At 40.1% G+C, this 131,824-nt stretch overlaps 5 protein-coding genes across 13 annotated transcripts; 4 read left to right on the top strand and 1 right to left on the bottom strand.

Moving 5' to 3' along the window:
* The first annotated feature begins 2,459 nt into the window (after positions 1-2,459).
* Positions 2,460-16,483, top strand: rb1cc1 (RB1-inducible coiled-coil 1). Its single transcript, XM_035169970.2, has 23 exons — positions 2,460-2,798; positions 3,786-3,918; positions 4,013-4,139; positions 4,252-4,422; positions 4,577-4,779; positions 5,047-5,509; positions 5,612-5,782; positions 5,870-6,054; positions 6,182-6,368; positions 7,263-7,344; positions 7,461-7,525; positions 7,638-7,741; positions 8,345-8,471; positions 8,765-10,635; positions 10,856-11,042; positions 12,000-12,108; positions 12,255-12,609; positions 13,667-13,718; positions 13,822-13,869; positions 14,611-14,669; positions 14,888-15,015; positions 15,278-15,348; positions 15,579-16,483. Exons 2-23 carry the CDS (start codon positions 3,848-3,850, stop codon positions 15,654-15,656), a joined length of 4,914 nt encoding a protein of 1,637 aa, XP_035025861.2. The 5' UTR covers positions 2,460-2,798; positions 3,786-3,847; the 3' UTR covers positions 15,657-16,483.
* A 6,615-nt stretch (positions 16,484-23,098) lies between these two features.
* Positions 23,099-63,414, top strand: st18 (ST18 C2H2C-type zinc finger transcription factor). 6 transcript variants are annotated; one of them, XM_035171618.2, is made up of 23 exons: positions 23,099-23,226; positions 24,246-24,420; positions 42,191-42,306; positions 44,474-44,525; positions 45,332-45,362; positions 45,501-45,688; positions 49,478-50,179; positions 50,879-51,013; positions 51,888-51,978; positions 52,076-52,168; positions 52,717-52,925; positions 53,228-53,427; positions 55,295-55,540; positions 56,455-56,564; positions 57,193-57,255; positions 57,574-57,642; positions 57,914-57,976; positions 58,472-58,552; positions 59,913-60,134; positions 60,299-60,387; positions 60,674-60,777; positions 60,889-61,032; positions 61,157-63,414. In XM_035171618.2, exons 1-23 carry the CDS (start codon positions 23,173-23,175, stop codon positions 61,295-61,297), a joined length of 3,378 nt encoding a protein of 1,125 aa, XP_035027509.1. In that variant the 5' UTR covers positions 23,099-23,172; the 3' UTR covers positions 61,298-63,414. The 6 variants fall into 6 exon arrangements, with proteins under 6 accessions (XP_035027509.1, XP_035027508.1, XP_035027510.1 ...); XM_035171617.2 differs by having other exon boundaries at positions 60,886-61,032; XM_035171619.2 differs by lacking the exon at positions 57,574-57,642 and having other exon boundaries at positions 60,886-61,032.
* Positions 63,415-67,872: 4,458 nt separating this feature from the next.
* pcmtd1 (protein-L-isoaspartate (D-aspartate) O-methyltransferase domain containing 1) lies at positions 67,873-83,823 on the top strand. 2 transcript variants are annotated; one of them, XM_035169932.2, is made up of 8 exons: positions 67,873-68,135; positions 68,859-69,047; positions 72,368-72,448; positions 75,887-76,356; positions 77,542-77,644; positions 78,290-78,461; positions 80,640-80,763; positions 81,113-83,823. In XM_035169932.2, the coding sequence occupies exons 4-8, from the start codon at positions 76,050-76,052 to the stop codon at positions 81,484-81,486; spliced, it is 1,080 nt and encodes a 359-aa protein (XP_035025823.1). In that variant the 5' UTR covers positions 67,873-68,135; positions 68,859-69,047; positions 72,368-72,448; positions 75,887-76,049; the 3' UTR covers positions 81,487-83,823. The 2 variants fall into 2 exon arrangements, with proteins under 2 accessions (XP_035025823.1, XP_035025822.1); XM_035169931.2 differs by lacking the exon at positions 68,859-69,047.
* A 1,464-nt stretch (positions 83,824-85,287) lies between these two features.
* On the bottom strand, positions 85,288-117,333 carry sntg1 (syntrophin, gamma 1). 3 transcript variants are annotated; one of them, XM_047341848.1, is made up of 19 exons: positions 116,728-117,333; positions 108,933-109,291; positions 108,329-108,378; positions 105,862-105,996; positions 103,597-103,653; positions 103,332-103,389; positions 103,199-103,242; positions 102,768-102,809; positions 102,275-102,410; positions 101,631-101,713; positions 101,168-101,298; positions 99,842-99,971; positions 94,979-95,017; positions 92,301-92,417; positions 90,892-90,963; positions 90,290-90,442; positions 90,023-90,115; positions 87,130-87,240; positions 85,288-87,052 (listed from the first exon to the last, which is right to left on the bottom strand). In XM_047341848.1, the coding sequence occupies exons 3-19, from the start codon at positions 108,353-108,355 to the stop codon at positions 86,870-86,872; spliced, it is 1,611 nt and encodes a 536-aa protein (XP_047197804.1). In that variant the 5' UTR covers positions 108,356-108,378; positions 108,933-109,291; positions 116,728-117,333; the 3' UTR covers positions 85,288-86,869. The 3 variants fall into 3 exon arrangements, with proteins under 3 accessions (XP_047197804.1, XP_035027532.1, XP_035027534.1); XM_035171641.2 differs by having other exon boundaries at positions 108,953-109,291; XM_035171643.2 differs by having other exon boundaries at positions 102,308-102,410; positions 108,953-109,291.
* Positions 117,334-121,821: 4,488 nt separating this feature from the next.
* Positions 121,822-124,112, top strand: snai2 (snail family zinc finger 2). The gene is made up of 3 exons (XM_035169253.2): positions 121,822-122,064; positions 122,265-122,786; positions 123,170-124,112. The coding sequence occupies exons 1-3, from the start codon at positions 121,986-121,988 to the stop codon at positions 123,349-123,351; spliced, it is 783 nt and encodes a 260-aa protein (XP_035025144.1). The 5' UTR covers positions 121,822-121,985; the 3' UTR covers positions 123,352-124,112.
* The last annotated feature ends 7,712 nt before the right edge of the window (positions 124,113-131,824 follow it).

The raw sequence follows: 131,824 nt of genomic DNA, 5'->3' as shown, positions 1-131,824 counted from the left end.
ACCACCAAAATACACAGTTACATAACTATTAATTATTACAAACTTATAGAGTTTTCATACATGAATTTATGAGAGAAAACAGTGAGCTGATAAATTAATAAAGAGGGGGGAAAATTTGACTTATTAGTACTCAAAAGAGGCTGAATCATTTCATGAGCAAACTGCAAAAGGAGGAACCTGAACTATGTTGAAGCCCTGCTGGATACCATCCAGACAGACTAGTTGCAACTGTCACCCTTTAAACTGTCACCTAACCAGTTCACTGCAGTGTTTTTTGCCTCAACATGTCCACATGGTTCATACGATGCAATAATTTTGTTCCAGGTCCAAAGCTGATTTCTAAAAGTTCATGAGGAGCTGGAAGAACATGTGGGGGCTATTGGCAAACAGCAACAAGGTCGTCCACCCCCGATAAATCAAACTTCAGTTTCAAGCATAAATTAGAGGCTTTCTGAATCATTTCTGCTTGTTGCAATGCTTTATAAAAGCCGTCACCTGTAGAAATCTAAATATCTGAACCACAATACAAAATTATGTTCTATGGGTTAGAGTATAATACTTGGCCACACAAGACATGACTGCCTGGATTTGAATGCATGGAGGTAGAAGTCATGTCACCCTGGTGTTCTGTTTGGGCTCCCGGGCCCTTTTTAACAGCTCCAAAAATACATGTTGTTTTATTACATCAATATGTTGGAACTAATGAGAATTCATGAGAATTGCTTACAAACATGATTTTGAGCTCGTTTTAGTTATCAGCTACAGGAAATGATGCGCTACCCCTGTTTGGAGTTTAGATCCTGTTCACTGGAGACTTATTCAACTTTATTTATAAAAGGTCTAATGAGGAGTTAGAGCTCTCAGCGGCCTAACTGATGGCAAACAAGCTTAATATCACTATGTGGGATAATATAATGTCCATTCCTGTTTGGTAATAAAAGCAAGAAATAGCAGCAGAAGAGGTCACTGTGGGAAACTAATTTTAGATTCTTCCCCCTAATTTGTTCTGACTCAGTTGATTTCAGATGATGTTAGATGCAATAAGGAGTGGTAGATAAAGGAATCACCTATTTGTTTCCGTTTGACGTCATTGGGTGAAATGAATCATTTGGACACAGTGACCTCTAGAGGAAGTTTGATTTATAGAACATTACACTGATTATAGGATCAGTTCACATAAGTAAATAATATATTATGGCAATTAATGAATATGCAGTAACCTTGACGACCATGCAGTTTGATTACCCCATTGATATGCCAATCACATTTTGGTTTCAAACGTTGTAAGACACAAACATACATTACATTTAATATAGTGGACAAAAGATAGTAATAATGTTAATAATGCACCACTTTTATTTATTTCATATAGATATTCTGACACTTATTTATTGTTTTATTCTATTTGATCTATTTAGAAATGTATGTTTTGTAAAAAGGTCTGTCATAATAATAATCAAGGTACACTAAAAAATAAACTCTTAGGGGTATAACAGTACTGTTTTTCTTTGGAAAGGTAGGTAGCCTACATATTATATTATTTATTTATTTTCTGTCAGTCAAAGCAAGTTAAAATGAGTTGCTATAATACTATGTCTCTTTATTTTTGTTATTGTTATGCATAGTCCTTCACTTCAGATTGAACGTCTTCACCTGCAAAAATCACATAATGTGTCAGAAAATGAAGAGTGTTGTGCTACAAACCCCAGACCGCCTCATCTTTGCATCTTTTTATAAACAGTCTGAGTCTTTGCAGCAAAACAGGATCCTCCACACACTGCAGCCCTCCGTTAACCACACCCCTTCTCATGTTGCAGCAAAACACTCCACAGTTTCCCACAATGCACCTGGACAAGTACAGTGACGAACGCATAGACTCATGGGAAACTGGACACCGTTTTCAGAGCCGAATCTTTTGAGCCCGATCCGTGTAACGCACATATGTGTCAGTAGATTTAGTTCATTGACGTCAGTAGGCTTATGGGCGATGTAGGGAATACAAATACCCCAAAGACTAAAATTACATAAATACAAATATGGGACAATAATGTTATAGTATAAATTATATTTGAGGCTGTGTTCTTTAATTTTAAAGACTGGTAAAAAATGTATTTGATGTTGAAGGTAGTTTTATGTCAAGCCAGAATAACTAAATAGGTAAAAATGATTTGAAATAAATAAACAAAAGTTATAAATGTTTATAATAATGTTATGCATGGCAAAAGAAGAAAAGATAAAACCTTACCATACTTTTATAATCGCTAAATCAATCCAGAACATTTACAATCCAGAACATTTTAGTATATTATCATGTATTTCTTTAAATGTCATGTAGATATATTTTAATGCAATCGACAATAATAAAATGCGTGTATTTATCTTATAAATGCGCAGAACACACAAGTGAACCTGACTGGTGTAACGCGTGTGTATTGGTCGGTTCGTCCACGTTCCGCACATCAGCAGATGACAACAACAAAACAGACCGAGCTACTGAGAGGGTGTTAGCGTAGTTAGCTACCTGAGATAAACAACCACTGCCCCGGCGCGTCTCTTACGCCATCTCCGCTGGACTTTGCCAAATCAGAAGTCTGTTTCACACCAGCATGGTTGATCTGTGCCACTGACCATGACTGTCAGCTGTCCGTGTCTTATTTAGTCCAGTTGACGTGAGCTAAGTGGCTGGGCGAGCTAGCTCTATGTATGCCAAGCTAAAACAGGTTAGCTAGCTAGCTCAGTTGCTAGCTTGTCGGCTAGCGAGGTGGAGACCAAGAACGGGGAGATGCGAGAAAAGCGAGGTAAGACACGCGAAACCCTGTTTGTAATCAGTTCAGCAGGAGATATCCTCTGTACAGCTGTATGAGTGTTAAATGGTTGGTGTTGGCTGCTGTGGTTAATCTTATCACATTTGTCAAAATCATCGAAATTAGAAATAGCGGTCCTGCGCTAGCCTGACAGCTGTGTTAGCTAATAGCCAGTTAGCACAGTCAGCGGTTTACTAGAGACGAGCTAGCTGGCTAGCTGCTGGCGGTGGCTGCTTCTTTGACACTGTAACAGCGAATGACTGGAGGCCTCTGGGGTAAAAAAAGCAACGACTGAGTGTCCTCTATTTTAATATGGGTCAAGGAAAACACGTTCAGCCCGGTCACACGGAACAACAGCAGGCCCAGAGACGTGCTAGCTGCGATTACCGTCAATTAACTGACATTTACCGACGCTCAGGTTGTCTGAGCCTGTGATAGCAACTTGGCTGAGAAGGTGTTTTATGTTGTCATGCTAACAGCAGTGAGCAGTGAGCGGTGCTAACTGAAGTAATGTCCCAAACTTGGCTCTGCAGTTGTACATACCTCCTCAGATGAGCATGAGCAAATGAGAAGTAGCTTTATATATATATATGTTAAGACAGTTTGACACTAGAGGAACATATCAGGTGAATTGTCACATCACAAACTTGAGAGTAGCCAGTAACTAACAACAAGGTGACTGCCCGAGGTTAAATTATTCAGTGTCCAAGAGCCTATGGGTTCAGGTGGACGGGTATGGTGACATGATGGGCCTTGATGTTAAAAGAATAAACTATGTAAAGAGACAGACTGAAACAATGTCCCCTCTACTTATTGTTTAGCCCAGCAAACGCTGTGCAAGGGTGTTTATCAAGTTGCTCTGTGGCTTTGTGCATTTAATGAATGGCAGCGTCATTCATTTACTGATGAAGAATGTTTGATAAAATGTATGAGCTGAGACAATCATAGATCTAATGTTCGTGTTTGTGCTTTGTTTCACAGGGTGGCCTCGAATGACTAAATGAGCAAGTTAGGCAAGTGGGTAGAAGTCTGGAAGAGTCAACATGAAGTTGTATGTGTTCCAGGTCAACAATGGCTGCACGCTGACATTTGACACTGACCTTGCTGTCCAAACGTAAGACACTGGCATTTTAGCAATATGTTGTTAAAAGTTGTGGTCAGTACGTCCTCACTTTTGTGATCTAAATACACTCTTCCTTTTTTCTCAGTGTACTGGAGCTTAAACATGCCATCCAAGCCAAATATAAGATTGCAACTCAACATCAAGTCCTTGTTGTCAATGGCGGGGAATGTATGGCTGCAGAGAGACGGGTCTGCAGCTACAGTGCTGGCACTGTAAGTCTACACAACTTGTTGTTTGTGCTTGTGTGTTTCTATAATTGCCCAGAACGTATACTGGGAGCATATGCTATGTTCTGATTACTGATATCTAATTGTTGATTTGTAGGAAACAAATCCCATATTCTTGTTCAACAAAGAGATGATCTTGTGTGACCGGGATCCAACGATCCCCAAAACCACCTTCTCGATTGAGAGTGAGATTCAGGTCAAGGTGGAGGAGTCTCTACTGATGCCAGCTGTTTTTCACACTGTTGCCTCACGAACACAACTTGCTCTGGTAGTTACCTCCTATTTCTGTTTTTAAATGTGCATTGCAGTGGGACATCTCTGTCCTAAGAAATTGCCTTGAAATTAAAATGATTGCAACTAACAATTAGTTATGTAATGCTCATAATCATCATTGTCCTGATATTATGTTTGTTCCTCCCCAGGAAATGTTTGAAGTTGCCAAGAAACTTTGCTCTTTCTGTGAACGTTTGGTTCATGATGAACATCTTCAACACCAAGGCTGGGCTGCTATCATGGCTAATCTGGACGACTGCACTCTGTCTTATCAGAAGTTGCTTGTAAAGTTTGACGCGGCATACTCAAATTATCAACATGAGTTGGAAGAAATTAAGGTGAAACTTACAAAGTAAGTGTTGCCAAGGAGAACAAAAATATTTTGATAGCCCTAGCCAGTAGTCTGGAATTGGAAATACAAAGTGCTGTATAATTATTATTAACTATATGTTAAGACATTCTATTTTGTACATCTTTTTTGACATTTTGAATAATGTAATCACAATTGTAGCTCAAATAATGTCTGAAATAACAGTAATAAATGCAAGTAATGTTTCTGCTAAAATGAAAAGAGCTTGTTCAACTTTTACTCCTCATCCCCGTTCTGTCATAATTGCAGGTTAGGGACAGCGGTAGCTGTAATGGCTAGGATACCTCTGCTGGAAAGTTTGACAAGACACAGTTACAGAGAGAGCATGGAGAAGTCCAGTCCAACCCCAGGAAAGGATTCAGACGGGACAGAAGAAGAAAAGTCCTCTGAGTCTGTGCGCTACACTGCTGAGGCAAAGAGGCCCTCCAAGTTATCAGCATCCTTCTCTGCTTCACAAGCGGCCACATGTAAGCCAACCGGTGACCATGAAACAAATGAAATGACTGACAGGGGTGGGCTGAGAGCTGCGCTATTAGATGATGATGATGATGACGACGACGATGATGACAGCGACGATGATGACGATGACGACACTCCAGAGTTTGCCAACCCGTCCTCCTTCAATGTCACACTATTAGACTGGATCAACGTGCAAGACAGACCCAATGATGTGGAATCAGTTGTGAGGAAATGCTTTGACTCCATCAATAGGGTGAGTCAGTGATGTATGAATAGACATATCACTGTGGAATTCTAAATATTAAGTCTTACATGGGGGGTGAGAGTCTTCCATTAAAATGTGTCTTTCTTTCAGCTTGACCCACGGGTCATTCAACCCTTCCTGACAGATTGTCGTGACACTATTGGTAAGTTGGATAATCAAAACATGAAAGCCATCAAGGGGCTTGAGGACAGGTTGTATGCTCTTGACCAAATGATTGCAAGCTGTAAGAAGTTGGTGAACGAACAAAAGGAACTTGCTCAGGTACGCGAAGTAAGAGATGAACACTATTTAATAACTTTCTCCATCTTCTGTTTTTAATGAGTTGCGCTGATGTTTTATCTCTTAAAGGGATTTTTGGCCAATCAGAAGCGTGCTGAAAACCTGAAGGATACATCTGTTCTGCCCGACTTGTGTCTGAGTCACACCAACCAGCTGATGATCATGCTGAACAACCACAGGAAGCTGCTCGACATCAAAAAGAAGTGCACTACTGCCAAACAAGAACTTGCAAACAACCTTCAAGTCAGACTCAAGTAAAGCTTAAAACCACTTCTTCCCCCGGTGTTCATTGTCTGGTCTAGTTTTATGTTACTCTTAATGGCTTTTCAAAATGTTAAGTCACATTTTGAAACTTTAATGGTGGTAATAATTTTGAAATAGATGGTGCTGCTACGTGATGCTTCATGCAGACCAGGACAGTGAGAAGCTTCAGGCTCTACTCAGACTCCTGACAGAGCTATTGGAACGAGTGAGAGTGGTGGAGGCCCTCAGTACTGTGCCCCAGATGTACTGCTTGGCGGTGGTGGAAGTCGTCAGGAGGAAAATGTTTATGCGCCACTACAGAGAGGTCAGTGCTAAATGCCGTTATTGGAAACTAATTGTGTGTCTAGACTCTATCTCTCTTGCCTCACTGAATCCGGAGCTTTTGGGGACATTTAGCGCTGAGCGAATAATTTACAGATTCAATTAATTGGGCAGTTCACTGACTTTGCCACCACGACGAAGAGAAAATAAGCCACAGTTACAGTTGCTTGACGATTGAGTTACTTATAAACTTTGTGTTTTTTTTTGTTGTTTTTTTTAGTGTTGGACAGAGTGCTCACTTAGATTAGTTTTTATCTTGCACTATCTAGCAATTCTGAGAAAATAAATGCAACAGAATAGGATAATATTATAATACATGCCTCAGCTGGCAAGATAAGCTGGCATTTTGAGTGTCTTTGTGCCATTTCACATGGCACATCCTATTTAGCAGGCTCAAGAAGGACTTGTGTCCTAATGCAATGACTCCTCCCACTGCATTAGCAAAAATACTAAAAGTCATTCTTTGTATTGCTGTGTCTAAATGGATCGTCAGAGTAAGAAATAGTTTGAAGCCAAGCATTGACTCGAAGTTGCTCATATTTGTCCTCTGCTGCTGAGATGATTTTAACTTTAGACAGTGGTTGATGCTACATGAAGACACTTCTGTTGCATTTCTTCACTTTCTGGTTCTGTTTTCTTAAACAGTATTCAAAATGTGTCTTCTGAGAGCCTGGGTTCTTTTTTTATTTTTTATTATGAGGATAATAAGACAATGATTTAACAGTTTGAACAGTTAGGAAAAAACAACAACATATAAACCTGTTATTTTGTAGCAGCGTAATAACATTGAAGGTCTCGCCTGAAAACGCTGAAAGTAGACATGGAAAGAAATCTAGTGATTTTCTTGCACTAAAGTCTTTACTATTTATCTCTTCAGTGGGCTTATGCACTTGTGAAAGATGGCAAACGACTGTACGAGGCCGAGAAATTCAAAAGGGAATCCTTCGGGAAACTCTTTAGTAAGTGTCTTTTAAAAAACTCAACTGTTTTTTTTAATCACTTTACAGAACAATGAACTTTTGAAAAGTCTTTGAAAGATCAGCCTTGATCTATCGATGTGTGTTCTTCTTCTCAGGGAAGTCTTTCCTCAGAAATCGTTTGTTTAGAGGACTCGATTCATGGCCTCCCACATCATTCTGTGTAAGTGGGAAACTGTTTGTACTTTGACCAAGCTGATAGTGATATTATCATGCATATTATTTCAGTTGAATTTCAAGGTTTCTCCTCTTGTTTTGTTTGATGTTATTTATAGACACGAAAGCCGAGAAGGTTTGACGATGAACTTCCAGACATTTCACTTGAGGACCTGCAGTACTTGAAATCTTGTTGTCCTTTGGAGGTGCAGCCTTTCCTTATGTAAGTCACTGTCCTCAGTCATTAAAGGGGTTTGAGGTATTACTGTGTCAGTTATATAATGTTACCAGAATCAACCTGGGATGTCACCAATAAAAATAGGTAGATTTGGAAGTTGATGCCCATTTCTAAATCAAATGAATTGGTTTGGAGATTATAACAACAACAACAATAGGTGTTTTAAAACGTCAGAACAACTTGCAAGACATTTGATTGTGCCATAAAATGTCAATGCAGTTAATGAAAAGGCAGTAAATCCAGATACATTTTGAGTTTCACTCAGCAGTTATTCAGCTCATTTATAAACTTTCTGCCTTTCTCTACACTAAGAATCTATCACACCCAGTGTAGGAGATTGTTATTGGTAAATCATACTGGATATGTTGTTTGTTTTTCGGAAGCCCAGTATAACTTATACAGGCAGATTCAAGTTGATAGCAAAGTTATAAATTAAGTTACTTATGTATAAAATGTCATTGATCGTTTCAGGAGCCTTTTCTTAGGTCATGGAAATTGGTCTCAAACAATTTAAAGCTTCAACTTCTGGACGCCTACTCTTGACTATTTATCATTCTGTCCTTAAAGTCATTCCCCATATTTTTTCAGGGTTCCTACAATGTGTGACTTTGAGCCCTTAAATCGTCACGTAGAGACGCTTCACCAGCTGGTTCAAGCAGCGCAGAGCGTGGATGAGATGTCCCAAACTATCACTGACCTGTTGAACGAACAAAGGGTAATCAAAGCTTCAGTAACACCCTTCATTTGTACTTTTAAGAGATTGTGTGTTTTTCATATTCTTATATCACTATAAAAAGTGTAAAAACATTTTTAAACCTTAGCAGACTACCACAGTCTAGGTAATTAATACGAAACACTTAATACTGGTTACTTTTATAATCAAAATTGGTTCTTATACACATTATCAAATCCAAACTATATTTTCATACATGTATGGTTTAGTTTTCTTCTTCGTTTAGGTACTAAGTTCTCCTCTTTTCCTCTCCCTTCATCTGTTTCATTTTCAAGGCATCCTATTGTCATAGCTCTCACAGATCAACCATGCAGACCCCACAGTCTGAAAGTATACCTGGGAGCACCACACCGGGGTCCTCCAAAACCCCAACCTCTCTTGGCCTTCAGGGTCCAGGCTGCCAACCCCTACACGTTCCTGTCCCAGCTCCTTTGGAGGACTTGTCCCCAGACAGCATTGATGCACAAACGTTTGACTTTGAAACCATCGGCCATCCGAACATGGACCCAGTCCTGCAGCAGGGCTCCCTCGACCTGGATTCTCTAGTAGAGAGCCCAGAGTCTGATTTCATGTCTGCTGTCAATGAGTTTGTGATTGAAGGGAACTTGACCTCCCCGAACCCCATCAGTGACCCCACTAGTCCTGATATGATGGTAGAGTCTCTGTACTCTTCAGTGATCAATGCCATCGACAATAAGCGTATGCAGGACACCACAACACTAGAGAGGGAGAATTTTAGGATCACTGTCCTCAAACAAGTTATTGAGAAGTATCAGTCTGCTGCAGAGGAGTCCCATTCCAACTTAAGAAGTGTAAAGGATGATCTCCATCACTTACGGGGTCTAGTGTTAAAAGAACAACATGACTTTGGCTTTGACCTGAGGGATATGACCACAGAGGTGCGCAACGTTGTGGACAACTTCTGCCTGACCCATGAACTGAAGTTGAAGGAGCAGCATCAAAGTGAGCTGCTCTCTGTTCGGCAAGAGCTTGAGAAGCAGGTTCAGACACTAACGGAGGAAAACCAAGTAAACCAGAACATTGTGAGAGACGTCCAGCGTGCGATGCTCGAGCTGGAGGGCCTTATGGAGCGCAAGGAGAAAGAACTTACTCAGCTCGAGAATGAGAGAGAGCGATGGATGGAAACGGAGAGAGGCCAGACGGATAGGATCAAAAATCTGGAGCAGTTGATCAGTGATCAAGCTGAAGAGATCAAGACGCTTTCCGCCGCAAGAGACTCCCTGACCAGCCAGCTTGAGAATCTGCACTTTGAGATTGAACGTGGCCAGCAGAAGATTCGACAGGAGTTGGAAGCTGTGGAGCAAACTCACTTAAAGGAGCTGGAGGTCAGAATGAAGCAGGAGCACAAGGCACAGCTGGAGACTCTTACCCAAGATAATAAGGAGGCTCTGGAACATCTGGCTTCTGAAAACAGTACAAATTTAAGTGAGGCAGCTGATCAACATGCCACTGCTCTTGGAGAGAAAGAAAACCAAATCAAGGACTTGGAGGCTCGTATAACTGAGCTTGCTGAACTCCGTTGCAAACTCGAGGTGGAGTTGGCCCTCAAAGAGTCAGAGACTGAGGAGGTGAGACTCTTATTTGAGGAGGCCAAGACTCAGCAGGCCGAGGCTGTGAAGTCTCAGGTTGAAGCGGAGTATGAAGTGGGCCTGGCAGAGCTCAGGAGTCTCATGAGGAATGAGAAGGACCACTGCATCTCCGAGCTGGTGGACAGACACGAGGAGGAAACTATCTTGTTGCACAATGAGCTCTCCTCCCTGCAGAAGCAGTCCCAGGATGCTGAGACAAACCATTCGGAGCAGCAACAGAAACTTAAGCAGGAATTAGAGCAGCAAGTGACTCAAAGTGAAGAAAAAGAAAAGCAGTTCACGAGCTTCCGAGAACTGGAGCAAGAGCTGAGGACTCTCGTCAACAAACTACAGACAGAAAACGATCTGCTCTCCCAAAAAGTAGAGCAGGACAGACGAGCCACTGAGACAGAACTCGAAAAACAAGAGTCCACCAAGGTTGCATCACCAGAAGCCTTTAAAGAGTTGGAGCAGCAGAAGGAGGAGATGGAAAACAGACTGTTAAAGAAAATCAAAAAACTTGAGAGTGAGCTTCATGAGAGACGATCTTCAAAAAGGTAAATGACACCACATATAAAAATGTAGCTTTGGTTTGTTTTCCACATTATAAAAACTGAGTAAAGTTGATGGTTTGTTTAAATTGAATCTGCTTACGTTTAAAATGACACACGGATAGATGAGATATGTAAATACGTGTTCTACTCTTTGTTAAGAATGAACTGTTAAATAGTTTGCATATTACCCTGTCAGATTAAAAGTTTATTGTGTGCCTTTCAGTGATGAAGGGTCGCCGCTGCGCGCCGAGGAAATCGCAGATGCCGCAGCGCCTCTGTCTCTGGACTCTGCACTACAAGAGCGGCTGCAGCAGGAGAGGGCCTCGCTGCTGTCCCAGATCGAGCTCCTGGAGAAGAAGAAGAATGAGGAGATACAGAACCTCAAGACATCACTAATCGCAGAATCGCAGGTTTGTATTTAGAGAATGGAAAAGAACTTGGGGAGGCTGTGAATGCTGAAGTGTCCTCGGGCAAGATACTAAACCCCAAATTGCCCCTCATAGAAAAAAAGTGCCGCTCACAGATGTTTTTTATTTGGTTTCTCTGGTTTTCTTCTCTGTTTCTTTATCTAAGCGACCAACTTCAAATACACAATTCATTAAGGTAGTATTTATAGCCAGACTGTTGTATTAGTTGTCAGTTTATTAGGTACACCTAGCTAAAACGAATTCAGTCTGGTAGTGTAGTGTTAGTTCTTTTGTGTTTGTATTTTTGCACAGCCTAGTAAACTCAACACAGAGCTACCATTAACTTAGTGATACAATCTAATGCAGCAGTGAGCACTTACTTTCTGAAACCTGTAATTTGTAATAGTTCTTGGCACTGTCACTCTCAGCCAGTTGCGCTTAATTCCAAGTTAAGCTTTTACACATCTAGAGATCAGGCTTTTACTCATTTGTCCAGAAAATCCACTCAAACTGTGCCGGCACTAATCTCAGTCTGTCAGGACACCAAGGGAGCAGCAGAAAGACACGTTAACCCTAAACATTTACTGTTTAATTAGTTTTCATCACTCACTGTTCCCAAAGGCAAACCCCCTCTGTGTCCCACCCCTCTTCATAGTTCAAGCTGATGTTTTTCACACAATTTAGTCATTGTTATCAATATAAAAAACCCAACATGCATCATTTCAGTTCATTTTAGTTTTTTGTCACTTGATATAATAAATGGTGAAAAGATGAGTTACAGTGCAACAAAGAAACTCTAAACAGGTTTGTAAAAATCAACAAAGCATCTGAAATCCTTAGAATTAAACAATTCAAAGACATCCCCTCAAAAACAAATGTGTACTTTGATGTACTGTAAAATATCTTTGTCACTGAAATACGTGTCAAGCGTTTTAAACTCAAAATGTTTTGTTCTTCTAGACTAACTTCAACACTGTTCTAACCCGAGAGAAGCTGAAGAAGGAGCAGATCATCCATGACCTCACAGAGAAGCTGCACAATGTGACCCAACAGCAGGAGAAGGACAAAGGTGAGCGTTGGACACTTTGTGCTTTGAGAGGAGGGGTTTTATCTTTTTCTCTTCTGCTTTCTACCGTATTTTAAAGAGACAATCTTTGAAGTTTGAAGTTAGAGATGGGCCTGGCAGCGTTTCATATTTATCTTCACATATTGCAGCTCTGATAGAGTCTCTCTCTGAGGACCGGGCGAGTGTCATTCAGGAGAAGAAACACTTGGAAGAAGAGCTTAATCGCCTGCGCAGCACTGCACTGGTCTCCTCTGCCTTCTTCACCCCTCACCCATCAGCTCTGGAGGTCACAGAGGCGGGAGCATCAGGAGCACTGGGAGCACTGGGAGCATCAGGAGCACTAGGAGCATCAGCAGCAGGAGCAGCAGCAGCCAGAGCTCTGCATGTTGCTGGGTACTGCTCCTCCGAGCCCATGGCTGAAACTGACAGACTGGCCTGTGTAGCAGCCATACGAGATGACGAAAATGTCGACTCAGCGGTGGAAGCCAGCATGGTGACAGTCCAGTAAGCATCCTCCCTACAGTACATGTTGTTAGTTTGATAGAATATTATAGTGATTGCACTCTCACCTATTGGGAAGAACTCCGATTAAAGCAACACATGTACATGCATTTTCTTAACCTGATTAACCCGGACATGTCATGCATTGACCTGTCAGTGCATTTTCCTTTGTTCACAACTTATTTTTTATTAAACTACAACAGGATTAAATCTTATATAAGAAAGTTCTGTGCGATGTTAAGTTTTATTTAGGTCACAGTGTTATGACAGCTCACTGAAAGGACAAACTGTGTTGATGAGAAACATGCAATCTGGATGTCTGGATGTCTGGCTTTAGAAAGGTAGCTCTGCTGAACCAAGTTTTCTTTGTCTCTTAACCTAACCGACAAAACCCTGGTTCTTATACACACTAAACACAAGAGATGGAGTTTGTTCAGGTTATTGAAGCCTGTGTTAAACCAGTCTCATGCAATGAAACATGAATGGAATTGAATTACTATTATTAATTGAATTTTCCAGCTATTTCAATTTTTCCTTTCTTGAAATACTCTTGCGTTTTGCTAAACTTTTTTCCTGTGTCTTTGTTTTTGTTTATTAACATTTATTGTATTTTTTATTACTAAGTTGCCCTTTAGTTTTTTTCACCAAGTACATAATTCAGAAAAACTGCCCTGTAATTTTGCTTTCTCAGCATCTTGGTCATTTTCAACCCATAATGAAGTTGCAGAGCTAAAGGAGGCTGCTGTAGAGAAGCTTCCATGTTACAGGGATATGGATGTTGATTGACAGACAGAAGCCTTTGCATTATTGAAGGGACATTTCAAAAGACATTGTGTACAATAGCCAAAAGTGGATGGACAGAGGGGACATTTGACAGAGGAAGGAAGGAAGGAAGGCTAGGATCAGACAGTGCAAGTGTTTCTATCATTAATAACACAAGATTAAGACCTATTTAGTTGTAATGGTATGAAAGTTATTGTTTTATTTCCACATAATGCATAAAGTTGTGTTGACATTTTCAGAGGATGATTCTCAGTAACCTGATGATTTCTTTGTGTAGTGATAATATCCTGATGTCAGAGGAGAAACAGCGGATACTCCTACTCGAGAGGGTAAATATACATCTTTATCTTTTACAGTATTTATACATGGTATTTGTGCACAACACACTGTTTTTTCTGGATGTGTTAAATCACATTTTAATATATGTTGCAGACTTTACACATGAAGGAAGAAGAAAACAAGCGCCTCAGTCAAAGACTGGTAGGTTAATTATTGCCTCCATCAAGGAGGTTATGTTTCCATCTGGGTCGGGAAGAACCTATTAAATTTGGGTCTAGATCCGGATGCAGGAATTTGTTGCTCTTTCTTTAACATTGCTAGACGGGTTGTTATGCAACATTTCCGTTGATTTCTTGGAGAATAATTCATGGATCTTAATAAATTAAAGAAATAACAGGCATTTTTAGGAGACTGATATTTAGAGTGTGTGCAATTCTGTGTAGATCCAAATAAAAACCTGGATCAAGGGGATTTAAATGTTTTCATATTACACTGTTGGGCCTTGGAGATAAAGCTCTCAGTGCCATTCTAGTTGTCACTGTGGGCTATGGAGCACCTGCTCCACTAGGTGGCAGTAGCATCAAAGAGTAAAATCCTGACCCAGGAGGCTAAAGAGCTCAGCAATGAAATTTATAGAAGAGTCATGAAATGTGAAGAGGGATATATTTTATTGAAATAGTTTGAAATACAAAAATATACTACATGTGTTAAAGTGTACTTTTGTGGTTTGAAAATTTTAAATAAGGCTGGACAAAAAAAACACAACTAAGATTAGTTTGAGTTTAATTCTGTAATTAGGGTCAAAGTACAAACACTTAATTACTAAGACTATTTCTTGGAAATCTCAAGTCACACAGATTTTCTGTTGGAAGTCATTTGTTGCCAACACTGTACAACTCTTCTCTCTAACATGCGTAATGTCCCTACTCCTTTTCTTTGTAGATGTCTCAGAGCATGTCGTCTGTGTCCTCACGGCATTCAGACAAAATCGCCATCAGAGAGTAAGTGAACACAACACATGGCTTTAACATGTGCTGCTTGCTGGTGTGAATACAAAAATAATATTTTTTTATTTAATTTAAAACTGACCATGATTGTATGCAATGTGATAATACACATCATTATATAATTACCATAAATGTATTGCATTTTGAAAGCAGTTTGCATAACTCATCATCTCATCGTTTTTGTCCTTGTCTTGTCTTTTTGAATGTTGCAGCTTCCAGGTTGGTGATTTGGTTCTAATCATCCTGGATGAAAGACACGACAACTATGTGCTGTTCACGGTCGGACCCACCCTCTACTTCCTCCACTCGGAGTCTCTCACTGCACTGGACCTCAAACCAGGTCAGTCCTGTCCACACCTATTGAGCCTATGATGAGAACTGTAGTGTTGGAATTTGTTTCATGATTTACTAATAAGATAAACAGATTTCAGATCGCTTGGTAATTAGATATCATATGTCAAGTATGACTAGATTTATAACAACGAATATTTGTAATATACGTAGGTGCATTCCTGGTTTTTGCTTTGCTTGGACTTTGCCTAATAAGCTTTTTGTTTGTTTGTTTTACTGAGTGTTCATTGAATATTTGTTTTGTTGTTTAGCTTCAGGGACTTCAAGACGGCCGTGGGTTCTTGGAAAAGTGATGGAAAAGGAATATTGCCAGGCAAAAAAGGTATTGACTTTATCTGAAGTTGTAAAACATTTTTAACTAATATGTGTAAAGACCCAATATACCAACGTAGATCAAGTGTGGTCCTGGAAATCATGTTTTTAGTAATAATTTCCAGTTTTTTGATGTGTTGATTTCATCCATGTCAGTAATGCTGTTATGTTGATGAATGCAGTTTAAATCTTTCACTAACAAAGTTCTCTCTTTTTTTTCCTTTTTTTTTCCTTCATCAGGCCCAGAACAGGTTCAAGGTCCCTTTAGGAACCAAGTTCTACAGAGTGAAAGCTGTTCCATGGAACAGAAAAGTATAATAGTCGCGTTATCAGCTAAAATGTATATTTATATTGCTTAATTTTTGATCAGAAACTTGACATCATAATTCATAACTTGAAAAACGAAAGACCTTAAAAATGGAGAGAATTAAGATCATCATCATACTCTTTTTGAATTTCAGTTCAAAATCCCAACTGCTACCACGTTTTTGTTTTCTTTTATAACCCAGATTTGTTATCGTGGACCAAATGCTATTAACCTTATTAGGGCATTGCCCTATACACTGTGGCATAACGCCATCTGACCTGTGTGTAAAATTGAACAAAATTTGGATGTTAAATATTAGTTTTCATTATCAGCCTTTGTCCTTTTGTGGAAAATAATGTGTCATTATCAGCATAATTAAATGAAAATATACATTTATTATAAATGTTTATGGAGGAATGTTCATGGCATGCATATTGATATATTTTCTTTGATTTACTTATCCAGATAAATGTTGTAGTTGGAAATGTAGTTAATGCTGTTTGTTACTCACAAAGCAGAATGGCCCTCTGTCAATACTGAAATGTACATTATGGCCGACTGATGACAACAGTCGTCTTTGCAATCCTTGAAATGCACTTTCAAAAAAAACATGCTTTTGTTGAATTGAAAAGGGAAGTGATTGAGCTGTCAGAACCAAGTAAATATATCAGCACAAACTTCTCACTATCATAGAATATTGATATGTAGAAAGGAAAACTTTGTGACTGTGTTTCATTATCGGAGGACATTGTACATTACCCATCAAATCACACATGTAACAATAAATGACTGTATTGTAAAAGATAGAGTTTTGAAACAATAAAGGATTGATCCCAAACACATTTCGTGATGGCTAATTATTCTTCCATATTATATTTGTGGCTAAGAAATATAAATCATTTTCTTGGAATCACCTTCACAATGTTCATTTGGGAATAAAAGTTTCCCCGGTTTAAGGACGAATACTAATTTATTACACCAGAAGGCAATTGTACATTTTTCTGTGTTAACTAATGAAAAACTATTTAACAATGGCTTGTTATTATGAGACGAAATAGACAGTGACTTTGGGGCATTTACAGTCAATAGCTTTTTAATGATGCTTTTAAATAATTTCTGGGGGATTCAGGAGTCAATGTGGAATAGCACAGTATAGTGTATTCACTTGATTTAGCATTTTTGCTTTTGTGGAAACATTAATGTTGGCACACTACTGCAGGAAACAGACTTCAAAAAGGCTTCAAATCGGGGCCCAAGAACGATGCGGCCCTCATGGAGAAGGAAGCCCACCAACATCACTTTCCCAGTTCACAGCGGGGAGCATAGCAGCTCTGTGCCGAGCACTCTCTACCATGTGGGTCTAGGGGTGTTTTAACAATGTTTAGCTCTATTTTCTCCATTTAGCATAAGCCTGTTGTCACATTTGGATGGCTCCTTCATAAATTGATGGTGTGATTCCTACAATTTCGGGACAGGCCTGAATGACAAAATATGCAACACAACATTCGATACCGAGGTGGCTGGCAAGCACCAACCATGTGCACTGGACAGGCTCTTAGTGTAAATGTTTACAACCCCCCACTGAGCTCAGTGCTGCTGGGAGTCACTCTCATCAGGCTGAATGGGATTTAACATTGCCATGTGTAGTCTCTTGCTAGTTCCACCATTAAAACTGCCTTTGACTCGCCGTCAAACTTCTTTTCCTAACAAATGACTGCTTTTCCCTACTATGTCATAAAATTGGCTGTTGTTTAGCAGCGAGCATAGTAACTTTCAGTACGGTCGGCACCTTTGTTTGCCTTTTTGTGTTATTTATTTCAACAGAAAGTTGTCATTTTATTTAATTTTTAAAAAAAGACTTAAAATAAAGTTGTTTATTTTTTTTTTAACAAAACCATAATTGGCAGATTGCATTACAGATTTGAAGTGGAAATAATAACCCCACCAAAATGAAAGTAATACAAATATAGATGTTGCATCAAGTATGTATTACATATGTACATTGACACACATGAAAAGATATGACCCAAATTAATTTATTGAAAAATAGGTTACAAATTTATAAAAGATACTAATTTTGCACAGGTTTACTCACACCACTGTTTTACCATTAGAGCCTTTTGTAATGGATCACACAATAAAGATTTGCCTGTATAATAAACAATCATAAGATTTAATGTTTCTTTTGGACAAATGTTAATTTCTAAAAGCTGAAGTGTTGCTACTGCCTGTTGAACCTTTGAAATAAACAGTTTTGTGACCTTTTTTTTTTATTTTGCATCATACTGACCTAATTAACATTAAATTATAATTCTACTATTTTATTACAATCATAGAAAAAAAGTTCTAAACCAACTTGAACTTCTTTTATGTAAAAAAAAAAAAATACCATACATGTATCACAAACAAACTACAGTTATTGTGTGAGGACAGATTTATTAATGCAGCTTTCAAATGCCATCAGCTGAAATTCAAAGACGCATTATAATAGCTTTTCTTCGCATGTCAACATATGCTGGAGGCACTAAATGAAGGTTTAGATGAGTAAATGTAAAATATCCAAAATGGTGTCAGGGAGGACTCAAAGAATGTCATACAGCCTTAGATCTTGCCCTTTGTCACTGATATCTCCTGCATTTGAAGATAATACACAAGTTGTATTTGATTTCCCAATATCTCTGACTCTATACCAGATAGACGGAGCTGCAAATAAACAAGCATTATTTGTCGGGTAAATATATGCATGAACTTCAAATGATGGATAAATGAAAATAAATGGGAAAGCCTTAACATAACATTTATATTTTTCTAAATCTAAATGGGACGAGTGTGTTGAAGAAGAGCCAGGAGGCATTAAGGCTGAAACTGCAAACCAAGGTGTAAATCGACTTAATGCCATCACATTTCCACCCTATTCATGCCTAAGAAAAGGGTTAGGGAAAGAGATTAGGTTATATATCTGCTGTCAGGGACTGAAGAGACCAAGTAGAGAACTTCACCTAAACAGAACGATGATCAAACAGACATGCTTTAACAGACATGCTTCATAATCTCATCCGTTATTGTCCTCTCTCTGCCTTGACTACAGGTTCAGTGGAAAATCTTAGACAGGGGCAGATTAAATGTGTGATGAAATGTCTGCGAAATATGTGAGAATGCGCAATACGAAGGATGGTTGATTTTCTACCCACATGACGAACATAATCACTATTAGTAACACATATCCACATAAATATGATAATTCACATTTTTAAACACATTTATTGGGTTCATATTGGAAATCATCACCATCTGATGGCATAGTTTTATGGATAATTACCGCCATAGAGATAATGCAGCATATGAAAGGGAAGCTTTGAGGCTTCTCCACTCACTGGGAGGAGAGTGCGTAGGTTTAGTTGTGCGTCTGAGCTGTGCCCAAAAGGCAAATGTGTGGAAAGTTTGGTGACAAGCATTCAAGCATGTGGTTAACAAGATTGCATCTGGTGAGCAGAAAGTGTAGGATATAGCTTAACTACATATTTAAAGGGCACATTATTTTCACATTAAGTTCAATGCCGTCCATAATCCTTCCAAATATAGACAGAAGTATTTCATTTTCAGTGGAAAATAATTATTCAAATACCCTATAGTGCAAATCCCATTAATTTAGTGCATGACACAGTTTTTGATTTCCTACCACAAAACAAAAAAACGGAGAAGAATCCAGCAAACATTAAAAAAATCTGTTGTCTTATTTTGGTAATCTGGCTGCTTACGGACAAGTAAATAATCAATACAAATAGTTCTGAAGTGTTCTGAAAATAGACAGGCGATTTAAACTGTAACTAACAGCCATGCATTTTCCAGCTGCAGTGCAGTGTTGAGGAAATGACACCAGCTTTGATGGGTTGTATAGCTTTTGAGATGAGCCTCTTTATGCCGCTTGCAGTTCCATTATGGCTTTGTTCGAAAGCTTGTTTACCTGCTGATAACATACACTGGTGGATTCAGGAGCACCGATCCAAAATCTGCTGCCAAAGTCACTCAAGTCTCATTGTACTGCAGGAGGGGAAGAATGAAATGTTTATGCGGAGGGGAATGCAAATGCTAAATGTGAAATCAAACTATGGGACCAATAAGGGATCAGAATAACTTTGCCAGGTTTTATTTTTAGCCCAGTTGCAATGGTAGCTTTGTGGAACACTCCTCAGTTTAGCCTCTGTGCATCTGTGTGCTTAGGTTTTACTCAGCGGAGAAATGCTGTTCCAATTTAACAAAATGTTAAAACTGCGGATGATTATTTCCTCGTTCAAATAAAGTGAAGGGAACATACTCTGATTCAATCATGCTACATCGCTGTAAATGACCCACCTGCTTGAGGAAAATTCCCAAATACGCTGCCGTTTGTACGTTATAATATTAGGTATCAAATAACCAGCAGATCAAAAAGTGCTCATCAGATCTCATCGTTGTACATCACAAGGATATTTTTGGATTTCACTGTTAGAAAAGCTATGGTCCCAGGTCAAAGGAATAGCCCCTTGGTTTGCATATTAAAGAGGCTTTACTAGACCTCTGTTAGCCATGCATCCCCATGCAGGCAGGTCTCCAGGGGGCCAGCAGGGCCCCACAGACGGGCAACTAGGGGGCCAGGTGACCCTGTCTCTGAGGTTAGCAGGAAACACTAAAGAGGGATGGGCAGGGAGCTGAGGAGCCACTGAGTGCGAGTGTGCAAGGCTGGTGATGGCAGCTGTCAATGGTTTGGAAGGAGAAGCAGACAGATTGTGCGTTCTGTTGGTGCAGCCAGTTCGCCACCTGGCAGGCTTTTCCTTGTTAGAACTTCTTGCTGTTTCTGTTCTCATCAGAGAAATGTTTTTCCTCTTATCCTCTGTGTTCAGGGGGAAGTTAAATTTGTCAAAATGTTTAAAGATGTTTAGCAAAATGCAATTGTTTAAAGTGTGCTCAGTGCAATCCACAGAATTGCTGCAGCTCAAATACAGTATAGGAAGAAAAAAAAGCCCCATTCATTGATGGACGTAAACCTTGCCTTTCATAATTAAATGAAATTTACTACATACAGAATTACAGAATGAACAGGGACTGCCTGGTTGACTTTGAGCTACAATATTTAGCTGTGAGAAAAAGGGACTATGTTTTTAGGGGTGTGATTTGCTTATAAAAAAATAATAATCTGTAACTTTCAAATCCCATCACAGCCGTAAACACTGCTCCATGTTGTTCAGTTGTTAAGAAAAATGCAAACGTAAAGCATGAACAGCTTAAAAGTACATTTAAAAATCAAATTTGGCAGTCGGTCCTTGTTCCAACAGGATTAAAAAAAAGTCTTTCATTTGATATAAATATATGCAAAGAGAGTGGTGTGGTGATCTGTGTGCCAGAGGTGGCGCTTTACTCTGGATATTCTGGCTTGGGCCTGTAAGGGACATAAATTAACATGAATTAACACATGCATGCAATAAGAAAATAATTAATTCAAGTTATCAGTCACCTCTTCCATTCCAGGAATCTGATTGACAAGATAAAGTAATGTGCAAACTGCTCCTCAAAGCTAACAGCCTGGAGCACCCCTCCTATTAGTTAGTCATTCCCTCAGTATCACACCCGGAATCTGTCATTTCACAATTTTCTCCTATAATGCATATGTGCCGCTCTCACCACTCCACTACAGCAACTGCCATCTCACAAGTTGACACAGGGAACGATACAATTCACGTCCAGTATTCAGTTCCATATACAGCGAGCATCCGAGGCAGACAGGTCAAGAATATGGTACATTCTGTTCTCTCTGAGAATTGCTTTTGCGGGACTTCAGAGAACCGAGACAAAGCTCCCGTGATATCCTTCAACCACCTCAGACCAGGTCTCAGCATTTAAAACACTCATCAGGGATAAAAATAGTTTGTATCAATGAATTTATTCTATATTTCCTACCTGTCTGTACGTGAATCTTACTGTGATTCTTGATATTGACAAGCACATTACATAAGATGATCACTTTTATGAGAAAGATTTAACCAAATCATCAGTGTAAAGCACTTTTATATAACGACTTTAAGTCTCAACTAAAAACATATACATTTATTGGGGGGTATTTTGGTCTTTTAACTATTATTATTATTATTACTAACATTATTATTTATATACTACCGCTTTATTCTAACCATTTGTTTTCTGTTGTGTAGCATTTTCTCTATCAATAAAGTTATTATTATTATTATTAAAAAAACATTTTATCAGTATTTACAACATAGACAGTTTGATAGGGAAAAAAACCGTGACTATTTAAAACAGGTAATTTCTTTATAAAACATGATTTAAATGTGATGTTTAAATGCAAAATAAATGGCTCAGTCAGACAAACCAGTTGAAGATTAGTTGGGTCTAACATTCAGGTGAGTTTATCGTCTCCATCTTTGTTGTGTTTGTCAGTTAGCTATGTTGCTGCATTAGCTAGCATAGCCTGTTCGCTACTAAAGGACGAAAGCCTGAGAATGAACATAATGTCATTCTCAAATTTTGTTCAAGGTCTTTTAATGACTAACTTTTGACAAGCAGGTCAGTTAAAGCCATCTTTTTTCAATCTGTTAACTTGTGTGCTACGTTAGCTAGTTTAGTTAGTGCTAGGAGCTATAAGTAGCCTGACTTAGCCTTGTTTTTGTCGGTTAGCAGTTATTCAACAAATCTGTGTGGTTTAGCTACAAATGTTCTTGAGTTGACAAAGTTCATTTCGAATCTAAGTGATGTAGTGAGGAAGCCATGTTGCTTCAGTGATAGCTGGTTACTCAGTAAGTCTACGTTAGCTATTAGCATCATTATTTCTGCAAGTGACAACAGTATTAAATTCCAATTAGCTTTATTGACACGATAAATTAACGCTAAAGCTAAATTAATAATTATAATAGTGATTTATATTTAGTACCTGTGTGTTTTGGTGGAATAACAACAAAGTATTTTTTTGTGTGTTTCTAGCACTTAGTTTACTTGTTAAATTGTTTTGTTTGCCATGTTTTGTTTTGTTTGCCATGCTTTGTTACGATGATGAGATGTCACTGCCCAAACAGGAATATATCGCTGTTAATTGAATTTGCAGAAAAGTCTATTAGCTTGTCAAATTCCGCTAACGTGGTTTTGAAGTATGACCAAAGGGGCTGAAGTGAAAGCGAGCTGCAAAACCCAAAGCAGCACGCTAATCCAAATTTGGGTAGAAAGACATGTTTAAAAAAAAAAAAAAAAAAGCTCCAGAGGAGGACAGTGTGCACAAAAGTTGTTCTGTTGCCTGGGAGTGTGGTGTCAGCCGGTCCCTGTCCCTGCGGCCCTCACCGAGCGCCGTGCGAGCCTGACGGGAAACTGACTGCAGCTCAGGACATGGCCTCGTTTGTTCACAGTCCCCCCTCTCTGAAAAGAGTTATGCTGTCTGTTTTTGAATGGACAGCGTTTTTCTTTGTGCGCTCGATCAAAACAGAGGGCAAAGTTAGTCAGCACGTTGCATAGCTTCTGCATTCTGATTCTTCAAGCCTCTTTTGTATGAAGTTTAGCACAATGTTTTACACTGTGCTGGACCTGAATGGCATGCTGGAGGTAGGAATCTTTTTTTTGGTTTTTTTAAAATCAAACTACAAAATAGAAAGGGATAGAATGTATGTTCGCTATCCGATTTGACTCATTCATGTTTCTGTAACAGAACTGAACAAGTAAAATGATCATATGGGCTTAAAAACTCTGCTATAATTCAGAAAATGACAGGGTGCAGGGTTGCTGAAATATTTATATGTTTTTATCTGATCTATTTCCTAACCACAAGGTATTTGCCTGCGAATCCCTGGCACTTTTGATATTACCTGAAGGCAAATGGTATATAGATTTATACAAGTTATTTACAACAACAGCCAAACCATTCCTCTGGAAACTAGGCTGCAGATCAAAGGATTGTTTTGATCTCTACTTAGCATATTTGTTTAACCTAGCCAGTGATTCTGAAAAGTGCACAAGCTTTTCGGTGATATGCAGAGCACCCTTTATCCGTCTTTTTCTTCTGTTAGCTCTGGATTTAAGTACTTTCTGTATTTAGGAGACAACTGGATTTGCCAGCTTTTGAAATTTAGTTGCCCACTGCTAGCAGTCTTGGCACTCAGAAATAGATAACTAGGTATGTTCCACTGCTAATCCTGATCGGCCTTGTAATAGTATTTGCGGACTGTACAGCACTCAATTAGGGCATAATGTGCTATTTTTATTTCCTTTAAGTTGGATTAAATATGAAAACATGTTTGTTTTTTTCTGTTTCCATCTACCGGTTACTGTGTGGGTACTTTGCTAAAGTATTGTTTTATACTGTTTCAATCACAACCACTCTCTCCACACAGGACTGCAAAATGTCAGGAGAAAAACAATGTCCAAGCGCTCTCTAAAAAAGATGCCAGGGCAATCAGGACATTTTCTGGAATGCTTAAGAGAATGCATATGCACACAATGCCCTAATTCTCTCTTACTTTGGGTTTGGGAAAGATGAGCCCAGGTTTATTGAGAGCCAAAAAAGGGGGCAGATGGCTCACAAGAGGGATAAACCTGGGAAGTCATGCTGTAAATGTGTTTTACAGAAAACAATGAAAGGAGCGGACAAAGCGATTGTGGCAAAGTCCTTTGGAAAATGGAAAAGCAGCTCTCTAAGGTCCAGGACCATGGAGAAGCCGGATGAGCCGTCCGAGGAGAGTAAGGAGGAGAGCCTTTCCAACTGCACCTGTGAAGCCCCCCAACTCGGCAAGAAACCAGTTGGTAAAAGTACCATATTTTCTTATTTCAAGTCCATTCACACTGCCGTGTCTCCCAGCTTATTTTTTCTTGTGGCAATTTTAATTATTACAGTGGTGACTTGTTATTTTTTTGTTGCTTTTTTTTTTTTTCATTTGACTCTGTGGCCTGCCATATCCAGTGAACAAACAAACCACATTGTTGGGCAGGAGAATTCCTTTTGAGGGAAAGTGTGTCTCCAATGATACAGTGTTGCCAGAAAAAGACAAAGCAAAAAATAGCAAACACAAAAACAGTCACAGGTGCATGGGAAAAAGAGAGAAGCGAGTGAATGGTCACTGTGGTCCCCAGGAGGTCTTTCAGTGTTAGCCAGTGCGGTGGGTGGACTTCTGACAAGGACGTTGGTTAGCAGCCAGGTGGAGTGTGTAACTGAGAATGCTCCTGTTTATTCTTTTCACATGCTAATGTGCCTCCTATGTGACTTTAATGCGGCAAAACTTTTTCTCTGAGTTAATATTTTTGTTATTGCAATACTGTCACACAGTAGTGGGCTGATTCAAAGGCTCCACTCTCTTTCATATAGGTTTGAGATACAGTGATGTAGGGACATATTTACCATGCTGTACATGGTCACTGCCTAAAGGCGTAAACATATGGCTTTTAAATCCATGAACCAGACCAGAAAAAAAATGAGCAGATCACATTATGTGTTGAATTTATGATTATGAGACATGATTTTTACAATCAAACTATATGCACAACTATCATTTTAACTGAACAATAGTGCTTCTATCTGTAACTTGATTTATTTTACATTTAGTTATGTAACAAAGTAACATTTTCTAACATATACTTTATACTCTTGATGATATATTTTATCATATTTGGCTCTTCGGACAATTATTTACCATATTGTGTAAAAATGTTGACTACCGTGGTGTATCTTAGAGAAGATTTTTCTCCTTCCAAAAAACTGAAATCAGGCGTCTGACACTGTCATGAAAGACGACACGAGGGCCCGAGTTGTGAGCAAATGCACCCCTATGTGGACAAAGTAAGAACAGTGGGGTATTTGGATGAAACACTCAGGCCGTGCAGTCCTCCTATCAAACTGTTTAGTATAATGGGCTATCAGTATCGGAGTGAATGTACTTTAAAATATATCTTAAGCTTTCATTAGTGGTTCATGAGCCAGCCTAATGTCTAATTCAGCCGCACAAAAGAGCAATGCGGCCTCACACTACGGGTCTTTCCATACCTTGTAGCGCACAACTCTAAATAGCTTCAAAGGCATTGCATCTGCCATCTGCACTTCTAGGAACTCTTCTGCATAACCATTAAAACAAGCTGTCTCAGAGGACATCGTTCGTATTTCAGCCTCAACCCTGAATTACTGTGTGTTCATTATAATTATAAGGGAGGAGTGTTGCCAGGCTAGCCTGCAGAATGCCAGGTGCACACTTCCATAATCTACCATTTTAAACAAGTCAGAGCATTAACAGCAGTATCTATGTGCTATTCAGCCATTAGTTCACTTTGGCTTTCATGCCCAAACTCGCATCAGTCATCCGAACATTTTGTATACAACAACACACATACAGGGAGAAAGTGCAATACTTTGTAGTGCTCCATTTTCCTAAGCCTGCTTAGGTTATGTGACTGAGCCATGCCGCTGTGTGAAATTTTATCCCGATACTGGCACTGTATCCTTGTGAGGGAGTCTTGTAAAATAGGTTTACTTAGCGCCTTTGCTGGCATTTTCCGAAGATAGCAAATGCACAAACACTGTCCATGATCGGATTAACTGTTCAACAAAATGATGTAACTCTTTGTCTTTCTTGTGTGGCATAGGTTTCTGTGCTTAAGTTTAGTGGTCATCCACAACAGAATAGAAACATTTGAAATCCAGCCGCATCCCTATAATCCATATATTACAAATAAAATAGATGACAGCCTTGGTTAATTGCAACCTTTGTCACACAAATGTGACATGTGACTGCCCAGAGTGAGTCACTCAGCCAACCTATTCACTCGAAATTTTAAGATACCACCTCAAACCACAACAACAGCGATCCTTAATTAACACAAGTCCTAATTTGTAAGGCATATAATTTTGAACTTTGCCTGATGTTCCCCTCTGGTGTCGCGGCACAGGATTTAAATTGCATGTGATAAGTGTGAAATATTTTTTAAACATCCATATACACTATAAAGTACGCTATGCCAAGTACACAGAGTACATGAATTTGGACCTGAGGACATATAGCTATACATCCAGAGTCACAAGGTATGTCAAGACAAAATGTTAATTACACAATTTATGACAGGAATCAGTTGAAATATCTCCATGGATCTCGCTTATTTACATTTTAATTACTACTATTACTTATTCTTATTTTTTGGATGTGACCATAGCAAGCCCAATTCCTCTCCTACACTAAAAGGGAGCAAAATGACTGTTTTCCACTGGAGGTTTAGATGCTTGTTTATCACTTTTAAATACCATCATCTTTGCTGAAATCCCCTCTCAAAAGAACCTTTCACTTGCTGGAATAAATTCAAATTAAAATTTAAATCCCTCTTTGCATTTCTTCAGCCTTTTTTAAAATAGCTGCCTCCTTTTAGAAAGCTGTTTATGTAGTGATCTGTTCATAATCCAGTTTGTTTCTCAACAGCGAAAAACACAGAAATCGTATTATCACTATCTTGGAGAGATGATGCGAGAAATCAGGAAGTATAAATGTCTGGATCTGTTGAAGTTTTCAAAGTTGTAAAGCTGAAGAGTAAGGCAAACAGCCTTTCAATAAAGTCGTCTGTAAAACTGCGATTTGACTTGCAAATATGCATAAATATAAAGTACATTGTGCTGTGATAACGCAAAAAACATTTCACCTGCCTTCTGCAGAGCTAACGTAAATACTGACAATATGTGCTCATTCAACAATACACAACATTTTGGCATGTTTCAGGTAGTATTTCTCAAATACTGTGGGTAGATAGGTCAATAGGAGATGTTCTTGTGTGTGACATGCAGCTATTGAAGTGAGAGCTGGAAGATTAACCCTTGGCACTGTCGCTGACAAGTCACAACAGCTCTCTCTAATCTGAGGAGGTGCTCTCCTTCCAATAAACCGGGAGAAACAATATCTAATCAGAAAGGTGACAAACAGAAACCGCAGACGTTCACTTGCAATGCCTTTTGATAACGACCCATTTCAGAGGTAAAGCGATTCAGAAGAGGCCATAGGGAAATGTAATTTGCTCAAGTTAGATTGGATTTATTGTTTGGAAACAAATTATAATTGTGTCTCCAGAAAGTTAACCAAGATCTAAACAAAAGGAAATCAATGACCCACCCCCATTAATCACTCAAAGCCGGCTACTTGTGCTGAAGAAACTTACTTCATAATCAATTTCTTTGTTTTGCTCAAAGGGCATTTGCATTTTAGTTCATGTCAGCAAGCTTCCCGTATCTGGCACAATCAAACAACCCAAGCCATCAACATTAATGAAGTTTCTTTCTATTCATTCAAGTGCATGTCTCTGAATGCGCAAGATGATTTTAGCTTATTATGTAAACTGGCCCACAAATATTTCAAAGACAGAATAAAATCACGGTTGAACAGTAGATTTAACGATTTTAAAGCCTCTCGTTATTTCCGATGTCACAGTTAAACATGTGAGACACATCATCTCAGACGTTTTTGTTTTAGTCTTAACAACCAAGAATGAACCAATATCTGCTCCCTAGGATCTTGCAGTTGAGCGCCCATGGGACTTCTGAGACCAGACAGAAATGCCTCCCCTTAGTTGTGTCTAGACATACTATTATGGCCACCAAGGTCATTATCAAAGCATGCATTATACACACCTGTTACCATTGTTTAGATGCCCGTTTTTGGCTGAACATCCAAGCTCCTATCTTGCCATTTATAGGCATGTCTGCTTCATTGTCTGAGTAGAAAAGATGGGCAGGGACCCCCCAGAGACGCCCAGATCTGAACCTAACCTCTCAATGACAAAACACAATGAGTCCACGGCCCATGAACTACAAAAGGCACACATCGACTGACCAGTCGAGCATTGATTTCTTAGATGTAAGCCATCAGATGCTCTTATTTGAGGGGCAGTGCATGTAAAGAGCAAGGAGTGACTGGTAATGAATGATGCTTTTCATTTTGACTGATAAAGCAGAGGATTTAGACCTGCAGGGGGGGTGCTGAGACATGGACTGACCAGCCAGGCACTGATTTCATAGTAATGAGTAAATGTAGGGAAGCAGTAGTGACGAGTAATAAATTATGCATTTCATTGATATCTCATAAAATGTATTATTTAGACCTGCAATTGTATAGATACTTGTAGAATTCAACCATTTCAATCCCCATTTTCATGGATCCATGTGGTTTTAGGAACGATCAGTTAACTTCTTCATGCAAGCTTGACAGGAGACATGTTTGGTCACCTTACATCTTTTAAAGCTCTATTTTTAGCCACTCCACTCTTTTGTGATTCCACTCGGCCCACCTGAAAGTGTGTTATTGTTAGTTTTGAACAACAAAATCAAATACAACTGGAGTCCTGGTTCCAAGGGTGTCGGTAAAAGGCAAAGACGGAATACATCCTATATTTGTCCATAAAACATTTCTGATGTTATTGAAGTGTCTTCAAAGGACACTGAATAAACATGTTGTAAGGTTGCCCACGGTCACACACAAATCGGCCTGAAGGGGATTGCTGGGAAGTAATCTAATCATTCCTTTTAACTGAAACGCACTGACATGCAGTGTAGATAATGATCCCCATGAAAAATGTACTGTATTTTCAAAAGAATAGTTCCTGTCTGCTGACATTAACATAAAGATAGTTCTGCATCCTGGAGCCATATCAACAACATGTACTTATGTTTGGTTCCTCACATTTGCATATGCAAATAAATTTAAAAAAATTTAATTCTGTCCTTTTATGTGACTTTCTGTGATGAACAAGCAGCATCAAGTGGTTGCACAATGAGGGTTCAGCACCACGGAAAAGAAGCATTTGTGCCATTTTAGACCAAGCTTAAAGCATTACAGCTGAAATTAACCACAGTTTAATATAGATTTTTTTACACATCTATCACATTCAATGGCACAGTATGAATATGCATTGTTGTTTGGCTGTACGGGCTGCCATGTGAAATTAGTCACGTTGCTTGGTTGGAGTCATGGGGCGGGGTGTTGAGCGCTGGAGTTTGTTGAAGTTCTACTGCTGACATTTTGATCCTGTTGTGCATTAGAAGAATACAGTTAGACATATTTGTGTAGGTTTCACAGGAGGAAGGTATAGTGCTCAAAACAACAGGGTGCTGTGACACTTCACTTTGCTTACATAATTTGCAGCAGGATGCAAAAAGCTTTTAGACACAGATGTGACCCATTGTAATACCTTTCTAAATGCAATCAAACACTTTCTACAAATATGAGCAGGACTTTTCAAATGTGAACCTTTGTTTGACATGTAATTTTGTCCAACCCACTCTTTCATTTCTCCATCAGCTCTCTCCAGTTATGCCCACATTTTCAGTTGATGAAACAGCTTGACAAAAAACTAGTTTATGGTCCATGCTGACTCTGAATCAGGTCTCTCTTGCCTTTTTTGTGGGGGTTGGGGGGGATTTGAACAGATGTTTGAGCCCAAAACATTTTTTTTTTTACATGTTGTTACAGTGGTGTTCAATATGTTGCCTTCTCACAATTTGTCACGACTGCGTTACATGAGTTGATTCTTTTCATGTTTTCCCTCAGTAACACTGATGTCTAGTTCAGGACATGAAGTAATCATCCATAGAACACGCTTGTTGTGTCCTCACAGCGAGATTGTCTGCATCAGCAAACAAAGAACATGTTATTTGATAAGACGCTTAGATAGATGATTCTTTACTTTCATATGTCTGTATGATTATCAGGCACCAATGCTGAAAAGAGGGGAAACAGGGCAGGTCTGCCTTCTTTGTATGTCTCTTTCACTGTGTACCATGAATTGGCTCTTGAAGACAGTTAGAAATTTGACTTTCAAATGAGGCATTAAACAAGGTGATGGTCAACTGCCAAACCTTAAGTAATGATATTCTCCATTCTCAAGTCCCCAGCCTTGCATAATCAAATGCACAAATCACAGAAAAAAGAACTGAAAATACATTATTATTACATATTGTGTTCACACGTCAGTCTCCGGGGACCTGGGGGGACATCAGCGGGAGATAAGCGTGTTTGGGTGGCCCCTACCATCAGCTGGGGAAGGGCTACGCTTGGATATAGAGGGGGGCCCCCTTATGGGTATCACTTATTTTAAATCCTGAGCCACACCATGCCACCCCCCCTCTTTTGCCCCCCTCGCCCCAGGCTCCACCCAGAAGTGTGGTTGCCTTTGTCATTGTAATCTGGCCCTGTTTGCTAAACGCTTCCACTGTTTACTCTCTGCTATGGGGGCTTGTATGAACAGGAGTCAGCAGGACGCAGGGTGACATCACTTTGGCTGGGGGGTGTTGGAAAATCTGCATTTGTGATTTCTCGGGGCCCCCTTCTTCTTTTATTCTTCCCCGTCTCTATCCAGGCCTGTCGAACGCATGAGCTAACCCAGGAGGCTAACATGGCCTACAGGGAGGAATTACACCTAATTACTTGAATAACTGCTAGGCAGCAGCCTTCCATAGTCACCAAAAATCATTTCCAGGTCTCTGCCTTTCACTGATAGCCAGACGTCTTGTGACAGAAAGCTCGGACAAAGCTTCTACATTCAAATGGTCCAGGAGAAATGAAACAGGCTGACAGGTACAAACATTAAAAAGGGGGGAAATCAAATTAACAGACAAGGATTTCATATCATCTATTTGTGTTGTTGCCGTAGCGATAAAGTCGCAGACATTGAAACTGGTCTGTTGAGCCATTGTTATCATCCCTGGCCATCTGCTGCTGAGGAGTGACATTCCCTCTCATTTGCATGATGAGTGATGTATGAGGAGCTTGGGAGGGTATATGCCCCGGTCTTATGACAAAGCAAGTGAAAGTTTTCTTTAAATACACAGACTAAGGATCGATATACGAATAAGGCTGGATGGAGGAGTTTTTTTTCATGAAAATAGGAATAATTCACCTGTGAGTGTTTTGTCTGTGCATGTGAGCGTTTTGCCTGCATGTATGTTGTATCTCCACCGAGCGCACACAAATCTGTGGTGCATGTGTCTGTGCGAGTGTACGCGCGCATGAGTAGAGGCTAGTGCGCATCTGCCTCCTTGTGTGCATGTTTGTGTGTTTTGCGGATGTGGGAGTAGAGCAAGGAGGGGGGTTGGTGGCTGTTGATGTGCAAATGTGCATCATGTTGAAGGGCTGTGAATGGGGAGGTGTGACGTAAAAAGGGACCCGAACGCAGGTGCTTATCTCGAGGCTGTCAAAGGCACAGTATGTCATATTCCTGGGGACTACCTTTCAAAGGCACAGCACCGGCTCAGCTATCAAGAAACAGGGAGAAAATCAAACTTTTTGGATCACAGCACTAGGTTGGTGTCAAAGTTATTTATATTTAATATACTGTCATTTTGGTCAGCATTTACCATCACTGATGCTCAGCATCGCATTTGTGAACGATAGCCTTTTTAGCTCGTGCTGTTAGATGCTCTCATGTGAGATTCAAAACAGGAGCTGAAATGTTAGTTTCAGTGGTAGAAACTTACTCAGATTTCCACTTTGATTCTACTCAGCTGCTAAACTCCTTTTCTATGGATTTTTACATGACGATTTGAAGCAGGATTTTGCTGCCATTTGTTTTTGAACCGTATAAATTTTGCCCCGGTGATGGACATTGTTTGCCTGATTCAAATCAGTGTTCTTAAAATCTTTGCTGGAAAGTGAGTGTAGCTTCTGTCCAGGTTTTAGACAGTTTGAGAGGAGATTAAATGAGATTAAATAACAGTTTTTTGAGATGCATGACCTATTTTTGATCGTCCAGATAGCATGTGATACTGTCTACCTAGATTAAATTCACAGCATTTGTGTGGAGTATAAGCTTGTCTTAGAAGAACACATGTTTGTATTGTATGTAGAGACAAAGCATTGTCAGGTTGCCTGTGGCTTTGACAGTAACAGCTGTACATACAAGACCACTGAGCCTAATGCACTTAAACATTGACTCTGTGTTCCAATAATATATTTGAACAGTCAGTGAGGTATTTTATTGCATCCTGTTGTGGCTGTCTGTAATTTCGATTTTTAACTCCAGTAAAGTTTACAAACTACCTTTGAATGTAAAATGTAAAGCATAAGCAAAAAATAATCTAGAAATCAGTTTTTGTGTTTTTCTCCAGGAGCAAGTCTGAGATTTGATTCGATTCGTATATTTTGGACAAACTATTACATTCTGTTCAGATTTTCTGTAATTATTCACATTGTAAACGTGGTAAAGTTCGAAGCTAATTCAGCAAACGCTGAATGTGGTGTGATAGTAATACAGTCGACCATGAACTTTTGTGTTATACGTGGGCAGGTCTCAGCTTTGAACAAATTCTGTTGGGCCAAAGCACTCGACAGTCTCCAGGGCAACTATTGATTTAGGAGGACGGATGCTGCTTAGAAAAGTTCATCATTTACCAGAAACTTGCGGCACACTAATGGCTCAAAATCTGCGCGTATGACCCAACTTTAAGTTATTCATTGTTACACAAAAAAAGGAATTTTTTAAGGTTTGATGATGAATTTATAGTTCACCTGATATTATCACAACTTTAATGTCCTTTTAAAGAAGATAAACAATATAGCCTAGAATCAAAAATATGTTTTGTTAAGTAACACTTTCTCATCACTAATGTAAACTAACATCTCCTATATGACATGGTAATATATCTATCTATATCTATCTCCATGTCTTTCTGAGACATTACACCCTGCGATGGAGGTGTTAAATATCTTTTAGATTCTGCAGAATTACTGTGGAAAATGTATAAAATCTTCTCTAGTAAAAAATAAACCGAAATGCCAGTTGTCATTCTGCCTCCGTTAGCCTCCATTTAATCACAACTCCATCAGCTTATTTCAGTCAGCTCCCATCTCTTAATAAACATGAAAAGAGCAACAATAGACATTAGATAACGTAGCATTGTGTAACTGTCTCGCACAACGATAATGAAAAAGTTTGTTAGTGATGTGGAGATGTTAACCTGGGAGACATCACTCAGGTTACAAAGTTGCTCCTCTACACTGTGTTTTAATCACAGTGGCAGCACAGACTATGGCAGGGACGTGTGGTAAAGCAGTGATAAGTAAGAGGCATTATTCCTCTGTGCTCCACACCCTCCTCTTCAAACGACAGGGACGTTAGTTGCTACACAACACGTTAATGTCACGTCTGTTCACCTCCTGGAACTGTCCATGGTACCTGCTGCCCAGCAAACCGGAATTCACCAACTTATTCCTGTAGATACAATACACATAAAACCACTGTAATGGAAATTTGGATTTGTATGTATGAGAAAAGAAATCTATGAGAAAAAAGAAATAAGAAATTAATATAAACTTGTTAAAGAGCTAAGATGAATTATTTTTTTTTCAATCGCTTGATTTCATTTTAAGTCAACTGCCGTCGGGGTTCCCACAATGTACACGACCAAATCCCAAGAATAGAGCTCAGCATACATGTCAAACTGAAATGCACCGTGTTACCTGTTTTTGCCCTATGCTCCAACTTCAGTTAGTTAATCCAGGGAAATGAATTATGTGGATTTAACTCAACAAGGTCTCAGAAACGATCCATCTGCTGTTGAGCAGCTGGTGAAAGGATAAATGTAATTAATTACTTAACTTTTGAACAGTATTCCAGAAAAGCTGTGCTGTTTATGGAAAAAAATGTAAAGCAACACTGTGAACAATACCTTTCAAATTTAATTATTTTTTCTCATAGCTCATTAGCTTTTTTAATTTAAATAGTATTTCAGTGTGGCCTATAGTATATGTTTAAAATTGGTCTGGTGTAAATGTACAATCCATAGTGTCAGGATGGTTTTATATTAAAAATATCTCTCCTTGAAATAATAACATATGAATTTTAAATCATCCTGTTATAAATTAAATATGATATTATATGACTAGAATTCTACATAACAGTAATCCTCCTTTAAACAATGATATAGAAGCTTATACTTAAATTTTGATAATTTCTGTGTACTGATCCTATTTGTCATTTAGTGTTAATTATAGAAAAAAAATTGAAAATCTTAACCAAATGGTAGGATTGTAAATAATATAGGATTGTATATAATGTCAGTCATATTTTCTGGTTTGGTGCTACTTCAAAGAAAAATGATGTAAAAATCTTACTAAGGTGAAATCAGGTGGGATTCTCAGCAACAGAAAAGCCCTTTTAGTGAATAGTTATATTTGTTTGACAGGGCAAGACTATGAAATGTTCCCAATTAATATTACATGGGATTTTTTTCCGCCTTTCTTTTTTCTAAATATATTTCCGAATTTACCTTGATTGTAATGTACCTCATTGGCTGTGGTTTTGTTTATTGGCCTAACTATAAAGGATCTGCTTATACCCTTGTGGGTTGGGAAGAATTAGGATTTATGAATTTATTTCCTCTGTTGTATTGTTTAAACAGCTTTGGTTTAGTTTTGATCCCTTCCTCTTGCCTTTGAGGCTGTTCCACGGTGTCAGCTGTTGACTGATAGTAAGAGAACTGCCTCACAGTGTGAATGAAAGAAAACTAGCGGTTGGTAAACACTGATAAGGGATAAATAGAAAGCGGTCAGGCAGAGATAGTTCTGTGGGAGCCCAGATTGTGTGCGGTCTGTTAAAATGAGATTCTGAGCCTGTCCTTTTTATTCTTCCTCCCCTCCCCTCCCCTCCCCTGTGCGGCGTTTGTCTGGAAAATCTCCAGTGACCCGGCTCGGCAGTCCCAGGCTGCAGTATTCTCTTTTTGTATTTGTTTTGTTTTCTAACAAGGGTCAAGTTGGCCAATAGACATGTCCCTGATGCTTATAGACAGCTGTCATGACTTCAAGTACTTACAATAGTTACATTTTACATGGTTTCATGGTTCTGCACCAACAAGCACAGCAGCAAGAGATTTGTTAAAAAACACAATTTTGAAACATCCTATTTTCAAATGCGTTGACGACCTCTCATCATAAATTTTACCTCTGCCATCCTTGGACATTTAAAAAAAAAAGCTGAATATCCATCCATCGAGTCAGTTCAGCCATATATGTATATATATATCACCTTGTTATATTAATTACAGTCCCATAATTACACATTTACACTCTTCTCACGACAGACCCTGAGGACTATAAATGTAATTCCTCAATTAAAATCACTCTAAATTACAGTTTTATTCAATTCTTTGTGGGAGAAGCCAGCTTTTTTTTTCCCAATAGTGGGTTTTTTTTTCTGGGTGAATCTATCTTTTATGTGATTAAAAAGACCTTCAGAGGTCTTACCTTGAGGATCACCATGTGGTGTATTTACACAGAAAATAATTCAGCCCATTGTAGCCCAGCAGCTAATGAGATTGGTTGTTAAGTGAATGACACAAAGGCTACAAGAAAAAAGCTTAGCGTTTCGGGTGAATATCACAGTGTCCCTGCACACACACACATGCACACGCACCCCAAGCAAACACACTCTCTCGGTAGCGAGACTCTGGACTACCCTGTACCCCACCTCGATATTCTTCGGCTCCGTCTCCTCCCCGGTGTACTATGAGATGCAAAACAAAGGCTAAAATGGGCATGGTAAGTCGAGGTGGCGATTCTGCCCTTTCAGACATGTTAACGCTGGAGCATTTGGATGAAGGAGACAAGTGATTGTGTTTGTCTGTGTGAGGATGTGCTGTGCAGCGTGAGGCTCAGGCTCATATAAGTAGATTAAGACTAGTGTCAATACCATTGATGCTTTTTTGCATGACTCAGAAGAAGATCACCACCTTTTGCTTGACTATTCTTAACTTTCAAATTGCTGCTGAAAGTTTTCTCTCCGTTTCTTTCTCTGAGCCACTTTCTCACCTTGTACCTGAACTTCATTTCAGGTTGTATGACAGCTATGAATTCACAAAGGTGTATTTTTTGTGTGCCTGTGGTTATTAAAGGTGTGGTTACTCAGTATATTGTTGATCCTTGAGTGAAGCCTGAATCGCTATTGTACACGGATTTATCTAACAGACAGTGAAGCCTTTGACAGAGAAAAGTATGACAGCACAAGAGAGGGTCTTGTTAAGCACCTGGACTCAGTTTGCATCGATTACTACACTGTTTAGACACTCACTTAAACCTGAAAAGATGTTGTTTTGACACAAGCATGCAGGATTTGAACACAGTGCAGATATCGTGTATGTTTGATCTCTGAATAGTGGCACTGGAGCATCACTGGTGATTGCTGTAATACAAAAATTCAAGTGCATTAGCTTATCATGCTCCACTGTCAGGCTGGAAAGTGGGTTAAACTCTATTGCGTATATTAAACCCTGGACTTAAGTCAAATTTACATTTTGTTAAAGATTACTCCTTTTATTGATGCATATAATCATATTCATGGACCATCTGCTGATTTGGCAAGCATGGATCAAACTCAAAAAACAGCCCTGCTAACCTTTTAAGTACAAAATAGTCTGGCTTAACTCTGCGAGCCCAGAAGTGTGTGCGAACGTGTGTGTGTGTGTGTTGAGTGTGAGAGATTGTATGGATATTGGATAATACTTAATTTAGATCCTCCAGGCTGCTCACACCATATTTTATTTTATCAGGATCGCTTTGGTAGAAGAACGGGGCTTGTGTTTGAACAACTGAGCAAATAATGTTTGTCTGACAATAAGCACAGCAAAATCTTGGTATAAGGAATCTGATTAAACTCTTGACCACAGCGTACAGCTGAGTTTATATTTGTCACCATGGTTACGTGGATTTCACAGTGCAGCATTGCACACTTCCACCTGATTGTGAACGGCTGCATGGGCCTCACCTTTTGAGTGCACTAAAACTCTGCTTAAGGCTTCTTCTAGTTATTCTAATAAGTGATTTACTACTCAAGTATCTCCCACTGTGTGTTTCACAGAAATAGGAATTTACCAATGGGCATCCTTACTGCATGAAATACTTATGTTCAGCTCATTCCAAACAAAGCTTACGCAGATTGAGAATTCATATGCCAGAGGTAAATCCGAGTTAACACGGATTTATACTGGCATGAGTTAAAGGACTAGAGTTTGTAATCCAGGTGGCCAAGGGATTTTACCATACAGTGGCAAAAATCACTTAAAACTCCCCCAACATCCTGAGCCACTGAGCTCAGTAAGCAGACAGATTGTTCAGAATTGATGACAGCACAAGTATATCAGAGCTGGACTCTGTGTTCATGTGTGTGTGTGTGTGCGTGTGAATCTGCATGTTTGCGTGTATGTACGTATGCCTGTGTTTGTGTGTGTGCGCATATGTGACCATGTTTGCTTCCTATATATACTCAATTAGTACTAAAGGGGCTGTTTAGAATGAGACCTTGACAGATTGGTATTATTTTCATTTACCATGGTAGGGGAGGTGTATTGGGAATACGGCCTTCTATCTGCATGAACATCAGTAGCATGAGTAAAAAGACAACTAGCTCAATTTCAATGGCCACTGACTCATGGGTAAATTGATCAAAGTTGCTATAATATTAAAATAATTGATGTTTTAATAGACTTTAGTTTGATCATCATACTCAGAACATTAAGAACACTGGGTGAAGAACAAAGGTGTGTGTGTATTTGTGTATTGGTTAGTGGGTGGGTGTGTGTGTGTGTGTGTGTGTGTGTGTGTGTGTGTGTGTGTGTGCGTGCACATGTGTGTGGAGGACAGAGGAGCAGAGATAGAGTGGAGTTGTTTAATGACAGGAACAGCTGACTCATTTAGAGAGAGCAGTGAAAGGTAATTAACCCTGGGAAAACTACAGCTGCCATGCGAGCTGTTCACTTCAGCGCAATCTGATTAGGAATCACTGCTCGAGTCCCTGACTCCTTTCAGACGCGTGTGTGTTCGAGGTAAACTTTTCCCTTTTGCCCCGTAGAGCCCCAGAGCACTGGAGACCTGCCTTTTGTGATGGGGGATTAGCTGGAACGGTTACTACGTTTCTCCAAATTGCAGACCACCTGGTAGCATTCATGCAACCTCCTCCATGAAAGGGCCTCCTTGGGCAGGAACAATGAGCAGGATTACTCTGCTCATTGTTACACCAGGACTGGAACTTCTTTTTCCCCGAACACCTGTCCCCAAATTAGACAGGTTTGAAACAGGCATGTTCATGACAAAATTCAAAGATTCAAACTAACACGAGAGTGGTTGGGCACACTGGAGACTTGCCAATGGACGAGTGTCGGCCGCTCCATTGATTATGCTATTGATGCAGAGTGTAGTGCAATAAGATACTAATTTTATTTGTCTCAATATTTTTGGTGTTCCTAATTGGATTGAAATTCACAAATAAAATAGCATATCATCTAGCCCCCTTTCATACGACGAGAGAACTAAAAGCACCAGAAATTTGGTCAAAAACAGAAATTGGCTCTTTGATGTCAGAAGAAACAATCTGGACTTGGTGCCTCTGTGTGGTCCGGCTCCAGATGAACTCAATTTAGAGGGAAGGCTTTGCGATGACTTTGGAAAGCGATTACAAGATTCATGAATCACCTCGGCAAAGGTGTCACCATCTGACTCTTTTATGGGACTCTTGCTAACTCCGTCCAATAACAAGTTTCCCCTGTAGTTATGCCATCATAACAAATCATTGAAGCGATAGTAGCTAGCCAGGCTCCTAATTGTCTGTTAAGAATTCTGTGAGCTGTGTTCTTTTATTGAAGCATCTCTGTCTTGGAGAAGTGATAAGATGCCAATACGCTTCTCTATAAAAGTACTCTTTGGCAAAAGACACAAACACTTTGCTTGGCCGTCAGGGTAGCTGTGAGGCTGTTATATCTGAAATCGCAGTTGACTTCAAGATTTTTGAGTGTGTCTGCACGAATCCAGAAATCTCTATCAGACGGAGGAATGCTCATAAATTGCTGGCAGAATACATTTCCTTCACATACAGTATATTTTGTTCTTTAATTTGAAAGAGCACATTCATACACAACACATATAAAAGCCTAGTTTTTTTTCTCACTGTACTAAATAAACTAATTATATAAAACATTCAAGGCCGTCAACTTATAAAAGACTGTTTGGTATTTTGTCCCTTAAATTAAAATAATTTTCTTATAAATAACACAGCAAATCCACTGTTGATTAACCTTCAATTTTAATGTGAAGGTAACCTATAATTTAACATGGTGAAATAAAAAGAAAAAAAGATTTAGACCAAGTTTTATCCCTAAATTTGACTTGCTAGACGTCTTTTGTCCCCTCCCCCCTCCTTAAACCTACCCCAGTCATTATTCTGATGTCCAGCTGGTATTTAGGGGACAGGGCATCTAATGGCTTTCCTGTCCTTTTTGTCCAAAAACAGACAAAGGGGAAAAGTTGTTTATCTGTATACTGTGAGCAGAAGTTGATTTTAATCTCTGTGCAGAGCTTAATTTACTCACAACAGAGCCATTTGCAATTCAATGAAAAATGGCCAAAGCTCTCACCTGCTCTCTGTGTACAATTTTACCTGCTTTACCACAGAAAAGGTGGGAGCACTGTCCAAGCAGGTACTTTGCTGCTAGCTCACCTTTTCCTTTCAGCTATATAGACAGACTGTGTGTGTGTGTGGCTGATTCTCTTCACGCCTCAAACCGCCTATGGGGTATATATAAATTCTGATCAGTTTGCTGTATCCTCAGACATTCATTACAAGGAAATATGAAAGTAAAAGGTGCAATCTCCTGCCGTTTGCTCTTTATTATACATAAACAGAAAACACTTAGCATGTAAAATTAATGTGAAAATTATTCCCGGGGTAAACTATAAACACAGAAGTTACCCTGCACATTTACCCTTTTTTTCTCCTTCCCCTAGATCAGAGTGTAATTGCCAGTAATCAGGTCTGTTTGCTGCTGATAAAACCACTCTGAATGCGAGGAACCCTCTTTGTGTGATGACTCAATTATGCCAGAAGTGGCTCATCAAACCTGGCCCATCAGCTGCTTTAATAAATAAGGAGGAAAACTTGCTGCAGGCGCATTATAATTCCATTCATTCCATAATTAAATCCATTCCAGTTTTAACCCTTCACTCAGTGTGCTTCTGGAAGAGGAAACAAAAACAAGGAGGTGAGGGGGGGGGGCGCGACACACCAGACAGTGACCTTGCACAGAGCATCCATCCGTTCCCTATAATTCAAAATGATACTGTTGAGGAAAGGTTAAGAGAAAGAAGCTCACACAGAAAAGGATGGGAATCAGTTAAGACGCAGCTCCTGCTTCTTTTTTATTCTTATATATGCATTGTTTCCACACAGCCTTAGACAGTAATTATATTAAAAGAGTAATCTAATCATAACAGTTGGTTGGTGGAGTGTGCAGCACTGACATTTTGAAATCTTATTTTGTGTAATCTCATTTGCCTCTATCATCTCGCCCGTACCCTCTATCTAAAGGAAATGTAAATAATGTAATTAATTTTATGGTCTCCAGAATCTTACTTTGCTACTCTGGCCTGGTTTATTGGTTTCAAGATGAGGTATCAGCGCAGAGTTTTTCACTCCATCACAATAATGTCTGTGTTAATTACACGAGAGTGTCCCAAGTGCACGGATAAGCTGGGAACAAGGGGACACAAAGACTCAAGGTCAGTGATGAATATCCACAGCAGCTGCACTGTATTAATAAGGCATTATATGAAAATAATAATAATAGCAGCACCCACAACAAAATGCGAGAGTGCGGATAGAGTAATGTCAGGAGCGTTTGGGTGTTTTACAGATATTTCCTCTCCACCATCTCTGCTTGGATGCAGCCTCTCTGATAATGGTGTGAGGCAATGGTTATTCATGATTGCCGGACTGGGAAGGTCTCCCTCTTTCTCTACCCCCAGTCACAGCCCATTCTCTCCTCTGTGGTGGGAATGCTAGCAGATGGGGTTGGGGGGAATGGGCTGGGCTCAAGGACACCTAGCAGCCAGATTAACACATAGAAAATCTCATAGACACCCAGCATCAGGCCGCCTCCTTTCCCCCTGAGAAATCTGCCCCAGACGAAGAGAAGCCGTCCTCTGAGAAGCTTTATTTGTGTTGGACTTGGGGTTCGCGTATGTGTGTTTATGAGGAGGGGTGGGCGCATAAATATGATTCAGCAGATGACGAACCAGCTCAAATAGTAGTGAGGCTTTTTTCATATGCTAATGAGACGGAGTGAATAACCCTCCCTCATTCACTCCCTCTCCTCTCCTCCCCCCCAGTTTTGTTTTCCCGGGGAAATGCTCTGTGCTATATAATTAAGAAGATGTTGTTGTTGGTTTTTTTTTTTTCTTTCAAAGCTAACAGAAATAAATAATTCCATAATAAGATCTGTGAAGTGAAGAGGCTTAACATACTCATTGTGTTCATCCTTGTTTTCCCTCTTGGATGTTTTATATTAATTAGAAACAAGCAATTTGATCTCTGTCAAGCAATCAATTTGTATTGTGCTCCTTATTCAAAGTGATGTGTTAATATGCTCTTTCCACCTTTTCTGACTGTATATTTTATCTAGAATGTAAACTTATATTATTAAAAACCATCAGAAGGCGGGTTTAAGCTAAAAGTATAAAAAGTTAGAGATTGTAAGACTGAAGTTTACATGTTTGTGTGTTTGCTGTATATTCTGTTACAGATAATGAATTACGCGATTGCCTCCTGAGAGATACGAAGTGTGAAAGCATCAACCAGGGTGGACAGTGTGGATCTGGTCTCTCATCCTACAGAGCGTTCGGAGAACTACAGTCAAAGGTAAACAATCCCAAACAAGACTCAGGCAGAGTTTCAATTCTAAATACAAAGTAGAAAAATTACTTTTGTTAGGGACAGAAAAGTCTCCGGGGGATAAATGATTGTGTAACAGTGTTTTGGATAAGTAGCATGCTAAGTGGAGGAGTGTCACTGCTCCTTTGACCACAGTGATCCCAACTGAGATTGGTTTTAACTTATGCAAAGCTGTGGGAGGCTGACAGATAATAAACTCTTTAAAAGGTGGTGCTGAGTCTGCTTGTTCTAAAGTGATTGCTACCGTTAGGTGTCAGGATGTCTCGGCTGGATTTCTACCTGATTAAACTTTTCTTCTTAAACCACAACAGGAAGTTCAGATAGATATTTATTAGGTTTAATTTAACAATACAGTACTTATTTAAAAAGCAAGTATGCAATGTACTGTGGATGTTTTGATCTCAAGTCTTTGTTGGTTGAATTTCAAACTGAGACAAATGGAAATCAATGACAACCCAAGATGATTGGAAAACCCATTCCCAATCTTTAACAGTATACATATATATAGAACATACTTAGTCGTGGTATTAAGTGAATATGTTTTGTAGAAAAACTCTCTGATTAAGAAAAAAACATTGAACTTCGTGGCCATATTTCTGTTTGCAAACCTTTGAAAATATTCTATCAACTAACCACCAACAATCTGATAAGGAACATTTTATTTTATTTGACCTTGAATTTATCTATTTGTTCTGCTTAGCATCACGTTTGTCATGTTGTTTTCATGCCAGAATGACCTGTTAATAAACTGGAGCATCTACCGAGGCCTTTCCTGTTGTCATGTTAGGCTTCTTGTCGTGTGAATTCGATTTTTAGACCCTGCATCGTCAGAATATCTTCGAACGACAGATCATACAAAACCGACAAAAAAAGGTTTCAGATTTCTTGCCAGGCTAAAACTTATGTAACCTGTGAAACTGGATACTGTTCTCATTGTGCTGGAAAAGAAAACAGAGCCACAGTCAGATGTACGAAACAACCTTATACCTGTTATTCATTGGTTGAACAAACATACGACTGCAACACAATTTTATCTATTCTTGTAGTATACCCTCTCGCTTTTTTGGATTTAACTCACTCTAGCAATCTATTATTATTGCAGTAATCTTTTTAATGATTAACCAGAGGAACTATGAATAGAATAAAAAAAAAAGTGATAAAATAGTGTTGTTTTTAATTTCTGCACAACAGGAGCAGGTCTAAATGTCAAGTAAAGAAAGAAAAAAACAACCTTGGCAATAAACGTGTGTGACTCAGTGGTGATATTTAGATAAACTGATAACATCGTTTTGAACTTTGATTAACGCCCATGTTACAGACTCCGATTGCAGCACATAAGAGCAACATTTTGCCTACAGAACAACAAATTCATCCAAAATGTTGAAATATGTCTGTGTGGAAGAGTGTTCCGATCTAATGAGGTACATTCGTTTTTACAGAATGTAATCTATAGTGTTTGGGAGTTGTTTGTCTCAATAGGCTGTAGTAATCAAAAGTAATGAACCTATTATGAGCAGGACCTCTGAGGGCCCGGCGTGGCATTAAGAGTGTGGCACATAAAAGGTTTATTAAAGGAAATTAAGGTCCATCACTGCCACACCTGCTCCCCTATTATAAATGTATGACAGGTCAGTGCCTTCAATCACAACAGCAAACGAGAGAGAGGAGTCATGTTTCCCATTACCAGGGAAAAGTAACAGCATATCCTATGACTCACAGATTTCACTGGCCTGTGACCACTATACGCCACCATCAGCCCGGAATAATTATGTTTAATAGGTTTTATTTGGGACCCACAAGCAACAGCCAGTGAGAGTGGATGGATTTTAGCAACTATTTTTGTCTAAACACACACAGCGAGGTGCTGTCCGTGCGTCAATATCATTATTTAGAGTCATTACGTTTTTACTCACCTTTGAAACTTTTCCCTCGAACATTATACTTTATGTGTATGAATATTATGGCTGTTTTAGGAGCTGCCAGAGATGCTGCCGTGCATACAAATTTTACGGCTGACTGGCTTTTGGGCGACTGACGAAAAATCCATTGCTATGTTTAAGCTTTTTTTTAACATTTAGAATAAAACAAATCAGTTGTGGCTCATGTGTATTTTCAATGTTTTATTTATTTACAGATGGAGTGTGATGGTGAGGAGCAAACCATGAAAACATGTAACAGTAGCACAGGTGAGTACAGCTTTTAGTTTTAGTGTAACACCACACACACATGCACACACACACACACACGCACACACTTACTCCACTTACCACCATGGGTTAGGGCTATCAGTTCAACAACTCAACTTTATAACTGTCAATTTTATGTATTATCTTACCGGTCTGAAGAGCACTGCACTGCCATTTCATTATTCAGAGGGGAATAACTTCATTAAATTGGAACACTGGCTCAAATTAGTTAAGGAGTGTGCATATGTTGTGTGATTGAAAACCTCTAGACTGGATATGTCATTATGCAAGTGTGCGGGGCCTCTGAGGCTCGCCGGCTCACGTTAGAGCTATTACTACATTTGAGGAAATTCATGAAAAGTGTTATTATTGGTTGTGCTTCATGGGAGCACGGGTAGAACTTGTGAATGAGATTGATGCAGGCCTGTGGGAAAAATTGATTTAGCCTTTTAGATCATGTTGTTTGTCCCTCGGAGAACGAGCAAACTGAATGAAAAGCTTTTCAGATCAATGAAGAGACCACTTCTCCGTCCTTATGCTGATTGTACCCGATGGCATTGTAAAAGAGAAAACAATATATGGTAAAAGGCTGGATGAGGCGGTGTTAGCCCTGCTGCTATCATCCCGAAAACATTATCTCCAGAACAAATATTTGAAGAACGTTGTAAAATTTCATTAGTGATAGCCCAAAAGTGGTGAGTCACCTTGAACCTTTGATGAAGAATATATTGACAGATGCTGCTCTACTGTAGTGGAAATGTAAACATGACTTTTTTATCTGTTCTATCTTGGCCTTTATTTCACAGGGCTGGCCGACTGCATGGCTGAGACACACAGGTACAATATAAATTATGTGAACAGTTGTTCATGTTTATCTTAAAGTCTTAAATTTTTGTTGTTGAACCTCTACAATGAGCCAACTGAAGCCTCTGCTGACCCTGCTGTGCTTTTCGTCTGCTCCCCTCTTCCCTCCAGCCCATATGGGTCCATGGCGAGGAAGAGGAGTGCTCAGGAAGGGGTGCAGGGCGCCCCCGTCAACAAGAGAAAGTCCCTGCTGATGAAGCCCCGCCACTACAGCCCCAGCGAGGCATGTGAAGAGGAGAGCGAGGACCTGGCACCGCCACAGGACAAAGAAGAGCTGAGGAACATTGACACTCCAGCAGGTAAACAGATGTCCTGTTGTTTTGTCTGTTTTGATGAACAATTGACGCTGAATTTTAAAATCCCATCTGTTGCATTCATATTTCCCTCCCTCTGCCATCAGCCAGCAGCCGCAGTCATTGTGCAGTGGAAGTGAAAGACTACACTGCTGGGTCCACATTAGTTGTGTCTCACGTCCACAAATTGAAGTTTTGACAGCTGATCTGCCATGATATTTTTGGCGTGGCTTTACCCTCGTTTGATGAGGCCAGATTTCAGACCCCTCATCTGTCCTCATTCAATAGCCAGTTCAATCCCATTGAATGCATAGAATGAAAATTTGAATGGGGGAGTGCACCAGTTCACTTTGATTTAAATTAAACTTCCTCCACTCTTTTATATAGAATGGTTATTGAAGTGGCCTATTGTGAAAAACAAATGAGTTGTCAGCACCGCTTGGCTTGGCTTGGTTGTTGTTGTTTATTTTTTACAAAGATTTCCATCAACCACAGGAGGATTTCATCAACAACAGTTAAAACTGTTTATTTTCACTTATGCCACTGTCCCTTTCAATAGTGAAAATATTTTTCTTTTTTCCTAATGAATTGTATTTTGTGCATTTGGCAACAATGCTTGTGGTGTACATGTGCATTCTCACCCACTATAATCTGCACTGATTTGGTATATTTTTAACGATGTAACTAAGCAACAAACGTAATTGTCCCTTTCAAAAGCTTTTGTTGGGCCCTCTAACACAGTCTAATACATAATTAGGCATAATGTCTACAGCTCATTATAGTACACATGTGTGTAGTTAAATGGACCAGGAGAGTAGCTCACTGAATTGTGTGGATTCATTGGAAATGGAATTTATTTGTTTCCTGAGTTCATATTACATTACAATTATCTAAGTAATTCACTGTGCATCATCAGTTTTTCCTTTTGTTGTTGTGTTTTCTGGACATGTTTTTGTTTTATCACCCCACATTGATTGACTGCTGTATATATTCACCATCTGAACCTGATATTCAGGGGACGATAGCTTTAAAACAAAACAAATCCAGCCAGTGTACAAAAAAAAAAGTCTAATGAGGGTCAAATGAACACAGATAATGATAGAAACATATTCACAACATGTTTTGCTGTTATCAGATTTGGGGCCTATTTTCTGTGGGAAAATGAAAAATTGGAAAAAGTGGACCGCAGGCAGTATGAATTTTTGCAGTGGGAAGCTGGTCATATCTGCATTTTAACAAAAAGGGAGGAAAATAAGCCTCTCGTTTGGTCGAGCCACACTGTGTTCAACTCCAGCCAACTGCAGCCCTGCTGCAGAGTGCTGGTAATGGCTGTTCTGGAGTACAAACTGTTCACCTGTTCCAACACACAAACCACTGGAGGGATCCAAGTTTTTTTCCTCAATCTCTTTCCCTTTTTGCACTTGTGTGTGTGTGTGTATGTGTGTGTGTGTGTCTGTCTGTCTGTGTATACGTCTGTGTGCTTTTCTGACTGTATGCGGCTGTGTCAGGCCTGGGAGTCCATCTGGATGAAAAACAAAACCCTTGTTGCTTCCCTCATAAATGTAAATACGTGTAACTGGCTTTAATTTTTCTTTTTCGACAGGGTTTGTCTCCAGACACCCCATTTTCAAATATTGTCCACAGCAGGGAACAGATAGAGACACATTGTAATGTTGCCCGGGAAGAGTGTATTTGTCAGACATGTCAAATCCACTGCAAACAATAATGCACAAAATCATATGAAACAGTTTTTTTTTTTATTAGTGCTTGATAATTTCTGTCATATTTTAAAGCTCTTTTTGCGGAGGATTAAGTTTGTGTGATGCTCCCATTAATGAGAAGAAGCTGTCTGATAATGCCTATATCTGTGTGATTTGATTCTCACAATCTATCGCTATCTATCTTCTCAGTCTATCGAATCCTACTTTGGGGGTCAGTCTGTGGTGTCCGGCCACTTAAGAGGATATAGAGTCCAGCCTGCTGAAAGTAAAAACCCTCACAGTCCAAAGCGCCTTAATCGAGTATAAGTTTCACTGGTTTTGGGGATCAAGGGAGATTTTGTTGAGTCAATCCAGATGATATCTTTCCATTGTTAATCACTGACCACGACTTAATATTATCAGTGGCGTTAATAAAGTGTTGTCTCAGATGCATTTTGAGGGATAATAACCCTAACCCTCTTTGTCTGCTCCACTGATCAGACTCTCTGCGTTTCACACAATCTTGTGGCTTTCTGGATTATTCTAAAAGATGGAAGGCCAAAGGTCAATGCTAATTCAATTATTGAGAGCACGCAGCAAAACCAGCTGGAGAAAAGAGAGATTATACAAAATGAGTGTTAAAATTTACCAGGAATCACAAATATATTTCATTAATCTGCAATAATGCATGTAGCATACACGGTATCTTATCACACCCACAAGGATTTTAAAAAAGAATCCTAACGCTAAAAATGTAGTACAGTAATTTATATTATATATGAAAAATATTATAACATTAGAAAAGCTTTTCTAATTTTTATTCAATTATTTTTATTTTCCTGCAACATTCTGCATTTTATTGGTTTATTGTGGGTTAATTTTTTTCATTAAAATAAAAGGATTTTTGGTTTTTGTTTGTTAAACCAGGAAATGGAGGATATTTTTCTCAACAAGATCCACATCAATCATATCAATGATTTTATTTATATTATAAAATAGCCTTTTAAAATGTACATTTCAGTGAAATTCATTCTTAATTGGTTGATAGTTGTTATTTGAGTTAAATAAAATATAAAAAAATGTTAATAGTGTGACAATCACACTTTTCCAAGTAAAGCTGCTCATAATTTGAAATATATTAAAATATTAAAATATATCTATAATCTAAATTGATCTTACTTGTATTTCTGTGGCTATTTTTTGTCACGTTAATTTGTCAAGCTTCTCATTCCTGTTGTGCATTGTTGGCTGTTGTGCTTTTGACACTTTCATCCAACAAGTCAGTCAGTGTATGGCCGGCTCCTCCTGAACCAAGTTCTGCCACACCCACACACGCACACATGCTCACACACACACACACACACACACACACACACACACACACACACACACACACACACACACACACACACACACACACACACACACACACACACACACACACACACACACACACACACACACACACACACACCAGCAGCTCATAGAAATGTCTCTCTTTTATCATGGTGTTTGTGGTTTCCTCCATCTGTGTTTTCAAGAATCCTCTTCACTTCCCTTCTTCTAATCACTAGAAACAACAATTTTGTGTTTTTAAAATATTTTTTTTCACAGATGACAACATGTTGCTGCTTAGCTTGCATTTAAAAATACACATTACTACTTAAAAACTGATGTTCACTGTCCAGTGCACCGTAAATCCCTCCGTAATCTTATTCCAAATCTATTCGGCGTTGTTTCTTTAATTGGAGACACAGAGGACGAAGGAAAACAACAGTGTTCCTCATCTCCAGGTTTCATGTTCCACTAGCAGAGAGAAGGGTCATGTATGTTTTCTAAAGCACTTGAAGAATTGCTTGGAAATCTCACAACCTTATGATTATCATTTCCATTTCAACATGTGTTCTTATAAATCCTCTATGATGGTTATAAAAACATGTTTTTCTGAAGATATTATTCCTTGAAAAGTAATAAGGATTTGGAGAAGATTACCAAGGACTAACAATTCTTATCCTGTGTGTGACTAAGGGGTCGAAAAGAACATGTAAAACATGTGAAAACACAAAGACTAATATGTGTTTTCTTGTTGTCTTAGATGGAAACTTGAGTGCAATGAATGGAGTGGCCAACAGAAATGGCTTCCATGATGCTGCAGCAAAGTCCAACTGGTCAGAAGTTACATCCGATAGCTCTCCCCAGTGTGAGCCAGACACATCTGAACCTCTGATGGATGAGGATGAAGAGGAGCTCCTTAATAACGAAGAAGAAGACACAAGTCGAGGCAGGATGAGCGGTACATCATCGCCTCAGAGTCCAATAGGAGACTTGAGGGAAGCTGAGTGGGAGCCTCTGTCTCTGTCTGCCAGAGTGAATGGCTCAGGCTGCAGTCCCTCCCAAGCCTCAGAAGACCTGTTAGGCAGGAACGGACATGTTAAAGAAGAGCCGCACTCAGAACTAGGGGCTGCGATGGGTAGAGCGAGCATCTTTCAAGCCGAGGCTTTGAGATACAGGCCGCCCCCTACAGAGGAGGACAGCGAGGGGGAGATGGAGGTGGAGAGGCCACCTCGGCTGGACGGCTGGGCACTGGGCCTCCATGAGAGAGGCCTCGAAATGAGCCGAGGACGGGTGAACCTCAGCCTGTTGGAGCAGGCCATGGTTTTGCAGACAGAGCAAAGACAGGCCCTGCATCATGCCTACAGGGAAATGGACCGATTCCTCATGGAGCAGATGACCAACGAGAGGAGGCACCACAGGATGATGGACATGGAGAGCAGACTCAGCTATCATGGAGGAAAAGGTAACAATAAAGAGGAAAAGATGTAAAATGAAGTCTAAAGAATGAAAAGTGATCAGTACGGGAACAGACCTTTTTTTATTCAGCGTAAATCCGATCGACCACTTGTGATTTGGATGATTGGATGCTCAAAAAAACATTAAAGGAATAAAAGAAGCATCCACAGGTTTAAATCGGAAGGAGAAAATCCTCTTAAATACTAAAAACATTTTGGCAACAAGTGAAATAATAAATAAACTGACTAAAATAAAGAAGAACAAAATTTTCTGATGGAATTGCTACTACTCAGAATATTGGATTTTGATAGGAATCAACTGGATATTTAACCATGACCATAAGTCTTAAATCCTCCTAAAGTACCTCTCATGTTTCCCTCTGATTCTTCAAATGACTGCGGCTAAATGTGTAATCCTAGATGTAATCTTTCGATGGATGGGAATTAAGAAGTGAATGCTCTGTGTTGAACTGCAGCCTTAACTAAAATGACAGATTAATAGATGCATTTCGTGAAAAAAAGTGTCTGGCTTCGCATGATATTTCAATCTGTTGTCTTATGTTCAATACTTATATGGGACAACAGCATTATATGCAGGATATATGTATCACATTTCTTTACGGAACACAAAGTTTGTTTATGCATCAGTATTTTGAATCTATTCTATTTTTTTTTAATTCTGAAATCTTATTGTGCTGTGTCTACAGATTCTCCCAGGACTGATAAAAAGGATATAAAGTGTCCGACCCCTGGTTGTGATGGAACCGGTCATGTCACCGGCCTTTACCCACATCACAGGAGTTTGTCAGGGTGTCCTCACAAAGTCCGAGTTCCTCCAGAGAGTAAGTCGCACCAGCGGTATAACGGATGATTAATACTCATAGAAACTGCCATTTTTAGGATTTACAATCAGCCCCAGTTATTGAAATCCTCTTAGCACGAGCCTGAAGAAAAGAAAGACCTGCTCATACGTTTAGTTCAATTCAAAGATGAGCTTGAAACTTTTCAAATAAACTTAAAGGATTTCTTTCTCTCACCCCCTCTCTCTTTCTCGTAATGTGTTGTAATGTGCGAATATTGAATTCTTCTTTTCCCCCCCACACACATTGGCGATTGTTAAGTCGTTTCAATATAACTCAACAAACATTCAACATTAAACAGTAATGTTACAAAAGGAACAGAAAAAGTAATTAACTTTTTCAAAAAAGCGCATGCTCTTAGACTGGAGGCAGTATTTGCAAATCAAAGGGCTAGCTAACGCAGTATTCAAAAATAAATAGACAACTCTAACAAACTAATTGGAGAATATGTACAGAAAAGAAGTTTCTAAGGATACAGAGCGGACCTTTAACGACGCGCTTGTTTTGAAGAATATAATCAGCAGTCTTGTTACTCCCCTCTTTGCACTAAGCTATTTACATTTCAGCCACATTACAGCGTTCCTCATAGTGAGAAAGCCTTTTGCTTTTTTCTGTCTGTCTCTGTAGGATCTTTGCTCTATAGTCTCTAATGTACCAACCAGTTACATAAAGCACTGTTTAATGTATGAAAATGTATTATTTTCTAAATGCACTATAAATATATATATATATATATATATATATGCATGTGTTTACCATATTATAATTTGTCAGCTTCCCTATGTTTCTTATGTTGAATTATTCTGGACATATTCCTTTTACCACAACTATCTCCTTTGTGCCCCCCCCCCCCTAGTCCTGGCCATGCATGAGAACGTCCTCAAGTGCCCCACACCCGGGTGCACAGGAAGAGGCCATGTCAACAGCAACCGTAGCACCCACCGGAGGTACATCCACACGGGAGAGCCATTAGAAAATCTGTATACCCTGTTCATAGATGAGTTACAGTATTAGGCTAATGTGTTTGATTTCCTCCCCAACCAGTCTCTCAGGCTGCCCTATCGCCGCCGCAGTGAAAGTTTCCAAACCTCAGGATGACGGCCTGAAATGCAGACAAACACCTGACCGCTCACCAAGGTATAATGCCAGATAACGTCGGGGATTTTCACTGCTCTCAGTGTGGTCACATGTGCAGAAAAAGAACTACAACAAGCGTCACACTCAGCTCTGTAGTGGACTAAAGTTGTAAACGCTGAACTGAGGTTATGCAAAAAAGTGATAAACACTATTATTGTTGAAGAGAGTGTGGGATATTTTTATTCACTGATCCCAGCAGAACGCACAGTCTATTTTCAGCTTTCCAGGCAGACATAAGCAATGGTTGCTGGTCCTGTGAGCTCCTCTCTATTAGAGATGATAAAAGAGCAGAACTCTTTGTTCCCTGTGGATATATCATGGGCAGGATGCCCACTCCTACTATATTAATTAGTCTGGCAACCTGGCTGTGGATCTACAACACTCATCAGATCCCAGACTCATGTGTACAAAAGTGCTGGCGTCCCTGAATGGTTTAAAACAATGTCTATTCTTAACTACTTCATATGAACTTGTGAGTATTCTAATTATACAGGATTTACACAATAAAATATTAAGTCCCTCTCTCTCTCTCTCTTTTTTTTTCGCAGAGCCATTGGCTTGATGAAGAAGTTTGAGATGAACCAGTTGAACTATAGGCTCTCTCATCCAGTAGCAGCTTTGCAAACCAGTCTCACAAAAGACATGGACAAGTACAGCAGGATCCGCTTTGATTACGCCAGCTTTGATGCACAGGTCTTCGGCAAGCAGCCTCTGACGGGGACCAACCAGGACCAGGATATGTCACATTTCCCAGATTGTAAGCTTTATATATTTTATTCAACCTAAAACATTAGTGAAGTTAACATCTTATGGAAGATGACATTTTTTTGTCATATGTTTGCAGTATGTAGACTTAGTTTTAGCCCCCAAATGAATAATAATCTTTTTCCAGATATTATGTCTATCAGTTTGTTTTTGCTTAAGGGTTCCCTAATTTTTCAGTTCAGTGATTGTTGCCAAAATCTTAAAAAAATCAACTTAAACTTGTGTTCCTATTAAGTTTGGTAGAACACCTGGTGTCTCAGCAACCAAATTATTCACCAATTATTTGTTGTTTAGCCCCTCAGCAGTATCCTGGCTTCCTTGTTGCTCCAGGTGGCCGATTGACCACCTCTGGACAGCACAGCCCGCCGAGTCAATTCATAAAAGAAGATGGTCTCCAAGCTGAAGCTGCGACTGCCGCCATCCTTAACCTCTCCACTCACTACCGGAAGAACATGGAGGCGGTCGCCGGCCGGCCCTTGGCAACCTCCACAAAGGTAATCAAATTAGACCACTTGGAAAGGTATTTAATGTGGTCTTTTTAAAGGAACTCTGATTTGTGTATAAAAAGGGAAGACATCAAAAGACAGAATTTGGCAAAGGAAACCTGGTGTTCTGATGGCAGAAAAACAAGGAGGTTTTCACTCCATAAAGCTTTAATGTACACACGTGAAAATTCCGTGTAATCACGTCAAAAGAGGAAATACAATCAGCCTTCCTTCCCAATTACAAATACTCATCTATTTTTTTATAAAACATGTGGTATTGTATTTAGTTTCGACATCAGCTGGCATGTAAAAACCCTGAACTGTTGTCTGAAAATGCATCTTGCCCACTGCAGATGGCTGAGGATATTTTGCTTAGTTATATGATCCAGCATAGGCTGTGTGTCGACACCAGATAGTCTTAAAAAGCGTTTTAATGGATTAAGCCAATCAGCTAAAGGAGTTAACATCTGAAAAGTTTAATTCGCACAAAATCCAAACTCTTTAATGGAAATGAGCACGGCTCCAAAATCTCTTCAGCTGTCTGCGTCTCCGACCCAGCATTGTGTTCAAACTCACTCAGTGATTAATATTGATCACATTCTGTGGGTTACATACACCGTACTGTAGATGATTCAAGGTTTCCACACCTACACAGCACAGATCCTTGTCTCCCAGCTTGGTGAGCTGAGAATGTGGCCCTGTACCAGGTACCAGCCCACTGAATGAATAAAACAGTGTTAGCAAGTTAATCATCTGTTCTCATTTACAGCTTAGTTGTCTTGGAGAGACACATAAAGAACAGCTTTCCAGTCTGAAAAAGGGGGCCATATTTAGAGCGTTATATGGTGTCGCATGCTTTACCTTATCTGCATATGTATATTACACATTGAAATATCTGACACACAAAAAAAAGCACCAAAAATCAGCCCTTTAGAGAGTGAAAACAAACTGAATATACTAATTTAACAGTGCAAGAGTCTTCAATTACATCATTAATTAATTAGTAAGAGCAAAAAAAAGAACTAAATCCTTAGTTTTAGTTTTTAGCCATAAAACAAAAGTCTAAATAAATCACAAAAAGTCACCGGTGTTGTTTTGATTAGGTACACACATCATGAAACGGCTGCATAATTAAAGTGGACAGCCACATCCAATGTTCATGAAAATTATACCCTTTAATTAATCTGAAAGGCTCCCCCTTTGTTGCAAAAAAATACTGATGTATAGGCTTTAATGAAACATATGCGTTGAATAATTGGTTCCATTTATGGGAAAGGATTTCACCATTTAATGAGGTAAAACTTTTAATACCATAAAAGAGCCATAAGTCATCGCGCGATTGCGTTTCAGCACAAAAAACGACAAACACATCTGTCAGCGGGGGGAAACTTATGCCACATTAAGCTTTTTAATTTTTGCTATAATAATGATGACCTAAAACCAGCAGCCCCCCCTCCCCCTCACTCGCGCCCCACACCCCACCCCACCCCCAGCTGCCATCTTGGTTGTGTGTCCTAGAAAACAGATGACACAGCTGTCACTGAAAAACTACACACCAGTGATTATTTTTTTGTGTTCAGCAGAATTAACGCTGGCTTAGTTTGGTACTTTGTCTCGTGTGAGATAACCACTGTGTGTTTTATTTACTTTTTTATTTTTTCGCTGAATTTTTCCATGTTTATAAAGACGTTTCAAATGAAACATAGCGTTGCTGTCACATCAATCAGGCATCGCAATGTTTTATTCAAAAATACTAACAGATTGATTTGACAATTTAATAATTTGTTTTCACGCGCTACACATACAAGACATATTTTATTTACTCTCCCGCAACATGATGTTATCAATTGAAAGATGAAATCATTTTTGTCTTTAGGACATGCTAATAGAAGTGGATGAAAATGGCACCTTGGACTTGAGCATGAAGAAATGTAAAGAGAGTGCGAACGCCCAGACGAAGCCACCTTCAGACGACCCGCTGTCTCCCCCCGAGTCCACTGTGGCCAAAGGCGGCAGCGTGCTCATCAGCCCCGCCTTCTACCAGCCGCTGTGTGAGAGGGACAGCTGGGAGAGCCCCATCCCCGTCAACTTCAGCAAAGTGCACGTTTTACAGGAGAGAGAGGTAAAAAAAAACTAAACAGCAACTGACACTTTAAATCTAATTCAAAAATGTAAGATGATCATTGAGCACATGAGGGAGGTGGAGGAGGAGACTTGAGGGCCTCTGGTTTTACACTTATCAGTTTGAATTCACGTCACTAAACAAACACATTTCAATTACAGAGCTCAAATAAAACAATGAGACTGAGCATCACATTCATAGAATGGAAGTAAAAGACGGTGTGTGTGTATATAACAGTTTCATAGGTTTCCAGGTCAGCAAGGCCCGGGTCAGAAATATTGAGGTCAAGTCCTCCAACCTCCCACCTTTTTAAAGTCTCTAAAAATCATTAATTAAATCATTTGGATTTTTCATATTCTAATTATTCAGCTGTGGAAACATATTATCTACACATTAAATTCAAGGAATTCCTTATCATGTTTTAAAATTACATAGTTCTTTCAAGGAAACATAATAAGGACGTTTTATCTAGTCTCCAGACATCATTTGCCTGAATGAGGTTCAATCTGGGCTGCAAAGGTTTTTTTCTTTTCTTCATTTAACAAGTGCAATTTGTTTGTAGTTGATATCAGGAGTTTTCCCATTGACCTGCTTTTAAATCACACAACATCTGGTGACTGCACAGACTTGTCTGTGGAAAAAAAAGAGGAAATCCATACGTCATGGCCATACATCATAAATACTATGTGGATTAAGTATGACTTTAAATGGATGTATGATTTACTACAGTATAAGTATCCTTAAGCGTAATCTCTTTGCCTTGCTCTCTAACCCACAGGGCTTTTGTTTTAAGAGTATTATACCCTGGTTTTCATTAATTATTCACTTTTAGGTCATTGCAGATTGTTTTCAGGTTTGATATTTTGGAGAGTCTTAGTCACTTTTTTTCTCCTTTATCTCATCTTTGTCCGCAGGAAGATTACGATCAGGTCTCCTTGGAGGACCAGCACTATCTAGGAGACGGCAGCATGTTAAGCCCCAAAACCAAGCTGCTATTACGAGACTCAAAGAAAGAGCTTTTGAGGTATGTTGCGTCTAAGACTGAAAGTTCTCGAGGCACATTTATTCAGTCAGCTGTGCATAATGCGAGCTTCCCTTTCAGTCGGCAGATGGTCAGTATCAAAGATTAAAAAAAAGGAAAAAAAAATGTAACTCCAAACCATACCTTTGTGTAAATTGGACAGCTTTGATACAAGTGAGTCAAAACACACAAATGAAACTCTGTGTGTTACATATGATTGCACCTGGTATGTCTACAGGTTCATGTGGAGAAGAAATTTGAAATTTGAAAGTGAGTTTTCTCCCTGTATGTCCCGTACAAGCTTACAACTCTTGATTCTTGTAGTAATAGAGTGCATGCTCTGCTGGGTCTCCTCTTGAGAATCACACCACGAGAAAAAAAGTAGGAATCCTCTAGTTTCCGCAGCACAGCACCCCCCCACCCCCCCGATTTTCCTCAGTGACACCCAGAAACAAAGATACAAAATAATAATTTTCTACTAAACTTCCCGCTGTACTAACTCTTTTATTTTATTATCTTTTAATGCCCATGAAAAGGTTCTCAGTGTAAAAGAAAAGATTCAGTTCAAGCTTTGCAAAGTCTGTGGGAAGTGGAGTAATCTGTGTATTAAATGCTTTGTGCTCTCCTGCAGCTGTCCGACCCCAGGCTGTGACGGCAGCGGCCATGTGACGGGGAATTATGCATCACATCGGAGGTACTGAAATTAATTACACTCTTATTAGCACCAGCCATAGCAGATATATAGACAAGGGAAACTGTGCTGATTGTTTAACTGTGTTGATTGTTCCAGTTGAAAATGTGTCACATAGCTTGTGTTCTTAGATTTCATGTCATTGCTTTTCCACACTGGTGACTGGAAAAAGCTTCTATTTTTTTTCACAAGGAGGCAGTGGAATTGTGTTTTTTAAATATTTTTGTATAAATATGCGTTGAGACATTGTATTGAGATTATTTAATTCGGCTGTGATCAAAGAGTGCATTAAAATGACTGTTAGCTCCTTATCCTCTCTAGTGTGTCTGGATGTCCCCTGGCTGACAAAACACTCAAATCACTGATGGCAGCCAACTCTCAGGAACTAAAGTACGTGTTTTGAAAACTGCTATAGGATTTTTCACGTTAAACTAGGCAGCTTGTTTTTTTTTGACTTAGCGAAGGTCTGCTGAGTTCAATGCTTTCCTTTCCTCTCCTCTCCTCTCCTCTCCTTTCCCTCTTTCAAATCTCTCCATACTCCACATGAAGTTGTTTGCTATTTGCACTCTCTCTCTGCATATTAGCATGAATCCTTCGCTCCGCTCTGCTCGCAGTCTTTTGCTGTAAAAAGCACCTGGTCTCTGTGTCTCTCAACCTGCAGGTGCCCAACACCTGGTTGTGATGGATCTGGACATGTGACTGGGAACTATGCTTCGCACAGAAGGTAACGGAGGAAAAAAAGCCACCGCAACTGAGCATGAAATACATTTTGTCAGATGTATGACATTCAAACAGATGGTGAAATTCTCACTTTATATCGCAAACATGTTGCACTTTTGAGTTCTTGTTTTTTTACTCATTTTGTTGGCTGCATTTTCCATCTATGTGTCTATGTCACATAGCTTGCATCCATATAGATTTCATGTCATTTCTCTTCCACACTGGTAACAGGAAAAAGATTATTTCTCACGAGGAGGAAGTGTTTTCAAATCATTTTGATACATTGATACATTGTGTTAGCGTTATTCAATTTGTCTATCTAGCTCTCTATATTTTATATTATAGCTTTTCCATCTATTTTTGTTCCATCTATTTTTATAAATTCAGATTTGGTTAAACACACAAAATTTAAATTCCACAAGCTACTGCCTGTAGGATTTGAGCCTTTGTTTAGATTTCCCTTCATGTTAACCGATTGTATTTATCCGACCATTCCTAGCTTGTCAGGATGTCCACGTGCCAGAAAAGGAGGTTTGAAGCTCACACCAAACAAGGATGACAAAGATGAGCCAGAGCTTAAGTAAGATTTTTTTTTTTTCCTCATCCTGTGCTGTCGCTGTCATGTTTTTGTGTTTCAAAAATAAAACAAGAAACATTGTTGAAAATGCGTCATGCGTTTGTGCCGGGGGGGGCATTATACCTGCAGGCCATTAAGTTAAACAAAGAAAATAATACTTCTCTTGTCATAACATTAGTGAATTATTTTCTAAGGATTAGCAGTGTGGTTTTGTGGGATTTTTTTTTCAGCGGTTTTTATATTTTTGCTATTTTCTGAATGGAATATCTGGCTTATCACTCTTCACCGAGAGCTTTCTTTGTAATTATAGGGAACTAAGAAAATGTTGAATGGCCTGCTCTGATGGCATTGCACTCATTTGCAGCTTAATCACTGCTGCCTGTGAAAGTGTTATTGGAAAAAATATAATGTAATTGATTTGCAGTTTAAATCCAAAGTCAGATATATGAGCCCTTGTTTACTTATACATCTGGACACTGATTTTTCTTTTTAATTACTAATGCAAGGGCACGAGCTTAGGAATTAGACTGGAATAGATCTCATACACATTAAGAGAGAATGGGAGAGACAGGGGGAGGGTAGTCCCTAGATTATTGTAAACAGTGGGCCATATGGCATGCCTCCATTGTCCTGGTGCCTTGCATCAAGCTTCATACCTGTGGTAGATGTAAGTAATGGGACCGGTGTTGTTTTGTCCTCTAAGTGCTGCCGTGCTGTCGAGTAACAAAATGCTGAAACAGGCTTTTTGCAGCAGCACTCTGCAGCGCCGCGTGCCATTTGTATCATCTCAGGTGACCTTTCACCTTTATCAATAAGGGAAAGGGTGAGCCACCTCCAAATTACATTCTTTCGCATGAGGGGATACATGACAATTATCTGTAATTCATGTCACTCCATTACTGACCTGCAGAAAACAGACCTGAAAACACAACTGACAAACTCAGTGATATTCAGCGCCAGTTGTGCTTATGTTTTTTCAAGCGCAGATATCAGTCACCTGCGAATCCATGCACGGAACGCAGCGTTCGTTCGGGCTCAAGTTTCCGTGGATTAGTAACTTGTAGTTAATGTGATTATTTGAGTCCATTTGTAGTTTTGGCGACTTCATTTTTAATCAGCATTTGGCTGCGGATTAATCAACGTAATGGTTAACAAATCTTCCGGTCTAGTTATTGAAAGAGAGATTTTGTAATAATCTCAGTGAATGATTTAGTTTCGTGTTTTTGCAGTTGAACAATAAAGTGGTTGCTATTTTGTGCAGTTAAATGTTTCAGAAATAGAAATTGCGTACATGTTTCCTGTGTGACTCAGTCCCGTGTGCAGGTTTACAACATGTGCAACTCTTTGCTGGTTTCTCTGGTAGGTGTCCAGTTATTGGATGTGACGGACAGGGCCATATATCGGGAAAATACACATCCCACCGCAGTGCAGGCAGTTGTCCACTCGCTGCCAAAAGACAGAAGGAGTCGTCCATCAACGGGCTGCCCTTTGCCTGGAAGGCCAATAAACAGGAACTGCCCCATTGTCCCTTGCCTGGCTGCAACGGCCTTGGACATGCCAATAATGTGTTTGCCACTCACAGAAGGTGAGGTCGCCTGTCCTCCATTTTATCTCTAAACAATGCTGCTGGTGGACATGTTGCTTTCTTACAATGGCACCTTGTTTACCCCCAGTCCCAGTCTCTGTTTGTGATGAAGTTTGCTGATGTTTTTGCACCTAAACTGACGTATTTGTGTCCGGCTGAATTAGCTTGTCAGGTTGCCCACTGAACGCACAGAGCATCAAGAAAAAACACTCCGAAGAAGAGATGATGACTATCAAACTGAAAGCCAGCAGTGGTAAGCTATACTCAGACGTAGAGTGTGGTATGAAAATACTCAAGTATTTAACAGTTAGATGAAGGGAGAATAAAACAATATCAATAATTAAAGCGATGTAATTTTTATCAATAGCAATATAACAAAGGTTGACTATATATCTATATACTGCTTATACATTGTACAAGCACAGTGAGAAAGGTGTTACACATTATTGATCAACCTCAGATTTGTAAAATGTTTACAATATCAACAATAACATGAATATCTGCAGTTTGAACATGATAAATTCTCTGTTTTGACTCAGGCGTTGAAGACACAGACGACGTTCAGCATTTGGATCATGAAATAGAGGAACTGAATGAGTCCAACATGAAGATAGAAGCAGACATGATGCAACTCCAAACCCAGGTAAGTCTTTACTCCCACAAGTTCTTTCCGGGGACGGGGCAGCTCGAGATCTTTGCTCGCTCAGTTTGACAAGCGTCTTTATTTTTTTTTTGTCTTTGTACACGAAAGCAGATCTCGTCCATGGAGTGTAACCTGAAGACAATTGAGGAGGAGAACAAGATGATCGAACAGCACAACGACAGCCTTCTGAAGGAGCTCGCTTGCCTTAGCCAAGCTCTCATAAACAGTCTAACTGACATTCAGCTGCCTCAAATGGTACAGTAAGCCTCAACCACAGACTCCACCACAACTCATTATATCTTACCTGTCCTGGAAGAAATCTTGTATGAATTGTCTGTTGTGCTGTTGTCACTAATAGTTCGACATGTTTGTGTTGCAGGGACCCATCAGTGAGCATAATTTTGAAGCCTATGTGAACACATTAACTGATATGTACAACAACTCGGAGCATGAATACTCTCCAGAGTGCAAGGCCCTCTTGGATAATATCAAACAGGCTATTAAGGGCATCCATGTTTAAGCTGTGGAGCTACCGCGAGGTTCCTTCGACTTGGGATAATGGCACTAGATAGCTCCATTTCACTGAAGAGTGCTGGCTTGGCTGCATGTGCAAGACGAGGCTTTTGGAAATGCGTTTGGCATTTCCCGGTAAATACACTGCACTGAGAAAATGACCAGCCGGATCTGTAATGCTTTTACTGTTTCTGCATTCACCTGATAGGTTTATCCTGGTGAGATTCTTACCCCTCTTGCACTTAATTATTTTGTATGGTTTGCTTGATTTTAATCTGTATGTGTTCATGTCATTATTATATTATCGCTATTTATTATTATTATTATTATATTTGTTCATCAGTGTATTTATTTCCTCTATTTTTATTTATTTCTTGAATTGTAAATGATTAATATCTGAGAAATCTGTTTTACTTTCTGCACATTGTAAATTACATAGAAGCACATTCCAATTTCATGGCATACTTTCGCCATCTAGTGTTGAAAAACGTATATTATTATTATTATCATTATTATTATTATCAGACCATAAGTTGGATCTCCCTTCAAAGTTTAAAAAAAAAACTACCAAAATATCTAAGCATCAATATTTTTAAGCATTGCTTTTGCTTTCTTTATTGGAAACTGAATGTATGGGGAGACATAGTGAACACTGAGGTCAAAAAATAAATAAAAATGCAATGTACCTTTTCCTTCACAACAAGTAACAGTTGAATGCAACCAGGAAGTGACACTGAGCAAACATGCAACACCCCTCAGTGACCTGAATGTCCGATTCAGCTTTGCATAGCGGGCCACGACCGGACAGAAACAAAAATCAAAAATCCACTTTGTCAAGATGTCTTTCTTTAAAAAAAAAAAAAAAAGTATAGATATTAAACTGCCTTCTGTGCACACACGTGGGAGTGTGCATATAGTATGTGCCTAAATGTATATGAATCCATAAAAATATATGAGTACTATGTTTTGTGGTAGGACAGTATTACGTGGATGGTGTCTAATTTATTATACAGTACAATTATTTTCATAGAAGGAGACGTTCCTGATGACTGTTTAACTACCGTTGTCTCAGTAGCTGTAATCTCAGAATTATCTTTTCAAGTATCCCGACTGAGATTGAGAAGTCTGGTGTTGATCTGAACTTTTTTGCGAGCAAGGAGAGGGAGAAAAGGAAGGAGTGAATTTTCAAAAAAAAAGAATTTTTAAAAATACATCTGCTCCTGTTTTATCTTAAACTGCTTACAAGCCTTAACATTTCAACCACTCTCACAGTTTGAATATTCCTGTAACGCTTGGGGCAGATCTGAAAAGTAGCTGTTTCCAAAACCAGGCCGAACACCACAAGTCACACAAATTCAATCATTAAACGCAAAAAGAGAAAGAAAAAAAAGAAAAGAGAAATGAAAACAGAGACACGTGATAGTTGATGGCTAATCAGTTGTTTGTTTGCATCGATTGCACTTTTGTATTTCCATGATTTATTGTTTTGAGTTCACCACACTGCCCTTGACTTCACCAACAAGAGAGAGACGGGACGCTGTAGTCGTTACATGTGTCTTAATTTACCTTGAGGCTAATCCCAAGAAAATAATAATAACGGTAATTCATTTGAGCAATACATTGTTTCATTTCTGCAAGAGGAAGTCAAAGACATGTAGCCTGCGACAGTTCAAAGAAAAAAAAAATGTAACAGCAAATGAGCCAAATTACAGAAAAAAAAAAAACAAGACCCTATTTTATCCAAATACTCGATATGTTTTAAAGAATTTTAATCTTTTAAAAACTGAATCTCGTTCTTTAAAACTAACAATCCTTTATTTATAATTTATTCTATTTAATTCCTATACCACACATCGTTTGCTCAGGAAGTTCTGTGAATGATATTTATTTTTCCCCGTTAGTATTTGGTGTTTTGTAATGTGAAATGCTTTTTTGTGGAACGATATTAGTATGATATGAAATTGTATTGTATTTCTTTTCTTTTACATTCAAATGTAATGCTTTGTTTTTCATTTGGAGTAGTTTGTAAATTGAAACTTCCTATTACTTTTACTATTTCATAATAAACAGATATGCGCTGTGTTGTACAGTTTGTGTATGGTAGAAATAAACTTTTCAAATGGTTGTGTGGTTTCTCAAATGTATCTGACTCCAGTTATCAACTTTCCTTAGGCATTAGCATCACCCAGTGGTGAATATTAGGCATTGCACCCAAAACAACAGGGGGCAGTGTTGCTCAGACACTTGAAGCTCAACAGCAGGAAGTGTTTGCAAGTAGAAATCTAAATAAGTGATGAACTGCAATGACACATATAAAAGCAAAAAAAGTCTCAAAGATTATTTGAATAAATAAATATCTTGCAAACAACAATCTTATTCAAAGTGTTCAGTTTAGTTTAGTCTAAGTATTCAATGTTTCCTGATCAGTTCACCTGATGATTGTTTCCTCAATTCACTGATTGATAAATTTAGTCTGAAAATGTCACAATGGTGGAAAATGTAGAATCCAGTTTATTTAAGCCCAGATGTGACGCCTTTCCATCGCTTGTTGTCTCTTAGTATCGAGACCAGTTTATATTTTCACTGAAAAATCACCACATTTCCGAAGCTAGAGCTAAAAATATTAGTGAATTTCAAGATGAAAAATAACACAAACTATCAATCAGTTATCAAATTAGTTGCAGCCAATCAACAAATGAATTACTTGACGAACTCACTTCTCTCAACTCAGTTTTACAGATTTTTGATGCGATAACTTAGACAACCGGTCGTAGCAGAGAAGATTATTCTGCTATAAAAACAATAACACAAGAAAAAAACTAACAGATATTCAAAGAGGATATCAGTGCTGTTCAGAAACCAATGAAAAACTGATTCATGATTTAAGATGTAAACAAAAGGCTAAACAGGTGTGGTACAGAAATAGTTATGTCAATATATATTAACAGGAAGAAACAAATTCTAAACATGGATACCTCATGATTCAAGAGTGAAACAGACTATTCAATGGAATAGAATCTTTATCCTGTTCCTATTGTTGGCAGTAATGTGACATCTAATGATTTTAAGCTGCCCAAAATGATAATGTTTAAATAGGTTTTTAAAAAATCTATTTAAGTTTTTCAAGCCAAATAAAAATCCTCAGGTTCCAGCTTCTCAGATGTTTTCTAGATATTGTTTTTGTTGTGGACAAGACATTTAAAGACTCAACAGGCAATTTCCACTTTTCTGACATTTTACAGACCAAATTGATGATATGAGAAAAAGAAATCTCAACAGTTATTAAAAATTATTGATAATTCCAGTGCTTCGCAGATGCTGGTGAATGTTGCACAAACAGAACATAATCAAATGCATGTATCTATCAAGTATTTATTTACAGAGAGAAGTGGGAGATAAGAGTAAATTACAGTCAAAGTCCAGATGAAACAAAAGCTGATTGTGTATAACTTTAAACCAAGGTTGGATGTGTGGTGTATCGTAACAAACGCACTATTGAGAATCTGACACTCAATCCACCACATACATTTTCGCTGTCACCACACAGGCCCCCTGTAATGTATATGGGCTGTGTGTGTATAATGTGAGAGTGTTACAGATATATAGGGTAACTTGACGGCCACACACACACACACACACTGGAGGGATGTGACCTCAGCTCACCCTGCTGAAGTAAACAGTCTGTTCACAACCATCTGATAAAACCCAGAGGAGGGAAATGTTTGCTTTCATGGAAATAACAGAAGAAGCAAATCCAGGATCCTGGTGAATGTGATGTCATGATGTACTTTTGAAATAGTCATATATACTTTATTAGGGCGCTAGCTGAGGACGCTGCTTTCAAGTTCTCATTATAATGACATTAGGAGGAATTATACATAATAGCAGCGATGTTTTTTGATTCACTTGCTTCAAATTTGACTATTTGTACACAGAACTTATAATTATTAATTCAAGCAAACCTGAATTAACTCAGTGTTTCTCCAATATAATTGAATTCAGAAGGCAGAATATTAAGTGGGGAGATAAAATCATCTTGATCTTGCCATGAAAGACCCCTGGCCTCTGTATTCCTGAATCCTGACTGTGGCTCCTCGTTCTGTAATTATGACGTTCTGCTAAGAAAAAGGTCAGAGAGGAGATGCTGATCTTGTTTGATTCATTAGTCAGGCTCCTTGAGGCCGTGAGTGACATGACTAATGAACCTGGACGAGTGGAGATTCAGTTACAAGAGAGACTTGAATGACCCCAAATTAAACTCTCTGCATTCCCGTGTGTTTTGTTCTAATAATAGTTTTTTTTTCAATACCGGTGTAACAGGCCATAGTATACCCCCAGTCCGGACTATACCTGGGGTTAAAGGGGCCTAGGCTAGATTATACCCTGGGTATATTATGGCCTAGGCCAATTCATACCCCTCAGGCCAGATTATACCCCCATGATATCAGTAGTGTTGAGTGATATACACAAGAATTACTTAATTTTTCAACATTTTATTGGGGGTTCAGCTTTGTCAGGTAAGTTAAGTGAGAAAGCTAACTGACTTAAATCTTAAAACTCTAAAACATAGACTTTTATTACTTCAACCAGAAAAACAGAAAAAATATTAGACTTCCACAAAGATCAAAGATTACTACGTCCTGAAACTTCAACTTCTAAGACTAGCAAGTCCTCGCTACAATATAAATGTTCAAAGTTAAACACTGATAACAACATCAAAACAGTTTATCTCCTGGGGTATACTCTGGCCTGGAGGGGTATAGTATGGCCTAGGCTATTTTACACCCCCGGGTATAGTTTGGCCTAGGACAGTTTATCCCCGGGGTATACTCAGGCCTGGGCCAAAGTATACCCAGGTTTAATCTGGGCGGGGGTTAATTTGGCCTGTTACACCGGTATGTGTTAAACAACTTAGACGACAACCTGCAGGAGAAGTGTTCTGCCACTTGTAAAAGAAAAAGTGAAATCAACTTATTCCACTATCACTGGTCCCGAGGAAAAAGTTTGGATTAGAGCTAATGCTAATCGAATCTCCTTTCTTGGAATGAAGACGACAATCAGGTTAGGCTGAGAGTTGTGTCTCTAAAACACTTTGACAGCCTGAGTGACGACGGAAACAGAACAACTGCTGCTTTGGTTTTGTCAATTTTCGAAATGTTCTTGAATGGAATGCGTATTCTTCACATAAAAATCTATAGAAGGCTACAAAACTAGAATGGCACTTAGTAGAGAGGGTACCTCCGCCTTAGGTTCAATCAATGTGCAATTACATTTATCACATTTATAGAAATGAGTTCCCTTCAACATGGCAGCTTTTTCTTTTATCAACATCCATGAATTATTAAATGGGAAATCAAGGAAAATATTGAAAAATGCCCTCTCTCGCAATGTTAAAGAAAGAGAAAAATAACAAAACCTGGATCCGCCCCCTGACTCCATTATGCATCCTTCCACCGAGTTCCATGATAATCTGTCAAGTGGTTTCTGTGTAATCATGATAACAAACAAACACACGGGGTTGGAAACACAACCTCCTTGGTGGAGGTGAAGAAAGAGGAGGTGATGTGAGGTCCCTGGAACCTTGGCTCTGTGCGCTAGAGAGCGGCCATGAATCCTTCCTTATTAAACCTGATGGTCTATTCCCACACTTCCAGGGCAGAGCAGGGCAGAGCAGGCTAAATTTAGGCCTTTCCTTAAGGGAACTGTGTAAGAGGAGAGGGTGGGCCCAGTTTTCAAGGATCATCCCAGGTTCATAGACTCACTTATTATCACAGACACATTACGATTCTGTTCTTGTTAAGTTTTAATCAGTATTTAGGGTGTGTTGATTTGTTAAGCTGCCAGTGACTGGTTAATTAGACACAAACACAGATGGAGGGCATCATTAAGTATGATTCCAATTCAAATAGGTGGAAAACATGCATCAAACTGGACAGTAATGAAATGAATAAACAAACGGCAGTAAAGTTAATCATAGATTCATTATTTTTGTGTTAGCTAACAAGAACTTCTCTTTAGATAGATAGATACAGTATGTTTACTCAAATACTGTATTTACGTGCATATTTGAGGTGCTTGTACTAGTTGTGCTATTGTTTTAAAGTACTTCATACATCTTTTACTGTATAGGTATACAGTACTTTGCTGATAAAGGTCAAACTTACAATAAGGATTCAGAATATAATCTATTAAATGCAACTATAACCAACAGTTCAGAGGTAGTCCAAACTCAACCTATAACACTAAGATAGATAGATAGACAGACATACAGACAGACAGATATATATATATACAATATATAGATAGTCAGATAGATGAATAGATAGATAGATAAATAGATGGATAGACAGACATATCGAAGGATCAACAGATAGATAGATAGATAGACAGATAGATAGATAGATGGATGGATAGATAGACAGATAGATAGAATGATAGATAGATAGATGGATAGATAGACAGATAGATAGATAGACTGATAGATAGATAGATGGATAGATAGATAGATAATAGATAGACAGATAGATAGAATGATAGATAGATGGGTGAAGGGGTGTGAAGCAACAGTGCTTCCCTCTGTCGACAACACTCTCAGACCACGTGACATGTGTTTACATCCTGTCCTCAGCTGTTTCTTTCTTCCTCCACTCGGACTCGGCCGCTCGCGCTCATACTACTTTCACCTGCACACACCAACCAGCTGGTTGACACTAGTCAACACGGTTAACCAGTCGTCCTCCTGCAGAGGAGCCTCTCCGCTTCTCCTCCCGGAGCCTGTCACCGACTGACCGTCGCATTGCACGGAGCAGCTCGGGTTCAGGAGCGAGTTGGTGCGACACGACTCCGTGAGTATTTGTTTTCATTTCTTTGTTTTGAAGCGTGTGTGCTAGCCCCCCGGTTGTCAGCGTTGAGTTTGCGGGGTGTCAGCGTTGAGTTTGCGGGGTGTCAGCGTTGAGTTTGCGGGGTGTTTGCGGTGTTTGCGACGGCAGCAGGAAGAGAAGAGCAGCGCTTACCTAACCCGCTTTGTCTCTGTCTGGGTGATGGCGCACTCGGGCCCTACAGCAGCTAACGTTAGCCAGGTTAACTTTAGCCCACTTGTCCCGACAACCACAAGGTGACACGAGTGCTAAGCTAACTATTTAAACCGTTCACTTCAGCCGGCTAACGTTCGCGGAATTCGGACGTGTTTTGTTCTGTTTTTATTTGCGCATCTTTCGTGTTATTGTTTTTGTTTGACGCGCAGACTTCCGCTCCATCGGGCGGAAGAAGCTCAGCAATGAGCCTTTATCTTTTCATTTATTTCTCCTCAGTTGTGATTTGTGAGCGTCTTCTTCTAACCGGTTTACAGATTGAGGTTAATCGCACTGCAGGGAGATGAGCAGCGCCTGCGTTTAGTTTGGGAACAAAAGCTGGATGAAAACACACAAACACACACACAGTCAGTGTCAGTGCGTGTCACAGTGTCTCGTCGTGTGTTTCCTCACAGACGTCGATTAGGCAGCAGCCATGATTATGAACATTTCATGAAAACGCTTGTTGTTGTTGTTTTGCTCCATCGTCACACGCAGTGCGAACAGAAGTGTCCGGCTCTCTGATTGGCCGACACGCCGCCGTCTGTGTGGCAACTGCGTCACGTGACCAGGTGCGGCGCTGATTGGCCTCGTCAGGTGTCAGTTGAGGGAACTCAGGAACATCTGGGAACATCTGTCTAGGAAGCACTGAGTGACCCAAGACATACCAAGTACATGTGTGATAAGGTGAATCATAAAGTGGCTGAGAGAGCTCAACACAATGCAAATTAAGAAAACCCATGAAAATGGGTTTTAAAAACGTGCAAATTAAGAAAACAACTTCATCAATTTGAGGACACATATACTGCACAAAGTCACAACACAAGCAAATGCAGAAACACACTGCAAAAAGTCACAACAAAGGCAAATGCAGCAACGCTCTGCAAAAAGTCACAACACATCAAATACAGAAACACACTGCAAAAAGTCACACCACAAGCAAATACAGAAACATGCTGCAAAAGGTCACACCACAAGCAAACACAGAAACACGCTGCAAAAAGTCACCACACAAGCAAATGCATATACGCGCTGCAAAAAAGTAACTTGTGTTGCATACACTGTGCAACAAAAAGTGCCACCTTACTTTAGATATCTCAGAAAGCTAGTCAGTGTAAGGTGTTGTTTACATACAGTGAGTGAGAACATAAATGTCCGAGCGAGAGGCTGTGGACTTTCCAGCCCCCTTGTAAAAACTGAGGATAATGTCTGAACGAGCCCATGTAAGAACATGTCAGGAGATCCTCAGCAGGAGTCACTGTGAGTGGATGTGTGGATGACAGTTCTAAAACACAACAGATGCAAAAAATTTGAAAAGAAAGCTAATATCTCAGGGTGAAAAGCTGTGCTACACTGGAACAAATTAATTTCAATCAATAGCTTCACCATTAGCTTCAGCTCTAGTTGCAATAATACATTCGTGACCCTGTGTTGATAGCAGTTAAAAACACTCAAAGTCTATTGTCCTGCTGGCTGCGCTGCAAGGCTGACATTCCTGTCATACATAATAAGATAAAGTAATAGACTGATAAATGATTTAGTGTTTTTAAGATGTGTGTAGACAAAGTAAAGCAAAGTAAACTTTAGAGGCCGTCTGAGGAGGGATACAAACAGTTTGAGGTTTTTCAAGGTGACACAAAGTGAAGGGAAGAAAATAAGTTTTAATTTGACACAAAACTGTATGACTCATCGCAGCGGGAGCAAAATTAAGAGGCTGCGGAGGAGAATAAGAGACACAACTGGTAAATTTTGAAAACATGAGTTGTTTTACACACACACACACAAACAAACACACACACCCTAGCATGGTGTCTGTTTCTGTTGTCAGGCTGGCACAACACATGCCTTTTACTCTCACATCTCTTGGCTGTTTGTGGCTAATTAACACAGAGTCTAGTGGTCAAATTCGCATGAATAGAGAGAGAGAGAGAGAGATGTGAGAATGATGAAATGCACTTTTAATTAAGTCTGAATGCTCCACTAGCTTGAGGGTGGAACCAGAGGAAAAGCCTGATTATTCCCAAAATCAAAAAGGGTTTATCCACTGTCGAGCATGAAACAGTTCAGAGGTTTGCATGACAGTCTGTCCTATATTCTTGTCTGAGAAAGATGCAAATGTAAGGTTCATTATGGTGGGGGACTCAAAAGTTCTGTATCTTGTGTAGCTGTGGAATTGAAATGATAGATTTTGATATGATACTACAACTATCATTGCCCAAAACTGCAGGGAAGAAACACCACTGGCAAGATCTATTTGGAATAGAGGTTGCAGTGTATTTAAAAGACATTCCTGTCAGACCGATTTGAACAGACGGTTTCAATGTACCATTGAGAGGGAAAGTACAGGGTCTGACTTTTTAGCACACAAGATACAGGCAAATATGTCAAATATAAATCTAGAATAGCACTCAGTAGTCCCACAGTCTCCTCAGATTCAATCAAGCCACACCAAATTCCACACACTCATTAATATCAGTCCCCTAAATACACATGATTTCTACATCCATGAATAGTTTCTTGGCAAATCAGTTAAAGAAAGCAGAAAAAATTCCTGGATCCGATACTTTGTCCAGATCTGCGCCAAAATCTAATGGGTTCTGTCTTGGCTCGTGTCCCAACCTTCCACCAAGTTTCATAGAAAAATGCTCAGTTGATTTTGCATAATTCTGCTGACAAACAAACAACCAACAAACAAACAAATGGACAGGAGTGAAAACAACCTCCTTGGTGGAGGTAGTAACCACGTCCTAGTTTAATGGCTGAACTAACAAAGCAGATCTGTAAATGGAGGTTATACCTCACGCTCATGTTTATTAATGTCAGTGGTATATCACTATATCACATCTAGCTTATTACTGTTGTTTCAGAGGACATTTTTGTCGTCCTACCTCCAAACTTAATGCAGTAAAAGAGGAAAAATGGCCTTAAGTCACAGAGCTCAAAACAATCAAATGGTTTCTTCCTCTTGAGAGCATTCACTTTCTACAATGACCACTTGCTCTCAAGAGATTAAGTGTAAAAGGTTTGCTGTGGAGGTCAGTAGGTCAATGAGATCGAAAGAATTCCTCCTCCGGGGAGCATGAAAATATGCAGACATTTTTATAGTGCCCCACTTTCAGATTTCAAGTTATGTTTATGTAAAACTGGACATTTTAATATGATACTACAGGGAAGGTCAAGGCATGACCAAGATCATAATTTATCTTGGGCTGTCATGTAATGGGAACTGGGTCGTGGTTGGTTTGTGGAATATCTATTAAACAGAGTTGTAAATTGTGCAAAATTTTAACTTTTGCAGGTATAGATGAGTACTAATTACATCAAATGAGGCAATCATCAAATTCATTAGCACCAAAGAGTCTGACTGTCTAATTAATGATGTTATACCCAGAGCCATGGTAATAGGGTGGGTGGCTAAAAATAAATGTAAGATTCAAAATTCATACAGACAGAGCTGCTAAGTGATATTCTTCATGGTTACAAGCATTTATCGTGTAGCCAACATTTCAGACCTCCAAACATGTGACCTCACTCTGTCTGTTGATCAGCAGTCTGTATGTCCTGGTGCTGCCTAGACAGGCCTTTGGTATTTAGTTACAGCACGAGAGGTGATCTTGTGTTGGCCGGAGGATCCGTTACATGTTTCGTCAGCCTGCCTGGTTCACTGGGGTCTCCCTAATCGGGTCACAGCAACCCGGTTGGCCCTGAAATGGCGTCCATGCACTTTTTTACAAACACCAGGGGTAAACCCAGGACATCCTGTGTGTGTGTGCTTACCATCGGATTCCTGTTTATAAAGAGACATTTCTTTCTGTTTAACTTTACTGTTGCAACAAATGTAATTATCTGGGTGGCCTTTGTTGGTTTGTCTTTAAGGACTGGATGAATAATGACCTGTTTTAAGACTCAAGATTATCATTGTTCTGACTGTGCAGCAGTTCCCAGAAGCAATTTGCTTACAGCATACCTCCCTTGACCCATTTTCCTGGATCTTCTTTCAACTGCAGGCAACTCAAAGGACTCTGCATTACAGGGAGGGCAGAGGGAGAAACTGGGATAAAACACACTCTACTGTACAATCAACAATGGTGAGTGAATCAATGACTTTTTTGCCTGTGAGGAGGAGCCAGTGGAAAATTACCTTGCCAGGCCTCCCACTACAAAGTCACCTCTGAATTGAATCTTTATTAGCTGAGTCAGATGTAGAGATGCTGAGAGGGCAGAGAGGGAATTCAAGACTTATCTTGTTCGTTTGCATCTGCAGCTACAGTTTACCCATTCACCCTGTGGCAGTGTGGGATAAATTAAGTATTTATAAAATGTTGAAACATCAGCATGTAACAATATACCTTTATGGAGAAGTTGCATGGTAAAGCCAATAGCTCAGTATTTATAATTATAGGCCGACCGATTCAGCAGTTGGGCGATAAAACTGGCCAAATGCAAAAAGCATTTCATCGACATATCAGTATCAGTGTATATGTTTGCTGATTGTGCAGATATTAACAATTTTATTTTACAGAACAAACTATGCAAAAAGATATATATATATTTATATTTTATGTAAAAAAAAAAATATTTTCCACATTATTTTCTCATTCTCTATATTTGTATGTATTTGTGATTACTTTTTATTCATAGTTATTTAGATAGACTGTATATAAAGATGGATGAAGCATCTGAATCTCCTGCCTGTGTACAAGAATTAAGCCAAATTATCCTGGATACGGGTGCCGCCATTTTGTGATTTTGACATTTTGTAGCCAGAGTCTGCAGAGCAGTAATTGTTGCATGGGGCTGCAGTATCGAGGTCCTGTCAATGTTTGTGCTCGACCAAGTCTTAGCTGTCAATCACTGCGTCTCACCTCGTTGTTAATTTCATCATATAACTAAGTAGAATGTAAAATTACAGAGTAAATGTTATTTATTGTGTACTTTGGCTTTATGACCTATACTGCAGCCAGCCACCAGGTGGTGATCAAGATGGATATTCTTCAGTTTTGGCAGCCACAATGTCGTCCATCTTCATATACAGTTATTTTATAATAAAGTTTAAACTGTAAAATATCAAGCCGGTTTAGGAAATTATTTACACCCCAGTATCAGGGCATCAGCCGCAAAAAAATCCATTTCAATCTGACTTTATTTATAATCTAAATAACTATCATAACACCTGTGCATATTTTCATATAGTGCATATTTTATCAAAAAAGGCCCTCATAGCAATGATTCTCAACCTTTTAGGTTTGTGACCCATTAAAATAAATCATCATGGGGTTATGGCTTAAGTGTGAACTTGAGGTGTCAGCAGTTTAACCAAAGAATCGTTAGACCTTCTTAGTTTTTAGAAGTGTTCAGAACTTAACAAGAAAAGACCATGAGTTAGAGGAGTCAGCTGAATGAAAAACACTGTTATGTAACAGAACATGTCCCCTTTGTTTCACCCCATATTCTGTGTCTCAGTGTAGCAGGTAGTTCTATGCAGGTGCCATTGCCATATTGTATAAAACAAACATTGTATTATTAGAGTGGCCCCTTTGTGTAGTATGATTTTTAAAAACATGCAAGATAGATAGACTTACAGACACACATCCAATAAATCAAACCTTCACAAAGGTTGTAATGTTTAGAGGAAATCATTACACTCCTGCACTGAACCTTGGTTGGGTGAAAACAGCTGTGTCACTGCAGGCTGTGAAATGAATTTCCAATGAAAAACGTGGACAAATCTGATGCATGTTTGGGCAGGAAGCTTCATCGGAATGTGATTATAATCAGTTTAATGTCTGTGAGAGGATTTTTTCTCCATATTTAGCAGTAAGGAAAGGGAAACCTAGTTAAACAGCAGTCTAAACATTTAAAAAAAAGAACTTTACAATCCAAAGGTACCTGATAAACTAGCACCATATACTGAGAGACAATAAACATTTTCAGAGTATTTGCCATCGTGGCGGTTCCTTTAACATCTCAACGTGTATTAGGTCATTATGGATGGTGTTAATCTGTGAGTGACCTATGGTAATGTTGGATTTTATGTGATTGGTTTTTTTACACCACCGTAATGACGAACCTTCATGATCAGGTATTTAACTCACACACTGTGTCATTCCTGTCTGGTCATTTAATGACCCTCTAAAAGGCCACAAGTGAGTCAGTCTAACAATAAGTTCTTCTATTTACTGCGAGTGCAGCTTGCTAGACAACTCTAGTCATTTTATTCATCAACAGGTTTTACAGTAGCTATTATCACAATATATATATATATATATATGAATAAAGCAAAATAAAATTCCATGTGCATGTGCAGACAGTGTCAGACACTTACACCAGGGTTTGTAGCTATTGTGCCCTCACTGCTTCCCTGACGCAGCCGACTCTTCCATTGATGACACTTGGAAAGTCGTTCTCCTTCATGAACTTTATTCACATGTACCTCTCAACAGACAGAGTGAAAACTGCAACATAAAAATACAAACCACCATCAGTTAGGTACAAAGTATCCCATTCCCCATACAGAAAATGAACAGTTCAATAAACATATACTTTTAATAGTACACTCATGGCAGTCATATCAATCCCCATGTGGCAAAATGAAGGTAACAGGCTAAGCTAGAACACACTAGCTAACAAACAAGACATGCTATCAAGCTAAAATGCTAACGCTACCGAGCTAGCTAACAAAGAAGTTAACTTAAATTTAGTGTTTTTATACACTGAATGATGTTCTACAAAGTCATATGTTCACAAAATGTTACTTAGACGTATGACAACTTACAGGCTGTGCTTACCATTAGCATGTCGGGCTGCAGGCTTCAGCATGACTCAACAAGTGGACTTTCTACTTCCTGTTTACTCTTTAACTTCCTGTTTAACCTTAAACTTCCTGTTTACATCAAAGGTCAAAATGATAAAAACAAACGTAAACCTCTAGTGACTTATCTGTATTCTCTTAAATAAATTATAAGGCTCTGAAAACAGTAGCAGGCAGTGAAATCGAGCTGTTGATTAAAATATTGGAACTGCAGCTAAGTATAATTGATTTCATTATTTTTTTATTATATATTTACTAGCTTTCTTTCAACTATTTGAACTTGTCAAGTAAGCTTTTTTCATTGTCATTGTAGGAAAATCATAGTCGTAACATATCAATGACCCTTGGCAGTTAAAATGAAATTCTTTGATGTTGTATTATTGGATTATTGTCAAACATGACAGTTTCATTAATTCAATGTGTGTCATGAACATTTACACAAATACAGCTAAATTGTTTCATCTGGCAATCTGCAAATGCTTTTCAAGACATAAATCGCCTACGTTTTTTCCTGAGGGGAATTAATTAGGGAGAACATAACTGTAGCAGAATATGTCACTGATTATTCAGGCTGTTTCTCTAACAGTCCATAATTTTTCATCATAAAACAACCCCAGTTATGAGAGATTATTAATAAATCTTTACTATTATCAGCATATTGAATCTGTACACTACACTTGGATCGCTCTAACGTGCTAATATTGTGTGTTCTCAGGTCACGCTCTACCTGGATCTGACTGTTGTCTGAACGGACGCTTTCCGGAGGAGTCAAAGCGGCACGATCCCTCAGCCAGTCGTTCATCTCCATGCCACTGTGAGGAGGAACCACTCATCCTGAGTACGACTTCGCCCCCTTGTGTTCTTCTGCTGTTCTCACCATGGGGGGAGCCGTGAGTGCCGGCGAGGACAATGACGACCTCATTGACAATCTGAAGGAAGCTCAGTATATTCGCACAGAAAAAGTCGAGCAGGCATTTCGTGCCATAGACCGCGGTGACTACTATCTGGACGGCTACCGGGACAGTGCCTACAAAGACTTAGCGTGGAAACATGGCAACATACACCTGTCTGCTCCGTGTATATACTCTGAGGTGATGGAGGCCCTCAAACTGCAGCCAGGACTTTCTTTCCTTAATCTGGGCAGCGGAACCGGCTACTTAAGCACAATGGTTGGTCTTATCATAGGTAAGCATAGTGCACCCTTTTTCACTGCTGTGTTTATGCCTCTGTGCCGGCGGTAGCCAGTGACCGAGGGCATTATGTTTTCCAGTTGTCCGTCCGTCCCAATCCCGTGAATGTGATATCTCGAGATTGCCATGAGGAAATTTCTTCAAATCTGTAGTATTCACTTGAACTCAAGGATGAACTGATAAAATGTTGGTGGTCAAAGTTCAAGGTCACGGTGACCTCACAAAGCAGTTTCTTTGCCTAAAAATGATCATGTTTCAGTGTTCAACGCTCAAAGGTCACATTGACTAAATAATATTTAATACTGTACCAGCAAGTTATGACTGCCATAATGAAAAAGAAGCCGACTTTCCATTTAATTTTCTCAAAATCTCTACAGTAAAATCACATGAAATTTGACATGCAGACAGCGGGGGTCACCATGAACAACAGTGAGGTAAAAAAATATTTGTCACCTGTTAAGGATTAAATATACAGTATATATATATTTAATAGGATCAAGTGCTATATTGGAAAAACTGATTAGATTTTGGTGCCTTGCGATCAAAGGTCAAGGTCACAGTGACCTCACATCCCTGTGAATGTGATATATTAGGACTGCCCGTAGGGAATTTCATCACACCTGCTACAATTCACTTTGACTTATAGATTAACTGATTAGATTTCAGTGGTCAAAGGTCAAGGTCACAGTGACCTAAACAATGTTGGTGGCCTCTTGAATGTGATATCTCAAGACTGCTTGAGGGAATTTCTTCAACTCTTAATCAGTGTTCACTTGGACTCAAATAATTACGTTTCAGAGGTCAGTGACCTTGTATAAATCTGGAAAAATAAATATGTAAAAATATGTACACGGAAAAGGCACTGGTTGACGGAGGCATCCAACCGCAGGGCGATAATGCTACTTTTATCATGTGTGGGAAATGCTTGGTGAGATTCTTTGAGTAAATCATACCAATCATTATTTCCTAAAGCCCGAGAGGATCTGGAATCAGATAATGTTCAGCATTTCTTCAATTAAGATTGCTTGTTAATTTTCTGTCATTTGATAGATTAAGTGATTGTCTCAGCTCTACATGATGCCATAATAGGTAGTACTTTAGCTGTGTCACAATATAATTTTTTTATATTTATATATTTTATATTTATATATTACAATGTTTTCTTTCCTTTTGTTTAAAGGGCCATTTGGTGTGAACCATGGAGTTGAGCTCCACAAGGACGTGGTTGAATACGCCAGAGAGAAACTTGAGGATTTCATAAAGAATAGCGACAGCTTTGATAAGTGAGTACATCTTTGGGGAAATACACTCTCTTGAGAGTTAAATGAAAAGATTCATAATAAAAGAAAAAAGGATCCTTACAAGATCCTGTGATCTGAATACATCCAGTTGTTTTTAAAAGAATAATTTTACATTTTGGGGATTATGTTTGCTTGTTGTCTTGCCAAGAGTTAGATGATATCTGCCGATTAAATATTAGGTCACAGCCAGCAGCCTGGGAATGGGAGGAAACAGCAGGCCTGGCCCTTCCCTGTGTTCAATCTGTACAAAAACTGAATTGTAATAATGAAAGTTTCCGATGCAGTTTTCTTGCACTTCAGTTTTTCAACCGTATCAACAAGCAGGATATGTCTTGTTAATTAATGAGCTTGTTAGCAGATTTTTTTAACCTTCAGACAGAGTCAGGTTTGCAGTTTTCCCCTGTGTCTACTCTCGATGCAAGGCTAAACAGCTGCTGGCTGTAGTCCTATTCCTACCAAACGCATAAGAGAGTCTTCTGATCCAACCCTCAGCAAGAAAATGAAATAGCATATTTCCTCAAATTTCATGTTAATGAATTCAAACCACATATGTGACGATTTCATGGTTGTGTTCATGGTTGTTTCCTGTATTTTACTCACTGTCTGTGTTAATATGCTTTTGTACAGGTTTGAGTTCTGCGAACCCGTCTTTGTGGTGGGGAATTGCCTCGAAATCTCCACAGACAGTCATCAATACGACCGGATTTACTGTGGTGCCGGGGTTCAGAAGGACCATGAAAATTACATGAAAGTGCTGCTCAAAATTGGAGGAATTCTGGTGATGCCTATAGAGGATCAGGTAAGTGCTACAAGCCACCAGTATAACACAGGATTTGCACATCACAAAGTGCCAGCACATGGGGGAACGCAAGGTAAAATAGCTTTGACCTACAAGACTGCTTATGCAACTTTCACATGCATTATTGAGCCACAACTGCCCCTGGATTTGAGCAGCGGTGTAAGGAGCCAACACACCATAATGTTTTATTTAAAATGGTGGATGTGTGGACAGACCGTCGGCCATGTAAGAGGTCAGTCGGGATATTTTTGAATGTTGGTGGAGAAAATGTTCAGCAGGAACCTTTTTTATGAAGGAGGGTAGAGATCTCGACAGGCTCGTGGCCAAGGACTCAGGGCAATTGAATGTATTAAAAGGAAAAAAAAAAACCCTGGCTTAGGTTAGGTACTGTGAGCAAAAGTTCATTTCAGTATACACTCTGAAGTGAGTTCAGCTAACAGTGCTCTTAAAAGACACCAACTTGATGTTATAATGTATTTTTACCATTTATTAAAGAAGGTAAAAGTTATTAAGAATGAAAACAGCTTGGACACTTATGAATCACGTTGGACAAACTCATTAAACATGATTAAGATCAGGGATCTTTAACAGCATGATAGTACAACTTTCCTAAAAGTTTTCAAAAACTTAAGGTCCCAGGAACTAAGATGTGTTTCGACTGCAGTCTACAGACCAAGAGGAGATGAGCCACGACAAGCTGTTCCAACACCAATGAGGAGTGACAAAACAACAGCAGTAAACATAGAGGAGATTCAAGCTGTGCTGCTTTTGATCGGAAAAGAAAAGAGCACGGGTCGCAAAATGTATTCACCCGAATCGCTGATAAAAAAGAAACAGACTTTTTTCATAGATAAAACGCTGGCGTACTCAACCAATCATTTATCTTTAGCACTGCTAGCTCCACCCCAAAGGTTCCTGTATATTGTAACGTATCCACCCCCTGAGCAGGGACTATTTTGGGGGTAAACTTAATCGATCTAGGTCCTTCGGGTTGAAAAGCACAGAGTTCCTATGGTGGAAACTTTGTCAACACCTTCTTTTTCCACTGATTTGTCAACATAACAAATCACATGATGTAGCTTTGTTTTTATACAACGTCGTCATAGTTGTGCTGCTAGATGCCCTTAAAAGAACATAAAACAAAAGATGATCTATCTTGTTTATTTGTTTTTATTGTCCCTGGCTGTACTAATTCAGAGTGACCAGTGTTACAAGTCAATCAGCAGAGTAGAATCTATTTAACTTTAAAACATGGCAAAAAGATAAATATAAATAATATAGTTGTGGTATTTTTATTTTCATAGATGCTGGTGATGGCTTCTGGTGCTGCCTGTATTGGATTGTGTGTGACAGGCTGCTGGTTGTTTTGCTGCTGAACTCGGGTCTTTCTTGACAAAGTCATCTTCATCTGGAAAAAGACAAACTGATTATATTTTGTTTCATTTTTAAATTAGTGGGATAAAATACGTTGATTAGTCAGATAAGACAAACATTTTATATAACTGTCAGTTTTAATCTATTCATCAACTGATTGGTTTCTCCATTAAATATAAATACATTTCACCATGAATTATGTCACAGTATTTCACACATAGAAAATGTTAACTTTATCCGCGGCCCATTCATTTGTACAACCTTGAGATCGCTGCCTTTGAAAAGAGCAGCTACCTCACAGTCTTTTAACGGCACCGTGTTTGCTCACAAAGCAAATACAGAAAATGGAGTTAATGTTTGATGCCGTTATTTAATCTGAAAGCATCTCCAGGGACATGGTTTATATATTTCTTTGGTTACACAGAGTTTATACATCTGCCACCTGTAATGACCACCTGCAATCTGGATAACACCTTTTTGTGTGTGTGTGTGTGTGTGTAAATGTTATTTATCAAGTAAATACTGTATTTATACTGAGATAATTGCTACTTGTTGGCATTGAATCAAACATAGACATGAATCCTCATAAGATGAATCAGTATTCAATTGGCAAATAAATAAACGGCAGATGAGTATCCACACAACTACCACCGGCATGTGTGCATCTTAGACATGATATAAAAAATTATACAGAAGAATACTCGAAGGTGGTTTAGGCCTTTAGCCCTTGTTCCCTGATGTTATACAGTAGTTCATATTTTATAAGTGTTCAGTGCTGAGTTCAGGTTCTGTCTCTGTATGCAGCTGACCCAGATAACCAGGACTGGTCAGTGCACATGGGAGAGCAAAAACATCTTGGCAGTGTCCTTTGCCCCCTTGGCCCAGCAGAGTAGAGCTGACGGGGAGAAGCCTGACGCTGTTCAGCTGCGTAAGTTTCCCCAGACTCCACACAAGAAGAAAAATCTTTGAGTCCTCATGTTTTATTATGCCTAACCCGTCTTGAAGTGTAAAGCCGCAAATCTTTTAAAGTCAGACAGTTCATTTAAAGTAATGTGACGAGATGATTCCTCAAGCAATATTTGCTTAGACATATGAATCTCGTCCCGCGGCGGCTTCATAGTGCCACTTATTTCCTTTCCTTGAATTACTGAGACAGACTTTTCCTTGACGGCCTCACTTGTTTATGCTGACCTATTTAAAGGGTACAGTTGTATGGATTATTCTTGTTGCTGTGGCGCATCGCCCTGAAGAACTGTGTCGTCTCCGTTTGTCCTCAGCCCCGGTGACCGTCCGCAGCCTCCAGGATCTCTCTCGGATCTACATCCGCCGCACCCTCCGAAACCTGGCCAACGAGGACAGTCAGGAGAAGGGCCTGGTGCAGAGAATCCCCCAGAAGCGCAAAAGGAGGCGCTGCCGGCGGCGACGCATCAACACTTATGTCTTTGTGGGCAACCAGCTGATCCCCCAAATGGTGGAGAGCGAGGATGAGGAGCACGCCGTAGACGAACACAAGGAGGTGGAGGAGGAGGAGGAGAGAGACATTGGCGAAATTGAAATCCTCAAGCAAGTGAACATGTTGAGAGACCAAATAATGGCGTTGCCGCTGCCTGAGTCACTGAAGGCATACTTGCTGTATTACAGAGAGAAATGACTGATTCCCTCGGTATCTATTCGTAATGGGTGCAGCTCCTGATGAATCGCTGTTCTTCACCCTTCTCAGTACAACTGTAGCATTATTTCCATGAAATCTTGATGACAAAACTGTAAATGAAAGAGACGTCATAGATAATATTGGATAATAATGTTATGATTGTCATGACTTGTTAGTTTTTGTTGCAATTTTCTGTTGATTTGTATATCAAAAAAAAAAAAAAAAGATGTATGAAGTACACTTAATGGACATAGTTTCCGAAACCCATTTTGAGAGTCAGATTCTATCACATTGTCAGGATTTCTGCAGAAGTGTGCAGATAAAAAAAAATGTATAAAAAAAAGTTCTTACTATATTTGTTTAAATATGATCATGATAAAGAATAAGACTTTTATTGCACCTTTTTTAGAAGCTTTACCTTACTCTGTGTCCGGCAGTGAAACGACGCTGAGAAGGAACAAAAGAGGCTGAAAGTCAAACAAGGCCACATCCTCCCGTTTTGAGTTTGAAGAGTCAGACGCTCTTACATCATAATGACCGGGGCACTTATGTCATTACGCCTCTGGATGATTTGTTTTAGGACACCGTGGTTTTCTACCTTCCTTTTACAGTTGTCAAGAGACCAGATTGGTTCCTAGTTTTTTCTACACGGCACCTTTTGATGGAATGTTTTCCACAAGGTGCTCACACACATGTACCTGTTTCCTCACTTTGCATATGAGTAACATTTGATATGAGGTGTTGTGGGCCCCTCTCCTCGCTGTGGTTTTTTCTTTCTATTATTAATGCAAATAATATATAAGTCTCATTAATCACATCAGAGGTTTGAAATAGTGAAAAAAAAAATGATGACGGGTGTTTATTACTTCACATGTTCAACTTTTGTAAAGAGAGCTGGTGACGGGGAGATGTCGGTAATGATCACATGCATGAATATAGTGTCTTTGTCTTGGGTGTTCCTGACTTTGCTTCACATTTATCGATCGCTGACTGGAGGCGAAGTCCCTCGTGATCGAGAAAAGACCGATCATTTAAAAAGATGATTAACTCCTTTTTTTTTAATTGACACCAAATGCAAAATCACAGTCATGGAGGATTTTGAAGCCTTTTTGTATCCTGGACCTGAGACGCACGTGTCCAGCAAAGCACCTTTAAACCTGCAGTCCTCCAGTGACAGAAAAAAAAAAAAAAGGTGCAGTGGGTTTTTTTTGGGCTTCATTTGTAATGTGGACTGAAATAAACCGTCACGTAAATCCTGTTAAATAAAAGTACAACGTTCTTGCCGAGCGTCGCTGATAGTGATGGCTTTTAAGTGCCAACGCACCCATCACATTCGGGATTTCTGCAAGTTCCCTGGCACAGTGCATTGGATGATGCTATATTTCTACTAAAACATTCCGCGGTGAAAAAGAAAAACAGCACATCCCTGATAGATGTCACACCTTTTCTTCATGCTTTACCAACGCAGACTTGGAAAATCTTCATCTTACTTTGAATGCATTATTTTAGTACTTTCCAAAAGCTGAGTTGAATGTTGTTGATATTACTTCTCTTCAATATAAAGGTGATATATGTATTGTTATCTTATGATTCTGCCTACAGTTTGATTGGCATTCTTTTTGTAGCACCCTCTTGCTGTACTGTATCTTGACACTGGGAACTCTGTAAATCAAAACCTCCACTGCTGTTTTAATAGGTGAGATATATTTGTGATATAGTTCTTCATTTTTGGTTTGGGTGTAATGAAAACAAATATTTTTGTTTTAAACTGGGCTGATAATTCTTTTAGTTTTTGTGTGTGAAGAGGTAACGTTTGTTTTCCGTAAAGTTTTGAATTAGTTAGTTTTTTTTTGCATTTTTCTTCATTGGAAAGCTTTTGCGACGAAGCAATAATGGAATAACTTGTCAGATTTTAATTACAAATACCAACATAGTCCCATTTGATTTGCACAATATCAATATCTCACAATAATTAGATGCACGCAAACCGATAATATACCATTATCTGAAATTTTAATTGCTAATTAGAGAGCACATTAAGCATTGGAAGCAGGGGACCTACAACCTCGACTCTCAGGTCACGCCTGGCACCAAAGTGAATAGGACGGCTTTGATTTCATTTAATGTGCACAAGACTCGAGTAACACGAGACGGAAATGGCACCCGGACACGTCACAACCAATTCTTATATCACGTTAATTTGTTAAGAGCCAAAACGAATCTGTTACTATTTTTTTTATCAGGCTGATTTTTGTCATAGTGTGTGCAGTTCATTTTGAAAATGTGTTGTTTCTCCGTAAATGTTTGGCACAAAAAATAAAGGTCACAGTCACATCATGCCTCTTCCAATCATTGTAACTGCTCTAGTTTTTTTCTGTCTGTTTAAGTCGATTGTTTTCTTCCCTGAGTTTACGTCCGACGTGGGCAAGCAATCAAATGAGTCACGACGTTAATGAAGGTGTCTGCAGGAGTAAGGGTGTCTGCAGCGGTGTCTGCAGGAGTAAAGCCTGTGTTACTTTTACCTCACACGTCAGAGCAGAGAGAGGGATTATGGGATGAAGGTCTCAGAGTCAAAGCCGGGACGACGCAGCCTCAAAACTCATCAGTGTCAATTTTCTTTTTATTATCTCGGGTTAATTTGGAAGCAGCGTTTTGTGTAATCAATAAATAAACGTCAATTAAACCTCTTCTGGTAACTTTATGCATTGTAAACACGCACAGACATGAACCAGAAACCATAATCAGGCTTTTATCTACAATAGAAACAGAGTATATGTGTTACGAATCTATGTTGGTTTAAAATTCACTTAACAAACTGTTTCCAAGTAGCTTTATTTTATTCCCTTTAATCTTTAAAAGCACCACATGAAGAAATCCATTAATTATTCCCTTGAAAATAATTCCTAGATCCGCCCCCTGATCCTGGTCCAAAATTTGATGTGTTCTTCCCTGACCTGCGCCACATCTTTCATTTCATCGTCATCTGCCCAGAAGTTTTTTTGCGTTTTCTTGTTTACAAACAAACCAACAAACAGACGGACAGAGATAAAAACATAACGTACTTGGCAGAAGTGAGAAGTCGTACTAGAATAATCCTGGAGTTATGGTAAAGTGCATGTGAAAAGAAAGTTTTTCTTCTCATTTCCTGTCTTTATGCTAAGCAAAACTAAGCTATCAATAAAGTATCTATCTATCTATCTATCTATCTATCTATCTATCTATCTATCTATCTGCTGGCTGTAGCATAGGTAGAACTGCACACACTCTCGCCCAAGGGTACACGTGGTGTGCGCGTTGGCATCGCTACTTCCAGTAGTGGACATTTAGGCTTAAAACTCGGTGTAAATGACCATGTTTAGAGTCGAATATGAATGTCGGGGCTTGCGGACACTTGGATGACACCACACCAGCAGTATGGAGACATGTTGTGTTTTTTTACTGTTGTTTTATTACCTGTGAAGAAGAGATCACTTTGGCTGCAACACTGTTTACCCCTGAGACTCCTAAAGTGTTTTGGGGACTCAAACACTTCACCCACCCCTCCATCGGCATAGTGGAGAGACAATTAGTGAATTTATATTTTTCGTCGAACTATGAAGTACAGTCAAGTGTATTTGAGTTGTAATACTTGCATTATACACTAAAGTAAACAGGCAGCATGTTTATTAACCCTCTGAAAACAATCAAAACTCACTTTACTCGTCAGCTCAAGCTAATGTTTCAACATGTGAAACTGTGAACTGACTCCTCCCGGTGGAATGACCCCGACACGGTGAGAAATAATAACCAAGCGCACGTGGGTCGTGTTATAAAAGTTCTCATTTATTCATATCTGACACAGCATATTTGTTAATAAAACATCTGCAAAAAATAAAATAAACCTCCCTCTAGGATCCTGTGTTATAAGGGTATATGCGACCGAGATCATTTTTAAAGCACAGAAGCATCACTCGGACTTTCTTTGCATAGACTGCACCGCCATTCGTTTTCCCTCGCGCACACACACACACACACACACCTCAGCTTAACAAGCCCGCACGGCGCCGAGCTCTTTACTGACCCCATTTAATTTGCTATCCCCCAGAGTTCCCTGACCCACGGGCCTCCTCTGCTCGAATTCTACTTGGTAAATGGAAGGTAAGAGCTTGACTAATTGCGCCGGAGCTCTCTCGTCGAACGGGATCATTTAGTTGTGACTCTGCAGCATTAATAAACAATACAACACAGAGTGAAGTTTAAAGGGCCGTCTCGAACCTCTGCTACGGTTTTTCCTGTTTTCCCTCTCGGTGTGTTTTTCTCCAGAAGTTAGATTTTCTTTCTCTTTATCATATTTACAAGCTGAAGTCAAAAAGATAAAATATTCCAAAAATACACCATCGCTGATCTTTATTCTCCTAAATTGGTCCATAGAGTAAATGAAGGGAGTACGAGGTTATGCAGTATCTACCTAGTCGTCTCCGGTGCACCTCAAATCAACAAATGCAGTAATCCCTAGGAGTAGTTCCCCATTATTCATAATTCTCTGAGTTCATTTGAATGTCAGTGTTTATTTACATAATCAAGCTTAAGGGGGAAATAATGATAAAAGGATTATGAAAGGTGTTTCTAATCATGTTTAAACCGGGTTGAGTCAGATTATGGTCGAGTGGATGGTGAACCTAATTGATTATCAAATTCTCATTTCTCACCCATACGATAAAAACGACAGTCCAGGTTTCCCGCAGATAGTTACACTCTGACCTCAGACACAGGTCTAAGTGATATGCAGAGAGAAAGAATTAAGGTTATGGAGAAGGTTTGTACACACGCTGATCTGAAACCAGTCATTTCTTCAGTTAAAGCAGCCAGAAAACGAATATGTGATAAATTCAATCAAAATTCAACTGCTGAAGTTGGACTTGGACTCCACTTCTATTTTACTTTAGAAAAAGACAATCATATGTGGAAAAAAAAGGCTCAAATCTGATTTGCTTGAACCTCAAATTCAGTAAAACTACATAAGGTAGAAAAACTTGGGGAAAGAACTTAACATTTTCTTTGTGTTGTTGATTATAAGGACGTCTGAGGATCAGGAGAAGGACAGATCCACTTAAAAACCCTTTGAGTCGGACGTTTTGTGTTCGTAGAGTGTTTCAGTTTGTGTTCAGGTCCACAACGACTCAAGAAATCCCAGAAATCCGATGCTTCTTCAGAGATATCAAGTGTGTCCATCCCTAAGAGGCTTATTTATTCCACCGTTACAGTTGTCCTCCATAATGTCGTAATCTCAATCTTTTTTTTTCTCCACCTCTTCACCTGTCTTTTTTTCCACCCGTTTAGGCCACAGTCACACCGAAGTGCAGCGTCTTTTTTATGAAAGGCGTGTTGCGGAGAGCGGCGCCTGTCAAGTGGCATATTTGAGTTTGGGTGTCTGTGAATTACAAGAGATACCGGAGAGAGGAGGAATTCCGGGGGTGGTCGCGGTGCCTTGGCTCTCCACGAACATCGGGTCCAGGCAAGCGACCTTGGCAGCGAAAAAAGCGTGAATACAATGGAGCACGGCGAAGAGGTTCGAGAACTCCAGCTCCTGAAAGAGAGAAAAGCTCATGTCATTCTCTGTAGCCCTGTCGCTTTGAAACTCGAAACTCTCTGGGAGTGAATTACCTTTGCCTCAATGGATTTGGAGTCTGGATTTTGGAATAAAAACTTGATCTTGCTTTTTCCGTCATCAGATGATCCTTTCAGTTGGGAGAATTTATATCTCCACAGCACGGCCTCAAATATAGAAACAACAGATTATGGGAGGTTTTAAACTGTAAACAACAAAAATACAAATATAAATCTTTGTATGCTACAATGTAATTTGCGTGTTCCTCCTTGTGTCGCTGTGACATGAATAATTCATGTTAAAATCCACATGGATCCGGTGAGAAATGCGGCTCATCAGCACATCAGTTGCTGTGAGATAAACTTGTTATTTTTTTGCCATTGGGAAATTTAACAGGCCACAGCAATTTCACCTGAAACAGCAGCGTGTCAGTGATTTGATTAGCGCTGAAGTGGATGAAGCCGAGCAACAGTCGGTTTCCAGGTCGACCACGGATCGCGAGTTTCACGTGAATGTCCCGCGCTGACAGTTCCCCTCTGTGATAATCACCGTGACACCCATCTAATTTATCAGCAGTACTTTTACTCAAGTTCTGTACTTAACTTTTACTTCTTTAATTTCCTGGAGTATTTCCACTTTCTGGTACTTTCTACTCTCTGTAGGGGGACATGTTGTACTTATACTGCACTGCATTGATTTGACAGTTGTAGCTCCTTGGTATTTTTCTCAGGTTACACTATTTCATATTTCATATCCTTCCTGTCCACTGAGAACCGAGCTGCTCCAAGTGTGATGATTCTGAATTTGACTTTTTCTGACAAAGTGAAGGACGACATGTTCCTCTGTGGTTTGAGACCCGAAGCTGAATAAGTTATCTAAACTATACTTTTTAGAGATCAGTCTTCTCAAAGGACAAAAAAACATGATAATCTCATTAAATATGATGCATTGCTGTGGAATAAGTGAAGAGTAAATTGTAGTTATAATATATATATATATATATATATATATATATATATAATAATATAATTTTAACTACAGCAGTAAAATGCATCAAATAACCCATAATGATAATTCAAGATAGTAATGCTACGAATTACTATTATTACTAGTTACTCTACTAATACCGATAATTATTGACATAAAAAAAAATCAATACTTTTATTTTGTTACTTTTTTTGCCAATACATGTAAATAATGGTTTGAATCCATGACTTACACTAATGGGGTATTTTCCCAGTGCGTTTCTTTTTACTTTTACTTCTACATAACTACGAAATGATCTGAATAAAAGAATGAATGACTGTGACATGTTTTAACCTTGAAAACAGTCATTTAAAATCAGGTCACATATTCATGAAACATTATCAGATTGAAAGAGGGAGAGTGTCCTCTCCTCTACTCGTCTGACAGAGGTGATGATGTCTCCATCTCCCTCATGTCAGTCACAGCCACTTGATATTAAATCTGCATCATGTCCCACATGGAGGATTATGTGTGACTCTACTTCCTGGTACGAAAACATCCCTGTGAGTCTTCCTCAGTTTCATTTGTGTTGCTGTGCGATTGTGCAGTTCAAGTACTTCACGTGTTATTTAAACTGATTTTAAACTGGATGCTATTTTATGCTTTATACACAAAATTAGACTGAGTTATATTAATATTTGAATACGAGACATGTGTATGTGGTATTTTTTGCTTTTGTCTCTTTTTTGTTGTTTGGTTAAATTGACATTCATACTTTCACCAATTCAAGTTTAAAAATTAAATCTGCTTCTATATTCTTTTTTTGGACAAATCCTAATCTCTATACTTTTCAAATTAATCAAACTACTCTGCAATCTTTCATCGCAGCCTTCCTCCTGTGTTTTTTACATTTGAGTCCTTTGGTGCATTTCTTTTTTATCCCATAATTTAGAGCAAGAACTTTACAACAAACACAGCCAGACTATTCGATGACTTTTTAAATTCAGGCTGGTGTCAAATTCAGATTAACCTTTACACTGTTTCCCTCATTATTTATATTCCTACAGTTTAGTTTATTAATTCAACAGCTGAGTGTCAGAGCTCGAACCTTCAGAGCTCACTTGCTCTACACACAATAATCGCTCCTTAAACAAATGTGTTCATTTATATTCACATTTCATTAATTTCATTTAACAGTTCTAAGTGCTTTGTCAATTCTCAGAGGGCTGGAGCTTATCCCTGCACTCACACTTATACGCACAAAGTTTTATATATTATGAATATTTCTGTGCTGTCAGCCTTGTTTTGTTTGTGTTACGAGCTCCAATTAAGATTTATTTTCATTGTGCTTTAAACAGCTTTTGCTGTTGCTTTTGAGAGCTGTGGAACATCTAGATCCCGAGCCAGCAGATTACAGCTCAACGTTTTGAACACAGTTATATTTGTGCTGTTTTCGATCAGAACTAATTCGAACATGGGTTTTGAAATGTGCCAAAAGCAGCTTTAATTATGGAGTAATCCCACGGCGTATACTGTCAGAGATAATAGTTTACATATGGATTGTGTTTTGTGTATTTCACTCTGTAAACAATACACCGGCAACATTTTTATTGTCTTTGGAGAACATTGTTGCTTCTCATCGGAGGAATTGGGGCCAAAGTCTTGGAGAACAATATGGCAGCGCTTGTGTCCTGCTCAGGCACATAATGTGCACCAGAGGAGTCGTCTCCAGATTTGGGGAAAGGCCAGAATGAACTGCAGGCAGATGTGGAGTTTGAGCTGAGGGGGAGCAGACGTCAAAACAAACAAATGTGCTCTCAAAATGCACACAGAGCAGAATAAGTTAGCAGCAGCAGAAAAAAGAAAAGGGGAAGCTGAGGCATCGTGGTTAGTTTCATCACACAGAGAACAACCTCCCACGGAAAGAAACTCTTTCCCCCTGCTACAGTTTTTATTTCTAATAAAAGGATGTCTTACACTCACCTTTGAAGCTGCATCAAAGCACACAAAGCCCATGCTGAAGTCAATAGTAAGACCCATGAGGTGGCTCTCCATGATACAGGCGTATGTTTTACTCTACAGAATAAGAGAACAAGATGTTACCCACAAGGACACTAAAGTCTCCTTTGTTCTGCTAAAAACGTTATATGAGCATTATCAATCTTTGCACTAAAACGACTGAGCTGTAACCCGGAGCGAGATTAAAGCTGTTAAGATTCCCTGCACATTGCCGACTGCTCAGGTGCCGACCTGTATCCTCTCCACCTCCAGGAAGGTGGCCATCTGAAAAGCCTTTTCCCAGATCAGCAGCTCGCACTCCAGCTCCACGCTGAAGAACATGTCCTCCCCGCTCTCCGTCTGGACGCTGAAGACGTGCCTCCTCTTGTCCAGAAGGTCGTTATCCTGAGATGAGACAGTACGAGTGTCATGCTGATCAGGTACAGAGTGATGTGCAGACACCACAGAGTGCAGACTGCACCTCAGAGAGCACTTTGATTCTTATTGTCTATACCTACAACACTCAAGTTAAGGTAATAGGTTATTTATGCAAGCAGTTTTATTCTGCAGCCCTGTACAGTCATATATAACACCCACTGTGGAATACATATGGTAGCGTAGGTTAAATTATATCTCAGTCTATATGAATTAAATGACGTATAATGAGTTTCTAGATAATGAATTGCAGATAAATTCTCACAGTCAAAGTGACCTTGAATCAGCAGAGAATGAACAAAACTGGTCAAATTTAACTTTGTGGGATTCAATATGACGAATAATGAGTTTTACACAGGGCTGCCGTCAGATCCTGCTCTAAACGTATAATGACTGAAATAAAAAAAAAGGTGCTTTACCTTTAGAATCTTGCTCATTATCTCGTACACAGTAAAGCTTTTCTCCGCTCTGGTCCAGTCCCATGTCGTCACCTGGAAATGTCACAGGAATGTCATATTTGATCTGAACAATGAATGCAGACGTGCATCTTTAAAGACAGAGGTTGTATAAGGTGCATTTGGAAACACTTTTAAATGAAAATACATTTGCTGCTAGGACCTGGTCACCACCCAGCTCTACCAACTGTGAGCTCAAATTTAGTGTAGAATGTTGCTTAATTCAAACTCACACATGACTCAATTACAGCGTTCTTATGTAACACTTAATATTGACCCAAACTAAAATGTAAGGGCGAGGTGAACGATAAAAATAGCAACATGTGGCCTGCTTGAAGAGACCAAACGAGCTGATTGAAAATGGTCCTCATAGGTCTAAGTGTCAGACAGCCACTTGACCTTTGATGATGTCGAAAATGTTGCTTATACGATTTCAATGCTTGTCCGTTGATAACTTTATTAAACTTTACAAAGGATCTTTTGCTGAAGCAAGTTTTGAAAGTCCAACCAGAAGTTTGTAGTTACGCTACGATAAAACTAGGTGGGACTTCACAGGTTTAATGACGGATTTATGATTCATATACAGCTGGTGCAACCCATCCAGTCAAGGTACCTTTCAAACATAATTGGTAACAGCTTTTTAAAGTTATATAATATAGTTAGGTAATACAGGCCTAATTGTAGTTGTTAAACTAATTAGCTGGGCATGCTAATGGTTTCAGTTAACGTTAGAGCAAAACAAACAAACACACACACATAGTTTAAACAGTCATACTTCTGCTTTTGTCAATTTTGGTTTTGGAAAAGTAATAAAAAACTCTATATGCTGAGTATTTACTCTAACTACAAACATAACAGTAAGCAATTGTCTATATGTCAATCACTATCTGTGGGCGGGATTTAGCAAATGGTTGCTTGACGGGAAGTATTCCTGAAAAACAAACTAGTCGTCTACAACAAATACTCGTGTCTCAACATCTAAACAAGCAGGCTCCGACATTCTACCATCCAATCACATTAGCATACTCCATTCATATCAGCACATTCGAGATGAACAGGCAATTTCAGTTATCTATCAATCTTTTCCCATCTCCAGTAGCATCGACAGCTTATCCCTCTTGTCATAATCACTTAAGTGGCTGGCAGAATGTAAACAGACTTAATGATCATCATCAATCAAGAGGAGGATCAATGCAGCACAAATGATTATGACTGAGCTGCTTCCTTTTTTTCTCTCCAGCGGGGGAAACATTTCCTCCCTCAACAATACATAAACCTCAAATGAAAAATCCCCCGCGGAGCTGAGCAACATCAATTCAAACACAGAAGTTTTGTGGCTTGAAGAAGTTGGGACGAGACAAACACTGACTCACGGGAGGGGCTGAAAACTTGAAGAGTGAGGAACCCCTCAACGCGAGGAACTTTGGTGAATACATTCGGTCTTGAACGGAGTCCTGCTCCTTGTCTTCGACCCAGCCCATGTAGATAATCTGTCAAAAACAGAGACGGACATCACAGACGCATAATGACATGGATCAAAGGCATAAAAAATAGGGGGTATGTCAAATATATGGACTACTTTATCATAGTACATGTCATTTATACAATGATTTACAATGAAGCTAAATATTTCATAAAATCACTCATATGATAAATCACCCAAATGATCACAAACAACACCTTTTGTATTTTTGTCCGATCATCCCTGTTCATCCATCTATCCATCCATTCATCCATTCATCCATCCATCCATCCATCCATCCATCCATTCATCCATCCATCCATCCATCCATCCATCCATCCATCCATCCATCCATCCATCCATCCATCCATCCATCCATCCATCCATCCATCCACTATACCGCTTATCCATTGGAGGAGGTTAACTGGAGCCAATCCCAGCTAACATGCAGCGGGATACACCCTGGACAGACAAGCCAACTATTCATGCTCACATTCACACCTATGGACAATTGTGACTCTCAGATTGACGTAACCTATCTACATGTCTTCGGACTGTGGGAGGAAGCCAGACTATCAGGAAGAAACCCATGCAGACACTGGGAGAACACAGGGAGTACATTCAAAGTCCACATAGAAAGGCCGTGGGATCCAAACCAGGAACCCTCTTACTGTGAAGCGATAGAGCCCATCCCTGTTCATCATTTGGTAATTTAAGCGATAACTGCAACAAAGTTAAGAGTAAGGAAAAATCTATATGTATATGTATGTTTTATATAATCACCTAAGCATCCTCAGATGAAGGCAAGGACATGAAGTCAAAAGCTCCAGAGTTAAAGATGTTTCCTGTGGTCAATAATTAACTGTGCACTCTTCACATGTCTTCCTGAGGTTTGTACATATTTATAGGAACATATATACAAATACATATTTTTAACCCCCTCTTGTGTGTTTAAGCAGTTAATGATGTTTTATAACACACAGTAAGGATTCACTCATGTGTGTTATGATGGATCATTAAATACAATTACGGTTGTTATCAAAGACTCATCTGTTTCAATTGCGCCTTCTGTTATCTGCTCTAAATGATGTTATAGTGTGTAAACACTAATGCAGTTGCGACAGTTTATTAATGTATAGTATGTATCGGGGGTTGTGGGAAGCTAAGACGAGAGCAGAGGAATTCATAAGCATGCACCGTGTGTATGTCATCCCATCGGCCACACTCATATGTAGGGAAAAGATATAAAGTTTTCAGGAGAAGAAAAGAGGTTAGACCAACAGGGAGATGAAGAGAAAGAAAGCAAAGCCTCTGCTGCGAACGTTCAAAGACTCGAGTTTTTAAGACATCAAGTGTCTCACACCATCACCACTCATTAAAGACAGGGTGATATCAGCCCATGTAAAGTGTTTGCTTGCTTCTCTGTTTTGAGGTTTTTGATGGATTTGCAAAACAAGCCAGTGAAAGATTTGGGACAAGCAGTCGCATCTCATGCAGCTTAATTTCTCAAATGAATTGTCAAGTGGATTCACACTCTCTTTTTTTTTGTTTTTTTTACTGAGAAGCAGAAACCGGAATGAATAAGTAACCAGAAAAAAAAATGGAAAAGAAAAGAAAAGAAAAGAATCCCACTGTTGCGTCTGCGTCCAATGTTTGAACTGGGAGACGACACTGAGAGTTAACTGACTGAAGGCACTTTAGTCCTTTTCTGATCATCTCTCCCTGGATTGACTTTAATGATGCAAACACTCTCTGTGTGTTGCAAGAGTGAGCAAAGTGAAGCCGTCTCCTTTCTCTGACTGACTGACCTGATTCGATTTTGCTCTGATTCTTGAATATATGGGTAAAACACACAAATTAAAATCCATCCATCCATTATCTATGATGCTTATCCTTTTGAGGGTCACGGTGGGGGGGAGAGGGAGTCAATCCCAGCTGACATGGGCAAGAGGCGAGATCCACCCTGGACAGGAAGCTAGCGTATCACAGGGCCAACATACGGAGACAAACAACCATTTACTCTGCAAAACAACTACAGAAAACAATCTAACCCCAATCTGCATGTTTTGGACTACCTCAAAAAAGAGCCTTCTTGCTGATGTGTGACGATGCACGTACATTTTTTGTCCTGTATCCCTCATGTTGGCATTTCAAACCACAGCAAATATAACTTTTCAATAATCTCTCCAAAAAAAACAACTTCTCCAGACTGGGTTTGCACCATTGTGTCAACGAATTCAAGGTAATTTTCTATTTGGTAAAAAGTAACTCAAATAGGACATTTTCTATCGTATAGAACCATGTGTGAAGGTCGCAGGGGGAGCTGGAGCCAAGCCCAGCTGACATTCACACTCACATTCACACCTATGCTCAGCAGCCTGACCCCAATCTGCGTGTCTTTGGACTGTGGGAGGAATCTGGACACAGACACACAGGGAGAACATGCAAACTCCACACAGAAAGGCCCCTGGAACCTTTTTCATCTGAGGCGACCGCTGCAGCACCGTGCCGCCCCAAATTAAAATCAGCAAAAGGAAATCTAAACAAGCAGAAGGAGCTTCTGCCGTCGCATGAAGAAAACAAACTTACCTGCTGGTTAACTGGAAAATTCCTGTTAATCTTCTTCACCTGTTAAATTCAAGGAGAAAAACAAAAAAAAAGAAAATCACATTCTAACGAGCAGGCAGCAATTACTGGCAGAATTGAAAACATTCGCGGGACCCCAGGGAGAAACCAGGGACACATCAGAGCGACAGAAATAAACTATGAATAACAGCAGCGGCGCTAACATGTTAACCATGGCACCGAAGGAAAAGCTGTGGGAGCAACTTCATTTATTCAATGCATGCAAATTACAAAATGAGATAGAATCATTTCCACAAGGACCCAAGGCTCTTCCTTAAAAAATCCATTTAAAAAAATCCATTCACTGTGGTAATAAAGGCAGGAGAAACTACTGGGGGAGCAGTGAGGCTTTAAATTAAAACATTCTGCTCCAATCACAGGTATCACTCGCACCTAATCCCTGCTATAGTATCAATATAAGTCTGTCTCAGGAGCTGAACACCACATTAAGCCGCCCAGGCCTGATCCCCGTCCTCCTATGGAGGCGAGAGAACACGTCTCCGCTGCTTGTCGTGAAAAGGTGCTGAAGTTTGGCACCGAGGGAGAAAAAGAAAAAGATGATTTTTTTTTTTTTGTTCACTGGAGGAATTGAAAGGGAAGCAGCCGGATAACAGTAAAAGATGTGAGCTGGTTTCTGAGCAGTGACAGTGGGTTTGTTCACATTCAGCTGTGTGGGTTCTCGTGTCCAGTCACAGTTACTGGTCTGACATAAATTAGGCAAAAGTTGTTTATGTTGTAAAACAAATCACACATCTCTCGCCCTGTCTGAAAAATACATATGATTATGGTATTTCCCTATGGCAGGAAAACACTGGTCCTCAATGACACGACCTCAGCTGTTTTGTTTACAGTTTGTTGTCGTTATCGCCAATATCTTATCTTGTATTATTTAGTGCATTAGTGCATTGTACAAACTAATACTTACGAGCTTTAATCAATACCTGACAATGATATTATATTTTTACTAACCTTAATATTACATTTTATTTTCGTAGACGTAGAAATAAACTTTAATTTAAAATGTCAACTTCTATTTGTTTTAACATCTGTCCAGGGACTAGATATTAAAAATAGACTCTGGTGTATTTGAAGCAAGTTTTTTTTTTGTTTATGTCAGAAGCTGTGTCCTTCAGAGGCTGTGTTTAAAGACATATTGCGTTTAAAGACTACATAGCGGCGCGACTAGGCTGTCTTATTTTGAAGGCTCCTTCAAATGCAGCAGACAAATGCATCCTTCCATCCCCAAGCAACATGGGGGCGTATAGACTGTGTCCATGGCAGCAGGTGACCTCTGAATAAGGGCACAGCTTCTGATTAATTATTCTATAAATAAATACATTTGAGGGGGTTTATCATAACTTCATTTAGAGAAGTTCCAATACTAGCATCAGAAATGCCTCAGATGCTACAGAAAATCAGCATTTTCAGGCATTTCCATTATTCTTTATAACAGTATTCCAAAACTGCAGTTGCGTTGTTTGCATTTAGAGGCTGCAAGAACAAGTAATTTCCAGTATTATAGCATTAGCCCGAGCTAGCTAAAACGTAGTCTGGAAAATCGCACAAGTAAAACAGCGCGATGTACCGTAAACAAGACTTTCGTTTTTGTTGGGTGGGACGAGTGTTGCCAATAACAACACCAGTGCAACACAATGACAGCAATCATCACTTCCCCACAGGGTTAGTAGTACACAGCTGTTAAAATACTTTATATACTTTGTTGTTTTTCAAATGCACGAGGATTGGATCGGTACTCGGTTTCGGCCGATACACGAAATCCAGATATCGTCATCTGGAAAAATGTACTAGTACCTAGTACTTCACTTATGCATACATTTAAACTGCTGACACTTTTTCTAACATAACATGCACTCAGTATTTGACAAGATAAATAAATTCCACTGACAGTTAATAATGAGCCATGTGACACTAATGGTAAGAGTGTCAGTCAAAATATTGCTAAATTATTCAACATGTTTGAGGTGAACTGTCTCAACGAATAATTACCGCGCATGAGAACCATGAACCGAAAAAATCAAAAGACGAGCAGCGATCACATGTCAGACCTCGGTGACAGGCGCAGGCAGACATCTAAGAGAGGAGCTGCTAAACGCCACTGAACAACAGCCTTGAAAATTACCTCATAATTGAATCGTGAGCAGAAACTGTTCAGCCTGAGCTTTGTTGAAAATAAAAAAGCAGAGATGAAATTCAGAAATCTGCACGTGTTTCCCGGCCGAGGCGCAAAGACACCTGAGCTGTTAGAGGGAGCATTGACAACAAAATAAAGAAAGGTAATGAGTCATTAGGTATGAGTCACACTTTATCTTCCAGATCAGATTTGATTCAGAATCATGCGCGGAGGAAGCTAAAAGAAGCCGTGAGCCCCGTGTACCTGCTGCTCGGCTGCGAAGGCGACTGGTGGGAGTCGTTAGAAGCAATGGAGCAACACTTCCCTTCATAATGTTCCCATATCGCCTTCAATGGCGCCTTCAAATGCATCGCTAAACAAACTCAGGAGAGGTTTCATGAACGCCAGCCCGGCCTCCCAGGTTACCAGACCTGAACATGGCTGAACCTTTATGGGAGCTTGTGGAGCGGATTCCCTCCTCCGTTATAACTCAGAACACTGGAGGAGTTTTAGTTTTTTTTTCATGATTAAATATCTGATAATAGACGGATCGGTTCAAGTGTCTGACCGCAAAACAAGACGGGACCAAAAACTACAAGCACACATTGACCCAACTCTTTACTCGGTGCCTTATTTCAATAGATTTTTGAGATGTCGTTGCTATTTTGGTCCACTGGCTGTCTCATTTACAAGGGGGCCGTTCATTTTCATTTTACTTAAAGGCCAATCTATGAATATTCAATTTGTCTTTTTTTTAAAACAGTCAAAATCTTCCAAATGGTTTTTTTCTGCAGCAAAATCCATCAATCATTCCATCAATCACTTTATTTGTCCCCAAAGAACAATAGCAGCCACAACAGAGGAATGAAAAAAGGATCAAAACACAAAGCAAACATGAATAAAGATAAAAAAATATATAGTGTAAAAATAGAATATACAAAAACAACTTAAAAATGTATTAAATTGTGAGTTAAAATATGAGCATATATATATAATTTAAAGATGTTACAGCCTGAGAACATGTGCAGTAAGATTCCTCTTTTCTTTACTGATACATATATTTAATAACAGATTTACTGTACAGTTAGTCAGTACTTATGTAAAACATGATATAGAGTAGATACATATATTACAGGCACTGTTGTTGCATATGTTTAGTTAAATAATGATCCTAGTTTTTAGTAGTAGATTATTGTCTATACATATATATATATATCTTTTATCCGGTTTGTTCTGTGTCCTCATGTTGTTTGTTTTGTTGTTGTGACTTTTGCTGCTGTAACGTTGCAATTTCACATAGAAATTATTAAACGACTCCATCCACCATCTGCTGCAGGTTTATATGTGCTCCTGTTACCTTTTCCTCAGGGAGTTAAGTTAAGAGTTGGCAGGAGCTTTAAAAACTGTTATTATACCTTTTGTGTTTTTGGCTACAAGTGAAGCAGCTCTTTTTTACGGTTTATTTTTGTTTTTCCACTCACGTCTTAGCACTTGGAGCTTGCTCTGAGGACGACCCTGTTAACTGTAATCGACAGTGAACAACGTGTTTATGCAGCAGGAGATATACAAATGAGAGCAAAAGATTTAACACAACCTTGTTAAATTCCAGCGTCTCTCAGTACAAAAACGTATAGATATTAAAGCTCATTAATAACAGATATTTCTGATGTAATTTCATAACGATGTATATACGATGAAATGCAGGGATCTGTGCGTCCTGCAGCTCAGTCACACACCTAAACTAAATGTCACGGCCAGAGCGAAAAAACACACTCTCAATTGTTGAGGCCATTCTGGCAGTGAGTCATCAGTGTTATGTTTAGTTTATCCCTCACTTTGTCCACTCCAATTAACCAGGCCTCCATTATCCCCCACAGACACACACACAGGCCAGTGCTCCAAGACACAAACACACACACACAATAAACACACACACGCGCGCCAGTGGACACAGGATAATTACACCACCGCTCGCTTCATGTTGTATTGATTTGAATGTGGAGAAACAAAAAGCGCCGTTACGTTTTGGTTACATTTTACTAGACGATGGCTCAACAATCTTTCCCCTCTCTTTCAAGAAGTATAAATTATCGTTTACCGCACGCATACGTGAAGGGAAAAATACACATAAACATCCTGACAAACGTTGTCAAAATTGGACAATCTTTTTTCAGCTTTTGTACGAGACGGCACAGCGATGAAGCTTGTTGGCAGCACTTGTCTTTGACCCCCCCTGCTGAGCATCATCGCCCGTCTGGAAACACAGAAACACACTTCATTTTTTCCACATCGGCTGTGGTGAAGCTGTATAAAAAGAAAATATGTTCACACAAAAACAAAGAATACAGCATCATTATTTCTTTGTTTCCTGCTGCCTCCTGGTATCTTTATTGTATTATACATTATGATGAATTATAGATAATACAAGTGCTCAGGTTTAGCTGGAGGGAGCCCTGCACGAGTAGTACAATTTCTGTTATTTGGATCTCAGGCTCTTAGAAATAAGTGTGTACTCTACTCGGTGAGAAAGGCATTAGTATGTGTCTACTTAATGCCATGGCATTTGCAGAGGGGCTGTTGGAAGATGCACAAACTGAAAAGTCTGTTGCAATAACACCCAACCCGACATCTCGCTGCTTTAAATGGACGACTGGGGAAGGCTGCAGACCAAACACGTATTATTGTTTCATACTCACATTGTGCTTGGTGAGACCGGAGATGTTGCCCACTATTGCCTGAAGCCAGTCCACGCAGTCCTCCGCTGCAGGAAACTGTACGACTCCGCTGCAAACTCCGTCCACGGCGATAACCTGGAAAGCATTTTTCCTGAAAGAGAGAAGAAAAACAAAGAGTGGGTGCAACTGTAGTAACACGTTAACACTGCTCTGAGGTATGTCAGCACATAACGACCCTTAAAATCACAACTTGCTGTTTTTTTCATCTAAATAAAAAATAATGTGTGAATCAGTGAGCTTCACATTATGGTGTGTTTCTGAACTTTGGACAGAGCCAGGATAGAGTTTCCTATCTTTGTGCAAAGCTAAGCTGAGCTAATTGGCTGCTGGCTGTTTCCTACAAACACAAGAGTGGTTACAATAATCTCATCTATAAAAATATTTGTAAATGTGTGAAAGTTTTCAGACATGAACGGAAAATGCTCAGAAAGTTGGCTCCAAACATTTTCCTATTTTATCTTTTTAATTTGAAGAACGCAGCAGGAGACGGTTCCGGTTAGACACATGAACATCGTTCACCGTATTTAAATCATACAGCCATATTCTCACATGGGCTAACTCAAGCATTTTCCGGATATTTTACTATGCGTTGGCAGGAAAAGTTCCAGAAAATGTCCAAAACAATTGACACTGACATTTTCGGTCTCACATACAGCCCCTCTGGAAAATTTCTGAAAAATGTCCGTCCTTCAGTGCATGTCTGAAAGCAGCTTTAGAGTTGGAGTATTTTTTACTTAAGCCAGGCTAACTGTTTACAGTCTTTGTGCTAAGTTCAACTAAGCTAAAATGAGCTAATCTGCTGCCGGCTGTAGCACACACACACATAACTGTAATGATAATTAAAATTTTCTTGACAAAGCAAAGACGTCAGACAAGGACAAGTTAATCTTCATTCTAGACTGAAGAAAATCCCGTAGTGAAGCTAATCAATCTAAAATCCTACGATATGTTTGAGGAATTTCCTGCTAATGTGCTAAAACGTGCCAAACCACAAGTGCGGTTCATTAAGAGCCAATCTACAAGATTACTGCTTCTATCATCCACAGTGTAGCATAATGAAAGTCTATTTATTGGCAAGATAATGGATTATTACATCGAGCATCCATTGTTCAATAGAACCATCCGTGCACAGAACTAGTGCAAGTAAAATTTACTGCAGAGTTGTTTTGTGTCTTTGTTTCAAAGGATAAGAAATAGCTGCGAAAACACATTTTCTGGCCCCGTTTGACATCGGCTCCCCACGTGAGAACCGATCGCACTGACCCTGCAGGGTGACGTCCCCCTCACCTGCAGACATCAGAGCCCGGCATGTACTGTGACAGGCGTGAGTGCAGCAGTGGAATAAGGCGCAGGTCCACCCATCTCTTCTCCCAGCGAAGCCCCGAGGACGTGGGCCAGGACGAACAGGACAGCGTGTCCTGCGGGGAGCGTGAAACACAAGTAAAGAGGAGCTTGTCGTTTCCCACTTCACACATTTCGAAACAGTTGACATGTCAAGAGCCTGAGTCCTGCCGCTGCCACCGCTGCTGTTGTTGTTGCAGCTGTACATCAGGCAGCCCGAGCGAGCGAGCACGCGCTGCAGAAGGGGAAGCTGATTCACCCTCCTCAAAAGATAAAGATAGAGCGTCCAAGTGACAGTTGCATGGAAACAACTTTCTGGCAGAGGGAATGTTGCTGCATGGTTACAAAGGGACAGTTATAGAATCTGTCAATCAAGGGAGAGAAGGAGAAAAAAAAAAAGAAAAAGTACCGTGTTGTTGGGATGGTAGTTCAAGTGCAGGCCGCTGTCACACAGAGGAGAGGACGTCCCGCTACTCTGGTCGCTCGGAATGCCTGAAAATGCAACACACACACACACACACACACACACACACACACACACACACACACACGGAAACACAATAAAGCCCCCACCTCAAACTCCTCTTTCTACTTCAGGGTTTTCCAAACTGCATTGAATCGCAGCCATCCACAGAAGTGCGTTGCTTTGTTCTCCTCCTGCCCTGAGCCAATTTGTATTCGGGTGACTGGTTGATTGGCCACTCAACCTGCCCCATATAGACATATGAAAGGATTTTATAAACGCTTTCATGTCTGATGATGAACCGAAGCTTTCCCACGTAAGAGCGAATCAGGTGCATCACAATGAGCAGTGTCACTCTCTTTGAGTTTAGGCTCTTTTGTCAAGCTTGAGCCTCCCGTCCTCTCTTTAGCATCTGTATTCGGTGCTTGTCAAGACGGGCAAGTCCAAAAAAATAGAGAAAAGATTTATTTTTGGCTTTTTCGGCTTTTCGAGTTTGTCACCAGGACAACCAGTCCTACACAGAAACAGTTACACCAGCCATAAACACACTTGGTAGATTATTCTCTGCAGTAGTTAAGGTGAAAATATACTTTTCAGAGCGTGTGCATGTGGAGGGTTCTCACATGTGCAGTCCTCGCACAGGGGCAGTTTCAAAAAGGCCGGCGTCTTCTTCAGGAACGAGACGGTGAGCGTCACTTCTTCACCAGCGTTTCTCAAAACTTGCACCTGGAAGGTAAAGCGAGATTTATTTATTTTTCGTTACAGGGGCTGCAAACTGCGAGGCTTTCTGCCGATTGTCTGCTGCGATGACAACATGGCGTGCCAATGTCTGGCTGAGAATGGAAATCCAAGATAAAGGGATTTACATAGACTGAAAGTTTTATGCTCCTTACACACACACACACACACACACACACAATAACACACACTTTTCTTGCAGTTACATTTAAGGAAGGGATGAGACAGAAAAACACACACATGGCTTTACATGTCAAAAGATACAAATCATAAAGTGAGACGAGATAAGCCGCCGAAAGAGCTGTTGCGGTGTAAGAAAATATGAGATATGAGCAGACAGCTTACCACTTCCTCGTGGCGATAGCTCCTCACGTTTATTCCATTTATCTAGAAACAACAGTAATAGGGTTACCCTAAATAACACCGCTGGCATCATATCACTCTGGCTCTATCTTCAAAATGATTAATGAAGCAGCACAATAACTGTTATGGCATCTGTGCTGAAAACTGTAAACAAGACAGTCACATCCGCAGTTGCCATGAATACTGAATGTCTTTGGCTTGTAAATGTTTCCCCTGCAACACATGAGCCGAGAGATGTGGCAGATTTTCTTTTTTTTCCATCGAAATTCATGTGAAATTCATGCGACAAATGAATAAATGACATTTTGCTATAGGAATACATAACTTTTCAATGTGACCCCTGAGTTATTAAAGGAACAGCATGTTATTTTTGCAGTGTGGAACGAGTTATTGTGTAAATTGTGGCATTTTACCTGAAGGATGCCGTCGCCAATAAAGAGCAGCCCAGAGAGTTCAGCTGGAAATAGGAAATCACTTTAGTAAAGACAAACTGGCAAAAAAAAATGGCATTAGTTGTAAAAAAATTTGAACAAAATCACAATATACCTTTTTGTTCTTTTGATATTTTCGATATGACAACAGGGATTTTATGCTCTGCTCCACCCTAAAGAGAAAATGATTAAATAAAAATGAATTACACAGTCAACTCAAACGCCGGAGACACTCGAGAGCAACTCAATTTCCAGTGAGTCCCCCCCCTGCTAATGCTGTTATTGTCGTTCTACAAGAGAATGATCAATAACGCTTGTTTTGGACTTAATTTAAAGAAGTCGGGAGGAGGAGCGGTCTAATCAGCTGCGATCTAAATTACCTTGATGCTCAGACCGAACCCTCCAATCGTCTGCCGCCTGATCGTTACAGTCCGCTCCTGCAAGAGATTCAGTTAGAACGGACAAATGAGTTCAGGCTGACGCTGAACCTGAGGGAGCTTTCAAACTAAAATGCAATCTTAGCAACAGAATAATAGCAACTGATTAAAACACTGCAAGATAACAACTCCAATTAATTAAGCTACACATTTTTATTTGTAGTAGATTTAAAGATGTAAACATACGGCAGCACATTTTCCAATAATAATAACTACAATACATAGGAAGCAGCGATAAATTTAACTTGTCATTTTTGTCTTTCAATGGAAACACATTGTGGTGATATGATCCTAACGTGTTCTCAGTGGAGAAAGTAATATTTATAAGCATGTAACTATTAAAAGAATCATTCTCAAAATACGCTTAATGCTTTCTTGCCTAGATTTAGCATAGAGAATCTATACGTCCCTTATATTTGCACTGTAAATGTGAAAATGAAAAGCAAACGAGCAAATAATCGACTTCTACAAAATCAAACTATTCCTCTGACGTGTTTATTTCACGCCTTGGTTCAGTGCTTTGAGAATCAGTCAGCTGCTGCATTGTGTCATATTTACCATGTTCTTAATTTCATTTTCAATTAAGTGACAATCCACAGCCCGACATGCAGAGGATGTTAATATGTTTTTAAACTCTCTCTGCAGAATATTAGTCCCGTCCATTTTAAGAAAAGCTGTTTGTGAGCTTTTAACATTTAACATTTTTTGGAAAGCGCACGTTGGGTGAATGTTAAATTAAGTGCAGTCTAGTGAAAACACAGTAGGTACGCCTACACAGACAAATGAAACCCTGCCAAGGAAAGTGTTGGATTCTCAGTCACTGTCACTGCTGAATATTCATCTATTGAAAAAGCAACATTATCCAACTATGTCTGACATAAAATTCACGAGATAAAAATGCATTCTTGAATCCATGGACGTCAACAGCCAATCAAAAAAGTCACTTGAGACGATGACCCAGTAGACCCCTGGTATTAACATGAAGTTGTTGTGTTCCGATCCAATCATGAGACGCTTGTGCGGCCATATTTTGATTCCAGGTGTGAACGCACGTACTCGGAGGAGTCCACTTGTGAGCGGATCACAAAATCCAAATGTTAATACCAGGTGTGTACGGGGTCTATGTGAGCGTTGATAACTGAGAAATAACTTCTGTAAAAATCAGACTGTTGAGAGGAAAATGGAAAATGAAAAATCTGAAAGGTCAAAGCAAAATAAGAGAAAGACGTGAAGATCAAACCAATCCAAAGTTTCATTTTAGAATTGGTAATAATCTGGTCATGTGACTTGGACTTGTTGTTGTCCCATCTTCCTCTTATCCTTTTATATCTGAAGTCCTCCATGTCGTAAAGATACGTCTGTTCTCTCTCTCTCTTTTCAGTTTTGTCCCATTTCAGTTTATCTGTTGAATTTAATGGATTTTTTTTTTAATTCTGTGTTGTTGTCTCTGGTGTTTGTGAATTTCTAACGGATTCATATTATGGCACCTGACAAAGGTGTGTAATCGTTACACTGTATTCACGACACATTTCATAGAGAAACACGAATTCAATCTATTTCTCTTTAAAAGAAACGTGTAAAAGTTATATCGACCGCCGAAGCTGAGAAGTCGACGCTTCCTGACATCCTCATTCTGCTCGAGCGTCCCCTCGGCTTCGCCCCTTTTTTTTCGTTAATTAGAAATCATGTTTCAAAGGACACGAGCGCGCCATCCATTTGTATTTGAAGGTTTTATTTTACTCAGTAAAGGAATAATGTAATTTTGAGGAAGGTCATAGACTCAGGGCTCATCTGAGTCATTTCTTAAGAAAAAAAATATTTTTCATATACTTTTATCCTATTTTCACTACGCTTTTACTGTTAGTTCCTTTTTTACTTCATAGTCTTAATTCATGTGTGTTACAAATTAGGCATCTACAGGCTTTAACTACATATTTCATTGTACTTGAACAGTGACACCACAGATCTCTCTCACACTAAGAAAATATAACATATACGTGATCCAGTAGGTGAATTAAAATGTAATAACTACACAAGAATACATTAACTGCTGCAGATGAGTCATTAACACAGATATTCATGATGTTTCTCAGTATCTTTGTGCTGTAACCTTCATGTATTCATGAACAGTACATGTAACTGACATCATTGCACCAGGGTGAAGTGTGGCACACCAGCATTCAGTAATTACAGGACTGTTTTACTTACGCTTGAATAAAAAGGCTCCCCTGACACACAGATGACATCTTGTTCTTGAATGGTCAGAATATCTTTGGCCAAGTGTAGTCGAATATTAAACGGCTCCTCATTACCTTCTTGCATCAAATAAATCCCAGTCTTTGTCTGTGAACAGTCAGAGAGATAAACTCATTCATCATCCCTCCGTGACTAAATTAACTGGCCGTGAAATGAAATGTCATTGAGAGGACTTGTTGCAGGATGAACATGGAAATTAGGGACACAGAGCTTTTGCAAATATCATTTTTTTGTCTTTCATTTGAAATATTTTGCTTGCAAATAACCACTATTCAGCGCTCTGGGTAATAAACACACATTTATAAAACAAAGGAAAAAAATACATATTTATGGTTTATAATCATAAGACAGCTTTTTATTGGTCGTGATATAATTCCGTGTCCTCTGTGTGCGTTGTGTACATCCATGATGAGAGTAAAATTAGCGTGTAAGTGCAAGGCTGCTGCTGGTGACAGCGACAAATTAGGAGGCTGTGAAATTGAGTGGCTGGAATCAAGCTCACCCTGCACATTTGAATTTCCATGCTTCCTCCACAGCAGGTGTGTGTTTCCAATGATCCATTTAAAAACATGCTAATCCGCATAAATTTGCATCTTGCATGTCCTTCCCCCTCTCCCTGGCTAATTGCAATGCCTGTCCTGCCCTGTACTTCAAAAGGTCAAAATAAAAGCAGCCCCTCTACCAAACAAGATTTATATTAACATGAAGAAGAAACCACCGGTGTCAGCGTCCTTGTCACCCGGGATACGCCACCGATCAGTTAACGGAGACAGTCGGCTGCTGTTCTAACAGAGCGCACCACCACTGCAGGTCAGACTGGAATCAGAGTCAGTTTATGGAGCGTGTTATCTTTCACCTCTAATAAGGAACGCAAAGAAATATGCCTCCGCCTGCAGCTGCGGCATGAGAAATGAAACGGGGAGGGGGCATTAATCCACATTATTTAGACTAATGTGCGTGCGAGAGTCATTAGCTGAGCAAAAACGAGGTCAGTGGTGCCATAACTGTACAAAGTCGGGTCAGGCGGCGTCTCACGTACTTTGACCTGTTGTGTATAATTAGCATTGTGCGTAATTAGACTCATCTCTTATGTTTCATTACTCTCCCCCTGCAAACAGACCTACATTATTATCTACATCATCGTCTACAATCAGAGCGCGTGCACATGATTATTTACCGTGCAAACAGCAGCAGATGCTGCACCGTGTGCAACCAGGGCATTGCTTCACATCCCAAGGGTGTAATAGTGACAGGAGCAATGTAGTAAAGTACCATGAGTATGATCCTCATAAACGCTGTCTGTTTTTTAAATTTATGTTATTAATATAATACGTAGATTATCACTGACAGTTTCTCACATCTGAAACAACACAATAAGAAGATAGGAATTATTTATTCATCATCCATCCATTATCTATAGTGCTTATCCTTTGAGGGTCGCGTTGGGGCTGGGGCCAATCCCAGTTGACATGAGAGGTGGTGGTGGGGGGGGCGTATCGCAGGGTCAACATACAGAGAAAAACAACCACAGTTACACCTACGGCTAATTTAGAGTCTCCAATGAATCAACCTGCAGGACTTGGGACTGTTGGAGGAAGATGGAGGACTCACACAGAAAGACCCCGGCCGAACCAGGACTTGAACCGAGCACCTTCTTGTTGTGAGGCGACGGTAAGAATTACAACTATCCCTGTCTGCCTGTATGTTGCTCACGTATCTCCAGAACTGTTGATCTCATCAGCTTCACCGTTGGCATGTGTATTGTTAAGGGCCCAAGAAAGTGCAGCGACAACTGATTCTCCAGTTCTGCGTATTGAATCTAGCTTCACTGAACTTTGAATAAACAGCTCTCTGTGCAGCAGCGGTGGTGCAGCTTCAGGGTTCTGACTCCTGCAGCGATCTATACTCGCTGCAGCTCAATTGCTGCAGGTCACTTTTACAGTTTCAGATAGGAAACTGCAACCAGCATCACCACAGGCCAAACAAACAACCAATTTCCAAACAGGCGGGTTTACGACAGGCACTAAGATGCTTGGAATGTACAATATTATGGTATAATCATTAGGTATGTTTTGAGATATGATCAGTACATGTGATGTTTTGATCAGTTGATCGTGTAATTTAAAATAATGCGAGCGAACAGAAACAAAAAGCTAACAGTTATCCATGCATCAGTGTGAATTTATTATACGTTTGTAATATCATATATTTCAGAGCCACAGAGAGTGAGTTGGTTATCTGCGCAGGTCTGAGAATAGACGTGTTAAATGCTACATATGTACGGGGCCCAGAGCGCTGTTTTATCCACATGCTTCCTGACACACCGTGCTGCTTTTCTGTCACTTGAAAATGTCCCGACAGTTTCTATAATCATAGTCAATCCTCGCTCAAACTGCTCCATTGATTGAATTCCACCAACCTCTTCATTTGAAGTCTTGAAATCCATGTGCTACTATGCAGTGAGGGATACTGCGAAGGAGAAAAACAAGATTAAGTTGGACTGGGGAGGCAATTGCTTAACGACATGACCGACTCGCTGCAGCAAAACTGCAGTCAAATTAAACCAGCATTGTTAGCAGGATGCCTATTTTCATTATAGACGATGGAGAGGAGTAGATTTTTCATTGAAACGCAACCCATTGAGCGATCTCGGGATAGAGCCAGAGACCATTAGGCCTTAATGAATAATTCATTAGCAAAGGTGAGAGCCCAGGTATCCTAATAAATGTTTCAATATCGATGTGTGTTACCGAATGAGGTGTCTTGTCAGAGAGGGCACAAGTAAAAAGGCTACGGCAAAAAGTGCCCTAACCTGGTTAGAAAATGAAAGGTGTGACGCTGCACATGAACACCAGATGCTTTCACTATCATCCCATTTGCTCTGGACAGAGAAACACAAGTATGCTGTAGGAATGTTACACGAGGGCCTCATTTACATGGACCAGTTCCACTCACTTCTAATCAGACATGACTGCCACTTGACTCCACAAAACCAGTACAGAACAAAAATGGCTCACACTCACGGAGAGAGACTGAGAGTTACCTCAGCAGAAAGGCCCCCAGCTCTTTGTGTGGTGAGATCTAGCCATCGAGCAGCGAGTCGATCCCTGATCCGAGCCGTAGCAGGAGGCCTTCCCGAGTCATGGCTGACAGGCTTTGGTGACTTGGGAGGCAGCGAGTGGAGCTGTCACCCCTCCTGGCAGGCTGTGGATGTTGCAGGATCGCTCCCGGTGGAGCTGAGGAACAGAATGAGGCTATCGTGTAGCGAGGTTTCACTCCTGGCGGCCGCTAATCGGTGTCCGTGCTGCAGGGGACGTGGCGAAGGTACCACACTGATACAAAGGCCACCTGCAGATGAGGAGCTGCTGTGACGAGATAAGAGCTGGAGAAAAAAGAATAAAAAAGTCTTGAGGAATAAAGCGATGGGAGACAGAGCTGAATATATTGTTTGTTAAATGCTTCTGACTACGACTGAAAAGATGTAATCTGCAGTTGCCAGCAACATGTCGATATAACTGCTGCTTGTACGTGGGATGTTGAATCAGAAGCAATTCACGACTTTATTTCCCGAATACGCATCCGGTGCAAAACAAGGGGAAATTCAGAAAGCAAACTCCAAACTGTGAATCCCATCTCTCGCTCACTGCGATGGAGGATCCACAAAAACAATCGTATAAACTCGTTAAAAAAGACCAAATACAAAAACTATGGATTCATCTGCACAAAAGCCAAAAAATGCAATTAAGTTACATTCTTGCATTTTCTTGGATTTCTGTATGCCGAGTGCAAATGACTCTTTCAGCGTGTTTATTAAATTCCAGCAGCAGACCCTCGAGATATCCTCCTCGTTAGTATGCATTGTTGGCTCGACGCCACCTCCTTGTTGAGCTGCAGTGTTGCTACTATGATCATTGTTATACAGGATTAGAACAGAACTCACGGCGTATGTGTTTCAAGCTGCAATTAATGCATAAATCATTGACTTCTGATTAGAGAGAGAGAGAGAGAGAGAGACGCCTTGATGAAACTCACACATTTGTTTGTCTAAGTGGGGAAAAGAGAGAGAGAGGAGCAGGAGCGAGTGATCCAGAGAATCTTTAAGAAATAGAAGAAGAAATGAAAACTTAAAAAATCTTTGTCACATGTTTCACTTGGTATTCATTGTGTTTGTGATATTTTGGGTTATCGAGCTCTTGAATTGTAACGTCGGATATTGAAGGTACACTTGTGCTATAATGCACAAGATATGAGGTATTAGCTAAAAAAAGGCAGTTTAAGACGACACATTTCTATCAAATCCAACCTTTATTACGTTTATGATGTGAAGTAATTGTTGAAGAGGCGTTGATTCAACTTCATGATCATTTGTGTTGGTGTTTGGTTGAACTGCAATATACCAAGATATGTGTTAAGCTAAGTGTATCTAATAAGCAAGCAAGTGAATGTGAATTTAATATTATTTGCAGCGTAGTGAGGAATAGTTCAGTATATAGAAATGCTAATTTCGACTATATTGCTATATATACACGTTTTTATAGAGCTGCAACAGTTGGTCAATTAAAAGAGAATTAATCAAGAATAAGCGTTTGAAAAATGTCACCTTGGGCTACGAAAAGGGGTATTTTTCATTTGATGGTATTTTATAGCTCTTGATTCATTGATTTAATAAACAATGTATTAAGCAGATTGATCAATAATGAGAATTATCTTTAGTTGGAGCCTTAGTTTGATATCCTGTATAGGCAGGCAAATATGTGTTGACAGTATATTCTACACTATTTGTGAATTATTTTTCAAGGATAGGTAGAATAATATCATAACCTGCTGAAGTGTTTTTCAGTATACGCCCCAATGTGTGTGTTTCTTTCACAGATTTGTGGTTGGACTTTTATTGATTCTGGAAAGATCCATTCGAAAAACACGATCACAGGTTCTGTCTCTATCCGCGCCCACACTGTGAGCTGTGTCTGCGGCGGAGACGAGCCAGCTGCGTTCAACGGATGTGAGAGAAACCCTGACATCATTTGTGGACCTGCTATTAAAAATGAATGCGCTCACGTGGTCAGCTGAAAAATGTGTCTGCGGCCCGGAGACGGGCACTTTGTCTCAGCAGGTGCCCTCCCGAACTTCCTGTCAGACACCAGCACTCCTCTGCTTCTTCTGGGTTTTTGTATTCTCCGAGAATCCAAAGATTAAATAAGCTTGAACCTTTTGTGCCTTTTTAAGTCGAGTCAGCGTAACTCCTCTTGCAACCACGCTATCAGATATTTGCAGTACGACCAATTTGCCAAGAAGTGTTTTCTCGAATGACTCTCTTGTCTTTGACACAATGGCAGGAAACAGAGAAAGAGAGGAGCGAGCGAGGCTGCCTCCATGATGTAGAGATGTGTAACTTGACGTCTCCATCTCTTAGACCTGAGGACAGCTGTGACCCGTAGAGGATGATGAATGGTCACTTGTGCGTGCAGGTGGAGCAGCTGTCTGCACAGTGCTCTGGCAAATGTGGTTTTACTGCTCCCAAAATTGAGATGGCTCTCGCTCACTGTATACGTCCACTTGCTCTGCGACCTGGAATATATAGGGCCTGAGAGTGCAGCTTTCTAATTTGGCCGGTGCCATAGCAGACATTGTGCTTCTCAAATACTAAAGCATCCCAAAAGAGTCGTGCTCAACGGCAACAGCAGAACACTGACACCGTTTTATGTCCGATTAATGTCAAAAAATATATATATAAAGACATTCCTCTTGCTCCTCTACTGTTATAAATGTAAATATTTTTAAGGAAACAGTTTTATTTTCTGTAGATAACAGAAAAGGCAGAGCACTAATTTGTTATCGCTCTTTCAACATTAAAGTGTTTTATTGATCAGTTATCACAGTTGTTATTCTTGACTTCAGCAGGGTTTGAACCAGTCTATCAAAAGAAGAGCCAGGCCACAACACAATAATCAATACTTACTGCATCGTAAATTTCCCCAATCGCAATGAATTCAACTTATATTGATGTATTGCTTATGCATTGTGCAGCACAGTGTGGAGATATAAGACGTAATTGATCTGCCTCCGATTTGTGTTTTGCTGTTTATCAAGTGTTTATCTTCTTCTGTTCATAAAGGAAAAACACAACCTTCACTCAGGAGCAAAACCCATAAAAGAAATAATATTGTCAATATCTATTTATAGGAAATTTTAATCTTGAAGTTTTGGAGGTATATCGCCCAGCCCTCATCAAAGGTTTCCAGCTGAGCCCAGAGCATCTTCCTAAATATCTTGTTTTGTCTTGTTTTTTAACATAAATTGTGATTAATTAACTGTTCAGTTATCAATTCATTTGTCTGATTTTGTCTCCATTAAGGTTTTCTGGTCAATCCCATCCATCCATTATCTGGAATGCTTACTTTCTTCAGGGTCGCGTCGGGAGCTGGAGCCAATTCCAGCTGACATTGGGAGAGAGGGGGGGGTGGGTTCACCCTTGACATTGCATCACCATTAGTGTCACATACAGGGACCCAGAGAATTTGAATTTAAAATCATATAAAGCTGAGAGGGTGGTCTCTGTATGTTGGACCTGTGACAAGCTGGCGACCAGTTAAGGGTGAACCTCTCGCTCAATGTCAGCAGGATCTGGCTCCAGCTCCCCCTGTGACTCTAAAAGTATCAGCGGTATAGATAATGGATGAATGGATGAATAAATCTGAGAAAAGCTGCAAATCCTCACATGAGAAAAGTTGGAACCAGACAGTATTTGTGTGATTGTGAAACTTATTGCAGATTTTGTTTCTCTGTTGACTCATTTCAGCTCTAAATGGTTTAAACCTCTGTGTGTTGTGTTCAGGTTCCTCTTCACCTGACAATTTGTGACACATTAATAAACCAAGCCTCCCCCCCCCCCCGGTCTCACTCCTGCGGTGAGGCAGATGTGTGAACAGCTCTGTATTTACAGAGCACATTCAGTATCCAGCAGAGCCTGTTGTCTGCGCCGCTAGAGGTGCTACTTCCTCTGCTTATTCTTTCAGATTATGTTCAACATCGATCACTCGCAGGAAAGGTGGGAAGAGCGTCTCATCATGTTTTCAATTCTTTTAGCGCATTTGTCAAAAAATAAGTCTTTCATTGCCTCGTAAGTCAATACCTGCGGCCCCCTGCGGCAGCCACTGGTGCTCTCGGCGCCAGATGCTCATGAATGATAGGCAGAGGAGTAAATTAGTGATGGACACATTTATGAGCCGAGCTCCTGACCCTCCAGACTGTGATGTATGTTTTTTGGCAACCGGGAGCCACCAGATATCAGGTGGGTGCCAACTTAAGTCAGCCGGAATCATTTCATAAACTGGTTCCCTTTTTTTTTAACGCTGGATATCAGGTAGCAAAAACAGACATAATAAACTACAAGGGGAAGAAACCGATCCGGCACTAACGGGCTCCCTGATTGGATTGTAATCAGTTTTATTTTTTGTTTCATATGTGACATTATGTGGATGAATAGACCGGGCAAATCAAGTATGTGATCTTACATTAGCGCTTTAATTAGCCTTAGCAAATGTGCGCACAGCCTTTGTACCACATTGAGTTACAGCGCTCTCATAATTATACCACTGTATATGAGTGTATGTGTCGATTCTAAATATACAGCCTTTACATATAATCACTTCTTTTTGTGATTTAAGCGCTGAGGCCTGAGCAGCCCTGCAGGAGAAGACTTGGGGGCCTGGAAATGGCCCCATGCTGCGAGTTGAGTGCATGAAAGGATTAAAAAGCTCGGCACTTCGCTGAAGGCTCGACTGCACTGCAACGAAGCGGCACAGTCGAGGGACACATCTGTTCACAACTAAACATAAAGTCGGGAAACGTGGAGCTGTCTCTTATTTATGGCTTCAAACTGTGTGACATGAAAGAAATCTCAAATCTAAGGGATGTAAATGACGTTCTGTAGAGTATGAACGTTAAAAAGTTGTAAATTTCAACGTGGATAAGAAGCAGCAGTTAGAAACTCATTAAGATAAGTGTGTTTTACTACCTGGACGATTTGCATGCATCCTTCAGCGCTGCAACTCATCGCTATTTTAATCACTGACACATTTTCTAGATTAATCGATAAATTGAGGCGTCTCCATGAAAATGTGCAAAAGGGACGTCTTTGAAATAGAGTTTAAAACACAGACGTATCAGAATTCGGTGATAGAAAATAGAAAAGAAGCAAAACTGCACATTTCATAACCTGACATTTATGCCTCAATAAAATAACTTCAAAAATGAATCAATCAAATGCTTGTGTCGTCACTGTATCGTCACCCCTTTTTTTTTTTTGCTGTTATATGACAGAATTGTGAAGTTAATGGTCGAGTGAATCCCAAATGCTCCCAAGGAGACATAATAATGCAATTTACAGTGTAGGAGACCGCCTTCCATCAAGGTTGAGCTGCAAGCGTGCTGTCAAGGCAACAGGGCTTCACCAATAAGCAGACGCTGCACATTAATCAAATGTGACCTAAAATTGTCCAGCCTGGGCTACTTCACAGCTTACGAAGCATAAAAGAAACACTATACTTCCACTTCACAGAAGCCCAGTGCTGGAGATATCGATGTGAAGCCAGTATCATACATCATTATATAGATATAGATGAATATTCCAACACCTCATTGGTTTTCTGATGGGGCAGTTATCACCTATGTGCAGCTCTCAGTGTGTCGGCCTGTGTTGCAGCCCTGAACCTCTAAATCAGATGGCTGCTGTATGAGGCGCATATAAATGAGAGTTGTGTCTTCTATGTTCCACAAGAGTTTGCTGTGCATTCGCTTCATTAGCCATCAGTCTCCACTGAGACAGACTAATAGCTTTCTTGTTGCATGACACCAACAGACCACTGATTTTCTTGCACACTCTCTCTTTCTCTCTCTCTCTCTCTCTCTCTCTCTCTCTCCCTCTCTCTCTCTCTAAAGAGAAATATCCTCGATTTCTTTTATTTGTCCTGCTCGTTCATCACGCTGCAATAAAAGCATATGGCTTCTCCTCTGTGAATTCCACATCTGGAGCAGTTTGTATGGATGGTCGACCAAACAGTTGCTGTAAAAAGCCCCAAAGAAACATCAGGTGTGATGCATGTCTCTCTCTCTGCTGCCTGGCCTGGGCTCTGGGGGCTGGATGGTAAAATTAAGACGTCCAGGCTAACGCTGACACACCGTAGGCTCTCCCATGCAGCCGCCCTTTAGCCAGAACAGCCGCTGCAGGAAAATGTTCAGAGGTAGCACACTTGCTTTCTCTGAATACACACTGGAAAGTATGTAATCCTTGATTATTCAGACGTGCTCTGCTACATATCAAGCCGCTGCGTGATGCCAGGGGAGTTTATCACTTTCGAATGTGCTGCTGTACATAATTGATGCTAATGTATACATCCACCGCTTCCTGTAATGCCGTAGGACAGCTTATCCCGGTTGAGCATTTCAAGACATTTAAGGATTTTCCCTGTTTTTTTTCTAAATGACCCGGTGGGATTAGGCTGCAGCAGAACCAGCAGGTTATTGATTAAGTCAGTATAAGGAAAATGAAGTGTCAGGAGGAACTCTTCACTGTGGAGTGCGGCCATTGTTTGCAGACCGTTGATTGACGCCCGTGCACTTTAGATCATGATGGTGGGGGGGGAAAAATAAACTTTGAGGCAAGTTGTCAGCAGATCCACACCCAGCACATCACGAGGGGTTCATGAACCCGGCTCCGCTAAGGTGACAAGACGTGACTGACACTGTTTCACTCAGACCGGATTTTCTGCCCGTGTGCCTCTGTCACTCGGTCAAGCTGCTCTTTGATTTAGGACACATGTAGGCAGAACTGAGGGCTGGGTGTGCCGGGGCATAAAATCGTCAATGACATGTCAACGTCTCAGCCTCTGAGAAGTGAGACCTCCAGTGCATCACACAGATTGCTCCTGACCTATGACCAGCAAATGGACCGGCTCCGCTCAGCTGCAGCTCAATATGCCTGTATGAGCAGGGGGCGCCTCCTGAAACCACTCTTTCTCCATCTCCAGGGTTTTTCCTTTTTCTTTTTTTTTTATCCACTGATTGTCTGTCACCTTGCAGCCCATAATGAGATATACAAAAAAAACAAGCTTTGCCTTATAAGCACCCTGCCAGAGCAGTTTACAGTTAGAGAAGCAATGTAAATTATGTGGAAGAGAGGATTCAGGAGCTTTTTTTTTTTTTGCAAGGCTAATAACACACACTGGACCCTACAGCAGCAGCATCAGCAGCGTCAGGCTGGAATCCTCCTCTGGTTCATCACTCAGTGGATGTGTTTTAAAGAAAGAAGGATGCGGAAAGAAGGGTGCAGGACTGATTTGTGAATAGTTCAGTGACGTTCGTGCACAAGGAAGAAAACTGTTCTGGATTATGGGCATCCTGTGCAGAGAGGGTACTCGAATATAGCAGAGTGGAGGAGAGAGGGGGTCTGCTGCCTCTGCACTGGCCGGAGAAACTGCGTCTGCTGCTTGTGTGTGTGTACACCTGCACTGAGGCAAAGCAAAAAGCTCCTGCCAGCTCCACATATATATATTTATATATATATAAATCCCCTGCAAATCACACACAGCAGGCATGTTTCATCCTGCAGGCCCGTCATAAGTCAAACTGTTGTGCTCAGGGCATCACACCAATGTGACGATGAGATGATGCTTCGGATCTCACATTGGTGATCGCTTCACACAAGAAAATCACATCTCAAAAGGACAAAAAGTGCATTAATGACATGATTATAATTATGTTGCTACCTCCATCATGCTCTGTATGAATGTGAATGTCCGTGCAAGGTTTTTTTTTTACCTGGTTTTTCCTGGTAACAGGTGGTGATGTCTTTTTTATTATTAGATCCCCCTTCTTGCGCTCCCAGTTCCTCCTTTATTTCTAATTATATGCAAGCGACGCTTTGGCCAAACATCTCTGCGAAATCACAACGTATCCCTTGTGGCAGCATCGCCCACACGGCATCCTGGTCCACTCTACAACACTGTGGCGACGTGCAGACAAAAAAGCCGAAGGAGGGAGGAGGGGGGGAAACAGCCACGGAGAAGCCGGATTTAGTCCATATTTCCTGGGCAGGCTGAGGGATTCCTGTCGGTCGACATCTCCGGCAGAGGCTCCTCAGCTCTCTGTGTGTCTCCCTCGCGCATCGTGCTGCTGCTGCCACAATGACTGAGGCTGGAAATCACACGCGGCTGCCTCCAGCGCGCGCGCGTCAATCGGCTCCGTTCATCCACGGAAGCCGCAGCACGCGCACAACTCCGGATCCATCAGTGTTAAATGATGCTACACTTTGGCGTTCAGTGTGTTGAGTGTGTGTTAGTGTGTGTGTGCGAGTCTTAGTCAGGGACGGTGAGCAGCTCCGTCCCACCCGAGCCGAGCCGAGCCGAGCTGAGCTGAGCGCGCACCAACACCTCACCACTCTGCTTTATTTCTTGTTCCTCTTCTGCGAATTGCACTGCGGTCCTAGTGTGTGTGTGTGTGTGTGTGTGTGTGTGTGTGTGTGCGTGTGTGTCTTTAGTTCTGAGGGCCAATTTAGGTTCAATACCATCATTGTGAGGACATTTTGGCTAGTCCTCACAAATTCAATGGGCTGTTTGAGGGTTAAGACTTGGTTTTAGGGTTATGGTTAGGGTTAGGGGCCAGGGAATGCATTATGTCAATGAGTGTCCTCACAACTATAGTGAGACAAGTGAGTGTATACGTGTGTGTACTTGTGCAGAAATCTTTGTGCTAACCATTTTGAGCCTAAAGCTTAAATAGTGAGGACATTATAGGTCCCCTTAATGTGAATAATATTAAACGCCGTGCAAGATATGTTTGTATGTTTTAAGCTTGTTTTGTGTTGTTTCAGGTTTAGGTAAAGGTTCGGTTTGGTTAACTTTAGGTTTAGGTTAAGATATTTGGGTCAGGCAAGCAGTAACTAAGGTTAAGGTAAGAGTAAGGTGCCAGGAAATCCATGAAAGTCAATGTAATATCCTCTGGAGTCATGGAGGGTGTGTGTGTGTGTGTTCTCGTACTTGTCACCTCTTTAGGACCCTTTCCAGCATAAAAACTGACCTTATGAGGACTGGTAGTCTTCATGGGGAACAAGCAAGTCTTAACCCTTAAACAGCCTTTGGAACATGGGTCACAAATTTAGGACCGGTCATAACGTCCCCACTTTACCATAATATTCCTCACTTGGCAAAAATACCCTCACTACGTATAGTTCTATAGGCTCAATATGGTCCTTACAAAGATATCTGTACAAGTACACACACACACACATGTACACAGTAGTGAGCAGTATTTGGACTCCCTCCCTGAGGCCCTCGCCTGAGCAGCTGAGCAGGTTAACCAGGTTCAGTCTCCATGCTGTCATCAGGCCAAAAGATCTCACACTGTCTCCCCCACAAGATGCGAGCTGACTCCTCTGACATCATTTCATGTTGCCCGCCAACCACAGGCAGCACTTATCCATAAAACTGAGGAGCACATAGACATTTTAGTCGACGACCCGACGCAGATTGAGTCCTTTATTTTGAAAAGCTTGTTAATTAAAAGGCAAATCCTGCAGCTCTGGAACAGTTTAGCCCTGAAAGTCCTTCATCCAGCAGATGGTCTAAGGGTTGTCCATACCAAGGTGGTGTGATTTGAAGATAATAAATGGAAGCTCTCAGTGACGTCACACCTGTCCCTCCTAATGGCTTAACCATGATCCATTAGCAAACCAAAGCTAACATCCAGGTAATGGCTCTGTAGCTTTCAGGTCTCAGAAGAGGTATTAAAAGGGAGCTACATTTGATCTGATTACACCTTTAACCTTCTTGTATCTGATCTGAAACGGATGTGTTGGATCAAGATCGGGAGGAGCCTATGATATCGGCCGTGATGCAACATATCCACAATAAACAGACCTGCAGTAACTTTGTCAGTGAAAAATTCTGCGTTTGGCTGTAGGATACATTGATTGGGTCATATTTGGCTATTGACTCAGTTTTCATGCAGTAGTAACCCAGGCCTATACAAATAATGTACATACTGTAAGTGATAGTAATGGAGGCAGTGAAATATATATATTTAAATTCATTCAAAGAAAGCACTTGTTTTGGACCAGTAATCTACTGAAATCACACTTTCACAGTTTTCATGAGTGCCATAATTATTCCAGTTTTTGCGTTTCTGATTGTGCTGTTTCCAATCGGTGAACCCAAAACAGAACCTGCCCAGTGCTGGTGTTGCGTCAATTGATTTTTATCTCCTATTAACCTTAACCCAAACCAAATATTATCCCTAACCTCAACCACCTCTTTTACCTCTAAGCCTATTGTAATTTGGCCCTAACACCCACCACAGAAGGGGGCGCTACAGGAAAGAGTATTCATTGGAGACTAATACTGAAGGGGTAATAGACTTGGACACAATGCCTGATTGTTGGACATGATTTCCACACTGTTTGAATTGGACACCTCAAACTACACATGCCCCCTTTGCCGCCTAAAATCGACGGCTCTGTGCAGCGGGTAAACAAATTATGAAGTGTACCAGAAACCTTGGAAACAATAATAAAAACTAATGAACACACAGTGTATCCAGATGGGAAATCTACTGTCGTGTCTCTGCCAACACTTTGTTATGAACATGAAATTCAAGTTCACTGCATCATCTCTGCTACCTGCTGCCATTTGATTTTCAAGTGATAACTAACACCAAATTAAATGAAGGCTGATTTGAAGTTGGCAGGTCTCATGTGTTGAGCAGACTGGAGAAGCAGGGAATTGAACCAACGGCCCGCAGGCACTCTTGGGTCAGTGGACGACACTCTATATCTCCTGACCCACAGCTGCCCAGATTTATTGTTAAAGATATAATAAGTGCACAAAGACGTTCATCTATATGCACAGATACAGTTAAATCAAACCCCAAAAAAATCAAGGTTAGATGAACAGGATCAGGCTACATAAAGGCAATGGGGGATGGAAATAAAACTGTAAAAGGAAGAACTGAGGAGGGGAAACAGGGACTTTCATTCCAGTTGTTAATCAGTCAGCAATGGAATTGGGACATAGACAATGTTTGTCTGAGATTTAGTAAAATGCATGTTAGGATTCGACAAGACATCATGTATTCATGTAAATCTAAATCTGAAGGGAGCTGAAGATGCTGCACGTTGTGATAATCAGCTGCTGCTTCCTCTAAAAACAAATATCATTCCTTTACGTGCGTTTGACCAGAGAATTTACAAAAAAGGTTAATTATATAATCCAGCACATTAACACTGTTACACCATCCTGCTACGACGCAGCGCTGAGCAGAGGATACACGACTTCCTCTCTGTTAATTAATTTTTTCGAGCTCATAAACTTCTGCCTCTGCTTTTCAGAATTAGTGATACGATTTGCTTGGCTCTCCCTCCCCCTTCATTACTGTCAGTGGAACAGCCTCCACATCCGCCGTGAGACGAGAACAGAGGTGAAGCATGAAAACTGTGAGGAGGTATTTTTCACCTGGCCATGCATGGCTTCTCTCCTCTCGGATACGGTTCGGTGGGTGGGCGATATTGATTTCAGAAGTATTATCTATTATGGCATACATGGTGTACATGGTGTACATGGTGTACATGGTGGATCTCCACCAAACACCACCACTCCTCTCCTGGCCCATCCTGCTGTGCCGTACAGAGCACTAAATGTGTGACAGTAGCCTGGAGTTATTATGCACAGATAACCTTCCCTTCCCTTTATAATCCAAGCAGGCACAAAGGGAAACTATTCATGATCTGCAATTATGTTTTCTAGATAAGATAAGCTGTTCACAATTAACTTAAGGCCTGCCCCAGACACGGGGAGCTTTTCATATCTGCTGACCTAGCCAATCAAACTGCTCCAGGAGATGTTTTTCAATATCACCACAGCTAAAGCCTTTGTGTTTCTTCTCCCTCTGCCTTGCTGCTGTTTTAGATGTGCAACTCACGCCTCCCTCTCAGAAGGACGCAGTTGAACACAAGGGGGCGTAGACTGCTAAGTTTGCCTCTCCAGTTGTCCAGTTGAGCAGGAGCTGCAGGAGGGATAAATCTGATTATGATATCATGTCTGACCTTGAGAGGGAACTACACTTAGATTTACATTTCAAGGAGGGATGCCTTATTGCATTATTGGCAACGGAATGTGTGGCTTTCTCCACACACAACTGCATTAGGGGAGAGCCATCCTTTGGCAGAGCCACAGAATGACAATGGCGGCGTGCAGTTTGGTCCAGCTCCTGGTCTGAGCTTTGGAGCCACAGATCTGTCAGTTCAATAGATTCCGAATATGTAGATGTGAACATTTCTATACATGTAGATGACAAATCTTCCATCCTCCTTCATTATCATCATCATTAGGCGAGCTGCTCTTAGTGGGATTATGCTCACACTCAAATATTCCACCCATACAGGATAATCAAGTCCCCAGAGGTTTATAACAACAATCATTGTGTGCGCTCTGTGTGATGATTGCATTACCGATGGCATTTGAAACTATTCTCTCTACCTCTCCCTGTGGCTCTGTTTCTTTCTCTCCTCCGAGCACTTCACTCTCTCCTGATCTTTCTGTAGCTGCAGGAATCTATCAGATGCAAGCTCATGCCCACTGCTGCAAAATGTGGAAACCGACTCTGCTGCTGCTCTCATTGTCACTTTGAGTAACAACCAAGGCCAACTGCATGGTGCCATGTTCACTTTGCATCCCCACAAAGCACCTGTTTAAGTGGGAGTGTGAGGCAGTGACCCACCCCCCTCTGGAGGGTCATGTGCCCCTATAGGCGTTTTTAAAGCTCAGTTTCAAACACGAGATGTAATTGGTTTGTGATCCCAGCATATGTAAATGTCAGTGGATGGCTCCTCCCATGCACCTGATAGGGAGTATTTACGGCTCTTTACAGCTACTCACTGCAGTTTCCAAGAGCGCAGCGCTGCACCATGACTCTCCACTGGACTTAAACTTTAAGGATTTCCATCTTTACGCACTAAACTGACGTCCACCTCTGTATTGACCGAGAGAGAAACAAAGTTTGCCAAAGTTGTCCACTTGTTTTTCAAGATGCCACGCTCCTTTCTGGTCAAGAAACACATTAACTCCGCAAAGAAGCCAAACTATAGTGAGTTGGAAAGCACAACAGGTAAAGTTCTTTCAAGTTAAGGAAAAGTGTAACTTAAATTATTTTTGTGAAAGTATTTTCTGACATGACATAAAGTTCTTACAAAGTGTTTTTACTTTGCAGAAGTTGTAAAAGCTGTTGCCCAACTCTGGAATTTACGCACTGACAGTTGTGCGTAAAAGTTCCACTTACTCCATTCTAACTTTCCTTTTTACTTCCAGTGTTCTTCACGCCGCACATCTACAAGGGCCTGCCCCTGCCTGTCATCCCCCAGCCGGAGATCCTGAGCCCGGCAGCGTACAGCCCCATCACCGTGTGGACTACCAGCAGCCTGCCGCTGTCCCCGCTCCCCAGTGACCTCTCCCCCATCTCTGGATACCCCTCGTCGCTCTCAGACACCTCATCCAAAGACCACAGCGGCTCCGAGAGTCCGAGGAGCGATGAGGACGAGCGGATGCTGCCCAAGCTGACGGACGCGCACGGAGTGGAGGCAGAGAAATTCCAGTGTGGTCTGTGCAGCAAGTCCTACTCCACGTACTCTGGACTGCTCAAACACAAACAGCTACACTGCGACGCCCAAACGAGGAAATCCTTCAGCTGCAAATACTGCGAGAAGGAGTACGTCAGCCTTGGAGCTCTCAAAATGCACATCAGGACTCACACTTTGCCTTGTGTTTGCAAAATATGCGGGAAGGCATTCTCCAGACCGTGGCTGCTCCAAGGACACATCAGGACGCACACCGGTGAGTGGCTGAGGCAGCGAGACAGGGGCCTCCTGTGTGGAGCGTTTAGTTGCTGTTGTTGTTCTGGGCTTTTGCAGCCACAGATTCAACCTGGTACATAATTTAACAGCCTTCAGAGCTGCATTTGACCCTGTTAAGAAACTTTGAAGTGAGGTTGAGGAAGTTGCTGTTGAGAATTATAAGATGTGAAGCTCTCAGGGTGGTGTAATTTTTATATTCTGCAAAGAAACATTTGCTCCTGTTGGACAAAATTCTAATTCTAATCCATCAGCAGCAAGTGTATGGCTGCCATCTAAATAATAACAGGCCAAGTGAGTGTGACATTTGATTTATTTGTGTTCAACCACTGACATTGTCTCTCTTCTCGTTTCCCCTCCTCACAGGAGAGAAGCCGTTCTCCTGCCCTCACTGCAACAGGGCATTTGCGGACAGGTCCAATCTCAGGGCGCACCTACAGACCCATTCAGATGTGAAAAAATACCAATGCAAGAACTGCTCCAAAACCTTCTCCAGGATGTCTCTTCTGCACAAGCATGAGGAATCTGGTTGTTGTGTAGCACACTGAACTGGGATACGTTTCCACCACCAGAGAAAAAAAACTCCTCTGTTGCTTCTCTTTTTTCCCCAAAGCCCAAGTGGAGAACTGTCAGGAAATCACATCGAGGGGGTTTGTTCCCTAATGTGCAGACTTTTATTTCTCCCCACGAATGGTCGCTTTCATTTCAGAGTGAGAAACAGCTCAGTGCTCACGTGCTTCTCGTCTCAAGCAGTGTTTCTATGATTGCAATCAGTGTCGAGCTTTGTCAAACATGTACTCACCTACCTGTGCTATTCATGCACTTTCCTGCATGTTTAGAGTGTGTTATATGCCTTCTCAATGTTATCGTCAGTGTTTGTACCAATGTCTCTCAATGGCTGTTACACAGTCCTCCACTTGTTTTTATACAAACTATACCGAAAGGTGCATTATGAACGACAGTATACATACGACCTGAGGAATACTGAAGCCATGGTTACTTAGGGAACAAGTGCAAACTTAGTTTTTAGGGCGAAATCTTTCAAACGTTTGCACAGTCATTAGAAGCAGGTTTGCCAGCACTCAAATAGCAACACCATTAATTCTCAAGTGCCTCAGTTTTACAGGTTTTTGGCAATAATATGTATTTTTCAACAACAGTTTTATTTTATATTTTTATATCCTGAATGTAAGCGTGACTGAGATGATTGTATATTTACAGTGAAAACTGTGATGCTGAATGATTTTGATACTTTTCATATTTTCATGACACTTTTGAAAATAAAGTTTCATGACATTTTGTATATATATATATATATATATTTGAAGGCATTTTTTCATCTGTGAAGCTTCTTCTTCTTCTTCTTCTTCTTCTTCTTCTTCTTCCTGCTTTGGTGCACGAGCAGCTCAGTGAGCAGGACTCACTGATTGTCACGAGCGTCACACAGAATCATTTACACAAATGATATTTAATCCAGCTTGCACCGTCTCATGTTATGGCGATGTAAAATAAAAGAAGAACCGAGGGGGCGAGGTGACTCAGCTCCTGAATCAGGCCTGAACCTGTTCCCTATCAACCTGTCCAGACATCAAACAATCATGAAATCTAACACATACTAGTGATATTGATCTGCACTCACTTGTCAGACCCTTTGAGGGCCCATGACTCTCTCTTTACCCAGGTGTGCGTCCGGCTCCAATGCGAGGATGTTGATTTTTTAAGTAAAAACCTCATTTAGAAACAAGTAACATCAAAATATCTTGATGAAAAAGTTGTTTAGTTTTATCTTCCTGCTCAGCCACCACAGGGTCACAGGTCAATCAGATTTGAGCTCCAGATTTTAATGTGTTTTCACAAAAAGCTCACGTCTGCATTTGCTTTGACAACCTCCTTGAATTCTGGGATGCTTGCCATCTTGGATTAAATAGACGTCCTCGGGCTACATTTTGTTGTCTTTCACCATATGCTGTCAACTCGCAGTAGATAAAGATTGGAGCACAAAAAAGGGCAATGCCTTAAGCGCTACAGTAAATGCAGGACTCTTTCTAGCAAACCCCTGAATGTGTTCCCGTTTGCCCTAATGCCCAAAAGCTGCTGACCTGAAAGATGTGATCTGACAAACAGACACTTGTTTTGCTGGCTGCGAGGGCCTGAACTCCCCTGTAGGTAGATTTTTCCTCGCTGTGAGTCATTTTCAAGCTATTCCAGGTGCTTACTGCGCTCTTTGGTTCGGGCCAGGTGGCTCCGGGGCTCTCGCTGAAAAGCAGGTGCAACAGAGATGGATACAAACCGCAGCCACAGGTCCGCCGAGACTGCACAAACCTCCGTCATGACCTACCGTGGAAACGTTAGAAGCAGCAGACTCCTATTATACACATCATCCGCATCGTAAAAGGAAAGTGCCATCGAGTGGGCACTTTAAACTCTCACTAGCGCTGCTGAGGTGCCGAAGCAGTTTGTTCTCACTATCATTTGGAGAATCTAATATCTTTCCTTCCATAGGCAACTTCACAGAGAGAGAGACGGGGGGAAAAAATCATGAATTGTTAATGCTAAATTAGCTTTATAGTCTTGCAAGATTTCCCCTTTACAATGACAATTAAGTGCATGACTGATTTCTCAGATAACAACAAAGTGTTAAATGCAGTCGTGATGATCGTAGGAGGAGAATGGGAGGAGAGGGATTAATTATTAATTATTATTTATTATATTATTCATTTATTTGTTTCAAAGCATATGGCTATAAGAAGACGTGTTAAAGAATTGAAACTGACTGTTTCGCCAAATGCAGGCAATATACCCTGTGGGTATTTTGGCAGTTAGATAAAAAACAAAAGAAAAAGATTGTCTCACAGAAATAATATGAAGATGAGTTGAAATATTCCTTTTTCTATCCCACAAGTCGACGAGAATAAACTTATTTGAGGCCCTGGATTGAGTAATTTATTAGATCAAATGCAAATTAAGAATGAGACAAACAATTCACTTCATTATTGATGATTTGCTGATAATTTAAAACCGTTTCTGTCTCTAAAATGTCCGAAAATTTTGAAAAATGCTTTCAATAATTTCCCTGTAGCCGAAGGCGATGTATTCAAATATATTTTTCCATTGCATCAACGCACAAGGTATTCAGTTTACTTATTTATGAAAATGAAAATGATCAAATCCTCACATTCGAGAAGCTGGAACTGGAGATTGTTTGGTACTTTTGCTTTTGATAAATTACCTGATTAATTATCTTTTTTCCAATCAGGAAATTGATTTACTCTTGCAGCTCTAGCATCTTCCCACTGTCTTGTTCCAATCTTACGGCACATCCATTCATGCATCCATTCATAATGTCCTTCCTGTACATCACATCACTGTCACTCTGCACACAGAAGTGCCACGGGTGACATAAAGAATCCGGAGCAGTCTCGAAGAACAGCGCGCCGGATGTAAAGCAGGGCAGGGCTGTCAGAAACCTGCTGACTTCATGGTGAATCAGGGAACATAACTTCTTTATAACCGTCAAGTGGAACAAATAAAGTTAGGGCCCGTCCTCTGAGGTCTGATTGTCTCAGCTCGGAAGTGATCCCCAGCCTTCGCCTCCGACTGCACCACATCAGAATGGAGATGATTGTGTATTCCCCTCTACTCCGACCGCCTGGAGGAATGTTTGCCTGTTTATTGAGCTCCTGCATCTTGTTAAAGACGATTCTCTTTCATTTCTCTTGTCTCCTCCAGTGACTGGGTGTCTGTTTAGAATGGCATGGCTGTTCACTTAGGGTTGCATATTCTCCAGATAACACTGTTTGTCTCTAATTACATTGTGTCGTTAGCATCACTGGTTTATTTCTTGGTCAATTTTAATTCATGCAGATCGAGGTGAGGTCATTTTATCACCAGGGAAGCTTTGTCTTTAGCTGCTTTCAGACATGAACTGAATGACTATTATCGTCCATTGTCTGAGTAAAAAGTCTGCAGAAAGTCCAGAGGAGCCGATTTGAGAACGACAGCAGGAGGAATCACCACAAGCGAGTGGGCGTGTTGATGATGTTTCAAACACATGTTTCTCAAAGCGGTGCCATACATGTAGACACCGACAAAGATGTCAAGAGAGCTTTTGGTGATAAGGGCCGACACCAGTCAATGTGCTGTAAACAAAAATACGTGATTTCTATAGCCCCCGCCTGAACGCTTCAGAGATTTTTCGTGTTGTGAATGCATCTGAGTGCAGGATCTCCTGCTGCGTTGTTTATGTGTGAAAGGAAACCTCCGGAGAAGGTCCAGACCCAATTCTCTGGACCTTTTTTCCAGAGGCCATGTCTGTTATAAGTGTCCCAATTCAGCGGGTGCATCCTTCGAAGGACCCGCTCTGTGCAGCTGAAGTTGGCCGCATGCTAACCGAAATAAAGCGGTCTGGTCTCCCTATTGCATCATCAGCTTGTCCCGCCCTTACAGCCGTCACATAGCAACAAAGTTACCGAAGGAAACAGTCTTCGGTTGATTAAAAACATCCTGTTAGCTGTTCGGGAAGGGGTCTTCGAAATGGGACAGCCTAGTTGCGCCGCTATGACGTAATTGGTCTAGAAATGCGGCTTCCGAATTGAGACACAGCTTTAGTCTCGTGTATTTATCTCATTGAAGTAATATAAAGGAGAAAACTGTTGTTTCAATACTTGAGGCTCTGACCACATGCAGTAGGTCAGAAAAGAGTTTTGGGGGATTGTGTCATTAAGAGCGCTGAAGTGAGGAGACCAGCAGATACAGACGAAGCTGTGTTGACTTAATCAATAGCTCTGGTCTCTCTTTGTTGTCTTTCTGTTGAGCAGAGGTCAGCTGTCAAAGGATCCTGTGATCATATTTACTTGATCGTATTCTCAGCACACTAGACCTCATGACCACAGCTGTAAAAGATCATCCCTATAAACAACGCAGGCCTTTGTGGCCAGAGAGGATTTGATGTGGTACTCTGAGAGTTTTTTTTTAAACCTTTGCTCTGAACCCTCTGCGTATCATATCTAAGCGGCACATAAACAATCAAGCGGCAGAGATAACACTTTTTTAGGTGCACTGACACAAAGCAGTTAACCACAGAAGCAGTGAAGTTGAGAAAAGACGGTTTGTGGAGTTTATGGACTTGTTTGAAACTGCACAACCGATAGAAAATGTTCCGCGTATCTTTTTGTTTTATGGCAAGTATTTTATATATGTCACTATATAACCTCAAATACCTCAAACAGGCAGGTACAACCATCTTTATTTATTTGTTTTTTTTAATGGAGCCTAGAGCCTACAGGGATTATAGAGATTATAGGGTGCTCTATATTTTGCTATCCTGTGTCTGTCTCTTTACAATTAATATCAATATTGTAATGATTTAATTTAAAAATAAATAACTTGAATCTAAAGTTAATATGACAGCTGCTATTCCAAGTTATGATGACTTTTACGCGAGCTAAGCCGTTGTTTTTCTTTTTCCATCATGATTGGGTTTTCACATGCTGCAGCCATTTAGTGAAGTGGAATACAAAACAATTTATATTATAAATTTTCAAATAACATCCAGGGAAAATCAGTAAGTAAATGTAGTTTAAGGCCAGCTATGGCTACCACACTAGCTAGCTCAGAGCTAGCTTACACATCCTATAGCTTTCTTCCTTTAGTTGTTGCCCATGGAAGTTTTCACAGAAATATCATAGCATGTATTTTATCATTTACCTGCAGTTTGCACTTAATATAAAACATTCACATAATAAATGTTTAGTTATCATATCAAATATACTGTACATTTCTACAAATATGAAAAAACACATGAATGTTTTACATATAATAAATAAATGTATAAATAATAACACATTAAGTTATAATAAACCATCCATTACATGTGAAATAAACTGCTGTTTATTTTAAATAGGGAAAGTTACTTGACAAACCTGAGGGGACAACATTTTTAAGCATTTTCTAAACTGAGTTTTATCTATTATTTTTGCAATTATGATTAACCGTAGGGTTCGGTCATGCATTTCCAATTTTAATGCAACATAACCATTAAAACTTGGAGAATCATTTTTCATTACAATATGAAACAATTTCAAACTAAACCAGAAGAGACCATAAAACCACATTATTTACTGCTGCTGACACAAAGTTGAGCTGATCTCCGTTAACATGGAGCTCTGCAGAGTCAAGTCTCTTTCCTCCATGTCCCTCCAAGTCGGCTCAGGTGAATGTGTCGGGACAAGGTGAGGCCGGATGATCATCATATTCATCACATAATACTCTGACAGAGGTTCTGAATGGCTCACAGTTTCACAAAGTGATGCAGGAGACCTGTCACACTAAGTGGGCAGAACCTGCCTTTAATTTGAATAATGATGATGACTGTGGATGCAGCAAATCGTGCATTTTTAAATCCTCTTACACCTCTGGGATGCCTTTGACACCAGTGATCATCCAATTTGAGTTTGAAAGCCATGAGCTCTGGGTGGTTACCTGTCCCTCGCTCCACTTGTCTCAAGCACAAACTTTTATCTCACCAGAAGAAACTTCACTTAGTTCTCCTGAGCGACTCCTGGAGCTCTGCAGGACTTTGTTTTTGGTCTAAACCTTTTCTTCATACAAGTTTTTAATTAAAAATTTAATTACGACCTGCAAAAGCCACGGAGCCACTCATATGGCCATAGACTCAATAAATAAATATATAAATTAATATTGTGAAATTATTGGCCTTGGAAAGAGCAGTTTAAAAACAACCCCACTTTCTTGCTTTCAGTCATATCACAGAATCTTTTTTATCAGATGGAGTTTGTGCAAACTACATGTTCAAATTTCTATATTTTTCTGAGAACTTCAGGGCCGTCTTGTGGATGTTGGCTTAAAGTTGAGACTGAAAGTTCATCGTGGAGCTTGGAGACAGAAATTGACAGAACAGTCTCACCACAGGGTTCATTTAGTAGCTGCTCGGGAGCATTTGGTTGTATTTTCCTCAGCAGTAGAGATTCATTAGCTCCCTCAAGCAGGCTGTGCTATTGCCCCGGTCCTTTGGTTTGTTTCTTGATTTGGTTGTTGGCAGGACTATGCAAAAACTGCAGAAAAGATTTATTCGAAACTTGGTGGAAGGATGGGACATGGACGTTAAGAATTTTCTTTTGACATCTTCAACAATTTTCCAGGGTATAATTCATAAATATTGATGACAAAATCAAGGATATTAATATCAATGAGTGTGGGCAATATTGTTGTGCAGCCTGATTGCATTTAAGGGGAGTGTGGGTCTTGGCGGAGGTTTGCACTCCACCATTCTAGTTTACATTTAAATCGATTTCATTTGGACCACTCATTTGCAGAAGCACAATTGACTATAAACAATAGTCCTGTCCACACTTGAGCAAATTGAAAGAATCGAAGAGACATAGTCCATCATATAATCCATTATCTACATCGCTTATCCTTTAAGGGGTTGTAGGGGGGTGGAACCAACTCAAGCTGACACCAGGCGAGAGGCGAGTGCAGCCTGAGCAGGTCGCCAGCATATATCAAGGCCAACATATAGAAACAAAGATTCATATGCACCTCCAGATAGTGTATAATAAGTCCTATGTCCTCTATGTTGATATTGCAAACCACAGGATATGATTCTTTCGAAAAATCTCTCCAAAAAAGCATCTTGATAAGACTGGGTTTGTGTTGTTGTTGTTGCACGGGAAACTTTGAGAAAAGAAATTAGGGTAATTTTTTATTTGATAACACTAAATCAAACAGAACATTTTCTATCTGTATAGAACCATTTCTGAACCACCTGTTCAACATTATCACTGTAATTTTATCCCATCTGAGATATTTCATTTTCTATTCACAGCCAGGAGACAGTTCTGATCGTTATTTTGAGCAGCAGCATTTTCAAAAGCATGAAATATTAATATTTTCGTCATTTGGTAAGACAACACAAAAGTTGCTCTGCCTCTTTCACGGGGGGGTTTTGACAGCCATCAGATGTTAGAGGTAAATTGATCCTGCTGGAGCTGTCTTTGGTCTGTCTTCAAACGGCGTAGTTGCTTTTCATAATGAATGTTAGGCACCAGAAGTTCGTTTGGCTCATGCCAAATTAGATGAAAAGGTCACAGTGTCAGTAAGTGACAGATATATAAGAGGAAAAAGACGACACTGGAGAAGAATAGAGGGATTTAAGGGAAATAAAGTACACAAGCTATTGCATCAGGAGCTTTAAATAAGCAGGCCTGGTAAATGTTTACTTTAATTACAGCACACATGTTTGTTTGTCTCCCGGGATCTTCGAGGTAACTCCATCCAGCCTGTGAGTTCCTCAGGCCGGGCGCTGCCTCCCCTTCGCTGGATCCCGGCTTTTTTAAGAGGCCATTGAACAATTTCACAATCGACTCTGCTCTGAGCGACAAATTAACAGCGGGCAGGTCTCAGCCAGTTGCATATTTACAAGCTGTTTGGGTCCAATCACGACTGTGGCTGCGTTCACTCGCGTCCAAATGAGGAGGCGAAATTACAAACACAGAACGCAGCAGATTTAAAAAGACCAAATTACCATCACGGAAATGAGATTTAATTTGTGATTGTACAGCTGTGTCCCAAGTCATTTATTCAGATTAATATCCCCACTGTGTTTACCTATTGTGGGCAGCACGGTGCATCTCAATGCTATTCTGATTTCAATCCATTACATACGCTGAATATTGAAAATGTTGTGGGGCACTTAACGTGACGTCCACTGATGAGGTGAGGTGAGGTAAAAGCTATTACCCACGAATTGATTTCACTCTCTGAATCTATACTAATCACACTGGAAGATAAAGACAAAGAGATGATCTGGAGATGGATTCGCGAGACAATGTGGAGCTAAGAAAGAAGCTGCGTGTTCATAACTGTGTATTATTTTGATCACCGATTATCTCGGTGGTGTGTACGACGAGTGCGAGTGTGACATGATCCCTGAGAGGCCGGCAGACCCAGCCAGTGCCCTAATTATGATGAATCAAGGCTGAGGGAAAGCTGTTTGGCCAC

This window comes from Hippoglossus stenolepis, chromosome 11 (genome assembly GCF_022539355.2).
Source record: "Hippoglossus stenolepis isolate QCI-W04-F060 chromosome 11, HSTE1.2, whole genome shotgun sequence".
NCBI lineage: Eukaryota > Metazoa > Chordata > Actinopteri > Pleuronectiformes > Pleuronectidae > Hippoglossus > Hippoglossus stenolepis.
The sequence above is the reverse complement of the archived record's forward strand: the minus strand, read 5'-3'. Positions and strand labels throughout refer to the sequence as shown.

Excerpts from the sequence above, each read along its gene's own strand:
- pcmtd1 (XM_035169931.2), top strand. The coding sequence starts at position 76,050 with ATGGGGGGAGCCGTGAGTGCCGGCGAGGACAATGACGACCTCATTGAC. Across the intron at positions 76,357-77,541 it reads AATGGTTGGTCTTATCATAG|GGCCATTTGGTGTGAACCAT; the intron begins GTAAGCATAGTG and ends TTTTGTTTAAAG. Across the intron at positions 80,764-81,112 it reads GCCTGACGCTGTTCAGCTGC|CCCCGGTGACCGTCCGCAGC; the intron begins GTAAGTTTCCCC and ends GTTTGTCCTCAG.
- sntg1 (XM_047341848.1), bottom strand. The coding sequence starts at position 108,355 with ATGGATTTCAAGACTTCAAATGAAGAG. Across the intron at positions 103,243-103,331 it reads AATATCAAAAGAACAAAAAG|CTGAACTCTCTGGGCTGCTC; the intron begins GTATATTGTGAT and ends TCCTATTTCCAG. Across the intron at positions 95,018-99,841 it reads CCGGTCTCACCAAGCACAAT|GTGAAGAAGATTAACAGGAA; the intron begins GTGAGTATGAAA and ends TGAATTTAACAG.
- rb1cc1 (XM_035169970.2), top strand. The coding sequence starts at position 3,848 with ATGAAGTTGTATGTGTTCCAGGTCAACAATGGCTGCACGCTGACATTT. Across the intron at positions 3,919-4,012 it reads ACTGACCTTGCTGTCCAAAC|TGTACTGGAGCTTAAACATG; the intron begins GTAAGACACTGG and ends CTTTTTTCTCAG. Across the intron at positions 4,423-4,576 it reads CACGAACACAACTTGCTCTG|GAAATGTTTGAAGTTGCCAA; the intron begins GTAGTTACCTCC and ends GTTCCTCCCCAG.
- snai2 (XM_035169253.2), top strand. The coding sequence starts at position 121,986 with ATGCCACGCTCCTTTCTGGTCAAGAAACACATTAACTCCGCAAAGAAG. Across the intron at positions 122,065-122,264 it reads TGAGTTGGAAAGCACAACAG|TGTTCTTCACGCCGCACATC; the intron begins GTAAAGTTCTTT and ends TTTTACTTCCAG. Across the intron at positions 122,787-123,169 it reads ACACATCAGGACGCACACCG|GAGAGAAGCCGTTCTCCTGC; the intron begins GTGAGTGGCTGA and ends CCCTCCTCACAG.
- st18 (XM_035171617.2), top strand. The coding sequence starts at position 23,173 with ATGAAGTTTAGCACAATGTTTTACACTGTGCTGGACCTGAATGGCATG. Across the intron at positions 45,363-45,500 it reads TGCATGGCTGAGACACACAG|CCCATATGGGTCCATGGCGA; the intron begins GTACAATATAAA and ends TCTTCCCTCCAG. Across the intron at positions 57,256-57,573 it reads AATTATGCATCACATCGGAG|TGTGTCTGGATGTCCCCTGG; the intron begins GTACTGAAATTA and ends TATCCTCTCTAG.